General features: G+C 40.7%; 4 protein-coding genes and 1 non-coding gene across 5 annotated transcripts in view; 1 reads left to right on the plus strand and 4 right to left on the minus strand.

The window, feature by feature from the left end:
* SOS2 (SOS Ras/Rho guanine nucleotide exchange factor 2) overlaps positions 1-14,182 on the minus strand; it is a 100,906-nt gene extending 86,724 nt beyond the window's left edge. Inside the window, exon 1 of the mRNA XM_052646375.1 lies at positions 14,096-14,182. Coding sequence (XP_052502335.1) covers positions 14,096-14,182 — 87 coding nt within the window. The remainder of the gene's footprint in view (positions 1-14,095) is intronic.
* Positions 14,183-22,253: 8,071 nt separating this feature from the next.
* LOC128054914 (U1 spliceosomal RNA) lies at positions 22,254-22,412 on the minus strand. The gene has a single exon (XR_008200058.1). It is a non-coding gene; the product is annotated as a U1 spliceosomal RNA (small nuclear RNA).
* A 1,822-nt stretch (positions 22,413-24,234) lies between these two features.
* Positions 24,235-73,499, minus strand: L2HGDH (L-2-hydroxyglutarate dehydrogenase). Its single transcript, XM_052646929.1, has 10 exons — positions 73,357-73,499; positions 67,982-68,097; positions 66,815-66,966; positions 55,634-55,765; positions 45,740-45,902; positions 44,484-44,518; positions 36,611-36,778; positions 35,205-35,362; positions 33,980-34,111; positions 24,235-24,430 (listed from the first exon to the last, which is right to left on the minus strand). The coding sequence occupies exons 1-10, from the start codon at positions 73,494-73,496 to the stop codon at positions 24,235-24,237; spliced, it is 1,392 nt and encodes a 463-aa protein (XP_052502889.1). The 5' UTR covers positions 73,497-73,499.
* Positions 73,500-73,685: 186 nt separating this feature from the next.
* Positions 73,686-83,376, plus strand: DMAC2L (distal membrane arm assembly component 2 like). The gene is made up of 5 exons (XM_052646998.1): positions 73,686-73,731; positions 79,507-79,618; positions 80,506-80,714; positions 81,281-81,452; positions 83,237-83,376. Exons 2-5 carry the CDS (start codon positions 79,512-79,514, stop codon positions 83,349-83,351), a joined length of 603 nt encoding a protein of 200 aa, XP_052502958.1. The 5' UTR covers positions 73,686-73,731; positions 79,507-79,511; the 3' UTR covers positions 83,352-83,376.
* A 3,048-nt stretch (positions 83,377-86,424) lies between these two features.
* On the minus strand, positions 86,425-139,608 carry CDKL1 (cyclin dependent kinase like 1). The gene is made up of 9 exons (XM_052646962.1): positions 139,441-139,608; positions 111,879-112,000; positions 98,708-98,780; positions 96,176-96,266; positions 95,419-95,619; positions 92,711-92,793; positions 89,520-89,576; positions 88,212-88,367; positions 86,425-86,532 (listed from the first exon to the last, which is right to left on the minus strand). The coding sequence occupies exons 1-9, from the start codon at positions 139,606-139,608 to the stop codon at positions 86,425-86,427; spliced, it is 1,059 nt and encodes a 352-aa protein (XP_052502922.1).
* Positions 139,609-144,179: the final 4,571 nt, after the last annotated feature.

Below are 144,179 nucleotides of genomic sequence, written 5' to 3' on the forward strand. Positions count from 1 at the left end.
GGAAAGTAGTGATGACTACTGGTTACTTTCTGGAGAGTTCTCTTGAGAAAAATGTTTAAAATGTGCTATTTTCTCACCTGGGTGATGGTTAATTAAGAGTTCCTTAAATTGTATGTTTATGTTTTATGCATTTGCTAGCTGTACGTTACATTTCACCATAGATAAAATTTTAAAAAGAAAATCACCACCAAGCAAACAGAAAATCAAGGGGTGCAATTATTAATATATTAAATCATTAAGGGCCCTCCTAGTTCCCATCTCAATGAAAGAAATGAAAATGTCAGAATGCCTGGAGATATAGAGAATATCTTACAAATTCAGAGTAGAGGGAGAAAACACGTCATGCACAAAGTAGACAACATTAAATCAGCTCCAGATTTCAACAATACTACTAGAAGTTGGAAGGCAATAACTTCCAACCTTTAATAAGATCTTAACAAATTATCAATCAAATGTTAAGGTATAATGAAGACATGCTTGGATCTAACATGGCCAAAAATTTTACTCTCACATGCTCTTTTTCGTTGAGCTTTATAGTTTGTACCACAATAAAAAAGCATACAAATCAAGATAGAGGAAAATATGGGATTTAAGAAACAAAGGAACCGATGCAAAAGAAAAGCCAAAGGAATGCCTAGGATGAAGTGAAGAAAAATTATGAGATCTGTAAAACGAGCATAAAGGTCGCCAGTCCAATCAGAGCAGACCAAGAGGCTCTGAAAGAAACTATCTCAGGAAGATGAAATTAACAGAGTATCTGATGGATCTAAAACTCTCGAGAGGATATTTAGACAACTGGTAGGGAGTTTGAGCTTAAATTGATAAATACATAGAAAATACACAAACAAGAACACAAGATAATTATTAACTTCAGTAAAATGCTGAAAGAAAGAAAAAGGGGTTTAACTCTAAGTAACATATAGTATATGGTCATTATATACAGTAATAATACTATAAACTCTGAATATTGATCCAACCAACATTAAGATAGAAGCATGGAGGGGGAGGGGAGACAGGAAGTATGTACATGTGGTAAATCTATGTGTGGTTGGAGGGGAGAATATATACATATGTGTGTGTGTGCACAAAAGACATTAAAACCTTACCTTCCATAGTAGGAAGCCAACAGATACTGCCCAAAACAGAAAGGTCAATAGAGCAGAAGCACTTTTTTTTTCTTAGAGATACAGAATACTGAAATAGATCACTTTGAAAAATTAAAGGGACTGCATCTAGGAAGCAAAAACTGCAGTGAATAGTGAGGAGATACTGCTATTTTTCCTAACAAGCCTTATAGAGCTAGTTATCTTTTCATTTCCATGAATAATTTTGATAAAAACAAACTTACAAAGAAACATAATTTGAAGTGGGGAGGTGAGAGAGAGAAAGGACACATGAAGCTGGAGACAATAACGAAGTCTGGATGAGAAGAGCTTAACTAACGCAGCTGGAAATCCATATAGGACCACCATCCAAAAAACCTGGCATTACATTTTTTTTGGAAATTCAAAATAGATTTGGGAGAAATAAATATTTCCTGTTACATGCCAAGAGGAAATTTAATTACACTCTACCATATATTTCTATTATAACAACAGAACAGACATTTAAAATATATGTATAAACACATAAAAATATATGTATAAAATAAACATTTATATTGGAAGTTTAGCTTAAAAAAGTCCATAAGACTGTTTCTTATAACATTCTTCCACAAAAGCCGACGGCCCCATTCAGTACAAATGACTATGCATGAGAATTAAGATAATGTCTAACTGGGATACATATTTTTTCCGTGATTATGATTTCAGTAAGTAACCTGAAAAGCAACCTTAACACTAAGCATCTGAGTTTCTTATGCTAAATTCACTAAATTGCAAAGATGAAAAGTCATAAAAACAATATAAAATCTTAAAATCCTAGCTATAAATACTAAAAAGGACATCAAAAGGACAACAAAAGATAACCGTACTTTGCAATACCACAGTATTCACTATCTCAGCAACCTAAGAGACAGTAAATATAAAATTACCACATCAGAACAAACTCACTCAAACTCACTTTTCATATTTTTCTGAAAGACTAGGCAGAAAAAAAGAGCAATTAAAATAATTTTCAGTCTTTAACAGTAGATTAACAAGTCAGACCTGTATTCCCGTTACACCATATTTTCCAATTGCCAAAAGATCTTTCCTTACACATACACTGTAAACAGAAAAATCATACTGCTAGATTTCTGTGTAGACACATATAAAAGCATTAAACTTAATTTTTTAAATTGATAAACCCTAGATCTGACAAATTTCAGAAATGTTATTTCCTAATATATATATTTTTTCAGTTTCCCATACTCGGAATCAAATAAAAAAATCTTGCTAGTGCAAATTGTTCAATCAACTAACATTTGCGTTTAGGGTATGGCAGAAAGTGAAGAGGAACTAAAAAGCCTCTTGATGAAAGTCAAAGAGGAGAGTGAAAAAGTTGGCTTAAAGCTCAACATTCAGAAAACTAAGATCATGGCATCTGGTCCCATCACTTCATGGGAAATAGATGGGGAAACAGTGGAAACAGTGTCAGACTTTCTTTTGGGGGGATCCAAAATCACTGCAGATGGTGATTGCAGCCATGAAATTAAAAGACGCTTACTCCTTGGAAGGAAAGTTATGACCAACCTAGATAGCATATTCAAAAGCAGAGACATTACTTTGCCAACAAAGGTCCGTCTAGTCAAGGCTATGGTTTTTCCTGTGATCATGTATGGATGTGAGAGTTGGACTATAAAGAAAGCTGAGTGCCGAAGAATTGATGCTTTTGAACTGTGGTGTTGGAGAAGACTCTTGAGAGTCCCTTGGACTGCAAGGAGATCCAACCAGTCCATCCTAAAGGAGATCAGTCCTGGGTGTTCATTGGAAGGCGTGATGCTAAAGCTGAAACTCCAATACTGTGGCCACCTCATGCAAAGAGTTGACTCATTGGAAAAGACCCTGATGCTGAGAGGGATTGGGGGCAGGAGGAGAAGGGGACAACAGAGGATGAGATGGCTGGATGGCATCACTGACTGGATTGATATGGGTTTGAGTGAACTCCGGGAGTTGGTGATGAACAGGGAAGCCTGGCGTGCTGCGATTCATGGTGTCGCAGAGTCTGACATGACTAAGCAACTGAACTGAACTGAACAATATAGAAATAAATCCCTCGGATACACAGTCTGTGTATTTATTCATGCCAAATTCTTTATTTCGTTGCCAAAATTTCTGCAAGGTTACAGTGGCTCAAACATCAATTAAAAACACTGAAAGTTTTGTTATAAGAGTTAAAATTCAATTTAAAAAGAAAAAGCAGATTTTACCCTAAAGATGTACATTAACAACTGCAAAATATTGCTGATACAAATGTTTAAAAATCTAAATAAATCAAAATACAAACTTTGTGGGTTCAAAGACTCAATACTGTTAAGATTTCAATTTTCCTCAAATAATCTATAAATTCAACATAATTCCAATCAAAATTCCAGCAGGGTTTTTTTCTTGGCGGGGGGGGGGGGGGGGGGGGGGGCGGGGTAGAAATTGACAGGCTAATTTTTAAATTTCTATGGAAATGCAAAGGTCCTAGAATAACCAAAACAACTGTGGGGAAAAAAGTCAGAAGGCTAAACAAACCTGATTCCAAAAATTTTTTATAAAGGTGTAATAATTAAAATAGCATGGTAGACTGACAGAAAGATAGGAAAAAAGGGATTTCCCTGGAGGTCAAGTGGTTAGGCTCTGTGTTTCCATTACAGGGGACACTGGTTCAATCCCTGGTTGGGGAACTAAGATCCCACACGCTGATGGCCAAATAAATAGAATTTTTTTTAAATAAGAAAACAGATCAATGGTACAGAATAGAAAAACCTCCTTGTAAAACCTCTGTATCTCTTGTTGATTTAGTTTACAAACTTGCACTATTTGTTAGCAAATAAACTGCAGCAGGTACCACAGAATTAAGAAAGACTTAGAAAAAAATAAAATTAATATTGGCTCTTTTTCCTGTGGCCTGGGGAAAAGGTCACTAAGTATATTTTATTTAGTCAAACTTAAAGACTCCCTGGGTCTAATACTCATATCCTTCAGCATCCTACCAAAACTACCATATGTACTCTTTCTTAAAGAAGATCTGCCTGCAAGGTGCCTGCACTCAAGGAGTAAACAATGCGGATTCTCCTTTCCCATCTCTCCACAACTGGCTTCCTCCCACTTAACTGAAGAAAGGCAGATCTCTTATCTTGAATGTCGTTACTGCTCTGCAGAGCAATAAATAATAAATTCTATGACACAAAACAAAGAGACGATGATAAATACTTCTCATTTAAATGATAAATATTTCTCATTTAATCTTGCTTCTTTCATCCCCTAGCCTAGAGTAAAAAAAATACACTATGAGACTCATGAGAACAAAGAAAGAAAGCATCTTTAAAAAAATACTAAATACAGCCAACATCATCTTATTTCAGTCAGGAGAAACAATTTAAAGCAAGTTTTCACACCTTATCTTTCTATCTTACAATCAGAATTCAGAAGTGAAACGGCTGGCACATAACAAGTATTAACACATTCATCTGAATTGAAAAATTAAGTCAGACTTGGTCTGAAAGAAGATAAATAGGATAGGCAGGTTGGCTTGACAACGAAACTGACCTTTCTAATTAGGTTATGGGGGATATTTTCCATAAGATGAATGAGTGTGGTAGGCAGAATTCTAAGGTATCTGGCTCCCAAGATTCCGATCCCTGGTTTACACACCCTGTACACCCCTCTCACCTTGAACGTGGGCAGGACCTGTGAATATGATGACACACTACTCCTGTGCTATTACTGTATACAGCAAAGGTGACTAAGGTCAGTAATTAAGCTGACTTTGAGTTAATCGAAACAGATTATCCTAGGTGGGCCTGACCTAAATCAGGTGAGTCCTTTTAAAATAGGGTCTGGAGTGTGAGACAAGAAACAGCAGCAGATGCAGTCCTGTTTGCCTCAAAGTAGTAAACTGACTTATTACAGGCAGGACCACAGAGAAGAAATGGCAGCAACCTCTGGGAGCTGAGGACCTCAGACAGGCAACTGAAGGAAATGAATTCTGCCAATAACCACATAAACTTGGAAGAGGATCTCAACCTCAGATGAGCCTGCAGCTAAAGCCAAAACCTTGATTTCAGCCTACAGGATCCAAAATAGAGAATCCAGCTAGGCCATGTCTGGACTTCTAACAGTAACTGTAGGATAATAAATATGTGTTGTATTAAGCCACCAAGTATTGGAAAATTTGTTATGTGGAAACAGAAGGGCATGGCAACCCACTCCAGTATTCTCGCCTGGAGAATCCCATGGACAGAGAAGCCTGGAATGTTACAGTCCATAGGGTCGAAAAGAGTCAGACACAACTGAAGCAACTTAGCACACACACAACAGAAATTCGTAACGTTTATGTTCTTTTGAGCAATTATGTACTACTAAAGTAGGTGCTCAGTCTCTAAGTCCTGTCTGACTCTTTGTAACCACATGGACTGTAGCCCACAGGCTCTTCTGTCCATGGAATTCTTCAGGCAAGAATACTGGAGTGGGTTGCCATTGCCTCTCCAGGGGATCTTCCCAACCCAGCGATGGAACCTGCATCTTCTGCACTGGCAGGCTGATTCTTTATCACTGAGCCACACGGGAAAGCCAATAACTTAACCTAAAAGAAGGCACATTGTCATATATATATATTAAAAGGATGAATAGTGTGTATCAAATTTTATGGTACTTAGGTTTCATTGGGTATTAAAACACTAATGTAAATGTTTTATTTTAAAACATCTGTACTTAGAAAACAAACTACTGAGTTGGCCAAAAAATTCCTTTGGTTTTAAAATAAAAACACACATCTTTCATTTTCACCAAGAATTTATTAAGCAATGTATTCAACAATTCTGTTTCACAAACTTCTGCCATTTTTCAGGCAACTTCATAATTCCATCCACCCAAAACATTTTATCTTTTTGAGCAAAAAACTCGTTTCAGGTGCCTTTTACAGTTTTCCAGGGAACTGAAATTTATTTCCATTAGGAGAATTTTATAAAGACTAAAATAAATGGAAATCTGACTAAAATAAATGGTGCAATATCTGATGAATACGGAGCATGTATCAGGACTAGCTAGTCAAGCTGTAACAGCTTTTGCCTGGTCATCATAGAAACATGTGGTCTTGCATTATCTTGTTGGAAGATTATACATTTTCTGTTGACTAATTTCAGACACTTTTCACCCAGTGCTGCTTTCAGTTGGCCTCATTGGAAGCAGTGCTTGGAATTAACCATTTGGTTTTCCAGAAGGAGCTCATAATAGAGGACTCTCACCAATCCTACCATATACACAACATCACCTTCTTTAAGTCAAGACCAGCCTTTGGTGTGGTTGGCAGTGGTTCATTTCACTTGCCCCATGATCTGTTCCATTGTTCATTATTGCTCAGTAGCCACTTTTCATTGCCTGTCATGATTTGTTTTAAAAATGGAATATCTTCATTATGTTTAAGTAGAGAATCATATGCAGAAATATGGTTGAGAAGGTTTTTGCTTAACTTATGTGGAACCCAAACATAAAAGTGATGAACATAACCAAGCTGGTACAAATGATTTTCAATGCTTGATTTGGATATTTTTAGTATGTCGGCTATCTCCTGCATGGTATAACGTTGACTGTTCTCAGTTAACGTCTTGACTTGATCACTATCAACTTCAACTGGTCTACCCAACCATGGAGCATCGTCCTGTGAGAAACCTCCAACATGAAATTTCACTAACCACTTCTGACACATTCAATCAGTCACAGCCCCTTCTTCATATAACACAAATCTATTTTTGTGTTCCAATTGTGTTTTTGCCTTTCTTGAAACGAAGTCAAAGTACCTCAGTCATGTCCGATTCTTTGCGACGCCATGGACTGTAGCCTGCCAGGCTCTTCTGTCCATGGAATTTTCCAGGCCTGAATACTGGGGTGGGTACTGTTCCCTTCTCCAGGGGATCTTTCCAACCCAGAGATTGAAGCCAGGCCTCCCGCACTACAGGCAGATTCGTCACCATCTGAGCCATCAGGGAAGCCCTTTCTTGAAATAGTAAAGCATAATATGACAAAATGTTGCTTTTTCTTCCACCTTCAACACTAAGTGAAAGTCTCTCAGTCATGTCTGACTCTTTGCGACTCCATGGACTGTAGCCCTCCAGGCTCCTCTGTCCATGGAATTCTCTAGGCAGGAATACTGGAGTGGGTAGCTGTTCCCTTCTCCAGGGGATCTTCCCAAACAGGGATCAAATCCAGGTCTCCAGCATTGCAGGTGGATTCTCTACTATCTGTGCTACCAGGAAAGCCTTAAACACTGAACACTAAAATGGCTACACAAAAATTCTCTGGTTTTGGTAAGTTTTTAAAACGCACACTGATATAACAGCTATCACAAAACTGTGTCAACTGAAGTTAAAGACAACTAAGCACACTACTAAAGCCACCACAGATCTTCCTGAGTGGTTCAGCAGTAAAGAATCTGCCTGCGGGTTCGATCCCTGGGTTGGGAAAGAGTCAGATGTTAGACAAGCTTTAGCAACTGAACAACAAAATCAACTTACAGAAAACCAAATGAACTTTTTAGCCAACTCAATATATCCTCTGAAACTAAGCTTAAAGATGAACATTTTTAGATGTCAACATAAAAATGTACAAAATCTTCAAAATTCTTTTGGAATACATAGTAAAAAAAAAAAGTTAGAAAGCTCCTTTTAGGAGAAAAGAATCAAGACTGGGTGTTGATTAGACATGAACCTGGAGATGAAAGAACAGATGACGACTAGGCTTCTAGCCTGAAAAATGAGTACGAGATCATTTATACTGGAGACATCGGTTTATGGAAGATGATAATAAGCTTGAATTGGGACATGCTGTTAACATTTACATAGGAATTTCCAGTAAACAGGAGTTGCAGAAGTTTAGACAGGCTCCAAGAGGACTCTTCAAGATCTTTGTCTGAAGACTTACTGGAGGTAAAAGGGCCACTCGTGTTTTTATCTGCAGGAAGGTTGTTCCAGGCAGAAGAAACACACGGTACAAAGCCCTGAGACTAGAACATGTCTGAATTGGAGGTACCAGGAAGCCAAGGTGTGGCAGGAGCAGAGCAAAAAAAGGACAGCAATAAATGACATCAGTGAGGTTAAGGGGGAAGTGGGGGAACAACCAGGTTGTAGAGGGCATAGCAGGCTGAGAAGACTTTGACTTTTATTCTGAGAAGCACTGAACAAGTTTTGAACAAAGGAATGACATGATCCCACTTACCTCTATGTGCTGAGAAAAGACTACGTGTTGGGACAAGGGGAGAAGAGAGGAGACCAGTTAAGAGGTTACTTTAATAGTCCTAGAGTGTTCCCAGAAGGTAGAAGTGGAAGAGTAAGAAATGGTGACTGAATATTGTTATAGTGTGAAGTAAAGCTAAAAAGATTTGCTGACACATTAGATATTGGTTATAAAAAAAGACAGAATTCAAGAATAACTCAGTATTTTGAGCAACTAGAATGAGGAAGTAGCCCTTTACTAATGTGGGAAATATTACAAAAGGAGCAAATTTTCAGGGGAAGAGAAGGAGCTCAGTATCGGTTGAGATGCCTATCACACATCTTCGTGGAAGTGTTAAGAAACTAGATATCCAAGATCAGGAGGGAGCTCTGAGCCAGAAATATATATTGGAACCCATCAGATAGAGATGATACGTGAAGCCATGAGGCTGGGTGGGATCTCAAGAAATCTACTGTAAATAGAAACAGAAATTCAAAGACTAAGCTCCAGGGAGGTCAGGATGATGCATTATAGTAGGGAAGATGAGGAGATAAACAATGGTGAAGAACTAGGAGGAATATAGTCAGAGAGGGAGAAAACCATCAGAGGTTGGTGTCCCGGAAGCCAAAAGAGGAAAAGAAGGAGAAAAAGGTCAACGATGAAATGTTGCTAACGGGTCATTTAAGAAAAAATTACAAAGTGCTACATAAGTAAGAGGTAGTATTTGAGTTTACAAAGTGTTTTTATTTAGAAAACTGGGTAATGAAAACTTTACTTTTACCCAGAGATAATACTAATGCTCTCATCTTGATCTTGGTGTTATTTTCATTGTTGCTTCCTCTCTAAATATTAAAATGTGAAGTATATAACACTTAACACATTTAAAAAGTTTCTACTTACTATGTGTGCTTATGTAAAAAAAGGAAAAGAATTTTAGGTTGTTAATTTTTAACGTGACTACACGAGATAACGCTAAATCCATTAGTTCCATTAAAATTCTTTCCTGATTCAAATATGCAGGCTAACAGAGGATATAATCAAACTACTGCTCCGTTGAAAGAAAGGCCCTGATTAATATAAAAGATATATATTTGATTTATGTCAAGTGGTAACACAGGTAATGCTTTGGATACTCAGCATAAAACACTTTAATGGAATATTATTGCTCCAAATATACCATACCAAAATTAAACTGAAAACAGAAGACTACTAAATCATGGCTGACAGGAAGCTAAATGCAGCAAGCTAAAATGCATTCCTAATGCTCATCCAGTTCTGGCTGAACCCCTTGGGTCAGTTTGGGTCATTATTAGTTTGGAATAATTCCAAATGACTCCCTAGAGTTACATTCACTGTTATACTCAGTGGCTTTAGGAAATCCCGAATAGGCCTCATGTCACAAAATCATAGTTTCTCCTATTCCTTTTAGCTGGAGTGATCTCTTCAAAAAAGCAAGTTTGATCAAGTTAATCTAATTAATTTGTTACATAAATAACTCTACAGGATTTTCTATTCTCAGGAGAGACCTTAACCTGAGTCTATGTAAGAGTCTCAACTTGCTCAACTCCTTTCACTCAGTTCCTAAAGTCATGGTCCTACCTTACCCTACAGCTCCAATCTTTTCTCCCCCTTTCTTTGTTAATTCCTATTGACTTTCCAAATAATTGTTTACCTCTTTACTGTCTGTCTCTCCCCAGGCATCTCTGCTACAGTCATTTATTAAGAGAATAGATGTTTTTAATGAGAGCAGGGCCTAACTACAACCTCAGTATCAAGGATATTGCCTGGCACGTATGAGGCACTCAACAAATATTTAAATACATTCTCCAGAAGTCAGCACTAATGTTACTTCCTTAAAGAAACCTTCCTTGACCTTCTGTCAATGATACCAATTTCATTTTCTCAAAGAACTCCCATGGTTTTCTTCTGGGTCCCAGGAAAGATCCAGTGCAATCTTCTAAAACAGTTCCAAGAGATATTAGTACAAAGGCATTTCTGAATCAAAACCTTCACCCTTCTCTTCCACCCCCACCCCCAGCACTGACTGCCATTAATTAACTCAAACATTCTCTCACATCTCCTGAATTTTAACAGATATCCAAGAGTAAACTATAATGGTTGAAGCAGAAGGTCAATATTAAACCTGAATTAAGTTAGACTCAGGAACAAGGTAAGTTTACTGATTCTTTCTAGCTTTCTGTGACATTTGTAATGACAGATAATAAGAAAATTTTCTTCTCTATGGCTAGCCTGGTGAATAATATTCTACAGAAAAGGCATCTACAAGGGAAATATCAGAGACTAAAAAACCTGCTAAAATTATATTAAGGCATGTTTCTCCATATGTAGAATGTTTACACTGATTTTTCTTAGCATACGATTCAAACAGCACATGCACAAAGTACCACAGGCATTTCAAAGACACAGGTAATAAGCTGCATTTACAAATATATCCCACACTCTTTTTCCCCCAAGTAATATGATAGCGTCAATGTTCTTGAGGAGTAGTAATGAGGGCAATTACGTCTCTGGCTTTTTTTAGGTAAGATACATAATTCAGCAGTAATGTTAACAATGCACATATTATCCATTAGTAGTGTCATATTGCTCTACCCTTTGTAGTTCTCTATGTATTTAAATGCCCTAAGTGAAGTTCTATTTTAACAGGTAAAGAACAAAAGCACAATAAAACAAAGAGTTAAAGAACAACACATTTCTATTTCCAAAATTATTTTTCCTTAAATCTATATCTCAATGTTCATGTTTCTCCACAGTGAAATGAATATTTAATGTTGGTTTAAAAGAATCTCTTCCATTTTCAAAGTCAGTATAGTAACTATCAAATATATGTATGGTTTTCAGAAAAATCAGGAAAACTTGAAAATAAGCAAAAGAGATAACTCACTGTTCTTCAGTCCAACACTATGCTTGATTACTACTGACTGGGCTATTTTACAAACGGTTAAGATTAACTTAAAGAGATTTTTGTCCGGCAGATGCAAAATCTAATCAGCAGGAAGATAACCCCAAACTTACTGCTTATGTTCCTGTAGGATATTAACTACTTTTGTGTCCAATCCAACAATCTTACCTTGAGATTCTTTTAAGTTTCCTATAAATACTAAACCTCCTCCAGTTTTCATATGAAGTGGCTTTTAGCATCTCATAAGTAATAAATTAAGTAATAAATTGAATCAAAATCACTGATACATGTTCATTCATACTGGCATAAGAGTTTTGATTTTACCTTTCAGAAAATTATATTTTAACTGTTTTGAAGGTTCCATCAAGATGCACAAGTGAACTAACAGAACTAATAAAACCACCTTGTTCTCTTCACACAGATATTTCTTACAGAACTTTTGAGTTCTACATAAACCAAAACCTCAAAGTTTAGAATTTTCAGTCTATGTGGTAAACATTTTAGAGCAAGGCATCTTGGTTTTATTCATGTTTGTATTCTTAGGATCCAGTTTGGGGCCAAGTACCTACAATGTGTTCAACAAATGTTAATGAAACTAGCTCCCACATGTTTGATGGCAACATCCACCAGAGGAGGAAAGTCTTAGTAGTCTAATACTATTGCTGCTTTTACTATTAGTATTAATCCTAGTTGTGTTTGCAATAATCTGGTCAGCTGGAAGAAGGAAGCCATGTTCTAGATGCCTTGAATGTGAAGACAGAGCCTCTGCCTAAGTAGCAGGAATTCTCACTGTACAAGGACACGTGTGCCAAGTACAGACCAGAATTTAACTCATCCTGCAAAGAGTGAACCTTGAACTCCTCAAGAACTACAAATCTAGCAAGCACTATAAACCTACGTGCTGCACGACCACAAAACTGGATATAATCTGGAATTACAAACATCAAAAAATCTGCAAAAACATTAAAAAAAAAAATGTGTTCCATGGGAATATACCTCAATTCTAGAAAAGAAGTAATGTAATAAGTTAAATAAAAATTGTTTTTTTAATTCAGCTCAAAAGGCCAGATCTCCTTAGCTGTATATATTCCATAAGCAAAGGACATTCAAGAACTGTGCAATAAGGCAATAGAGAGCTACAAGGCATCTGAGAACCAAGAAAACAAGCACAACATATAAATGCAAAATAACAGACTCAAAGCAAAGAACTAGGATCGGATGCTACCCTGGGTTTATTTCCAGACTAACCTGAAGATATAAATCTGTATCTGTGCATGAAGGATTATTAGGGTCAAAGCTACCTATTGAATAAGTTATGCAACACATACTCAAATTCTATTTGCTACCAGAAAATACTAGTAAGAGACCTACACTGCCAACAACATAGGCCTACCTGATAACTACATTCACATTTCTGTCTATGTGGTAGAAGGTTCAATCACTATCTAAGCATTTCCCTCTTTGCTTTTAACTCAGGCCAGTGTTCATTATCACCACTCAGCAGCACACTTGCCATTTCCTTCCCTCTCCTTATATAATCGGGTTGCCCACGGAAGGAAGGTCAATGTAATACTTTAACACCTAAAATACCTGCGAAATGATAACTGTCTAGCTGCTCTTAACCACCTCCATGAAATTCTTTAAAAAATATTACACAATGTTTGGCCCAAGGAAGGCAATACCTCTTCCTAAGAATCGTGAAAAAAACGGCAAATCTGAAACTTGAATACGTGAGAGAATGTTTTTTACTTCAAAATACTACTACTTCTTTTCACTTAGAGAAATTTAATGTATGAAGATTTATTTTCCGGAGTAGTATTTTAAATTAACATTTACTCCTTATTATTTTAAAATTTATATTTGGTTATTTTGCACAAAAGGTAATAGGGACTACACCTGTATCAATGGCAAGGAAAGCCCATGCTCAGTATGTTTATCTTCTTCTGCCCCCATTTACACTCTTTAAACGTCTTGACCTTACAAAAGGCTTTACTATAAAAACCTATGATTATTACATATTAAAAAAATAGTACCATTATTAACTAAATTCAGAGGAAAACTGACATCATCTACAGGACAGATGCACCCTAGCGATGTACCCAAACTAAAAAGATTGATTTTTTATGAGCTGAGAGTTTTTCATCCCCTTAAAATGATTCTAAGTAATAAATTGCACTCAGTGAAGAAAATGACCAGATTTTACAGGGGAAATCTCTCCTAAACAGGGGGACGCCTAAGGCAGGAAGGGTGGAGGCACCTTAAATTGACCTCAAGAATTGTAAAATCAGTATCATGGCTCACTGACATTTCTCAATCGAGAAACACATCCATCACCAAAAAAAAAAATTACAACCTCTTAAGTGAGTGGACACCCTTCACCCTTCAAACTGCCTAAGGGAACAGCCCCAAAGAATTTAATTAAAAGTGATTACTCGGCCTAGAAACGTGCTTTTGTTTTAGAAACTGTCTAAATACCAGCGGGACTTTCTCTTGCCCGAATCCAGCCTGAGGACAACAAATTGGTCAACGGCGGAAGTCGCCTGACGAAACGACTGCAACATGAAATCCAGTTTTATGATCATAACAAAACCTTCCTTCCGGGGCCAGGCAATAACTTGAGAAAACGTCCCTTGGGACGCAAAGGCAATCACAAGCCCCTCGTCGCCGGCCGGAGAGAAAGCGCTGGGCCCTCCGGCGCCGAGCGCGGGGAAGGCGTGCAGCTCCCCGTTAGAGCGTCCAAGGGGCCGCGGCTCGGGCCGTGGCTCGCGCCCCGCCCGCCTGCCTCGGCCCCGGCACCTCCCTCGGGCCCCGAGGCCGCCCGGGCACCAGCACTGACCTTCCGCAGGGCCGAGACCAACAGTCCCCGCCATTTCGGACTGTTCTCTTCGCTGTAGAACTCGTAAGGCTGCGGCGCCTGCTGCATGGCCCCGGCGGCAGCGCCTCCGCATCGGGGGCGGCCCGCGGGCCGAAACGGGCCGGGCCGGTGATCTGACAGGCAGGGCGCGGGCCGCCTAGCCTCACCGGCCGCCGCCGCCTCCCGCCCGGGCCGCGGCTACGGCCGAGGCGGCTCGGAGGCGGCGCCGGCGGGCGGGCGGGGGCTCCGGGGGCGGCTTCCTCGGCCCCGAGACCTCGCCTCGCGCAGCGTCCTCAGGGGAAGCGCGGCGGCCCGTGAGCCCGAGCGGCCCTCGGCTGCGACTAAAGCGGCGGCCTCCTTTCCCGGTGGCTCTGGCCCGCTTCTCAGGCTGCTGCTCCTCCTTTGTCTGGGTTCGCAGCCCGGCGGGGGTACAGCTGGCCTCGCCCCCGCCCCGACTCCCACTACGGCCGTAGTAGGCGGACAGAGGCGGCGGCAGCTCGTGTCCTCATCGCCTCATCTCCGCCCTCCCAACCGGCAACGCTGCTCTGCCCGGGCCGCCCGAGTCACCTCCAGAGGGCCCTGGGGACCGACCGGGCGTGCGCGTCGGGCGAGCAAGCCACACTCCTGCGTGCACAGTGCCGGCCGCCGCCGCCCCTTCAGCAGCCGCGCACAGCGCCGCAGGGCCGCCGCCAAGCTCAGGTCCCAGCAGCCGCGGCTCGGCCCGCCCCCTCCGCCGCGCGCTCGTTAACCAGAGTAGCTGGAGCAGCCCCTCACGGAGCATGCGCGCCGCAGAGCTGGCCGAGGCGCCGGCTGGGCGCGGGGGCCTTCCTTCGGGAGTGCGCGTCTCCAGGGCGCTCTCTGCGAGCCAGTTTCAGAAACACTCCCTAGCTCCCTGACTGCGTTTTACACACTCTTTCCCGCGACAATCCTGACTCGATGCCATTCCTCAAGCCTCAGAACTCCAGTCGTGGGAAGCAATATAGGGAGTTGGAAAGAAAGGGGTTTTCAGGCTGGACACGATGTTTAATGTATTTGTGTTCTACATGACTCTTCTGTATATGTAACCATTTCATAGCGTAGTGTTGTGGGGACTGAAGAAGGTGAGGAGTGGAAAGTCCTTGGCGCATAGTAGGGCCAAAAAAGCAGCCGGCAGCGTTATTCAAGCTTGAACTTAAAAGTCCTTCACTTTCACGAGGCCTTATGTGTTCACAGAAATTTCACACCGTTTTGTTAAAACTTTCTATGTTTTTGCATTGTTTTCTTAATGGTGTTCTCCAAATTGTGGCGGTGTGGAGGTGTCAGGTCCCACAAAACCTGGATCCGCCCTTGGGGCCAGCCCTACTCACTAGCAACCCCCAAAAGATCCCTAGACCTTAACCCCTCCTGAACTGAAGACTCTGGAAACTTTATCGTTAGCATAAATTTCATCCCACTAAAGATGCGGAGCACATACATGAATTACAATAGATCATTGCCAGCCAACATCCCAGAGGAAGGGCAGGGAAGAACAAGGTACAAAAAAACAGTGCCACGCTTCAAAATCCGTTCAAAATCAGTAGCAGAGCAGTTAAAACAAGCATCATTTTGTCATTTTAGCAAAATCATAATGGCAGAGTTGGAAAACTTAGGAGATCATTTTTCTAATCCAAGTATCCACTGAATCAAGAACCTTTTCAAATAGATAAGTAACAAGGATATGTTGTACAGCAAGGAAATATAGCTATTATTTTGTAATAAGTTCAAGAAGAGCAAAATATATTTAAAAAATTGAGTTATGTTGTACACCTGAAACTACTGTAAATAAGAAATACTTCCTTTAAAAAGGAATGGCCACATCCACATCCCCATGTAATTAGGATAAAAGGTAGAATAACAAAATGCTTGTATTTCTCCAAAGAATCTTTCCATAAGTGAGGGCAAAGGCCTTGGCTAATCTAGACCTCTTTACTTTTCTCTCTCTTCTTGAACTTCAGCTGTAAACTGCTAGGCTGTCCAGCTATTAGACTGGGGTTGTATTTTCTTATAGGAAAGTGAAGCTGGGAAGTTTCATTCTTGGCTAAGGAGATTAGGAGCCTTCTCTGAGTCAAATCAGGTCTCAAGACAGATTTTGTTCAACCAGAACTGTATTTACCTTTTTAAACCTGATGTTAATATTTTTAAATTAAGAGATTTCATGTAAAAAATCTGGATTTCCAGCTTCTCTTGACAAAGATCTGGCAATACTGTGCCCTGCTCCCTGCAAGGGAATGATCAGTAGGCAGGGGGTAGTGGCTGCCTCTTTAGAAAAGTATGCCATCCCATTTGAAGCTGGCTAGCCTCCCCACCTGGCACTCTTCACTCTTTTATGTAACCTGCCTCTCCTCTACAAGCATCTGAGCTATGATCTCTGGGCTAGACAAACAGAAATGTGATCCACGTGCGTATGGAAGATAATCCAAGAATGACACCAGTAAGAAGTTACCCAACCAAATGGGCCATCCAGGAAAACGTGTTGGATCCATACCCTATACTGTACACTAGGCTAACCCCCAGATGTGTCAAATATTTAAATATAAAAAAACCATAAAATAATCTGTTTATAATTTCAGAGTACAAAGACCTTTCTACTATGACATAAAATGTAGCTTGATAAGTTCTATTTTTGAAAATGTATACCAAAGAAAAACATAAGTAAAGCCAAAAGGCAAACGACAAACTGGAAAAAATATTTACAACTTATTTCCTACAGTTAATCTCCCTAATATCTAAAGGAGGTCCTATACATTTATAAGACTAAAATATAATAATAAGGATATGAAAAGGAAATATAAAATGCCTCAAACTTATTAAAGATGCACAACTTTCTCATATTACAAAAAATGCAAATTTAAATTATGTTATCATTTTTTACCTATTAGAATAGCACAAATCAGAAAGTTTGATTATATACTGTGTTGGTGAGAATATGGGGAAACAGGTATTCTGATATATTGTTGGTGAGACTGGTAACTGGTCAGTCTCCATCAGAGGCACTGTAACAATATCCTAATTGCAAAGCACAAACCCTTCAGTTCAGTTCAGTCACTCAGTTGTGTCTGACTCTTTGCGAACCCATTTATTACAGCACGCCAGGCTTCCATGTCCATCACCAACTCCTGGAGCCCTCTCAAACTCACGCCCATTGCATTGGTGATGCCACCCAACCATCTCATCCTCTGTCGTTCCCTTCTCCTCCCACCTTCAATCTTTCCCAGGATCAGGGTCTTTTCAAATGAGTCAGTTCTTTGTATCAGGTGGCCAAAGTGTTGGAGTTTTAGCTTCAGCATCAGTCCTTCCAATGAATATTCAGGACTGATTTCCTTTAGGACTGGCTTGATTTCATTGCAGTCCAAGGGACTCTCAAGAGTCTTCTCCAACACCACAGTTCAAAAGCATCAATTCTTTGGCACTTAGCTTTCTTTATAGTCTAACTCTCACATCCATACATGACCACTGGAAAAACCATAGCTTTGACTAGACAGACCTTTGTTGGCAAAGTAACATCTCTGCTTTTTAATATGCTGTCTAGGTTGGTCATAACTTTTCTTCCAAGGAGCAAGCGCCATTTAATTTCATGGCTGTGGTCACCATCTGCAGTGATTTTCAAGCCTCAAAAAATAGTCACTTGCTGTTTCCATTGTTTCCCCATCTATTTGGCATGAAGTGATGGGACCAGAGGCCATGATCTTCATTTTCTGAATGCTGAGTTTTGCCAACTTTTTCACCCTCTTCTTTCACTTTCATCAAGATGCTCTTTGGTTCTTCTTCGCTTTTTGCCATAAGGGTGGTGTCACTTACATATCTGAGGTTAGTGACATTTCTCCCGGCAGTCTTGACTCCAGCTTGTGCTTCATCCAGCCCGGCATTTCACATGTTGTACTCTGCATAGAAGTTAAATAAGCTTAGGGTGACAATATACAGCCTTGACATACTCCTTTCCTGATTTGGAACCAGTCTGTTGTTCCATGTCCAGTTCTAACTGTTGCTTCCTGACCTGCATACAGATTTCTCACGAGGCAGGTAAGGTGGTTTGGTATTCCCATCTCTTTCAGAATTTTCCACACTTTGCTGTGATCCATGCAGTCAAAGGCTTTGGCATTGTCAATAAAGCAAAAGTAGATGTTTTTCTGGAACTCTCTTGCTTTTTTCGATAATCCAACACATGTTGACAATTTAGTCTCTGGTTCCTCTGCCTTTTCTAAATCCAGCTTGAACATCTGGAAGTTCACAGTTCAGGGACTGCTGAAGCCCGGCTTGGAGAATTTTGAGCATTACTTTGCTAGCATGTGAGATGAGTGCAATAGTTTGAACATTGTTTGGCATTGCCTTTCTTAGGGATTGGAATGAAAACTGACCTTTTCCAGTCCTATGGCCAATACTGAGTTTCCCAGATTTCCTGGCATACTGAGTGCAGCACTTTCACAGCATCATCTTTTAGGATTTGAAATAGCTCAACTGTAATTCCATCACGTTCACTAGCTTTGTTCGTAGTGATGCTTCCTAAGGCCCACTTGACTTTGCATTCTAAGATGTCTGGCTCTAGGTGAGTGATCACACCATTGTGGTTATCTTCACTGTGGTCATTGTGATCTTCATTGTGGTCATGAAGATCTTTTTTTGTATAGTTCTTCTGTGTACTCTTGCCATCTCTTCTTAATATCTTTTGCTTCTGTTAGGTCTGTACCATTTCTGTCCTTTATTGTGCCCATCTTTGCATGAAATGTTCCTCTGGTATCTCTAATTTTCTTGAAGAGCTCTCTAGTCCTTCCCATTCTATTGTTTTCCTCTATTTCTTTGCACTGATTGCTGAAGGCTTTTTTTTTTTTTTAATCTCTCCCTGCTATTCTTTGGAAATCTGCATTCAAATGTGTGTATCTTTCCTCTCTCCTTTGCCTTTAGCTTCTCTTCTTCTCTAAGCTATTTGTAAGGCTTCCTCAGAGAAACATTTTGCCTTTTTGCATTTCTTTTTCTTGGAGATGGTCTTAATCACTGCCTTCTGTACAATGTCATGAACTTCCATCCACAGTTCTTCAGGCATGTTATCAGATCTAATCCCTTGAATCTATTTGTCACTTCCATTGTATAATCGTAAGGGATTTGATTTCGGTCATACCTGAATGGTCTAGTGGTTTTCCCTACTTTCTTTAAGTCTGAATTTGGCAATAAGGAGTTCATGATCTGAGCCACAGTCAGTTCCTGCTCTTGTTTTTGCTGACTATATAGAGCTTCTCCATCTTTGGCTGCAAAGAATATAATCAATCTGATTTTGGTATTGACCATATGGTGATGTCCATGTGTAGAGTCTTCTCTTGTGTTGTTGGAAAAGGGTGTTTGCTATGACCAGTGCTTTCTCTTGACAAAAGTCTGTTAGCCTTTGACCTGCTTCGTTTTATACTCTAAAGCCAAATTTGCCTGTTACTCCAGGTATCTCTTGACTTCCTACTTTTGCATTCCAGTCACCTGTAATGAAAAGGACATCTTTTTTGGGTGTTAGTTCTAGAAGGTCTTCATAGAACCATTCAACTTCAGCTTCTTCAGCATTACTGACTTGGATTGCTGTGATACTGAATGGTTTGTCTTGGAAATGAACAGAGATTATTCTGTCATTTTTGAGACTGCAAACCCTTGGACCTAATAAATTCTAGGATTATGTCCTATAGGTATGTGAAAGTCAAATGTGAAATGACTTTGCACAAGATTATTTATTCCAGTACTGTTTGTTACAGCAAAACAAGGAAAAACACAGTAGAAATAAACAATTCAAATAATCATCAGTAGGAATAAGGGGCTGGTTCAACAAATAGTAAATCAGAGAATGGAACCTATAAAGTCATTTAAAAATACTAGGCCACTGTGTTCAAGCCACTTGAACATTCTCCAAGAAATGCTGCAAAGTGAAAAGAGCAGGGTGTATATAATACAGTCAGCAGAATACGCTACCACTTGTATTTTAAAAATGGAGATAATGTTTTATTATATATATTTCTGAAAGGCTGCACAAGATATTGACAATTTTCATTGCCTCAGGGGTGAGAACTGGCTGGCCAGAGAGGGAGACTTTCCACTGTGTCCCTGTTTATGACTCGAATTTTCAACTATATGAATGTTGTACTTATTCAAAACATTAATTAAAAGCTGCTTTTTTTAAATGAAAAATTCCAACCTCACTAGAAATACCTCCTTTAAGTGTTAAAAAATAGAAGTTTTAAAGACACTAATACCATGAGAGGGAGAACCTGTGGATATGTAACAAAAACTTTATCATAAATTTGAGTTAAAACTAATATACTATCATAATAACTTGATAGTAATTTTACTTGGTTTTACAATTTACTTTAAAATTTTTTAATAGCTAATTTACAATATCATGTAAGTTTCAGCTGTGCAACATAGCAATTTAGTTATACACACACATGTGTGTGTGTATATTCTTTTTCAGATCCTTTCCCCTTATAGGTTATTACATAATATTGAGTACAGCTACTTATGCTATACAGTAGGTCTTTGTAGGTTATCTATCTTATACGTAGTACTAGGTATATGTTAACCACAGCCTCCTAATTTATCACTAACCTCATTCCTCCTTTCCCCTTTAGTAACCATAAGTTTGTTTTCTGTGTCTGTCTGTTTCCGTTTTGGAAATAAGTTCTTTGTGTCTTTTTTTTCCCCTTTTGGATTCCACATAAAAGTGATGGTATCTGTCTTTTTGTCTGACTTGGTTCACCTAGTGTAATCATCTCTAGGTCCATCCATGTTGCTACAAATGGTATTAGTTCATTCTTTTTTCATAGCTGAGTAATATTCCATTGTGTATATAAGCCACATCTTCTTTATCCATCTTTCTGTTGACAGACATTTAGGTTGCTTCCATGTTGTGGCTATTATAAATAGTGTTGCAATGAACATCGGGATGCATGTGACTTTTCAAGTTATGTTTTTTTTTTAATATATATATACCCAGGAGTAGGATTTCTGGGCCATATGGTAGCTCTATTTTTAATTTTTTAAGGAACCATACTGTTCCCCATAGTGGCTGCACCAATTTACATCCTCACCAACAGTGTAGGGGAGCTCCTGTTTCTCCACACCGTTTCCAAAATTTATTATTTGCAGACTTTTTGATGATGGCCATTCTAGCAGCTGTGAGGTGACACCTCATTGTAATTTTGTCTTTCTAGAATTTAGAATGGTTTTAATGAAATAACTTGAATGACCCAGTCATTTGACAACTCAAATTTTAACATCTTAAATTTTAAAAGGCAGTAAAAATTTTACCACTAATATTCTCCCACTGAAAAACATTTTCAAGAAGGGCTTACTCAACATTTCTCCCATTTACTCTCTTCTACTTCTTCAATTTATTTAAAGCTACAAGAACTGCCAGTAGCAAACCAAAGCTATGCCACAAGAAACAATAAAGGTACTTGTCACTCACTTTCATGGTCCATTGCTATAGCTAACTCTCGTCTTCTTACAGTCCACCTGCTGGAAAGAAGCTGGAGCAGGCACTCAAGACAGATCATTTGCCCTATAACCATTATGGGAGTCTCATGACCAGAACCTCAATCCCCTGTAAGAGATAGCATACCAAAAATGTCTTCTCAAGAGGAACAATACTTTTGTATAAAATTCCAAGATGATTTATTTATTGCCCCCCCCCCCCCATGGAGAAAGCACTATAATGTTCCCTGCGTATGAAGATGATACTGATGTCGGCTTGATATTGCCACCAGTACCAAATGGAAAGCCATTTTTGTACTCGACTGAAGCAACTTAGCACAGCACAGCATGGTAGGAAAGTACTCCACTTTTTACCCTAAATACAAACTACTCTACCTCATTTTTATGTTATACACAAGGACAAGCTTTTTCTTTTTTTTTATCGACTGCTATCTAAATCCTACAATAGTTCATGTTTCAAACATAAAGTTTACATGAATCAGAATTTTTAAAAAAAATCTTTATTTCTCCATGTCCTGTGTCATATTCACCACCATTCAGTTCTCAGGTTAAATGGATGATGCACTAAAGGTTATCTTCAGTATTAGATAAACACAAACCACTGGACCCCTAGAAAATGTTATTGAGGGATCTCTATCATTAAAACAGAAAAAAAAAAACAGGGGGAAAAGTGAACACAGTCCCCCACTACCACAAATTACGCAGCCAAGTTTCCCACATTTGGGGAAATGGCAAGGGTCAGCATATCCGGAGTACAGTAGATGGTCTGTACACTGGAAAAACCACCTTCATGTAGGTATCTCCCCTGCCAGGCAAGTATTGAGTCAAGAGTTTTTATGAAACTAAAAATTATGTTCACAAAACCAAGGCTCATTAAAATATTTTTAATATTAATATACATTTCTTCTGTCTTAGAAATACAAAAAACTTTAAAATATTATAGCATTATTCCACAAGACGACTCTATTGACAAATACAAAATGTTTTACAAATAGAATAATCTACACATTCGGAACACTTTCAATAATCTTTTCACAACTTTTTGGAGGCATAGTAAAGATCCAAATGGAATGAGTGTTGCTTTAATTAGGATAGTTATTTTTATAATTTCAATCTTTCACAGCTTAGTGTATATACAATCTTACTGTCAATAAAATAGAGAACTGAATATTTTCCATCTCCAAATAGTCTTGTAATGCAACAGAAAATACCCTGTGTGTTACATTTCTTGGAGGAACCAGTTGTTATAAAGAATCATTAGGGCTTGTTTCCTCTGTGAATACTTTCCAACTGCTTTCAGTATGTATGCTCATCCCAAGTGTCAAATAACTGCCTAATCAATTTACCTGGATGTGCTATTCTGGAACATGAGCTGACGATGTGTAGCCATTCAAATTAATTAATGAGGTAGCTCAATCAATGTAATCACTGTCTTAAAGTGAAAAGGAAAAAAACAGGTAAGTTTTCCTATCCACCAAAATGCTCATTTTTCTAACTCATCCATCACACAGTTTTAGAGATGAGTGGAAAGAAAAAATTAAGACTAGAAGATTAATCCAGAGAGAGTATATGTGAGGGAATGGATGAAAATTTCTCACTTAACTGGTGGTTCTGTAATAAAAGATTCCTCATATTCTACTAATTTCCATTTATATTTCTGTTTTCTAACATTCTGAACTATAAGAATCATTTCAATAGATACCACACACACATATAATATATAATACACAGTAGACAATATGGCACTGCGCAACAATTAAAAATACTCATGAAATACACATGATTGTAAGGCACTTTTGCGGTTTACAAAAGTGAATGCCTCAAAATTAGGTATTTCCTCAAAATGAAGAAATATCCTCATAAAGGTTTATAGGGTTCCAGAAAAGTCAAGTACGCATGAATCATTAGTCATCTGGGTCAACATTTGAGAACCTTGGTATAGCTGAAGACTAGAGATACAAGAGGAAATACTATTTTAAATTACAAAGTTCTGTATGTCAGTGTCAGGATTCTAAGTTCTTCTGGTTTTTCGACCGCAGAAGACTGAAGAATAAATAAAACACTCATAGTGGACTGTTGTTAAGCTTTGCGGATGACCCAAATCAAGTCAACTGTAAGAAACTGAGAAGAATAAATACTTTGAACTTCTTTTGCAAAGTTATTTTTACAAATATAGATTAGATAGAATCTTACTCAAATTACTTCAAAATGTGAAATTTCATGTATTTTTAATCAATAATTTAAAATTCCCAATTACTGTTGCTCTAAATAATGTGAGCTTTTTTTAATGACTCTTTGAAATTAAAAGGAGGTTTGCAATCTACAATATATTTCCTTGTCTAGGCAAGACAAAAGAAGCTTTAGATATTATAAAGCCAAAAAGTTAAGGGAATAATCACTTTTCATGCTATAGTTCCCAGAAATTCCAAAAAAGCCAAATCTCAGTGAGGGCAGATCATTAGCAAAGTCAGAAAGATACAATTGTATCTTTTTAAAGAACATAGACTTAAAAAATACATTATTTCCATGTTACCTAGTTTTAAAAATTCAGTGGTTATCTAAATGGTATACCTAAAAATCACATTTTAAACCAATTTTCTTAAAGAATGCAGTTAGTAAATTCTTGTTGCTGAACGTGGGGATCACAATTTAAATCTTTGTTGCACTTCATCTGCAATCATTCCAGAAATTGCAAGGGAAGAAGTAGCAGCAGGGGAAGGTGCATTCCTCACATGAAGAATGCGATTTCCAATATCCCCAACGCCTCCATCAAACACAAAATCTTCTATGAGATTCCCATCCCCATCCAGGGCTTGGGCTCTTACTCCAGCGGGGCCTCTGCAAAAGCAAGAGTGGTAGTCGTCTGACTAGGAGAGAGAGGACACTTCATATATGTGTCAGTGGTTTCAAAGTATTAAAGCAATAAAGTCTTTACTCTTTTAAGTGTACAATTATGTGAAAACCAAACCGGTTTGTAGTCAGTCAAAGGCTGTCAGTTGTAGCCTGTCAAACACACATCCTTAGCCTAAAATACACAAATGGGTTCTTTACAAAAGTAGCAGATAAACCCATACTTAATTAGAGTAGATGTATTTTTATTTGAATTTACAAAATGAATTTATTATAAAATCAGTCAGAATATAAGGCTCTTCTGATTGATACAAAGCAAAGCAAGAATCATATGTGTCAGCTACATTCCTACAGCCGCTACAAACTTCTATGTATTTTTGTATTTTGTTTTGGTTGAATACTATTAAAATTTATGGAGAAAAATATTTGCAAATGGCAGCAAATTCTTGTTTTGTAGTTTGTTTTTATTTTTAACAGTTTAGCCTTTAATATCAGGATAACCTTCAATCAAAGAGAAATGACCTGGAGAAGGAAATGGCAACCCACTCCAGCATTCTTGCCTGTAAAATCCCATGGACAGAGGAGCCTAGCAGGCTACCGTCCATGAAGTCGAAAGAGTCGGACAAGACTTGGCGATTAAACCTTGCGTTGCCTTACCTTGCCTAGTACAGTAAGATCCTTTAATACCAAAAGTTCTGCGTTATAACACTTGAGTTTACAAGTTAGATTTTTTTTCTTTTTAGTTTTTAAAAAAAGTTACAGATAAAACCTGAATAAAATATTTTTGGAGTCCAAAAGTACCTCCACTGAAACCATGTAAGAAAACCCAGTTGAAAACAGGTGCCTTTTATATACCGCCTAGACTCAAGAAATCAGGCAACAATATTAAACAATTTGGAATGATTCTGGGCCAACGCAGATAAGCACATGAGGAAGATACAAAGAACAATAGGAGAGTACTACCCTCTAAGACCTCAGACTAACTAAGGAAAGATCATGATAATAATAGCTTTTTTTGTTTTTTTACCAAGTGTTTAATCCATGCTAGGAATTCTCTCATTTAATCCTCACAGCTCTAAGAAGCTGATATAGTTTATATTTAACAGCAAAGAAAATAGAGAGATTAAGTAACTTGCCTGAAGTTACGCAGCTAAAAAGTTCATTTGTAGAGAGATAAGTAAGAATTACAACACTGAGGGTGAAGTAAGTAATTTGTAATACTGAAGCCTTCAAGGAATCTGGACAGGAGATTTCTGAGCTGTAAAGATTTCCAGGTAAGAATCAGATACATCACTACAACACAAAAAGACAGAATGGGATGGAAGCTGAATTTTCTTAGGGTAAGGATACATATAGCCTATTGGCCAGGGTATGGTCCATTTAGGTACATTCTGTGTTTATAAATTCTCTCAACTCATCAAAACAGCATCTCTCCTCTCTCTTTTCTTGGATAATACTCCTGTTGCTGTTGTGAGCATCTCTATGAGTTTTCCGGTCCCTCTCCTTTTATCTCCCAGAAGGCCAAATGAGGGGACACACTGTGGCATGACCAGCTACTGATGTTGAGTGTTCAAACAGCTCTTCTCTCCATGAAGGTTTAGTTATTATATTCTCCTTACTCCTTCTAAGCAAAGAGAAGTTAATGCTAATTAACTAGTTAAAATGTGTCTATGCTTATTTATTCCTCTTACAAACATCAACTATTTTATCAACATCCCCTACATTCCTGCCCAAGTATTCAAAACCTATAATCCAAACTGTAAAAATCAATATACAAGATAAAGTTTTTCTAAGGAATTTAATGTAGGTTGAACTAAAGTAACTATTTCATATGAAATGTTTAAATTATCAAATTCTTCATGTGTTCATGTTCCCTATTCAGCACTTAATGAAGTGAAGTCGCTCAGTCATGTCCGACTCTTTGCGACCCCATGGAGTGTAGCCTACCAGGCTCCTCCCTCCATGGGATTCTCCAGGCAAAAGTACTAGAGTGGGTTGCCATTTCCTTCTCCAGGGGATATTCCAGACCCAGGGATCGAACCCTGGTCTTCTGCATTCCAGGCAGACACTTTAACCTGAGCCACCAGGGAAGAATAGCACTTCTCCAGGGTTTTTCTTTGCATGATTCCATATAGGCCAGAATTGAATCTTGCACAACACTCCTATTTCTGCCCTGGTGTCTAGATTTGTGTACATAGGAAGTATTCAATAGAGGCTTCCCAGGTGGCGCAAAGACTCCACCTACCAATTCAGGAGACACAGGTTCGATCCCTGGGTTGGGAAGATCCCCTGGAGGAGGAAATGGCAATCTACTCCAGTATGCTTGCCTGGAGAATCCCACGGACAGGGGAGCCTGGTGGGCCATAGTCCATGGGGTCACAGTCGGACATGACTGAGCATACAAGAGACTGCTCTCTAGAAAATTTTAATTGTTTAACTTTTACTTCTATTTTAATAGCTGAAAGAACAAATGATTCAGCAAATATAATATTTGCAAAGTTAGCTATATTTAGCTATTTAATGTTATTTCTAGCAACATATTTTGCCCTATTTGTAACTAAATTTAATACGAATGCAAGCCTTAGACCCTTAAATATGTCTAGAAACAACAGGTGAATATGTAACTAATGGCATTCATTCTTCTGAGAAGTGTTGCATTTATTGCTTTACTATTCTGTGGCAGGCATAATCCTGTGGGCTAGAAAACAGCTATGACAGGCGACTACTGGCATCTTTGTTGCTTAGTTGCTAAGTTGTGTCAGATTCTTTTGCAACCCCATGGCTGATAGCCCACCAGGCTCTTCTGTCCATGGGATCTCCCAGGCAAGAATCCTGGAGTGGGTGGCCATTTCCTTCTCCAGATCTTCCTGACCCAGGGATTGAACCCATGTCTCCTTCATTAACAGGCTGATTCTCTACCACTGAGCCACCAGGGAAGCCCACTAACATTTTTGGCCAGTTTAGTATTATATAAAACTTACCATGGGATCTACTGTTAACCTAAAAATAGAAGTTCACATGAGTATTTTTAAATTGGGGGTGGTGATACAGGGCAAGTCAACCATTCCATCTTAATTTCCAAACTCGATGGAAGGGTATAGGGTATTTTTATTATTAATATTCAACCAAACTGGGCTGCAACAAAAGGACATGTAAATGTTTTGTGAGGACTTGAATAACATGAGTACTCTGTAATGAGGGTGATGGAGTTCTATGAATCCATTAAATAAAGTGTTTCATGTTTTTTTTAAGTTTCTAGTTGTTGGTTATCCATTTTGAATATAGCAGTGTGTACATGACCTTCCCAAACTCTCCAACTATCCCTCCCCCACTCTCCAGCAACCATAAGTTCATTTTCTAATTTGCACACGATGCATTTTTAGCTCGCAACACTGTTCTCTCAATTTTTTTAGATTTACCTTCCAATTAACTAATTTTCTCTTATGGGAGGTCTAACCAGCTGTCTAACTTAATCATTTGAGTTTTAAAATTTAAGAACTATATTTTTCATTCCTAGAAATTCTGATTATTTGGTTTCTAACTTTGCCTAGGGTATTTTTTATATTATTATTCTTTTTTTAGTTTACTTCATTTGCTTCTTTAATTCACTGGCATATACTTACTTTATGGTTTCTAATATTACTATTACCCTAAATCGTTAGGGGTCTAATTCTAGTATTTATTCTATCTGCTTACTCTCACTATGGTGCTCTGTAACTTTTGCTGGTGAGTTCCTATTCAGCAGGATTTTATCTGGGGGAATAGTGTGGGGGCTGGGTTGAAGTTATGTCCTTCTACAGAAGGTTTTATATTTGTTTTTATTGGTAAAAATAAATATACTGACATATTTGCTTTTATCACTACAAATAAATACACTGATATATATATAAAATATAAATAAAATGAACAGTATAATGAACTCTCATTTATCAGAAGCTTCACATTACCATTCTGGAAACACCCTTTTTTTTTTTAAATGGGAAATCTTAAACATGTACAAAAGTAAAATGGACAGTATAATGAACTCCCATGTACGTATTACCCAGTTTCAATAACCAACACAGAGCCAATTTTGTTTCATCTGTACCCCACTCTGTCTACCTCTCTCCACTGGATTATTTTAAAACAAACTCTAGATTGCATATCATCCTGCTTCAATGTATATTTATCTTAAAGGGATTCCTAATAGTAAGACAAAACTACTAATTGCTTCTTGATAAAAGTGAAAAAGGAGAGTGAAAAAGCTGGCTTAAAACTCAACATTCAAAAAACTAAGATCATGGTATCCAGTCCCATCACTTCATGGTAAACAAATGGGGTAACAATGGAAACAGTGACAGACTTTATTTTCTTGGGCTCCAAAATCACTGCAGATGGTGACCACAGCCATGAAATTAAAAGACGCTTGCTCCTTGGAAGACTAGCTATGATGAACCTTGACATCATATTAAAAAGCAGAGACATTACTTTGCCAACAAAGGTCCGTCTAGTCAAAGCTATGGTTTTTCCAGTAGTCATGTATGGATGTGAGAGTTGGACTATAAAGAAAGCTGAGCATCGAAGAATTGATGCTTTTGAATTGTGGTGTTGGGGAAAACTCTTGAGAGTCCCTTGGACAGCAAAGAGATCCAACCAGTCCATCCTAAAGAAAATCAGTCCTGAATATTCATTGGAAGGACTGATGCTGAAGCTGAAACTCCAATACTTTGGCCACCTGATGCAAAGAACCGACTCATTTGGAAAGACCCTGATGCTGGGCAAGATTGAAGGCAGGAGGAGAAGGGGTAGACAGAGGATGAGATGGTTGGATGGCATCACCAACTCAATGGACATAAGTTTGAGTAGGCTCCAGGAATTGGTGATGGACAGGGAGGCCTGGTGTGCTGCAGTCCACGGGGTCGCAGAGTAGGACACAACTGAGCAACTGAACTGAACTGAACATGTACGGGTGTGAAAGTTGGACTATAAAGAAAGCCGAGCACTGAGGAAAATTGATGCTTTTGAACTATGGTGTTGGGGAATACTCTTGAGAGTCCCTTGGACTGCAAGGAGATCCAACCAGTCAGTCCTGAATATTCACTGGAAGGACTGATGCTGAAGCTGAAACTCCAATACTTTGGCCACTTCATGGGAAGAACTCACTCATTTGAAAAGACCCTGATGCTGGGAAAGATTGAAGGCGGGAGGAGAAGGGGACGACAGAGGATGAGATGAATAGATGGTATCACCGACAAGATGGACATGAGTTTGAGAAAGCTCTGGGAGTTGGTAATGAACAGGGAAGCATGGCATGCTGCAGTCCATGGGGTCGCAAAGAGTCGGACACAACTGAGTGACTGAACTAATTGCTTACTATCAGCAATATTCAGTTTGTGGTCAAATAACCCTGATTTTCACTCACTCTAATCTGTTTAAAGTGGGAGAGTGAGAGGGAAAAGTATTAGTTTGAAGCAGGATCCAAACTAGACTGGGTCTACACTTAGCTTACATTTCCTAGATCAAACTGGTGGAACAAATTGAAACTTCAAGTGTTTGTGAGTGCAGGCCCAGGGTTCTAGACTTTTACAGATTTTCTTTCTAGACTTCCTTCTCACTGAGAGTATCGCCCTTCCAGAGTCCCTGGCTTTACAAAGGGATCTCATTTCCAACTTTTCACCTTTTACGGACCCAAGGCTTTCTTTCCAGCACTTGAATGGCAATTAAAATATAAGTCCCTAATGTATCTTGATTTGGGTGGTAGATATGAGTTTATATAATTCCAAAGTTCATTGAGCACTTAAGATCTGCATATTTTATTGTAAGTGAATCATATATCAATTAAAAATGAAACTCAAGTTATATTGACATCAAAATCAGAAAATGCTTCCTATCCTTCCAAGTCAGTATTAGCATTCCTCTTAATTCTTGGGTTTTCAATTTCCTCTTTGTTTTCATCTCTGATATGCCCTTATTTCCTTGTACTCTCAGCAATAAATATTTCAAAGGGTTTTTTATTATATTTTCTCCAGACTCTCATAGTGTTTTGTAATGTGAAGGCTACCACATTCTCTAGATTAGTGCTCAATCAGGGGAAATTTTGCCCCCTAGAGGACATCTGGTAAAGTCTAGAGACATTTGGGTTGTCATACCAGGGAAGTACTCCTGGCATCTAGTAGGTAGAGGCCCGGGATGCTGCTAAACATCCTACAATGAATTGGACAGTCCCCCCACAGTAAGAGTTATTTGGCCCAAATGTCAATGGTACCAAGAATGAGAAACCATTTTTTGCAAAAGGGTCTGATCACCTTTATTACAGAATTTCTGGCTTTTACCCTTGCATTTGACAATGATATTGTGTAATCTTTAGCTATCACTTATGATGAAAACATCTTGCCTGAAAATTTACTTGCCTGAAAAATACCTCCCAAGAAGGTATTTTCAAAATGAAGAATGGAAAAAAGAGGGGATCTTGGCAAATATGTTTTCATGTTTTATGTCCTTACAATGCTAACACAAACAAACTAGTTAGATTATCACATCAAAATTAATCACAGAACAAATTAAGGGGCTTTAAAGCTAAAATTAAGAATCTTAGAGATCATCATTTAATAATGAGAAGTTTATATACCTAATGCATATATTTGACAGGCTATCACTTTATATTTCAGTCTAATGTTCACCAGTAAGTTACTGCCCAAGATGCTCTGGCTAGGCAATGAGAAGTCAAGCTGTATCCCCTTTGGAGGCTACTGCAACTAAAGGACACCATCTTGAGCTAAAAATCCCACTAAAAGTGCTGCTTCGGTTCTTTTTTACTATCCAGAACTGCTTATATGCTTCCACCTCAATATTAATGATAGAGCATTTATGGTGTCACATGGGTTGCAAGATATGCAGGACCTGGGCTGCAGATGGTGATTGCAGCCATGAAATTAAAAGACGCTTACTGCTTGGAAGCAAAGTTATGACCAACCTAGACAGCATATTCAAAAGCACAGACATTACTTTGCCAACAAAGGTCCGTCTAGTCAAGGCTATGGTTTTTCCAGTGGTCATGTATGGATGTGAGAGTTGGACTGTGAAGAAAGCACCGAAGAATTGATGCTTTTGAACTGTGGTGTTGGAGAAGACTCTTGAGAGTCCCTTGGACTGCAAGGAGATCCAACCAGTCCACTCTAAAGGAGATCAGTCCTGGACATTCTTTGGAAGGACTGATGCTAAAGCTGAAACTCCAGTACTTTGGCCACTTCATGCGAAGAGTTGACTCACTGGAAAAGACTCTGATGCTGGGAGGGATTGCGGGCAGGAGGAGAAGGGGATGACAGAGGATGAGATGGCTGGATGGCATCACCGACTTGATGGATGTGAGTCTGAGTGAACTCTGGGAGTTGGTGATGGACAGGGAGGCCTGGAGTGCTGCAATTCATGGGGCCACAGAGTCGGACACAACTGAGCGACTGAACTGAACTGGGCTTCAAAATGTGGCAAAGCCTAATTATATCATTTATTATGAGGATGATTATTATTTAAGATTCTAAGCATGTAAGGTGTGGAGAATAACATAATGAACACAAATTTTTAAATCAAACAGCTTAAGAAATAAAGCATTATAGATATGGCAGGAGCGCCCTGTCAAACTCTCTGGATCCCAATCTCTTCTTTCCCTAGAGTTAACTTTTCTCTTCAATTAGGTATTTATCACTCCCATGTTTGTTTTTATTTTTACATGTGAAATCCATATACAATATGGTATAAACATATAAATGGTATCAAACATATCTTCTACAATTTTCTTTTCATTACTGATAATTTCTTGCATTTCATAGCTACAGGAATCAAATGGAATTGCTAAATATGTTCAGCTTCTCTTTCTTCAGAAAGAAACTCATATGTGATTGAGTTGAACTGTCCCCAAATGCACCAGTCTACACCACTGTGTGTTTTCTACTACATGGTAATGAGACTTGTAACTGAAATCCACTCCCTTCCTCCCAGAGACAAGAGTATTCACCAAAACTCACAAGCTCCAAGCTCAGTTCTACTATATGAAATACACTGGTCTAAAGCATTTTCCTCAGACTTCTACAAAAGGGTGGTAATCAAATCTAGGTAGTGAATTCATTCCAACTATTTATGTATAGAATTCACTACACCCATCTGTTGTATTTTCCAAGGAATATTAACAGCAGTAAAAGACACTTGATTTGACCCATCTATTTTCAGATACAAAACATAACAAGACTGCTAAAAAAGACCACTGAAAACATAAAAGCCTTCATTTATAGGTGAGTGAAAGAACATAAAACCTAGATATTTTTATCCCTTCCATTTCAGAAGGTGAGTAGAGGGGTGAGAAAGATAAGAGTAAAAACATTTGCTCGGTTTAATAGTTCTAAGCATTCAAAGAGCCTGGTCTAGGAATGACACATAAGTCAGATTTAGACCAGGACGCTACCCTGAGAGAGACAGCTGACGTGATCATTCCTCTCCTCCTAGATACAGAGTCGAGCTGCTGACATTTTACACCAGGCGAGTCCCACAGCTGTTACTGAGGAGACAGACAGACATGGTGCTCCAGAGATTCATGGAGGGATCTGTTCAGGGAAGAGGGAGCCTCAAAGACCATGGCTGATTAGGCCTAACAAATGGCCGGTTCAGGAAAAACGGTGAGCACCCTAAAAATGCCACCACAAAGGAAACAGGCTTATGTGGTATTTAGGACAAATAAGAAAATTAAAATATTTTAAATAGTCCTTCCTTTGTCCCACACCCCTGTAGCAAGGACTTCAACTGATTGCTACCGTACTATTTCCCACTCCTGTTCTGCAAATAGTCCTTGAGTGCAATAGGACCCAAGAACCAGCAAAATAAGTAGAGAGGAAGCAAGGTAAGACAGCAGGTATGAGTTATGTTTCTAAAAGGTTTTAAGAATCAATTAAAGTATAATGTTTTAACATGCTTATTACCTAATTAGGTAACATGGTGATCAATGATCTTGCACAGAACTGAAGTCAGAAGGCTTTGGAATCACAAGTGGCCAGGAAGATTAAAAAACTTTCAGGTGAGATGTTTTATTATGAGTGATAGCTAGACACAAGGGTGAAGATGGCATCATAATATAACTGCAATGAAGTACAGCTTAGTGCTGGTCTCTCTAGACAAGCATAAACAGACCTAGTTCAAGCACTAAGGGGAGTGAGGCAGCAACACCCAAACTGCAAGGGGAAGGAGCAACTTGTCAAGAAAGAGAAAAGTGAAAGAAAGAAAGTGAAGTCGCTCAGTCGTGTCCGACTCTTTGTGACCCCATGGCCTGTACCTACCAGGCTCCTCTGTCCATGGGATTTTCCAGGCAATAGTCCTGGAGTGGATTGCCATTTCCTTCTCCAGGGGATCTTCCCAACCCAGGGATCAAACCCGGGTCTCCTGCATTGTAGACAAGCACGCAAAAATTCAGGGCACACACTAACTGCATGGGTGCTTAGAATCACAAAGTCAGACCCACCTCCCAAGTTCACATAGGTCATGAATGCATTTACAAACCTTATAGCTTTTCCTTACCTAAGTATATCACTGATAGTAATTTCAGGGATAAACTTTTGAAGGTGCTTCATTGTTGCACTGAGAAAACATGCTTTGTATATTTCATTAACTCCATAGGAGAAATTCTGGAACACCAGTTTAATCAAGCCACTGAAAGCAAAGAAAATAAAATCTTCATGAGAAAGAATTCTTTATTACTGTAAAACATCTCTACAACTATTAGATTCAGGTTGGGGGGTGGCGGGGAGGAGGGTGGAACCACAGAAATCTAGGCCAAAACACCACATATTAAAAAGAAAATCAACTTTTGGCCTACGTTAAAAGGAAACTTCATCGAAGGAATACCTTCCAAATTCCAGAAGTAAACACCTTTCAAATTCAAATTCCCAGGGGGTGCTGGTTTCAAACTAAAACTAGGATTCTATAAAGCCTGCCCAAACCAGGGCTTTCTAATGCAATGTTACCTGCTCTTAAAACACACCTACAAGGCATTTACAGACTTTTTAATTCGGGTATTAAACATGTGGGACATTTACCCTACTTCTCTTTAGTCAGCCAGAGGTCAGATACACTAGTAGTGATTCTCAAGTGAGACTCTGGGGAGCCTGTGCTCATATGTATTTTTACAAGCACACAGCTGGGAAGCCCCACCCTAAAGTGGTTTCAGAATCTGTGCAGGGTGAAACGCAAGTAGAGCTCTGAAAGCTTTCTAGTGATTTTGATGATGTGAAACCCTCCAGTAACACTGCTAAAAGGTCAAAATACTTCAGTGAGTTATTTCTTGCCAAGTAAAGGATCTGCACTTCATATCAATGTAGCAGTATTGCTAAGTTTCCAGAAAAGGAAACCTTGCTTACCAGCAGTTTCTCCAGAGGTTTTCAAAATCATGGTGACTACCCTGAAATGATCTTATCAAAGTAAACCATCTATTGATTTTGAGAGAAACTTTCTTTCCAAACTCAACTAAAGGTTAGCAAAACAAGATTTGGATTGTCAGACAGGGGATCACTCTTGGCTCTTTTTTAACCAACACATCACCCTGGCTCATCAGAATTTTCTTGAAGTAGTTAAAATGTTATGCTTATTTCACAAAGCTCTTAATTCACATTAATTTTTTTAAAAAAACCAATATACCAATCACAAATATGAAGATTTATCCAAATAAACCTAATATCAAGAAAAAATTTTTTTCCATATTAAAAGTATAAGCACTTAAAATCATTTTTTAAGGAAATTAAGTTACCTCTTGATGATTATATCCATAATATCTCTGGCACTGAAGTCAAAGGGTCTGTAGCCCTCTCGTTTAAAGGCAAGAACTGCATTTGGCCCTAGCCAAATATTGCCATCCATCCTTGGTGTGAAGTGAACTCCTAGGAAAGGAAATCGGCTATCGGGGACCTACAGATTTAACAGAGCAAACAGAGCCCCATTTCATACTGCATTTTATTATACACACAAACATTGAACTGGTAATATAAAACACCTTCTTCCCATGCATTTACTTGTGATCTGTGCTCAGATAATACTTTTCTACATACGTGCTTCTGCCTAGAAAGGCCACACAGGAAACCTGATGCCATGAACATGAGGCACACTGTCCCATCTATTCCTCTTTCTGGGTAAAGAAAAAACTGTCCTACTTTAGGTTATTCCCCACTCCTACCGTCCCCAACTAGGAATCTACACAGCTGACAAGCAAAATCAGAACGCCAGAAAAAAACCCACCTTCATAACACAGGCTTTTGTCAAGTGGGAATGTAACAGGTTAGAACAGATGATGGAAGTTTTGGCAAGGTTAAAAACACTGAATAGCTGAATACTTGTAGTTCAACCCAGTAGGTCCAGACAGAAGAATGAGCTTTTCATTTAAATGCCTATGTCTTCTACACCATGAAACTACAGAGTGGCCACATCCCCTTTCTTGCACTTATAGATAAGTGAACTAAGAAAGAAGGCTGGCATCTGGGCTTGTTATAAGGAAAAGTTCTCTTAGGAATACTCCTTCCAGAGAGAGGCGGGAGAATCAGGTTCTTTCCTCACTGTTCTTCCTGTGGTACACTCAAGCTTTCCAGTACTTGTGAGCAAGTACTGACAATTTAGCGCTTCCCTTGTGGCTCAGCTGGTAAAGAATCTGCCTGCAATGTAGGAGACCTGGGTTTGATGCCTAGGTTAGAAAGATCCCCTGGAGAAAGGAAAGCCTACCCACTCCAGTATTCTGGCCTGGAGAAATTCCACGGACAGTATGGGTAGCCATGATATCAGAACAAAGACGTAGGGATTTAACCCAGAGAAACGGGTGGAATGCTTGAACTAAAAAACCCTTTAAAATATCTCTTGTGTCTAACCCTGGGAAAAGTTTTTGTTTCATTCCCTTTTTGCCACAAGCATCTTGAGAAAGCAGAGGTATCATGGCATGTGTGTGTGCTCAGTCGCTCAGCCGTGTCTGATTCTTTGTGACTCTATGAACTGTTACCCATCAGGCTCCTCTGCCCATGGGATTTTCCCATGGATAAGAAAATGGAGCAAGCTGCCATTTCCTCCTCCAGGGGATCATTCCAACTCAGGGATCAAATCTGTGTCTCCTGCATTGGTAGGTGGATTCCCTACCACTGAGCCATCTGGGAAGCCAAATGTATCATTACCTACCGGATAAATATTTCCTTTTACAAGATAGCGCTTTTCTGGCTTCAAGACTAGGTAATCTCCCCGGAATGGTACAATTCGAGGATTGGGATTGCAGCCACTCAACTCGGAAATACGGTCTGAGTAAAGTCCTGCACATGTCACAACATACTGACATCGAACCTCCTCTCCCTAGGGCAAGAGTAAAGAACAGTGACTTCTGGGAAGACGAAAGAATAGGTGATAGCAAAGACAATAAAGGCACAGATATGGATCATTCATTCACTCATTTACGGCTGCATCACACAGCTTGCAGGATCTTAGTTCCCTCACCAGGTATTGAACCCAGGCCCCTGCAGTGAAAATGTCCTAACCACTTGACGGCCAGGGAATTCCCATCTTTTTATTCTGTTTAAAAGATGAGATTAAATACAAATATCAGCAAAAGAAGTTCTTCAGCATTTAGTTGGAAGGTAGAAACTTAGAGCAGTGGCACACAAGAGGATATCACCTCAAATTTTGTACTTTAGAGTTACAGTGTTTGACCTAGCGAGGATACCTAACAAGCCACATACAGACAGCTCTTTTTTACAAAGACCTACCGTGGAACTTCTTCACTACTTATTGCAGGAAGAAGCCACCTTCATTTAGGTGGCCTCAACCCATTTGGACTCCTCTGTATTTCAAATAGCTTCTCCTGTCTTATCTAGGGGTAATTATCCTGTTACTCTCAGGTTGCTTCACACTCAACCCTTGCTCAATTCCAACTGTAATCTACCCAGCAACCAAGGTCTCCCTACTGATCAGTATCTACTTTGCAAAGTGAGGCTACTTTTCAACCCACATTTATTTACTGAGAATGCACACTATGGTCAAGGTTTGCTTTAATGACTAGGAGACTACTAATCTTAGGCTGTGTTTTCTCATAAACTTTATTTGTGATTATCATCTGCATATTTTTTGCTTTACTCCGATAGGATTAGCCAATTTGTGACTCAATTTCCTAAATGATTTCATTTAACCCTAATTCCCTACCATACTCCATTTCTATTGCTTTATTTCTTACAGAGGAAACAACTAATACCTTCTCGCTCCAGGTAATCTCATGTTCCCAGATTTCCTTACGAGAGGACCTGTTTCTGAAGCCTTGAGGTTCTCATCTGCCTCAGTGTTCTCTTTCTTTCTAGGCTTTACTGATTTATCCTTATCCTATCTCTGTGTTCATCCTATTTTTGCCCAGCTACCAAGATAAGCCTCTTTCCAACAGTTATAAAAGCACACTTTAGACAAAAATCAGATGAAACTTCTTTGCAGTTAATTCAAATTAGCTAGACTAAACTCATGAAAGTTTTAAGACCCTTGAAGTCAAAGGACTATGTCAACAAAAATAAAAATGCCTCTTCTAAGTAGGTTAATATCTTTTCTGTTCATCTAGAACTATATACCAGAAGTACAAAAAAATTTTCACATGATATTAATCTACTAGTTACTACTTGAAAAGTCAGCAATTCTTTTGTTCTTAGAACATAAAATGAAGACAAGCCTTATGAAAAACGTAAAGATAAAAGAATTTGTAGAATGGTACCAGAATGCAATAACTTAGAAGTTCTTTTAAAAACTTGAGAACAATTTCAAAGGAAAAAAAATTATTAAATAATTTAGTAACATTAATTTCACACCCAAAATGGAAATGTTTAATTTACATTGACTTAGTTCAACCATAAAAGTCTTTTAAAAACACACTATTTATCATTATTGGTATTTCATAAGCTTCCCTGGTGGCTTAGACAGTAAAGAATCTTCCTGCAATGCAGGAGACCAAGGTTTGATCCCTGGGTCGGGAAGATTCCCTGGAGGAGGAAATAGCAACCCACTCTAGTATTCTTGCCTGGAGAATTCCATGGACAGAGGCACCTGGGGGCTAAATCCATGGGATGGCCAAGAGTCAGATACAAGTACCACTTTCACACATTCAAGTGAAACAGACCTTTCCCCCATATTCAACTTATAAATCTTTAGTTTGCAACTCCTCTCCTCAAAAGTTTATTTTAAAAATTTATTTCTTTTAGCTTGTTATAAAGGCATAGATATTCAACTTGATAAGCTGACTCAAAACTTTATATTTTATAATTTTTAAATATATTAAAATTATATTTAAAATTTTAAGTTATATTATTTAATTATACTAGAGGAAAATGCCAAAATAAAAGTAACAACTATAGAAGCTGAATGAAATACATATCCCCTGGTTTCCCACAGGCCCCTGGAATCACATGATGCCATACTTTAGTTCCTTAGTTCCTTAGGGCAGGGGTGGAAACAGACTTTTAATCCTTCTCTTTTTTTAGCTTTATAAAAGTTTTAAGTAAATGTTTCCAACAGTTTGTTTTATGTACTTCTTGAAAACAAAATTCACAGGTTTAACATTAATGCTTTAAAATATTATACTTCAAGAAAGCCAGTTCTCATTCATGCAACAAGTTGGTCTGTGTTCTCTTTACTCCTGTTTGCCAGACAATCTTCAATAATTTCTGCAAAGAGACTTATCGTCCGTAGAGTATACGCAAGAGGTGAAAGCTGGCCAGCAGCTTTATTAAAACAGTCTGAACCATAACATGGGAAGTCCATCCCACTTACGCTTCATTCTATAATCACATTCATCACTAGCAAACTGCATGAAGGTCATCATTTCTTGAATGAGAGTGCTTCAACAACTGTCTTGCAAATTCCCTTGAAGCTGGCATCTGTTTCAGGGAACTCACCATACCCAGCATCATTTTGCTCTACTGGGACAATCAAGTCTGCCTCATGAAAAGTCTTTGTCGTGACTTTCTTATCTTTATACTTCATCTTCATGGTTCTCTGTTCCAAAGAGTAAACCCAGTGCTCTGGCTGCTTCTGTGCATTTTTCATCTATGTTTTTCAAGAGACCAGTTTTCTTCTTATCTGTTTTTTAATAATAAAAAAAAAAAATCTGATGGCAGCAAACACGTTATCTCCATTTTGATCAATTATACAATTTTTCTTTGCTCCAGGGCTTCCCTGGTGGCTCAGATGGTAAAGCGTCTGCCTGCAATGCGGGAGACCTGGGTTCGATCCCTGGGTTGGGAAGACCCCCTGGAGAAGGAAATGGCAATCCACTCCAGCACTCTTGCCTGGAAAATCCCATGGACGGAGGAACCTGATAGGCTACAGTCCATGGGGTCACAAAGAGTCGGACACGACTGAACGACTTCACTTTCACTTCCACATACCAACATATACAGGAGGTTGGTTCATCAGGAGACTCCCTGAAATACCCAACGTGGAATTGAATTTTATTATCTGCAGAAATAATGGTCTGGAACTCAAGAAGGCCACAGTAAAATCTCCAGTGAAGGTTAAAAGCAGGCTTGCTGATTTTTTGTTCATTTTATGTTTCATAAAGACCCACTGATCAAAGTCCAAAGTTTGCAGAAAAGGGAACTGGCTGACTTCTCAGGATCAAGTCCTTCATAGAAATTCCAGAAGTGATAGAAATCTCCAGGCAGAGAATAACTATAATGATTTTCTATACTTATTTTCTTTTTAATATCTCATTTCTAAAGTCACTGGAGACCTCAGTTTTACAGGATTTACTCCCCACCAGGCCTGCACTTCCCACCACTGCTGACCATTCTGCTTAATCCTTTTCTGAATGGACACCCTGGTTGTTCTGCCACTTGGGCCACATGATCCAGCAGCTCTGACAGTAATTCAAGTTTGTGGCTGATCATGATGTTTTAGGGAGACTTTGGTAGGCCCCTATAGGAGGAATCATAGCACAGAACTTTAGGATTTTGGAGGAAAGTCACACCAGCCTCTGAAGGTAATTAGCCTGCTTTTGAGAAAGGGCTTCTGCCTTTGATTCAACACTTGACCACAGGTCGCCAAGTTACCATTTGAACTACCCATTATAAACTGGGCATTGTCTTACTCACCAGGCCACAAAACTGGGTGTGTACACAGCACTCTGTCATCAAGAGGAAGTGGAATATACAAGATCAGAGATGTATAGGTCCTGCAGGCACACATAAGTTGTGGAGGCAAGTGGCTCAAATGCCCATGACCTCCACTGCTAAATCATCTCCTCCCTCTGGACCTGCTCCCTCGGCCCCATGGAAAGTGATCAGCTGACCAAGGAAGAAGAAAATACAGGCCAGCTTGACAAACGGTTCTGCACAACATTCTGACATCACTTGAAAAGAAGAGCTACAGCACCAGCGCCCCATTTGGGAGTGGCCCTGAAGGTCTGTAGTAAAGGGCAATCTTCCCAAGGGAACAGAACACAGAAGGTCATACCTGGTTATTTATCTTACCTAGAAGGAGAGATGGCTAGAAGTATGTATCTATACTGTTTCGTGTGCAATGACTATTTGCTGGATGGTCAGAAAAAGGAGCTCTGGAGAAAAGGTATGTGAATGGATCTCTCAAAACAGGTTCAGATAAAAAAGATATTTGGGTTCTCTATGAATGCTCACTGAAGAGTGATCATGGAAGAGGAAAATTTTAATAATCAGTAGACAAGATGACCTGCCCTGTGGATGTTAGCTAGCCTCTGTCCCCAGGCACCCCGTCCACACCCAATGGCTTCATGAACTAAATGGTTATGGCAGCAAGGAGGTAATGCATGGGTTTAACAACATGGACTTATTCACCAAGGCTGATCTATTTACAGCCTCAGGTGAATGCTCTATCGGCCAACAGCAGAGATGAACATAGCCACTGACATGGTCCCTGGACCACTTCAATCAAAAACCAAAGGCAGCACTTAGTCCTCACTGGAGTAGACACTTGCTCTGGATATAAATTCATCTTGCTCACCTGCAATGCCTCTATGGAAACCACCATCTGTGAACTTACAGGATGCTTTATTCACTATTAATGGTATTTTACTCAAAAGCATTACTTCTGATCAGTGAGCTTATTTTCCAGGAAATGAAGCATAACAATAGGTTCATGCTTGTGGAATGCACTAATTTTACCATTTACCCCACAATCCTGAAGCTACTGGGTGACAAAAAGTAGAATGAGCTTCTGAAGATCCAGCAACAGCACTAGCTGGCTGGCAACACCTATAGGCTTGGGGCAATGTCTTCCAGGATTCTCTACATCCTCTAAACCAGTGACTAATACCTGGTGGTGTTTCTTCCACAGCCAAGATTCACAGGTCTGGAAATCAAGAGGTAGAAAATGGGAGTAGCTCCTTACTATTATAATAAACTGGTTATGAAATGTTTGCTTCCTAGCCCTACAATTTTTGGCTCTGATGGTCTAGAGGTCTTGGTTTCCAAGGGAAAAAAATGCTTCCATTAGAAAATAAGCAATGGTTCCATTAAGTCAGAAATTGATACTGTCATACCTGGTCACTTCGGGCTCCTCCTGGCAGTGAATCAATAGGCAGAAGGAATTAACTGTTCTGGGTGGGATGACCGATTCTCTCAAGGAAACACTGAGTTGCTACCACATAGAGGGTTCAGAGATGATAAAGAGAAGTATGTCTGGGATGTAGCTCTCCTGGGATATGTTTTAGTTTCCCCATATGTTATTATAAAAGTTAATGGAACCCAAAAATGGAACCCACAACCCAAAACAAGCAGGGCTGCTAAGCGCACAGACACTTTAGGAATGGAAGTTTGAGTTACCCCAGCAAACTAGGAACCATTACCAGCTGAGATGCTTGCCAAGGGCAAAGGGCCTATGGAATGAGTAGTGGAAGAAGGAAATCATAAATATCTGCTATGACCACACGACTGGTGACAGAAATGAGGAGTGTAGTAGCTAGGGGTATTTCTTTCTTATTCTAAAATAAAATATAATTGCCTATAAATTACCCAACTCTTTCTTTACGCTCATTGTTACTAGAGTGAACTGTGTCTTCCTCAGATTTATAGGTTGAAGTCCTAATGCCCAATGAGACTGTATTTGGAGACAGGACCTTTAAGGAGATAATTAAGATTAAATAAGGTCTGTAAAGTGGAACCCTAATCTCATAGGACTGGTGTTCTTATAGGGGAAAGAGACTGCTCTCTCCCACTCTCTCTCTGCATGTGTGCAAGCACAGAGAAAAGGCCACTTAAGGACAAAGGCAGCCAGCCACAGGCTGAGAAGAGAGATCACACCAGAAGCCAACCCTGATGGCACCCAGACCTAGGTTTCTAGCCTCTAGAGATGTGGAAAAATAGATTTCTGCTGCTTAAGCCACCCAGTGTGTAGTACTATGTTAAGGAAGCCCTAGACAACTAGCACACCCATTTCTGCCACTTCCCCATCATCTAACATGGGGTTTCTCAACTTCAGCATTATTGACATGTGGGACCAGATGCCCCTTTGCTGTGGGGACCTGTCTCTCACATTGTAGAATGCTTAGCAGATTTCCTGGCCTCTACCCACTAAATGCCAGTAGCAGTGCTCCCCCTCTTCCGCTTCTACTAGGTGTGATGAGAAAAATGTTTCCAGACGTTGCCACACGTCTCCTAGGAAGAAAAATTACCTCCAGTTGAGACTTAAGATGCTTAAATAGTGGTTAACCTTTTATCTCAGGATTTATATTGCAGGATCTCAAAGTGGGAGAGTGACTCAGATAGAAAAGAAATAAACATTCACAATCAATAAAAGTAGACTTTGTATCCTTTTCGGAGAGAAAGCTTGTCTTCAGGTGTATGAAAGATAGTTCCACCTTGTGGATGGAAGCATAATCGTTCTACTCTATTTCATAAATATTTCATAAATGTGAGTGCATGCCAAGTAGAAAAGGGAGGGACTGCGGGGGATTTACGGGGTCACTTTGGTGATGCTTGGATTGATGCTTCCTTACATGTTTCTAACTTAAAGCTGACCAAACAGCAACTGCATATGATCTGGGAGGCAGAGGTACAGCAGCAACCACACTATTCCCTGAAGGTCACCTCTGGCCCAAACACCCACTGCCAAGTATTGATAAATTACAACTCCACCTTCAGCTCACCTCCTGACTACCCATCCTACTGGCCAAGCACTGCCCCAGCCACCACTTGGGTATAGACAAAGCTTCCTGCTTGCATTCCAACTTTAGCAGCTGGACACACTTGGCTTCTCAGAAACTGGCTGGAGATGCCTCCTGATCTACCAACTCCCCTTCTGAATTTTCACCTCGCTACTTTCAAAACTGCGTAAGGCCTAATTCCTACAATATACTCATCGATGACTCTACTCTCCTGACTGACTGAACTCTGATCGTTCAGTGAACAAACAGCTAACGCAATACTTCTATGCTATTCAATAATTCTTGTTTTAGACCATGAGAAGATGAAGAAAAGCAGCCTATCTCTCCCTGCATGGCCTGCTCCCTGTCCCCAAAGTCTTATAATTAGCAGAGAGTTAATAGTAAGTTCATGTAGATAAGTAGGCAGAAACGATAAAACATCTATCATTTTTCATTACTCCAAGTGCTTATAATCCTATCCTTTGCTGGCACAATCACTTGATGAAGACGTTTCCAAGTTGCAACCCTTCTTAGAATGAAAGTTGTTACATTGTTCCCAAAGGATTTTTCTCAGAATAACTTTTACAGTAGGCAAATTTCATTCAATGACATAAAATACAGCACTGTGGTTTCATTCAACTTTTTAAGGAAGAAGATGACAGTAAATAAAGTAGATGAAAGTAGTTTACTTAAGAATCTTGGGACTACCCTGATTAAGACTCTGGTGGTTAAGACTCTGTGCTTTCAATGCAAGGGGCTCAAGTTCGATCCTTGGTGGTAGAACTAGATCCCACATACCACAACTAACAATCCCAAGAGCCTGCAAGCTGCAACTACAAGATCCTGCATGACACAACTAGGACCTGGCACAGCCAAATACATAAATAAAGATTTTTTTAAAAAAAGAATCTTTACCTTTGTGTTCCTTATAACAATTGGATATTTCATCCCTGAAAAAAAAATAGTGAAAAATTTATTTTTAGCAAAAGAAGGCCTACATTAAATGAAATATTATTCTAGTCATAAATTTCAAGGATTATCTCCGTCATAACCATGACTGGCTCCTACTTTTCATTCTAAAGTTTTCTTTTTACCAAGTAGCGAGATTAAAGTGGTTAATATTTGACAATATATAAAACTCTGGCATGTTTTTTTTTAGCATATTTTATTGTAATTCATTTAATCTGTAAACCATTCCCCACCTCAGCTCCAACATTAGAAGACGCAGCTTTTCTGTGAACCACAGTCCTAGAAAACATGCTACAAAATGGAGCATCACAAATCAGCATGTATTTTTCCACTGGAAGAATGCTATGACACTTGTCATTCAAGTGTTCGTTATCTGAATCCTTGCAGATTCTAGGTTGTATAGAGAAGCAAGAGTTGTTACAACACAAAATTTCCAATGGTAAACTATTTCTAAAATTTGTTCCCAGTCAGATACATGTGATCTTAAAGACCTATAATGCATATGGATAGCAGGTAAAGAATATGATTTACTTACTTACATCAAAAATTTGATTGATTATGCTGTCTACCTAACAATCTCAACTATTTAACAATTTTGCTCAACATCTTAGAATTTAGAAGAACACTGGGAAAATGATTGCTTCAGATAACCCAGACCTCCTTAAAGGCTTGTCAAGAAAGAACGAACTGAGCACTACTTCTTTTTCCCTTCAAATTTCCAAACAACAAATTTAAGGCTTAACAACTAATTCATTTGGGTAAAAAAAAAAAAAATCTGTGCCCCCAAAGCAAAACAAAATAAACTTTAAGTACAGGCTACAGTGGGGGAATTGGGGGTGGGGGGTTCAGAATGGCTGAGTCATGTCCTATCCCCAGACAGTCTGATTCAGTAAGACTGCTGCTGCTGCTGCTAAGTCGCTTCAGTAGTGTCCGACTCTATGTGACCCCATAGACGGCAGCCCACCAGGCTCCCCTGTCCCTGGGAGGATGCTAAAATCTGCATTTTTAACAAGCATCCCCAGGGGATTCTGAGTCTAACCTATTGGATAGGAAAGTCTTTGGGAGCTAATTTCACTTCTGCACCTACCTCCAGCTCTGTGCCCTACTGGTGACCCTCTTATCATGCTACCCTAGACAGAAACAGTCCCAAATTTCTTTAAAGTCAATTCAAGTATTCAACAGAAAAGATAAGGACAGCTTACCATCTTTACTTCTTGAAGGACTTTCTCTAGCCATTTCAATATCTTCTACTTCAAAACTGGTCAAAATAGAGCCACCTGCTTCTTGGAAATCCTTGGCAAATGACAAAGCCACCTGCCGATAGTCCACGATGCCAGTATAAGGACAATCAATAGCCATTAGACCCTGGGACAGAATTGTGAAAAAATCAAGACAATATACTTAAAAACTGCTGAGGACAGGCTCTCCAATGAGGCTTCCCTGGTGGTTCAGTGGTAAAGAATCCACCTGTCAATGCAGAAGACTCAGGCTTGATCCCTGGGTCAGGAAGATCCCCTGGAGGAGGGCACAGCAAACCATTTCAGTATTCTTGCCTGGGAAATCCCATGGACAGAGAAGCTGGCAGGCTATAGTCCATGGGGTCTAAGAGTTGAACGTGACTTAGCAACTAAACAACAGATTGTCCAATAAATTTGATCTTTGGCTGAATTTTTTTTACTGTTTATATTGATGGATAACTCACAATTAGCCTTTCCTGGCAAACATCTAATAGTCTTAAAGAAAAATAAAATAAAACCTTTCTCAATTCAGTGCCTAAATTTGATACTGAATACGTATAAAAATTGTCTAACAGATAACAGAAATAATACTAGCTAAATAAGAAAACCTCTATAATCTGGAAATAATTCTCCTCCTTAGAGGAGTTAATTTTTCCAGGCTCTTCCAACTGCTACAATGAGTCTTTCAGTTTTATTTATCCTTAACCATATCTGATTCTGAGTCAATTCTGTATCACCAATTCCTTTCTATAAGCTGTGCTAAGATTTTCCCAGTAGTATATTATCTGTCATGCACACTCAATGAGAGCCCAGAGTTGTTCACAATGTTATCAGAGTATTGATCTGATTTGCTGCAGAATCTATCTTCAAGACTGCAACTACTGAATGGAGATTTTAGTGGTTCATTCAGACTTTCTTTTCAGGTAATATGGAGAAATTAATAGCCTGGGTATTTAATTGCTATGTTGGAGTATGTGTGTATGTGTGTGTCAGTTGCCACTCAAAACATGTTTATAAATGAATGATCTACAACCATACATATTTAATTTTTCAGAATAAGTATTCAATGTGCATAGGCCTTTTCTAATTGTGAAGAAAAAGATATGAGTAGAATTTCACACACTAAATACTGACTACATTTTGGTGAGTGCTTGGAAATCGCACCATTTTCTGTTGCCTTTTTGTATAGAAGAGTACATCAGTTCTCTCAATGAATTTCCCCTAAGAGGGCAGACTGGTTCCCAGGATAACTAAAGCCCAGAAGTTGAATGTGACTTAAGTGCTGCCATCCTCCTGGGCAGCACTGCACTGCTGTTACAGTTTTAAAATGACATCTGATAATATTAAATATCTCATCTGAATTCACTGCTCCACCCTAGCCCAGTGCATTTACCTGTCTGGCCTTTAAAAGCTTTTGATTTTGCCACATTGGTCAGGAAACCCTGACCAATGTTTCCAAATGGTCAGATGGTACTAAAAGTGAAGGCTCACAATCTCAGGCTCTTTCACAAGCTGAACCTAACATGTGGCAAAATTCATCATTCTCCTGACAGTCTTGCTTCCAGAATTTGAGAGCATTTGCCAAGAACAGGAAATCATTCCTTCTGTTTCAACACAGTAGAAACATGTAAGATTTTACACTAGAACTTCTATTGCCTGAAATTCCTAAATTCACAGGTCCAATAAGTAGAATTCAACTTCAACCTACAAATAGTATTTGGGATACAATAACCTTGGAAGCTAATTTAAGATAATACTAAGAGTTTAGTCACAAAAACTTTCTTATATAGCATAAAACTATGTGATAAGTATGATAACAGAGGGATAAAATAACATGTGTACAAGTGCTTCGTATCAATCTTTTTTTATCATCTCAAATATCCTTCTTATTCATCTTCTACTCCTCTAATCCAGCACATGCCTGACACACACAGAAGGCACTCAAATATTTACTGACTGAATGAACTTTTGAGGGCTATCTTTAAACATATACCAAATTTTACGCTTCCTAACAGGTTTCCTTCTTCCTTCCCTTTCTGGTCTTGACTCTGACCCTCCCCATGAGATGCTGGTGTGCCTTGCCTGAATGTGGATGAGAGGGAAGGTGGAACAAATCACTGCTGCCAAGCTGCTGACACTCTGGCCTAGGATGGGGTTAGGGGACAGGCTGGCTGTCTGCAAGCCAGGAGACTGCATGTGCGCTGACCAGGTCACCAGGTCAGAGCTTGAAATCTGATATCATGGCAGGTCAGGTGGTTGGAAAAGAACCAGGCAAGTGGGTCAGGGAAAGCTAAGAGTTGGAAGTCAGTCAGGAGGCTAGAGGAATATGTGATTGACCAATAGCGTTAAAGTAAGGCAGCTGGATCAGCACAGCTAAGGTCAGAGGAAGCAGTCAAGATAGAGAGCACTGTCAAGAGCCATCCTTCAAAGTTTACAGATGCAGTTTCAAACTTTCTCAGATACGCCCACTAGGGGCACTTGATTTTCTTCTTAAAGAGATCTCATACACGAAACCCTTTCAGAGTTCCCCTGACAAACTATTTCTTTCTGGAGGGCCTGGAAGAAAGAGACGAGACCCTATACCATGGAAATTCTGCCACCCATTCCTGGTAGTGGTCGTGAATTTGGGGGAAAAGGGAGACATTTACTCAAGACACCTTTATGAAAAACTGAAGTATACTTTCCACTATACATTGCCACCCCTAAAAATGTCTAGACATTGATAACCATAATGTGGCCTTCTATAAAGTTGATCACTACTGCAGAGGCCTCAGGGAAGGGTAACATACACCTCTCTTAGAAGTTACACTACTTATTCATCTTTCAAGCGGAGGGCTCACCTCTGAGAAGACTTTTCTAGACTCTCGGATTAAACTAAAAGCTCTCCCTTATCTTGGTACAAGACAGAGTATCAGTAGTATAGTGATAATACTTATCACTCTATTAAAACTATCTTCTGCTACACTCTTCACTTCTTTCAGGATCATGGCAATGTCTTGCCTTCACATCTGCAGTACCCATTGTAGTGCTGGGCACACAGTAAAGAAGAAAATGTTGGTCAAATTAACTTGATTATCTATATATACATACTTCATCTACCTCATTCTGAGAAATGTGAGGATCACATGGTCAGGTACACAGAACAATATCTAGACTCATCCCTAATCTTTATGATGTACAAAATGCTGTTTTGCTTTGTTTTGAACAGTAAGGCATGATATAAAGAACAATGGGTAAAAAAAAATTCAAAAAAAAAAAAAAAAAAGAACAATGGGTCCTTCTTTTTTTATTTTATTTTTCCAATTTCTAAAGTTATCAGACACACAACAGATGATTGTTGTTTCAGCTGACTAGCTGGAATCTTCCAAATCCCCAAGATTTCAGTATCATCATGAAATCAAAAACTTTGTTTCCCAAACTCCAGAGTTAATATTGTTTTTACATCATGACCAAATCCACAGTGGGGTCAGGGGCTCATATATCTTTTTTTTTTTTTTTTACACTAATCTTGAAGTCTGAAGCAGTTTCTTTATAGCCCGTAAAAGACAGAACCACATGTTAAAAATTAGCATGCCTCTCTGGGGGAGGTTATAAATTGTTTTATTCTCAAATGCCAGGTAATACTTGATGTAGATCAGTGAGATTCTGACATCTTAGTTTCACAACCAAACACTATCAAAATCACACAAAACAATAAAACAGAAACAGGTTTGGCTGTTTTATAGTCAGGAAGCACTCAATAATTCTTGTAAAGCACTGTATAGATAAGAGGTGGGAAGCAAGTTTAATTTCATTTTTTTAGTAGATTTGATTTTTTAGAGCAGTTTTAGGTTCACAGGAAAACTGAGCAGAAGGAAGAGAGATTTCCCGTATAGGATGGCATCACTGACTCGATGGACGTGAGTTTGAGTGAACTCCGGGAGTTGGTGATGGACAGGGAGGCCTGGCATGCTGCCATTCAAGGGGGTCACAAAGAGTTGGACACAACTGAGTGAATGAACTGAACTGGACACAACTGAGCGAATGAACTGAACTGAACTGAATATTTCCTGCCCCCATATGTGTATAGCTCCCTAATCCCTTTCATACTAATATTTTTTTAAGTATGGCATTAGTATATACCACCAGTTCTGCTATAGACTGAATGTCTGTGGGCCTCCAAAATTCAGACTGAAACCTAATGACCAATGGGACAGTATGTAGAGATGGGGTATTTGGGAAGCAATTAGGTAATAAGGATGGAGCCTTCATGAACGGGATTAGTGGCTTTATAAAAGAGACTCCAGAGAGCTCCCTCACCCATTAAGTATTGTGAGAACACAGCTAGAAGATGGTCTATGAACCAGGAAGTGGGTCCTCATCAGACATCAAATCTTTCAGAGCCTTGATCTCAGACTTCTAACCTCTAGAACTATGAGAAATAAATACCTGAAACTTATAAGCTAACTGGTCCCCTTTCCAGATGGCACTAGTGGTAAAGAATCCACCTGCCAACATAAGAGACACAGAGAAGAGGGCTGAATCCCTGGGTCGGGAAGTCCCCTGGAGTAGGAATTGGCAACCCACTCCAGAGTTCTTGCCTGGAAAACTCCATGAACAGAGGAGGCTGGTGGGCTACAGTCTATAGGGTTGCAAACAGTCAGACACGACTGAGCACACACTTTGTTGCAGCAGCCCCAACTGACTAAAACGAGCTTTTATATGAGTTACTCACAACCCTAGTTTGAAGATATCCTAGGATCTCTCAACAATGTTTTGAAATAGCCTATTTTATTCTACAGAGGGATTGACATGGCTTAAAGGAAATAAACAGAATAAAATAATGAGTTGCAAGCAAAGTATTAGGGAAAAGGGAAAATGTAAACCAGGAGAAAAAGAACATTAAAAAGTTATCTTATCAGATGTCACGAAAAGTACCTGCTGCTAAGTCGCTTCAGTTGTGTCCGACTCTGTGCGACCCCATAGGTGCCAGCCCACCAGGCTCCCCCGTCCCTGGGATTCTCCAGGCAAGAATACTGGAGTGGGTTGCCATTTCCTTCTCCAATGCATGAAAGTGAAAAGTGAAAGTGAAGTCGCTCAGTCATGTCCGACTCTTAGCAACCCCATGGACTGCAGTCTACCAGGCTCCTCTGTCCATGGGATTTTCCAGGCAAGAGTACTGGAGTGGGGTGCCATTGCCTTCTCCAAAAGTACCCAGGTATCTCAAAAAATCAATTTTAATTCACCAGAATTACTGCTCACATAAAGCACAAAATAACAACCATCACTTCTTGAGGATTAACATATCCTGGATGCTTTACATGTATTATTGTATTTAATTCTCAGAACAACCTCCATTTTACAAACAAGGAGTCTGAGGTTTAGAAAAATTTTAACTTAAGGTAAACAGCTGTTAAATAGGCAGACATGAGATTTAAATTTATGTCTGTCTGACTTCTCAGCCACCACAAACTGCTGCTCATCTTATGTCAAATCCCATTTTATGGGGAAAAAACAAGAGAAACTACAGTGAGATAAAGAATAGTATGTCAAAACTGCCTTAAGTCTAGAAATTACTGACCTATGATATATACAGTAGTAGTAATGTTAGTTACTCAGTTGTGTCCCACTCTTTCAGACCCCATGGATTTTAGCCTGCCAGGCTCCTCTGTCCATGAAATTCTCCAGGCAAAGTACTGGAGTGGGTTTCCATTTCCTTCTCTAGGGGATCTTCCTGACCCAGGGATCAAACCCGGGTCTCCTGTATCGCATGCAGATTCTTCACCATCTGAGCCACCAGGGAAGCCCAGCAGAAAGGAATCAGGTTTTCTAAAAATAGGGACAACAGAGGATGAGACGGTTGACTGGCATCACCAACTCAATGGACATGAGTTTGAGGAAGCTCTGGGAGTTGGTGATGGACAGGGAAGCCTCACATGCTGCAGTCCATGGGGTCGCAGAGTTGGACACAACTGAGTGACTGAACTGAACTGATTCTAAAAATAACTATAATAGGTAGTGTCGGTGGTGTCATAGGGAGTAAAGGCGCTTCCAAAAATAAATATATAAATGGTTCTGACCTCCCACTTCAAGGCTCCCCTCTCTCCCACAACCAGTTTCATCCTATGCACCAGAGTTTGATTAACTTTTCCTTAATTAACACAGTTTGCATATCATTTTCCTGCCAAAATCCTTCAGTGGCTCCCTACTGTTTAGATCAGGAGCTGGTAATTTTTTCTGTAAAGGGCCAGATAGTAAATATTTTTGTCCACGTGAAGCTTAAGGTTCCAACTACTCAAGTTGGCTGTTTGGCACAAAAGCAGCCAAAGACAACACATAAATGATTAAGTATGGTTGTATGCCAATAAAAATTTATTTGTGTGACACAGAAATTTTGTTTCATATAATTTTCACTGTCACAAAATATTATTCTTTTAATTTTTCTCAACCATTTAAAACAGCTTAGTAGGTCATTAACAACAGGTCGTGGGCCTGGCCCACACAAGCCACAGTTTGCTGATCCTGGCTTAAGACCCATGTAGCATTTGCTCAAAGCCGGAAGAAAATAGACAAAATCAGATATTCAATGAATGTGTCTTTTTATTAAAAAATCATTCATTCATTCATCATCTCAGAGAAATAAGAACTATATGGAGAGAGGAAAAGGGAGAAGATCTGTTCCCACAAGGAAAACACTCTTACCATTCTGAGTCTGAAGGGAGAGAGAGGTGAAGTATGCCAGAGTCGAAGATGCTATGACCTTCTCTGCAAGAAGAACTCATTCAATGCTATCTGGATTTCTAGGTACTACCAATCTCTTGGGAACTTTATACTACTTAAGAAAATAAAATATTTTGATCCAACCTTAACTGCACAACTAAAGATAACTTAAGAAAAATTAATTCTATATTGTCTTTGTGTAAAAGGATTTGAAGCAGCTTGTAAAAACAAACAAAAATACATACAAAACAATATATACTAGCATTAAATTTTAAACCAGACAAGTATATGGACTGGAAGCTATTATTTGCAGACAATATGATTGTATATATAAAATACAGAAGAAGAATTAGGACTTCCATAGCAGTCCAGTGGTTAAGAATCCATGCTTTCACCACAGGGGGCACAGGTTCTACCCCTGGTTGAGGAACTAAGATCCTATGTGCTGTGCAAAATGGCCAAAAAATAAAAAAGAATTCATAGATAAACTGTTAGAATCAATAAGTGAATTAAACAAACAAAATGAAGCAGGTAATGTTCTGTTTGTTGATCTGGATGCTGATTACATTTCATGAAAATTCATCAAGTTGATGATTTTGAATGTACTGATATGCTAGGATTCAATAACAAGTTCCAAAAAATAAGAGCATACAGAAAACAAAGATGAAAAGACAAGATGAAACAAAGAGTGAAATTAGTGCATAAAAATGAAAATGTATGCTTAAGGCTTTAGCTACTTGGCAAGAATGGGGCACAAATGTGTCCTGTTTGGGATCAAGGTAAACAGGACAATGCAATCAGTTATGGTGTCCATAGACAGAAACTGCTCAGGAAGGAAAAATTAAGACTTAAAACTGGGGTCTGAGAGAAATTTCTCCTGAGTGTTCTCAAAAAGATGCTATTCAACAGTGAACCTATCTTCTTACAGTAGAGGCCTTAGTGAGTGACACAGTGATTTTCTCCATAGGCTGATGCCAAAACACCAAAACACAACTCAAGGAGAGTAATCTGGGGTCAAGGAGTGGGTGGGGAGGGAAAAACACTACAGTATAGCTGTACCACAGTCTGGTGGTCTGGAGAGACGTAGAAGAATGAATGATCATCTAGGCTCTCTTCTTTAACCAGTGTTTCTCTAAAGCGAGCTTTTGATAAGCATCACCTGACAGTGAGTTCAAGGTCATACTCACTAAGATAGGCACCCAGAGTCCAAATATTGTATAATGTCATTAAAACACTGGGGACAGATGCAGAAAGCAAACCTATGGTTACCAGTGGGTAAGTGGGGGTGGATAAATCGGGATTGATATATACACACTACTGTATATATTAAAATATATATATATATAAGTAAGTAAGTAAAGTCACTCAGTCGTGTCTGACTCTTTGTGAACCCATGGACTGCAGCCCACCAGGCTCCTCAGTCCGTGGGATTCTCCAGGCAAGAATACTGGAGTGGGTTGTAAGATATAAATAAATAAAATAGACAAAATAGATACATGGTGGTGGTTAGTTGCTTCAGTCATGTTCAACTCTTTTGCAACCCCATGGACAGTGGCCCACCAGTCTCCTCTCTCCACAGGATTTTCCCAACCAGAATACTGGAGGGTGTTGCCATGCCCTCCTCCAGGGGATCTTCCTGACCCAGGGATCAAACCCACGTCTCCTGTACTGCAGGAGGATTCTTTCCCGCTGAGCCACTGGGGAAGCCCATAGGTCCTTATTGCTGCTGCTGCTGCTGCTGCTAAGTAGTTTCAGTCGTGTCCGACTCTGTGTGACCCCAGAGACGGCAGCCCACTAGGCTCCCCCGTCCGTGGGATTCTCCAGGCAAGAACACTGGAGTGGGTTGCCATTTCCTTCTACAACGCATGAAAGTGAAAAGTGAAAGTGAAGTTGCTCAGTTGTGTCCGACTCTTATTGACCCCATGGACTGCAGCCCACCAGGCTCCTCCGTCCATGGGATTTTCCAGGCAAGAGTACTGGAGTGGGGTGCCATTGCCTTCTCCGTAGGTCCTTATTAGTTACCTATTTTTACATATTGCATATATATATATACACATATACTATTGTTGTGTATATACTATACATATATACATGCACAATTTGGGCTATATACATATATGTACTTTTATCTATTTTATTGTATATATATACACACACATATTTTGGGAAGATCCCCTGCAGAAGGAAATGGCCACCCATTCCAGTATAGTTGCTGGGAAAATTCCATGGACAGAGGAGCCTGGTGGGCTACAGTCCATGGGGCTGCAAAAGAGTCAGACATGACTTAGTGACTAAACAACAACAATAGGACCTACTGTATAGCACAGGGAACTCCACTCAACACTCTGTAATGGCCTATGGGGAAAAGAACCTAAAAAAGAGTAGATATGTGTACATGTATAACTAATCCACTTTGATGTATGCCTGAAACTAACACAACACTGTAAATCTACTATATTGCAATAAAAACTTTAAAAAAACAAAACCCTGAGGAATGGAACACAGGAGATATAGCAATTCACTGTGACAGTCAGTGGAGTGGGAATTGGACAGTAGCCTCTAAAAGGCTATCAAGGAAAGTTGATATGCAGAGTGATTATTATATATATATATAGTCAAGTCTCCATCACAAATAAAGATCTGGTTTTCTCCATAGCATGTTTTAAGCCAGATACTCTATAACCCACCCTTCACACCCTCCTGAAGCAGACCAGATACTGCAGCCACCATCCTCAAAAATTTTCAGTGGCTACCCATGTCTACTGGATACACTTCAAAGTATCAGCATGAATAGCAGGCCCTTTGTGTGGGCTACTTCTGCCTTTCCAATCCCATCTGTTATCTCCCACTACACACCCTACGACCCAACCACACCTCGCCGCTCAGCGCTTTCCCAACACGTCACAGGGCCTCAGACCTCTCTTGCCTTTGCATGTGTTCTTTGGACCTGGTAGTTTCTCATAGGGAAGAAGAGATGAGCATCCAGAGTTTGTGGCAACGCCCTCCTGTGTCTGTCACCTCAATGTGCCTGTGACAAGATTATCTGTTTCTATGATTCCTGCTTCCTATAGGCTCACCCCCAGCCTCCATGTCACAGGGACTGAGCCCCAACTGAAAATATCCCTGTGAGCATGTGTGTGGGGTTAGTGAATCACTTACCCTACAATATGGCTCCTTCTTTTTTATGTCCTCCTGCTGGATCAGCCTCAGGCCCTGGACACCATTCTGCAGGCCTCTCTCATACAGGGCCTGAAGTCTGGGAATTTCTTCTTGTTCAACAGCCACTATAAGCTTAGAAAGAAAAGACATAAAGAATATGCATAAAGTTAAACATATCATCAGCTATGAAAGATAAATTCAATGGAATATCATAAATTTTTGTATGATTCAAACTGGGTTCAGTTTTTAAAACTGCTTTTTGCTTCATGTATCTACTTCTCCCTTTCTCCATGACTTCATTCTTCCTCCACCAAAAATATTTGTCTTTAGACTGCATTAAAACAAAAGTGAGGCGTAGCCTCAATTTTCACATCTGCCATCACAGTTGCTATGTGTGTCTTGGCCATACGTATCCTCTTCACTGTTTCAATCCCAGAGGGGAACAAAGCACAGCTTGTTTTGTCTTTAAATTAAAAAAACAAAAAAAAACAGAATATCAGAGAGATAGGAAGTATTCAGTATAATGGGATATCACTAACAGAAAACTATTTTCTGGAATAAAGTACATTTCAAAGTATTTACTGAGGCATTCTGCCATAGGGGAGGAAAACAGAAAATTCAACAACTTTACTCAAGATTCCTTTTCTATTAATATTTATTTCTGGGCAAAGTATCTGTTTGAGGTAGTTTCTTTCTTACTTAACAGTTACCAGCAAAGGAAAACACAGATGATATTCACAAGTGCATTAAATTCAAAAATCACTATTTCATAGCAAGGAGTCAATCACAGCCCATGAAGTAATACTTTTAATTAAAGTGTAAAGGTTATCTAAATCAACAAATACTTAACCTTAAAAACAGATGTGGAATCAGACGACACTATCAAGAAAGTAAAAAGATAATGCACTGAACGAGAGAAAATATTTGTAAATCATGTCACTGATAAGGATCTAATATGCAGAATATATCAAGAACTCTTTACAAACTCTGTACAGACTTCCATATACAAAGTAAGTAAGTTACTGGGATGTAATGTACAGCATGGTGACTATAGTTAGTAATTGTGTCTTTATAGGTAGCAATTGTGTATAGTTAGTAATTGCATATTTGAAAGTTGCTCAGAAAGTAGATCTTAAAAGTCCTCATTATGGACTTCCCTGGTGATCCAGTGGCTAAGAATCTACCTGCCAATGCAGAGGATGTGGGTTCAATCTCTGCTCTGGAAAAATTCCACATGCGAGGGGCAACTAAGCCCATACACCACAGCCACTGAGGCCAGTGCGCTCGAGAGCCCGTGCATTGCATCAGGGAAAACCACCACACAAGGCATGTGCACCACAACTAGAGAGGAGCCCGCTCTGTGCAACTAGAGAAAGCCTGCGTGAAGCAACAAAGAACCAGCTAAAAATAAAGAAATAAATACAATATTTTTAAAGGATCATATAATATTTTTTTAAAGTCCATCATCACAAGGAAAAAAAATTCTTACATGTTAATCATACTTCAATTTAAAGAAATAAAAGGACATCAAACTTGATTTAAAACAAAGAAGTTGGAGACGGGCAAAGACTCAAATAAGCGACTGAACCAGGAAAACTATGAAATCAGGTTATTAAGTCACACTGACATTGCCATGGCCTGGAAGCAGCAATCTGTAAAGTAATCCCTGGAGTTGAGCTGAGTAGGTTAAAAGCAATGACATGATTTGATGTGAAGAGGGAATATGAAGTAGTATTCAAGGCTCCAGAAAGAAGCAGGTGTTACAGAGCTCAGAATCATCGTATGGGCAGGAACGGGGACTTCTATGTTTCTCAAAGGTGTTCAGTGGATGATGGTCGGTTCCTTTGGCTTAAAGCATTGGATGTTTAGTAGGTCTTGCATTCATGCAGTGAATCTCACTTGATCTTGATATATAATTCTTTTTATATGTTGCCACATTCATTTTACTAGTATTTTGTAACAAACTCTCATAATGCAACCATAAAAACTGTAAATATACTTCTACGGTTTGCTTTTTTTTTGCTTAATAGTATATCAAGACCATTTTCCCACATCATTAAAAAATTCTTCATAGCATTTTTAAGGGCAACAATGAATTTTTATTCTTAAAAATTACATGGAGAGGAGTTATAAGGAAATACTGTGAACAACTATAAGCCAACAAATTAGATAATTTATATGAAATGGGAAAACTCATAGAAAGACACAAACTTGTGAAACTGACTCAAGAAGAAAAAGAATATGTGAATAGACCTGTAACAACTAAAGAAACAGAATTAATAACTTTTAATAGCTCAGACCTCATGAATGCTACCAAGTATTTAAAGAAGAATTAGTACCAATTCTTCACAAAATCTCCCAAAAAAACAGAAACAGGAACACTTCTTAATTCAACAAGATCAGTTAACAGTCAAACAAGACAAAGATATCAAAAGAAAACAAAAACTGCATATCAACATCCCTTATGAATATTGATACAAAAATTCTGAACAAAATACTAGTAAACTGAATGTGGCAACATATAAAGAGAATTATACATCAAGATCACGTGAGATTCACTGCATGAATGCAAGGCCTACTAAACATCCAAAAGTCAGTGAATGTAATAAGTTCATGGTAATAGAATAAAGGACAAAAACCACATGACTGCCTCAACAAAAGTGGAAAAGGCATTTGAGAAAATCCAACACGTTTTCGTGATTGTGCTGTGCTAAGTCGCTTCACTTGTGTCCGGCTGTGTGACCCCATGGACTGCAGCCCACCAGGCCCCTCCATCCATGGGATTCTCCAGGCAAGAACACTGCAGTGGACTGCCATTCCCTTCTCCATTTCATGATTAAAAACACTCACACAATACAGGTAGAAAGGAATTTCCTCAGTCTGGTAAAGGACATCTTAAAAAAAGAAAACAAACCCATAGCTGTCATTATACTTAATAGTGAAAGATTGAATGCTTTCTCTCTAAAATCAGGAACACAAGGATATCTACCCTGACTACTTCTATTCAACACTACATTAGAGATTCTACGCAGATAAAGCTAGGCTTTGCATGCATGTGAAGTCATTTCTGTCATGTCTGACTCTGTGACCCCATGGACTTTAGACTGCCAGGCTCCTCTGTCCACAGGATTCTCCAGGCAAAAATACTGGAGTGGATTCCCATGCCCTCCTATAGGGGATCTTCCTGACCCAGGGAACAAACCCGTGTCTGCTGGGTCTCTTGCGTTTGCACACCACCTTTAGCAGTACGTGAACCATGAACTTCCAGACGTACAAGCTGGATTTAGAAAAGGCAAAGGAACCAGAGACCAAACTGCCAGCATTCACTGGGTCACAGAGAAAGCAAAGGAATTCCAGAAAAACATCTACTTCTGCTTCACTCACTATATTAAAGCCTTTGACTGTTGGGATCACAATAAACTGTGGAAAATCTTAAAGAGATGGGAAAACCAGACCACCTTTCCTGTCTCCTAAGAAACCTGTATGCAGGTCAAGAAGAAACAGTTAGAACCGGACATGGAGCAACGGACTAGTTCCAAGCTGGGAAAAGAGTACGTCAAGGCTGTATACTGTCACTCTGCTAATTTAACATCTATGCAGACTACATTATGCAAAATGCCAGACTGGGGGAATCACAAGTTGGAATCAAGATTGCCATGACTAAAAAACAGATTGCCAAGAGTAATATCTATAACCTCAGAATCTCAGATATACAGATGATAAATGGCAGAAATTGAAGAGGAAAGAAAGAGCCTCTTGATGAAGGCCATAGAGGAGAGTGGAAAAGAGGGCTTAAAACTCAACATTTAAAAAGTAAGATCATGGCATCCAGTCCAATCACTTAATAGCAAATAGAAACAGAAACAGTGGAAACATTGACAGATTTTACTTTCTTGGGCTCCAAAATCACTGCAGATGGTGACTGAAGTCATGAAATTAAAAGACACTTGCTCCTCGGAAGGAAAACTATGACAAACCTAGACAACGTATTACAAAGCAGAGACATTACTTTGCCAACAAAGGTCCATATAGTTAAAGCTGTGGTTTTTCCGGTAGATATGTATGGATGTGAGAGGTGGCCATAAAGAAGGCTGAGCACCAAAGAACTGATGCTTTTGAACTGTGGTGCTGGAGAAGACTCTTGAGAGTCCCCTGGATTACAAGGAGATCAAACTAGTCAATCCTAAAGGAAATCAACCCTGAATATTCATTGGAAGGACTGATGCTGAAACTGCAATACTTTGGCCACCTGATGCAAAGAGTCAACGCATGGGAAAAGACCCTGATGCTGGGAAAGATGGAAGGTAGGAGGAGAAGTGGGCAACAGAGGATGAGATGGTTAGATAGCATCACTGACTCAGTGGGCATGAAACTGAGCAAACTCTGGGAGATAGTGAAGGACAGGAAAGTCTGGTGTACTGCTGTCTTTGGGGTCACAAAGAATCAGCCATGACTTAGCGACTGAACAATTCAACACTCTATTGTTGTATTGTACCACAGTAGCATATTGCCCAGTATGCTACTGGAGATCAGTGGAGAAATAACTCCAGAAAGAATGAAGAGGGTACCGTGTAGGGCCACCCAAGATGGACTGGTCCTGGTGTACACAAGGTTTTGTTTGTGCCCTCCAAGAGTCTGTTTCCCCAGTCTTGATCACATGGACCACAAACTGTTTAACTCAATGAGACGATGAGCCATGCCATGTAGGGCCACCCAAGACAGATGGATAATGGTGGAGAGTTCTGACAAAACACAGTCCACTGGAGAAAGGAATGGCAAACCACTTCAGTATTCTTGCCTTGAGAACTCCATGAACAGTATGAAAAGGCAAAAAGATAGGACACTGAAAGATGATCTCCCCAGGTCGGTAGGTATCCAATATGCTATTGGAGATCAGTGGAGAAGGAACTCCAGAAAGAATGAAGGGGTGGAGCCAAAGTAAAAACAACACCCAGTTGTGGATGTGACTGGTGATGGAAGTAAAGTCCGATGTTGTAAAGAGCAATATTGCATAGGAACCTGGAATGTTAGGTCCATGAATCAAGGCAAATTGGAAGCGGTCAAACAGGAGATGGCAAGAGTGAACATCGACATTTTAGGAATCAGTGAACTATAATGGACCAGAATGGGTGAATTTAACTCAGATGACATTCTATTCACTATTGAATCCCTTAGAAGAAATGGAGTAGCCATAGTAATAAACAAAAGAGTGTGAAATGCAGAACTTGGATGCAGTCTCAAAAACAACAGAATGATCTCTGTTCATTTCCAAGGCAAGCCATTCAATATCAGAGCAATCCTAGTCTATGCCCTGACCAGTAATGCTGAAGAAGCTGAAGTTGAACAGTTTTACGAAGACCTACAAGACCTTCTAAAACGAACATCCAAAAAAGATGTCATTTTCATTACAGGGGACTGGAATGCAAAAGTAGGAAGTCAAGAGATACCTGGAGTAACAGGCAAACGTGGCCTTGGAGTACAAAATGAAGCAGGGCAAAGGCTAACAGACTTTTGTCAAGAGAATGCACTGGTCATAGCAAACACCCTCTTCCAACAACACAAGAGAAGATTCTACACATGGACATCACCAGACAGTCAATCCCAAAATCAGCTTGATTACATTCTTCACATCCAAAGATGGGGAATCTATACAGTCAGCAAAAACAAGACCGGGAGCTGACTGTGGCTCAGATCATGAACTCCTTACTGCCAAATTCAGACTTAAATTTTTAAAAAATAGGGAAAATCACTAGACCATTCAGATATGACCTAAATCAAATCCCTTACAATTATACAGTGGAAGTGACAAATAGATTCAAGGAATTAGATCTGCTAGACAGAGTGCTTGAAGAAGTATGGACGGAGGTTCATGACATTGTACAGGAGGCAGTGATCAAGACAATCCCCAAGAAAAAGAAACGCAAAAAGGCCAAATGGTTGTCTGAGGAGGCCTTACAAATAGCTTAGAGAAGAAGAGAAAGTAAAGGCAAAGGAGAAAAGGAAAGATATACCCATTTGAATGCAGAGTTCCAAAGAATAGCAAGGAGAGATTAAAAAAAAAGGCTTCTTCAGCAATCAACACAAAGAAATAGAGGAAAACAATAAAATGGGAAGGACTAGAGATCTCTTCAAGAAAATAAGAGATACCAAGGGAACATTTCACGCAAAGATGGGCCCGATAAACGACAGAAATGGTATGGACCTAACGGAAGCAAAAGATATTAAGAAGTAGCCAGAATACACAGAAGAACTATATAAAAAAGATCTTCATGACCCAGATAACCACGATGGTGTGATCACTCACCTACAGCCAGACATCCTGGAATTCGAAGTCAAGTGGGCTTTAGGAAGCATCACTACGAACAAAGCTAGTAGAGGTGATGGAATTCCAGTTGAGTTATTCCAAATTCTAAAAGACAATGCTGTGAAAGTGCTGTACTCAATATGCCAGCAAATTTGGAAAGCTCAGCAGTGGCCACAGGACTGGAAAAGGTCAGTTTACATTCCAATCCCAAAGAAAGGCAATGCTAAAGAATGTTCAAACTACTGCGCAATTGCACTCATCTCACACGCTAGTAAAGTAATGCTCAAAACTCTTCAAGCCAGGCTTCAACAGTACTTGAACTGTGAACTTCCATATGTTCAAGATGGAAAAGGCAGAGGAACTAGAGATCAAATTGCAAACATCCGTTGGATCACTGAAAAAACAAGAGACTTCCAGAGAAAGATCTACTTCTGCTTTATTGACTACCCCAAAGCCTTTGACTGTGTGGATCACAACAAACTGTGGAAAATTCTTAAAGAGGTAGGAATACCAGACCACTGACCTGCCTCCTGAGAAATCTATACACAGATCAAGAAGCAATAGTTAGAACTGGACATGGAACAACAGACTGGTTCCAAATCAGGAAAGAGTATGTCAAGGCTGTATATTGTCACTCCGCTTATTAAACTTATATGCAGAGTACATCATGTGAAATGCCAGACTGGATGAAGCACAAGCTGGAATCAAGATGGCCAGGAGAAATATCAATAACCTCAGATACGCAGATGACACCACCCTTATGGCAGAAAGTGAAGAGGAACTAAAGAGCCTCTTGATGAAAGTGAAAGAGGAGAGTTAATATGTTGGCTTAAAAGTCAACATTCAGAAAACGAAGATCATGGCATCTGATCTCATCACTTCATGGGAAATAGATGGAGAAACAGTGACAGACTTTATTTTGGGGGTCTCCAAAATCACTGCAGATGGTGACTACAGCCATGAAATTAAAAGATGCTTGCTCCTTGGAAGAAAACCTATGACCAACCTAGACAGCATATTAAAAAGCAGAGACGTTACTCTGCCAACAAAGATCCGTCTAGTCAAGGCTATGGTTTTTCCAGCAGTCATGTATGGATGTGAAAGTTGAACTATAAAGAAAGCTGAGCACCAAAGAATTGATGCTTTTGAAATGTGATGTTGGAGAAAACCCTTGAGAGTCTCTTGGACTGTAAGGAGATCCAACCAGTCCATCCTAAAGGAAATCAGTCCTAAATATTCATTGGAAGGACTGATGCTGAAGCTGAAACTCCAATATTTTGGCCACCTGATGCAAAGAACTGACTCACTGGAAAAGACCTTAATGCTGGGAAAGATTGAAGGCCGGAGGAGAAAGATGACAGAGGATGAGATGGTTGGATGGCATCACCGACTCGATGGACATGAGTTTGAATAAGCTTTGGGAGTTGGTGATGGATAGGGAAGTCTGGTGTGCTGCAGTCCATGGGGTTGCAAAGAGTTAGACACAACTGAGTGACTGAACTGAACTGAACTGAACTGAACCTAAGGAAATTAGGCAAGAAAAAATGCCCAGTTTAAAAAAGTAAAACTATCTTATTTGTAGATGACATGATCCTGCATGTTGAAAGTCCTAAGGAATACACACCACACACACACACACACAAAAACTACTAGACTAAGAAATGAGTTCAACAAAGTTGAAGGATAAAGATCAATATGTAAAAATCAATCCTATTCTATACAGTAGCAGTGAATAAATGCAACTGAAATTAGGAAAATAATTTTCCTCACAAAAGCATCAGAAAGAACAAAATATCAATGAATAACATTAACAAAAGAAATGCAATAACTGTACAATGAAAAATAAAAAATATTGTTGATAGAAATTAAAGAAAATTAACATAAATGGGAAGACATCCCAATTTCATGTTTTGTAAAATTTAATACTGCTAAGATGGCAGCACTCCCCAAATTGATCTATAGATTCAGTATAATCTCTATCAAAAATACCAGCTGCCCTTTTGGAGATACTGACAAACAGTACTGGCATAAGGACACACACACATCAGTGGAATAGAATTGAGAATCCTAAATATGCCTTCTTACATTTATGCTCAACTGATTTTTGATGCAGATGCCAAAACAATGTATTGTAGAAAGAACAACTTTTTTCAACAAATGGCACTGAGACAACTGGATATCCACATGCAAAAGAAGGAAGCTGGACCCCCTCCTTACATCATACACCACAATTAATTAAAAAATGAACCTACACTGGTAGAACACGTGTAGGGGTTGGGGTGGGAGCTTTACTCCTGGTGGCAGGGTCTGGGAAGGGGCAGTAGGCCAGCTGCAAAGGTGGTAAGAAGCACCTGAAGCAGACCAAGGAGCTGGATGAAGATGATGGGGCATTCAAGCAGAAACAGAAAAAGCAGCAGAAGGGGAGTTCCCTGGTGGTCCAGTGGCTAAGAATCTGCCTGGCAAAGCAGGGGACAGGGGTTCAATTCCTGGTGGGGGAACCAGGATCCCGCATGCCGCGGGGCAACTAAGTCCATGTACGGCAACTACAGAAGTGTCCGCCCCGCCACGAAAGCCAGAGCACCGCAGCAAAGACACAGCACGGCCAAAAAGCGAGAGAGAAGCAAAAGAAACTTGAGAAGCTGAAAGCAAAGGCTGCAGGGAAGGCCCCCCTGGAGAAAGGTGGAATTAAGGAACTTGTCAAAAAGTAAGCTGGGAGACTTCTCTGGTAGTCTAGTGGTTAAGAATCCACCTTCCAATGCACAGGATGTGGGTTTGATCCCTGATCAGGAAAGGGGAACTAAGATCCCACATGCTACAGGGCAACTAAGCCTGTGAGCTGAGGAAGACCCAGTGCAGCCAAGGGAAAAAAAACCAAAACACCACTTTTAGGGACTTCCCTGGTGGTTTAGTGGCTAATACTCTGCTCTCCCAATGCAGGGGGCCTGGGTTTGATCCCTAGTGGGGGAACTAGATCCCACATGTTGCAACTAAGACTTGGTGCAGTCAAAAAATAAAAATACATATATAAAAAAAAAGGAAGCTGTTCTTTGTGCTGGAGGCAATGAGTGAGTAAGTGAAGTCGCTCAGTCGTGTCCGACTCTTTGCGACCCCATGGACTGCAGTCTATCAGGCTCCTCCATCCGTGAGATTTTCCAGGCAAGAGTGCTGGAGTGGATTGCCATTTGGCAATGGTAATCCTTAATTCCGTTCCCGATTCCCTGCCATAATGTCTATTGCCACCTATAGCTAGAATAAAGTACTGTCGTGAAGCCTGTTACACATTTAAAAACAAACTTTTGTTAAGGTTAAAAAAATGAAATCATACAGCGGCTCATCTTCTCTTTAGTTCTTCTCATTCAGCCATTTCTACCTGAGCTGTGAGGTCAGAGTAAGCCCAGCCTAGAATCCTGCCAAAGTCTGTTCCTCAGTCTTTGCTCTAGCTCCAATTCTGTACCACTCAGAATTAAATTGACTCATCTGGGGAGGAAAAAGGACTAAAGATCTAACCATCAGAATTAAGGCTTTGATATTAGAAGAAGATCAGGAGCAAATTTTCATGATCTAAGGTTTGGCAATGATTTCTTAGATATGACACGAAAGGTACAAGCAACAAAAGAAAAAAAAAGATAAACTACACTTCATCAAAATCAAGTTTCTCTGCTTCAAAGGATACCATCAAGAAAGTAAAAAGAAAATCTACAGAATGGGAGAAAATATTTAGCAATATTTTAAACATCATCATTACTATTATTTTATTTTAAAAATAAAAATATTTTAATATTTTAGTAGTATTTTAGTAAATAACATATAACTGATAAGGGGCTATATTCAGAATATATAAATAACACAACTCAACAATAAAAAGACAAATAACTCACTTTTAAAATGGGCAAAAGACCTGAATAGGTATCTCTCGAAAGAAAATAAATGAATGGCCAGTAAGTACATGAAAGATGCTTAACATTATTAACTCGGAGAAGGCAATGGCACCCCACTCCAGTACTCTTCCCTGGAAAATCCCATGGACGGAGGAGCCTGGTGGGCTGCAGTCCATGGGGTCACTAAGAGTCAGACACGACTGAGTGACTTCACTTTGACTTTTCACTTTCATGCATTGGAGAAGGAAATGGCAACCCACTCCAGTGTTCTTGACTGGAGAATCCCAGGGACTGGGGAGCCTGGTGGGCTGCCATCTATGGGGTCGCACAGAGTCGGACACGACTGAAGTGACTTAATTAAGCATTATTAATTACTAAGCTTAATTATGAAAAACCCACAGTGATATAGCATTTCATATCTTCTAGGATGGCTAAAATAAAGCAGACAATAACTGGTGTTCATGAGGATATAAAGATACTGGAATCCTCACCAATTGCTGATGGGGATATAAAATAGTACAGCACTTTGGAAAACAGTTTGGCACTTCTTCAAAACGTTAAACATATAGTTTCTGTATGACCCAGCAACTCTACTCCTAGGTATACAGCTGACAGAAAGGAAAACATAGGTCCACACAAAACTTGTACATGAATGTCCATAGCAGCATTATTCACAGTAGCCCAAAAGCGGAAACAACACAAATGTCTATCAGCTGATAAATGGGTAAACAAAATGTGGTGTATCGATCCAATGGAATACAAAGAGGGATGAGGTACTGATTCATGCGGCAAGATGAATGAACTCTGAAAACACTACACTAAGTGAAAGAAGCCAATCACAAAAGACAACACTTTGCATGATCCCATTTATATGAAACATCTAGATTTTGCAAAGAAAGATACTAAGAAAGAAAAGCCAGGTATTTTTTAAATCAACATTTAAGATTACTAAGAAAATACTATTTATAAATAAGTCAAGGCCCTAGTAAAATGCCATACCTTGCCACATTGCTTGTAGGAAATTCCCTTTTGGTTACAGTACTCGTAGATGAGGGCTGCACCTTGCACACATAATTTAGCTTTCAGAGATTCGGGTTTATAATAAATCCCACTGTGTATGACACCACTGTTATGTCCAGTCTGATGAACAGCTATGGAACAAGAGAAATACATTTAAGAGAAAGCACATACAGGACTCATTCAAAACCCAAGAAGTAGGGGAATACAGTCAGAGTTAAAGCTATTAAAGACCACTATTTAAAACTGCCTGGGCCTGTTCTTCCAGTTGGAGCACTGGTAGCTTCCCCAGCAGACGACCACAGTATCTGTGCCAGGTCCCTCCAGCCCATCTCTGACGTCAGCTATGACTTTGGGGTACAAACCCACCCTCACCACCAGCAATCCACTTCAAGGGCCCAATATGGCTCTCTGCCTTTTGCCCCAGGGTGTTCTCTAATCTTTGGGGGCAGAGGGACTCAACATCCCTAGGGACAATCCTCAAACAAAGGGACAGAAGTTGAAGGGCACATGAGCACAATCCTGGGAAACATTAGGCAGTTCCTCAGAGGTCTCGGTGGAATCAAGCTCACAGCTTCAACCTGGATAACACACCTTCACAAGATTTTCTCTCCTTCCCCGTTTACTCTCCCCACCTACTGAATCCGGCTTCCTTGGATAACCTCACAAATAAATCACCTTTTTTTTTTTTTTTTTTTAAAGTCACTCAGTCATGTCTGACTCTGCAACCCCATGGATTAATACAGTCCATGGAATTCTCCAGGCCAGAATACTGGAGTAGGTATCCTTTCCCTTCTCCAGGGGATCTTCCCAACCCAGGGATTGAACCCAGGTCTCCTGCATTGCAGGCAGATTCTTTACCAGCTGAGTCACAAGGGAAACCCATATCCAATATCCAGTATCCAAGCTCTAGTCCCAGGCTCTGCTTTTTGAAGAATCCAGACTGGGACACTAGCATTGACACGTAGATTGAAAGATGCAGAACTGACAACATGAGCAGGTGTTCAGGTTTATTGTTGTTGTTCAGTTGCCCAATCATGTCCTATTCTTTGCAATCCCATGGACTGCAGTACATCAGGCTTCCCTGTCCTTCACCATCTCCCAGAGTTTGCTCAAAGGTGTTCTGGTTAAGCAACAAAACATACATACCTAAATCTTTCTCCTTCTCCAGAACACCAATGGAAAGTGCTGGATGTCGCAGGATGAGTGCTCTGGCAGAGGCAAGCCCCACAATTCCGCCACCAATAATGACTATATCAAATGAGCTTTAAAAGAAAGCCATCTTTAAAGTAACACATGTTTACAGTAGATTTTATCAAACTTTGCATTTTCATCATCAATGAACAAGTAAACTATTAATTAATACTCATTAAAATCAAATGTTTACTGGGCTTCGTGATATTTGGCTTTAAAAGTTAATCAGCTACAGCCAGCAGGCAGAATGGCTAGTTGCCCAAGCTGCTCCATGTCTCCATTATACTCTGCATAAGCTGGCTCCATCAGTGGTTACTCGGTTAAGGATCACACTTTCCCCTACTAACTGTCAAAAATTCAAGTGCAGTATGCTTTTGTGCTTTTTTTTGTTTGTTTCTGGGTTTTTGCAGGTGGCGGGTTGGCCACATTGCATGGCATGTGGGATCTTAGTTTCACAACTAGGGACCTAACCCACATACCCTGCATTGGAAGCATGGAGTCTTAACCACTGCACCACCAGGAAGTCCCTCAAGGGCAGTATTTTTGAGGACAAGTTAACATTAAGTCTTTAACACCTTAGTGTGCAAAAAGTCAAAATTGTTTTATTTTGCTTAGAAGGAAACAGTGAGAAAATCAAACCTTAAGGAAATAAGTCATCCAGAAATGGGCTCAGAACCAATTTTAGTCACGATAACTCTGATTACACAATCATTTAAAAAATTAGAAAGGGTATATATAGTCTAACTCCACAGTGAGAAGCTTAAAAAATTACCATTAGCATTGATCAACAAATCTAGGTTTTATAGGAACATGGCCAATTTCACTTTTTCACCCCACTTATTTTTTTTCACTCCCTCTTGCATTATATTATTTCGATCTGAATTCTAAACATCATCTGTAAATATCCAATATGTTATTTCTAAAAGAGCTCTTTAAAACACACACACAATGCTATTATTCTAACCAAAAAATTCAGTTTTTAAATATCTGCAAATATTCACAATTAAACTTTAAGAAGAAAACACAGGAGAAAATCTTTGGTATCTAGGGCTACTTGAAGAGTTCACATCAAAAGCATGACCCATAAAGGAAAAAATTGATAAACTGGACTTCATCAAAATTAAAAGTTTTTGCTCTGCAAAAGACTCTGTTAAGGGGATAAGATGATGAACAAATTGGGAGAAAACACTTGCAAACCATATATATGACAAAGGACTCAATTCTTGAAATAAACAAGTCATTTAGAGAATGGGCAAAAAATATGAACAAACATTTCATCGAAGAAGACAGATATAAACATGGCAAATAAGTACATGAAAATATACCTTTAGTCATTAAGGAAATGCAAACTAAGACTACAATGAGATATCACTACACCCCTATCAGAATGACTTTTTAAAAAAAAGTGATAACACCAAATGCTGATGAAGATGGAGAAGAACTGGATCAACTTACACATTACTGGTAGGAATGTAAAATAGTACAACCACTCTGGAAAAAAGAGTATGGCCCTTTCTTAAAAAACTAAACATGTGCTTACTACATGTCTTAGCAACTGCACTCTTTGGCATATATCTGGAGAAAAACATTGTTCAAAAGAATACATGCACCCCAGCGTTCACTGAAGAGCTGTTTACAATAGCAAGTCATGAAGCAACTGAAATGTCCATCAACAAATGAATGGACAAAGATGCGGTGCATATATACAATGGAATATTACTCAGTCATTAAAAAGAAATAATGCCATTTTCAGCAACATGGATGAACCTGACGATTATCAAACTAAGAGAAATAAGTCAGATAAAGACAAATATCATACATTGCTTAATTGGGCAATCTAAAAAAATGATACAAATGAACTTATTTACAAAACAGAAAGACAGACTTAGAGAATGAACTAATGGTACCCAGGGGGTAAGATGGGTGGGGGGAGGGATAGATAGATTGGGAGTTTGGGATTGACAGGTACACACTGCAATATTTAAAATTGATAACTAGCGAGGACCTACAGGGAACTCTGCTCAATATTCTGTAATAAGATAATGGAAAAAGAATTAGAAAAAGAACAGATACATGTATGTATGTAACTGCATCACTTTGCTGTATACCTGAAACTAACACAACATTGTCAATCAACTATGCTCCAATATAAGAAAAAATATGAATATGAATTCACTTGACATCAGATTTCTAAATTGTGACAATGACATCCATAAGTCAGTAGAGCCACTTCCTTGGTGGTCCAGTAGTTAACTGCCAACACAGAGGGTGAGGGTTCCACCCCAGGCCCAGGAAATAAAGTCCCACATGCTGCACGTTGTAGGCAAAAGACAGAAAGCAAACAAACAAACAAAAGAAGCCAAAAAAAAAAAACCAGAAAACAAAAACAAAAACAACAACAACAAAAAAAACAAAAAGTCAATGAAGTAGTAGTTTCAAGAAGAAAAAAAGGATTTCTAACCTAGAGTTAAACTGTATCATTTAAATATGAGGATTCAATAAAGATATTCTTAGATAAAAAAAGCTACAGGAACTTTAACATGCAAGAGACACTCCTAAAAATACTACTGTACCAAAATTTAATGAGTTATCAACTCAAGAAGTTAAATACAATAAGGAAAAATAATATATACAGATATATATAAAACAAACATATATATAACAAAATATAACAAAGAAGAAAAATCCTTTATTTGAAAAGATTTATAAAGTAGACAAATCTCTAGCAATAGTAATGAGGAAAAAAGTGAGATGACACAAATAAATAAAATAAGGAAAAACATGTAAAGACATGACAATGATCTTAAACCTAATCAAAAAACATTATGAAGATCTATGTGCTAATAAGTTTGATAACGTAGATGAAATGGGGTGAGGGACTCAAGCAAAATTACTGAGACAAGAAGAAATAGAAGTTTGGAATCAATTGCTATAAATTAGTCATCAAAAGCTTTCCACCTACATACACACACACACACACACACACACACACACACACACACACGTGTGTAAATTTTACCAAAATTTCAAGGAATGGATAACCTCTATCATCGAAGATGTTCCAGAAAAATTTAAAAAGCTGAAAACTCCCTAACTCATTTTATGAAGTACCTATGACTCAGGTTCCAAAACTGGATGTTGGTGGTGTTTAGTCGCTAAGTCATGTCTGTCTCTTTTGTGACCCCATGGACTGGATTCTCTGTCCATGGGATTTTCCAGGTGAGGATGCTGGAGTGGGTTGCCGTTTCCTTCTCCAAGGGATCTTTCCAATTCAGGGATTGAACTCGTGTCTCCTACTTGGCAGGTAGATTCTTTACCACTGAGCCACTTGGGAAAGCCCTAAAGTGATAAAGTGTTAGTTTCCAAATCATGTCCAACTCTTAGTGACACCTTGGACTGTAGCCCACCAGGCTCCTCTGTCCGTGGAATTTCCCAGGCAATAATATTGGAGAGGGTTGCCACTTCCTTCTCCAGGGGATCTTCCCAACCCAGGGACTGAACCCAGGTCTCCTGCATTACAGGCAGAGGCTTTACCATCTGAGCCACCAGGGAAATCCCCAATACTGGATAAGAAATACAAAACAGCATAAAAAAAAAAAAAAAAAGCATATTCTATACAAGTAAAATCCAGCTGAAAGAATATAAGATACTATTTATCATAGCAACAAAACAATAAGGGAATCTAAGAACCTAAGAAACAACGAACTTCACAGAGAAAAATTTTAAACTCTATTAAATAACAAAGGCATGTGTGTGTGCATGCTCAGTCGTGTCCAACTCTTTGCCATCCCACGGAGTATACTCCTCTGTCCATGGTATTATCCTGGCAAGAATACTGGAGTGGGTTGCCATTTCCTCCTCCAGGGTATCTTCTGGACCCAGGGATCAAACCTGTGTTTCCTCCCACTCCTGTACTGACAAGTGGATTCTTCTACTGAGCCACCTGGGAAGCTCCTAAATAACAAATGAGTATGCATAAATGAAAAGATATGCCAAGTTCATGGATGGAAAAACTCAAAATTATAAAGAAGCAATTCTCCTCCAAATCTATCTACCTAATATAATTTCAATTTTCAAAATAATCTTTTAAGATACTAAATGTCATATAGAATAAAGTCTGTAAGTAGTGACGCAATTTAAAAAAAACGAGTGCATGTAAAACTGATGAAAATCTGAACAAGGTCTATGGATTGTGCTAATATAATATCCTTTTCCTTGTTTTGACAGTGTTATTACAGTTAGGTAAGATGTTGGAGCAAATTGGGTGAAAAAGGGTACATGAGAGCTCTCTGGTCTGGGTTTTTGTGGGTTTTCTTTGGGAAGGGGGACTTCCTATGGATCTTTAATCATTTCAAAATTAGAAAAGTATAAACAAAACCTTCACTAACCTTATTTTTCTTCCCTTAAGAAAAGGCTCCCAAAAGAACACAATGAATCACAAATCCTATTCCACACTAATTCCCCTCCAACCCACTAATACACAGCAGCCAGAATCAACTTTTGAAACATCAACATTTAATCACGTCTTTAAAAGTCTCCCAGCGCCCTTAGAATAAAATTCCACGTGCAGTTAAAGCAAAACCTCTGCTATGATGTAACCCCTCTCCGGTGTCTTTCCACACCATCCTCTGTTCCGCCAAGCTCCACTCACACGCATGTTGCCCCCATGCTAGTTCCCGAAAAAGAGCCAAGAGCTTTCCAGCTTTGAAACCTTCGCATAAACCGCTCCCCATACAGAGAGCAGGCAAAAAACAGTAATTTCACACGTGATCTCCACATTTCAAATCAAAGGACGCTGAATTCTGCAGGGTTTGATTAGCAGCTGAGCTGCTTCTCATACGGGCAACTCTATGCAGCCGTGTGTGTGCCAGGGAACGGAATGATTTAAGACCGGTTTCAGATGTTCCAAGTAACATCAGGAAGGCCAGCGAACAAACAGCACGTTTAATTGCTTACAGTGTGTGAGGTCCTTTTAATCCTCAAAACGACCACTTGCGCGAGAGACTAGGTTCCGATTCACAACTGAGCCTTAAAGGAGCTTAAGTAACCCGCCCAGGGTTGAATGGGAAGCGGTGGAGTTGTATTCAAAGCCAGGACTGTTCTTGACCTCTACTCGACACTGCCTTTCTTATTCTTCTCCTCTCGCCCACAAGCCTACGAGTGATCCAGGCAGGTAGCTCCTGGGATCTGAGGCTGGAGCCCGGGCTTCACAGGATCCCGACCTTCTCTCTCGCCGAGGACAGCGAAGAAGAGCAGAGGCAGAGGTCCAGCACTCGGCACCTCCAAGAGAGGCAGCGCAGACCGCGGGGGGCGGGCCAGCGGGTACTCACCTGGTGCTGGCTCTGCGGCCACCCTGGCACAACAGCCGGGATTTCCCCGACGCGGGTGTGCGCGCCGAGGAGAAGCCCCCGGGGAAAATCCCGCGGGCCGGTCCGCAGACACTGCCCAGGTAACGCAACGCGGGTACCATCGCCTGGGCCCCTTTCCCTGCCTCAAGCTCTAGAAGCCAGCCCTTGAGACCTACAATGCCCGCGTCCCAGCGCCCTCTAGCCCCGCCCCCCAAGCAGATGCCAATGAAGGGAGCACCTTCGCCCCACGTGGGCGCAGCCGCCAGTGGCCAATGGACGCGCGCGGCGGAGGGCGAAGGGCAGGCCTGCGCCGCCGTAGACGCTGGGGACGCCAGCTTGCTCCTTCCTTTTGACGCTGTGAGTAGAGGAGCTAGGCCCCGAGAGGGGCGGGACTAGTGGTGGTCACCCTCTCCCCTTTCCCTTTTCCCATCTCTGGGCTAACTGAAAATCTGGCCCGCCGAGTCAGGCGTCCTCGACCTGCACAGCCCAGCGGACTTGGCGCCGCAGGACAAAGTCTGGGGATGATGATGGTGAAAATTCTCGTTAGGGCAGGCCCAGAGGCCCTCCTTTCCTCCAGCTAGGCCCCGCCCCCTCGACCCCTCCCCGCGTCCCTCGTGGCTCCGCCCTCTCAACCTCGCCTCTTCCTAGCCCCGCCCCACGACCCTAGCGGCTCCTTGCAGAGAACCTCTGTCTCCAATGGAGTCTCCTACAGAGCGGAGTGCTCGCTAAAGGGCACAGTCCAGCCCCAGCCTTCTCCAGACGGAGGCTCTGTCATGGCGACGCCTGATAGTCTGCTGTTTTCTGGCCATCCATATATGTGGCTCCTGACATGTCATTCATTATTGGTCTTGTAAATATTGAGCTCATAAATGAAACAGACGGCTCGGTCTCTGCCGTCATTTAGCGATCTGTTTCCTTTTTTTTTTTTTAATACTGGCCTGACATGTGGTTTTAAATATGCTTTGCAGGCCTGGAAACAATGATTCACCTGTGCATGTCACTTCACCCCTGTTTAGCTATAAAATGAGGGAAGTAGGCTGTGTAGTCTCTGAAAGACCTGTGTCAGTCAGATTACGTGATCCTCTAGTTCTGTGCCTAACTAACACCTGTTGTCAGTGTTTGATGGAAGGTTTTGTTTTTTGTTTTAATTTTTAGGGTCAGGACAGCTGAGCAAAACAAAAATAGAACGATGTAACTTAATTACTGTACTTGGATTTAGCAGATGGAGCAGTGGTAAAGAATATGCTTCCAGTGCCAATGCAGGAGGCGCAGGTTCAGTCCCTGGGTCCGGAAGATCCCCTGGAGTAGGAAATGGCAACCCACTCCAGGATTTTTGCCTGGAAAACTCTGTGGACAGAGGAGCCTGGCGACCTGCAGTCCATGGGGTGGCAAAGAGCCCGACACCACTGATCACTCCGTGGGCACTGACTTTATTGCTGGAAGAACTTAACTTGCCTGTCTGAATTTGGCTCCAGTTATTAGTCACATAGCTTGGGAAAGTGGAGTCACCCCTTTCCCTCAGCCCCTCCTGTGTGAACTATGAGTGATGTAGGGTCCCCCTCATAGGACTTTCGTCCTATGAGCAAGATAAGGCTCATCAGATGTTTAGCACAGTAAAGTGCTCAATAAAATGATGGTTTTTATTATGTTTATATGGTTTTTATCACTTGGATAGTTATGCATATTTTCTTTATTTGTGAAAATAATGTGGAATGTTGCCTGCTTGTTCATCACAAATGAAAAAGAAGATATTCGTTTTTTAGTTTTTAATTTTTTATTAGAAAATTTCTTAATTTGAATTTTGAGTTAATTGTAGATTTCCATGCAGTTGTAAGAAACAGTAGAGATCCTGTGTACCCTTTACACAGTCTTCTCAAATAGTAACATCTTGTAAAAGTTTGAGACAACAGCATAACCAGGAACAGCCCATGGATCTTATTCAGATAGCCTGTTTTGCATTCGTGTTTGTGTTTAGTCCTGTACAGATTTTATCACACCTGTATAGATTCTTCTTCTTATTATTATTATTATTATTTTTGGTCATGCAATGGGGCTTGTGGAATCTTAGTTCTCTGACTATGGATGGAACTCTGACCCCTGGCAGTGAGAGTGTCCCAACCACTGGACCGCCAGGGACCTCCCCATGTGTAGAATGTTGTATCCATCACAGGCAAGCTACAGCACAGATCCATCACCACCAAGATCCCTCCAGCAAGGCACCCTCTTCCCCATTCTGTTCTCACCTTCTAAAATTTTGACATGTCAAGAATGTTACATAAAATTATATAGTATGTAACTTTTTGGAATTGACTTTTTCACTTAGCATTATCCCATGAGAGCCATCCAAATCGTTGCATGTATTGATAGTTCATTCTGTCTTATTGCCGAGAAGTATTTCATGGTATGAATGTACCACAACATGCTTAACCATTCACCCTTTGGAGGATAACTGAGTTACTTCTAGTTTTTTGACTATTTCAAATAAAGCTGCTATGAAACTTAGTGTACAGCTTTTTGTGTGAGCCTGTTTTTGTTTCTCTGGGATAAATGCCCAAGAGTCCAATTGCTGGGTCATCTGATAAGCACATGTTTAGCTTTGTAAGTGCCAAACTCCTTTCCAAAGTGGCTGTACCATTTTACATTCCTACCAGCAATGTTGAGTGATCGAGTTCCTCTTCAGTGTCGCCAGCTTTTGGTACTATCACTGTTTTTTATTTTAACCATTGCACAGGATTGTAGTTGATTTATTACTAGGTTGAGTATAGAATTATACAATCTAGGGTCTGTGGTCAGGCTTTCATGAGTCAGTCCATAGTAGTAACTGTTTTACTCTTCTGTGATTTTGAGCCTGTACTTCCTAGTTTAGCAAAGTGAAAGAACTCAAAATACACATGTACTTTTTATAAAATTTTCTCTGCTTAGCTTCTTGCCTAGTCTTGACTGTACATTAATTTGTTTCCTCTCAATTATCTCAAATCAAGAGCTCACCTTACATTCATTGACCCTGTAATGTCTTTGGCTAGAGACATTTGTTTTCTGGCCACCACACCCTCCTGAAGCTAAGAACTCATGTTCACCTTCCATCTAGGTCAGAACCCATAAGAAGTTAGTTCAGTGAGTGTCAAGTGAAACTGGGGACCTTTGCTTCTAATTCCTAAGGAAGTGCTCTGTCACTCTATTTCACTAGACTCTAGATACATCAGGAATAAGAACTGGCATCAGTAATGGACAATTCCAGTGAAGTGGGGTTATAATCTGGGGGGGAAACTCCCCAACTCTGATACCACCTCACCCTTCTCTCCACACTTTCACTGCCCTCAACAACAGGTTGGCTAGTTTAGTCTTTCTGACCCCTAAATTAGCCATCATTTTGATTAGACCACCTAAGTAATTATGTTTAATATATAAAAAGAGAACCTGCACTTTTTAAAAGAAACTTGTTTTTATGCAAATTGGAGAGCTCTCCATCTCCTATTTTGAGGCACACATTAGAGCTCTGGCCTTCTCTAAGTCACAAACTTCCTATCAACTTTTGGAAACATCTGTTAAAAACTTACAGCTCCAAGCCATGTTATGATAGTAAGAAGAATTTTTAAAATAATTCGAATACCTGAGTTATTTATCACAGCAGTAGCTTAGTAATGTTTATTTTTAAACTTGAATTTGAGTGGTTTCTTTTAATTTGTGTGCCTAGTCACTCAGTTGTGTCTGACTGCGACCCCATGGACTGTGGCCTGCCAGGTTCTTCTGTCCATCGAATTTTCCAGGCAAGAGTGCTAAAGTGGGTTGCCATTTCCTTCTCCAGGGGATTTTCCCAATCTAGGAATCAAACCTGAGTCTCCTTTGCCTCCTGCATTGCAGTTAGATTCCTTATCTGCTGAGCCTTCCCGGAAGCCCTTCTTTTAATTTATTAAAGTTAAATTCACCAACTCACCACCAGAGGTCTCCTCTTTCCCTCTAGAAAGCATTCTTAGAGGTAGCTGCTGCAATTCATTTGAAATTCCCAGTATCAATTAATTAACAAAATTACAGTTGAGAATGCAAAAACCTACCAGTTATTTTTTTTTTAGGTTTACTGAAAAATAAAAACAATTTTCATGTTTAAATTATTTTGAATGTAATATCCAGTATTTCTAGAGATCATAAGCTGAAGTAAATTTGGTCTTTCTCTTAAGCTGAACTATACAGTTGACCAAAATGAATCAAGCAACTTCAGTTTTCATACTTATCGAATTTTTCTGCTTAAAGACAGTTTCTTTGTTTCTGCATGAAAATTTGTCAGCCATTGAAGACTGTTAATTCCAAATATTTATTGAACTTGCATTAGGGGATGGCGCTGTGCCTGGTGTTGGGAATAATTGAAGTGAATGTGTGGTTTTGGCTCTTCCTTTTGCTCTGCATACTTTAAAGCTTTATTGCATGAATGAATAGATGGATGGAGATGGCATTTGAATAAAGTCTTGAGGTTGGGAAAGATTCCCATAGGATTCTAGGTGGGGCAGGGAGGATTCTAGGAGGGAACAGCCTGAGATGAATCCGGAAAGACCCAATTTGTAAATATGGTTGGCAGCCAAAGAAGTTGCTGAAGTGGGCACGGGTAGTGAGAGATTTAATCAAAAGCAGTGAAGATGTGAGAATGTGGGAGGAAGTATTTATAGCGTGGAGACACATTTGTAGTAATGAAGGCAGAGTAATGGCGGAAAAGCAGGGAAGAAGGTAATGGATGACTCCAGGGTACTGTCCTCAGACCTCAGCTCTCATTGTTTACAGCCTCAACATCCTCGGGCATTTCCTCAGCTCTAATGTGGTTCCCTCTCAGGACTCTTTCTAGTCCTCTTCTTTTTCTTGAGTTCTAGAACCATTCAAGGACTGAGGAAAGAGCCCTTGACTAATAAGAGTGAAAGCTAGGTTCAGGTTTCAGCACTGCACTGCTAACAATTAGCCATGAAACACTGGGCAAGTCCCTTTAAACACAGGCATTTATTAATACCCCACCTTCTTCCAGGATTTTAGGGTGTCAGTGAGTTACTTAATATCGGGGCTTCAGTCTCCTCATCTTTGAATGGCCCTCATTCTTGCTGCTGCTGTCTGAGTTATCTTCCTGAAGCACAGTTCTGACCATGCCAGCACTCTGTGCTGAAAGCTCAGTGACTCCTAGCTACCTGCAGAAGCCACACAGGAGACCCTTCCCATTGGGACTGTATACTGTCGGTCTCCTCATGACCCCCATGTTCTAAGCCAGCTGAACTACAACAAGCCTTAAACGTTCCCACCACAGCTAGCCACCTGACCTACCTTTGCTTGGCATCTTTGTTGAAATCCTTGTCTTTACTCTTTAGAGGTATTTTTCAGGCTCCGTCATTTATTTTAACTACCTGGTGACCTGTTTTAGCTCACTCTACCCTGCATTAAGTTGTCAGCTCCTCAAAGACAATGTGTCATTTGTCTGTGTTCTCCCCCCTCCTGACACTTTAAGTCAGGTTGAGACCCAGTTTCGAAATCACTTTCTCGACTCAGGGTTATGGATTTTTACAGCTGGGAATCATCCGAGCCAACCATCTCATTTTATAAATGAGAAAACCAAGGGTCAGAGAGGTTAAGTTGCTTGTCTAGTCTTTCCCAGCTGCCCTGGCATAGTTCTCGGTTTGCACTGTTCTGGGGACGCAACTTACAATCTTTTCATAGAAAGATCTATTTCCATGATTCCTCTCCTTTTCTGGATGTAAATGGCTTAACCTTGATACATTGCTTCTTGGATGATTTTAGTTTGTCATTTTGATACTGGAAATGTGGATTGGGACTGGAACTGGTTTCGGTAAATCTGTAAATGCACTACTTGAATGGACACCAGGTGGCGCCACTGTGGGCGGACTCCAATTGAAGATCGAACAAGTGTAACTTAATGTCAAGGCTGGGAGGAACCATAGAGACCATCCAATTCTGCCTCTCCTTTGCAGCAAAAGAAACCAAAAAAACAAACAGCAGTAACTTGCTCAATAACTACTGAGGGGTAAATGAGCCAGCTTTATCATCACAAGAGCATTGAGTCTGAAGTTGTGAAGTAAATTACTGTATGTATGGGTTCTGATTGCCAACTGATGATCTAATATGAATGCTATTTTATGTGTCTAGGGCAAATGATGCTGTTTGGAAAAATTTCCCAGCAGCTCTGTGGCTTAAAGAAACTCCCATGGTCACGTGACTCCCGATACTTCTGGGGCTGGTTGAATGCAGTGTTTAATAAGTAAGTTACCCTTACTAAAGTGAAGAAACATGGGGATTGTTTCAGCTCGATGAGTTCCTAGTGGCTAATTTGGTTTTCGTATATTTCAGATGTTATTTGTGTTGTGTATGCAGTATGATCCTAATTTTCTTTAAAAAAAAAATTAAATAAAGACCAAAAAAAGATAGGTTATAGAATATTAACTGTGACTGGGTTGCAGGACTTCAGTGATTCTTTTTATTCATTCTTTCAGTGCCTTTCAAGCTTTTTTAAATGATCTTTTATTATTTTTATAATCAGAAGAGCTCAGTAATGTTAGAATATTTTATTCTGTGACTGAAGCAATGTAGTTAACCTTTTGAATACTATCAAGTGAATTCAAGTTTTAAAAATGTTATTTGGTGGCATGCTTATTTTGAAACTGGCAAAACTAACCTCCTCATTGCTTAATACAGCATTAATACCACTAACTAGAGAAAAAGGCATGTGTAAAAATTAATAAAGATCACTTACGGACATTAATTTGAACAAATGTTCAAAATTATTCCCTTTTTAAATCTTTTATCATTAATGAAAATTATAACCAAGTGTTGTCATTCGTTCAATACGTAGTTACTGAATATCTCCTGGAGTCAAGCTACTGTGCTGCATACGAGTCAATAAAGACCCATGTCTGCCTGATAAACTCAGATTTTTTTAAAAAAATGCTTTGACAGTGTTCACTTGAAAACAGAAGCAAAAATGGTAGCAAGTAGAGCTACCATTGAATGTTTTCTTTTCATGGATTTATCTCCCTCCTCATCACATGAAGTGAAAAGTAGTTGCTATTCTGTATTTATGTTGGTGAACATGGCTAAGAAGCTAGTGACGATAGTAAAAGCTTCCTGCTTTTCTTCTCATCCCGCCAGAGTGGATCATGACCGTATCAGGGACGTGGGTCCTGACAGGGCAGCGTCAGAGTGGCTGCTGCGCTGTGGGGCCATGGTGCGCTACCACGGCCAGGAGAGGTGGCAGAAGGACTACAACCATCTCCCGACAGGCCCTCTGGACAAATACAAGATTCAGGCAATTGACGCCACCGATTCCTGTATCATGAGCATCGGGTTTGATCACATGGGTAAGTCCTCTACCGTTTGTTATGGGAAATGCAGGTGGTTTGCAATGACCTTTGGTTGCAGTTGACTCACTCTTATAGTCATACGGGTGTCCTTCTCGCCCTTTTCAGTCCAATCCAGCTTGTATCTTCTTGTGTATGATATTTATTCTTGTTACATAGAGGTTACAAGTACCCTGCTCTCCTTTCTCTCCACACTAAGCTGTGGTTTATCGACTTAATATTTAAGGTCTTGTTTGTTAAACTATCTTTGTCAAACTTCTGTCATTGAGTAACCCTGACTAATATAGAAATAATTATATCCACACAGCCTCTGCTTGTGTGGGCATTTCATTCCTCAGTGCATGGGCATCTGACTGTAGAATGGCCCTGTCTGTCAGCACAATCCATGTAGTGAATACTTTATGTGGTTAATAGGGTGACTAATTGTTCCAGTTTTCCTGGGATTAAGAGGTTTCCTAGGACTTAGGACTTTCAGTCCTGACACCAGAACAGTCCTGGGCAAACTAGGACAGTTGATCATCTTAATGGTAAAGCAGGTTCTTAAACCGTATTTTTTTCCCTTCCAGAAGGCCTACAGTATGTTGAAAAAATAAGACTATGCAAGTGTCACTATATTGAGGATGGTTGTTTGGAGAGGCTTAGCCAACTTGAAAATTTACAAAAAAGCATGTTGGAAATGGAAATAATTTCATGTGGGAATGTCACAGACAAAGGTATCATTGCTTTGCATCATTTCAGGTAGGTGGTCAGTGTCAAAATGGAAACTTGATCATGTTAAGGTGAAGAATCAGAATTTAAAACAGTTGAGAGATGGTATCTTTTTTTAATTCTGAAAAACAGAATTTTAAAAAATGGTTTAACTTTCAGCCACAATACTTTAAAACAATTGAAGTTATCAACTTTAATATCTTATAGTTGTACTGCATTTTTTAGGAAGCATCTTTTTTTAAAAATCAATTACATAAAGCACCTAGCATGATGCCTATTACAGTTGTTGGTGCTCTCAGTAAACATCAGCAATTATACTTCCTCCTCATCTTTTAAAGTATTTTCCCCCCATGTTCTGCCAATAACCTCACCATCACAGGAAGTTTGAGAAATCTTAAACATTAGAACCAAAAGTACCAGATTGTTTGTCTCTTACATTAGATCAGGCTTTGTGGCTTCATCTCATAATAGAAACTTGAGTTGTTTTAAGAACTTCCCCAGTTTCTTTTCCTTTCTAGGTTAAGATTAATATTTTTAAAATTCAATCTCATTTAAAATAAAAGCAGAAACATAGCACAGTTCACCCATTTTTCCTGCTTCTCACCCCGGCTTGGCAATAACCACCAATCTGTTTTGTGTATCTGTGAGCTTGCTTGTTTATTTTTAGCTTCCACATATAGGAGATCATACAGTATTTGTCTTTCTCTGTCTGACTGACTTCACTTAGCATAATACCCTCGAGGTCCATCCGGTTTGTCGCCAATGTTGAATTTTATTTTTTTATGGCTCAGTACTACATATATGCATATACTGTAATTTCTCTACCCACTGATCCATCAGTGGACTTTTAGGTTGTTTCTGTAGAGTGACTATTGTGAGTAATGCTGCACTGAACACAGGTGTGCAGATGTCTTGTTGAGTTAGTGTTTTTGTTTTCTTCAGATAAATACTGAAACAAAGAATTATTGAATCATTTGGTAGTTCTTTTTTAATTTTTTGAGGAATCTTTATGCTGTTTTTCATATGACCGCCCCAATTTACAGTCCCATCAACCATGCACAAAGATTCCCTTTCCTCTACGTCCTCGCCAACACTTATTTCTAGTCTTTTTGATAATAGCCATTCTAACAAATGTAGGGTGCTATCTCATTGTGGTTCTGGTTTGTATTTCCCTGATAATGATGTAGAGTATCTCTTCCTGTACCTGTTCTCCATCTGTATGCCCTCTTTGGAAAAATGTCTATTCAGATATTTGCCCATTTAAAAAATTGCATTGTTCAGGTTTTTTGCTATTGAGTTGTATGAGCTTATACATTTTGGATATTAGCCCCTTATTAGATATATGACTTGCAGGTATTTTCTCCTGTTCAGTAGGTTGCCTTTTCATTTTGTTAATGGTTTTCTTGGCTGTGCAGAAGCCTTTCAACTTGATGTAGTTCCACTTGTTTATATTTGCTTTGTTTTTATTTTTAGTGTCAGATTCAAAAAATCATAACTACAACTGATGTCATATTTTATATTTAACATACAAAGGAGTTCTATGCCATAACATACATATTTGGAAAAACTCAGCAGAATTATTGACATAACCAGAACAACTAAACTTTCCAAAGTCTAGATTAGTTCCTAGCATGAATCTCATTTAAAGTAGTACTCTAAGATTACTGTTCTAAAAGTCATTTTGAATGTGTAGGATGATATGAACACACACTGTGTGTAATTTCTTAAAAAGCCAATAAAACAAGTTTATTTTTAATGCTATAAGAGTAAAGGTCAAATTATATTAACTTTTAAAATTTTCTTTTTTTTTACAGGAACCTCAAGTATTTGTTTCTAAGTGATCTTCCTGGAGTAAAAGAAAACGAAAAAATTGTTCAAGCCTTTAAGACATCACTGCCTTCTCTGGAGCTAAAATTAGACTTGAAGTAAAATAATATTTGAATAAGTATCTTAATTCAGTGTAGAGTATCATTTTAAATTGATCCTTAACAGCAACAAAATTATATAGTTATCAGCAGAACTATAAGGATGTTATATCATGACATTTTAGCAGCGTCCATCATGTAGAAAATAAACATTCAGATGTGATTCACTAAAGTTACTAAGTTGGAAGTAAGAATTTATGTACACTAAATCATATTAAGTGCAAGTCAGATACCCTTTTAATTTTAATATATTCTTTATTTTATAATGGTATCTATATAAATATCTCTTGATATAGATACTTAAGTTCTTTAAAATGATTTAAATGTACAGTACAGGTATTTATTTTTTAACAGTAATTTGCTTCATTTTAAAGTTATTGAAGCATGTTACTATAAATGTACAATTATGAAAAACTGAAAGCTAAATTTCAGGTTCATTGATGGAGTCAATTATGCAAAGTCATCAGAGGTTGCTGGAGCATTCCCATTGCTTCCCAGGATTTGCATGCATTTCTCATGATCCTGCATATCTGTGCTCTTTGTAACATACATCCTTTCTCTGAATAAACAGTTTCTGGCTAATTTGTCTAGTTTATAGGCTTAATCTGGTGTTTTATTAAAACTAGACATAAATACTTGGCTGGATTTAAATTACTTTGCTTATTCCAATAAACCAGAGGAAACAATAATGAAGACCAGCACAGCTTTACCTATTTTTGCTTAAATTTAAAAACTGCTTAAAGAGGAAAAATTTAACATGTCAATTAGAAACTAATTTGTATTCCCTCATATATGTTGGATAGTATTTCCCATGAATATGAGCACAAAATTCACTTTATGTCTAGAACACAGTAATAATGAATATCATAAATAGATAAAATCAGATCTTTATTTTTACCTCTTTGAAATGGCCCTGATTCTATTATTGTTAGTTATATGCCAACTTGTTTGAGGATGTCTGTATGTTTGGTTTGAACATTATTCTGTTGGACTATCTCCTTGACTGGAGATAGTTTTAAAATAAACACTTTCTGTGATGCACTCTTATAGTAGAAAAATGAATTTTAGTTGTGTTTAGAAACTGGATTATGTAAATAGCACATGCCATAAATGATATACTATTTACTAATTGCCACTGTCATTTTAAAAATCAGGAAATGTTGTCTCATGTGAAACAGTGGTGATTCCGTGATGAAGAAAGGATCACGGATATGGTTAAGTATAAGCATACATTTTATAGAAGTCAGAAAAAAATGACCACTTCTGTCTCAGGTTTATTTGATTACTATGTGATGAAGCAACTGACTGCCCACAAGTTAGTCTGGAGATACTTTTCTATTCTGAATGGGATTCTTTAAAAATACTGGGTAAATTAGGCAGTTACAGTCATCTGCCTCGTCAAGTGCATTGTTAGGGGTAAGGGAAAAAGAAAATACAAAATTTACACTATTGCAGAAGTTGGATGTTCTTCTTTGTCATTTGAATCAAAGTCTATGTAACAAGAATTAGATTATATTGTGACTGGTTATTTAGCCCACTGTCAACTTTATGCAAGAAGCTACATAAATCAGGAAGCCTCAGGCTATCATTAAACTGGCTGGGGTAGTCAAAATTATTGAACAGATGCCAGAATTTGGTAGATCACTGTGTAGTACGTAAAAACAGTCAAATGCTGTCATGAAGAAAATTAATATAGCAGTAAATTGAAGTGCAAAAGAAATGTTTTGAAGATACAGTAAACAGTAAAATACATCTTCAAAACCCATGGCAAGAACTGCTAGGAAACAGCAGCACATCAATGAAAAATGGGGCTGAGCAATAAGAAACAGACATCAGCTTCATATTGCCCTTATGTCCAGGGGACAAAGACAAAAAAGCTTTTTGAATAGAAGCAATAGGCCAAATCAAAGCTAATTATATGTCATCATTTTAACCACTGTACAATGCTAGCAATTGTCAATAATATCACTTTGGCCTATTATTGTCAGTGTTTAACTGTTAGGTTGGTATATATACACACATATATGCGTGTGCAGTATACATATATATACAACACACATATATACATAGAGTGTAAAAAGATACTTCAGGGAAACATCAACTTAAAACATACTGTCTCTTATGACCCAAGTGAAAGTTTATAAGCAGTTTCTTCCAAAACCCAGATCACTGTATGTAGTCCTGCCTGTTGCTCTGTCTCCAAGTCTGAGGCAGAACTGGAGAGAATGGAGTACTAATTACTTTCAGGCTGGCAGGCTCAGTTCCTGCAAAGCCTGTAGATCTTGTTCTACCCCTTGGTCAACTGCCAAGCTTCATGCCATTGTTTGCAAGGGTAACTGGGTGAACAAATATAGACAGATTATAGCCAACCCCTCTTGCCTGCAAGAATGACTAAGATGCATCCTTTACTAAAGGTAGACCGAAGTATATGTAAGAAGTGTCTATAAACAGATCATTAAATATATAAGCAGATAAATTACAGTCCTTTTATGATAATCCATATGATTTTAAATATTTTGAATGACTCAAATATTCAAGAAGTTTCCATATATAAAAATCAAGAACTAGAACAAGCAGGAAATGGAAATTTAAACATTTTGCTTTTAAGAACTAAAACCCTCCTTAAATATGATGAGAAAATCTGAAGAAGCAGGGGACAGGACTCAAAGCAACAGAGATCCAAAAAAATATACGGGCATTCTGTAATCCATTTTCACCTGTTCTCTCTGGTATGATCATAGCATAAATCTTTTTTCTTTTGCATCTCTATTTTGCCAGAGGTATACGTGAGTACAGTAGATACAGTTTATATTCTGTCCATCAGCTCAGCTACTTAGATACAATAAAAATACAAGTGAAAATCCAAAGAAGTTGTTCCTTTCTGTTCTGGACAGCATTGTCATGCATGGAAGACTGCCTCTGGAATTTTCCTTCACATCTTGCCATGTGGCCTCCCCCACTTAGTTACTTAAATTTTCTCCTGGGGCTTTTTCCAACGTTGTGATTGTTTACAACCAAATGTGTGTTTTATTCAAATTGATGATCAACTCTTTTTTTATCATCAATCTCCAAGCTCTTTAAATGTTTGGAAAATGGTAGTTAAGTTTCTTGGTGTTATAGCAATATTTCTTGTTATCCAGAGCTGGAAGGATGCTGCTGCTGGTCAGCTGAGGTAGGCACTGCAACTGAAAATACAAAACAGAATTACGTTCAATGGCACACACTTTTTTCATTATCCATAACACATTCAAAAAAAGGTAAATAATTTTTTCAGCACAGAAATACTCTTTCTGCATAGAATCTGGGATCTGAGAGAGAACAGAATGTTTACATCTGGAGCTCAGGGGCTCCAATCAAGATGGAGGAATTGATGGACAGGGAGCTCACTGCCTCCTATAAATCTGGTCTCTGCTTTTCCTTTTCAAGATTTATTGTTTATAATAAAGCAAAACATGTACTTTGTATAATGTACAAAACATGCACATTAAAGGAAATTTAGAGGATATGAAAAGGAAGGGGAAATCTACATGTTAATAGTATTGGGAAAAAAGCATATATTCACAGGAGTTAAGAGCTTGCTGGGACCTTAGGGATCATTTAAGCCAATACCTTGCCTTACAGGAAAGAAAACTGATGTCTGAAACACTCAGATGATTTGGCCACCTACTACCTTACTTAAAAAGGCAAAACTGCTCCTTTAATGCTGCCAGAAAATGTCTGAATTCATCCTCAATGTCAAACGAAAGCAAGGGAACACATTTTTTTTATGGTACTATATGGACTTAGGTATCTGAAAAACGAATACTTTTCAGGACTTTTAAATCAAACCTACAAGTGATATACAAATTAGTGAGGTTCCCCTATTCTTCCATGTAAAAGTATTTCTATCAAGACCCTTTACTCCTGAACACAAAGAAACAGTAAGGTAAGGGGTAACTGAGGGGAAAGTCTATCTGCTTTGTATGAAAAGCATTCTTAACTTCCTAACTCTGGTCTATTTTAGGGCACTGGGTTTCATGTTGTACCTGTTCCTAATGGACCATCCACCCTCTTCTCTCCTCCAAATCTCACAAACACCACCCAGATACCACTCAGCAGTGGAAGCTGCAAGGGGAAAGACTAAGGCAAGATAATTTAAAGCTTAAGGGGCACCTGAGCAGATGAAAGAAGCAATCAGGAGCAGCCAGCTCATCCTAACTGTGGTTCCAACTACAATCCATTCTAAATCAGTACAGCTCTTGGTTTATGACAAGACACTTAATGCAAGGCCACTCTTCCCACTTTACAGCAATCACAAATCTTCACGGGCTCCCAGTGTGCAGCCTGGATGCTGTGCTCTGGTTAAACATACTGTTCTGCTGTTCTCACTGAAAGCTATCATCACCACATTTACCGTAGCCAACTCTAATGATTAACGGGTCAAGGAGGAAAACAGTTCCTTTTTCAGATAAAGCTGGAATGTCAATCAGTACTGAAGGTAAACATGATGACAGAGAGCTGCCTGGGGTAAATTTAATTTCATTTTCCAAAGCACAAGAAGCATGCTCAGCGGAATTCACACCCTTGTCTCTGTCTGGGACCTGTGCTCCTGCACAGCAAAAGCCCTGGCCCCTGGGTGGCAGCAGGGAGCCACTAGGCAAGGTCATCTTTAGGATTCAGGAAGAAGGGCCCTTAACAGGTAAGTGTCTCTGGGACCCTGGCCAGTAGATCTTGTGAGCTGTGTGTCCTCACACAAGAATAACAGGATGCTGGAACTGCAAGCCACAATGGACACCTCAAGTATAGATTCAGGCTCTCTGTACCAGATGAACTCCTCTGATATTGCAACCCCGCACGCTTCTGTAAAGCAGTGCCCCAGCTTTACCCCCGGCAAGTGCTTTCGGCTCCGTCGTAGGGTCTTCCTTGTTGGTTTCTCATGCTCTTTTGCCGAATCCCCTATTTCTCTGATGCTGTCAAAATACGAATGCTGCAACAGCTGCTCACACGTCAGTCTCTCGGCAGGATTCATGTGGAGACAGCCCTAAAGGAACAGAAAATCCCCTCTTCTTACTCTCTAAAACTACATAAACTTGTTAATATCATTTTTTCTTCTTTGAAATATTAAACTCTTCAGTTGGGGCCAAAAGGAGGAAAAAGTAAGAAAAACACACCAATCATGACTTTCATTCCTTCCACAATCATTCCTGGGGGGTAACCACATAATGAATGAATGAATGGTTTCTAGAAATAGTAACAAATCATTTTCTTCACCTTGTTCTGTTCTTGAGGCATTCGGTGCTCTTCCCTGAGGGAGTAGGACATGATTTTTGAGTTCACCTCAGTGTCCCACTAGAATAATCCTCCTAACCCGTTTTGGGCACTTGACTTGACTTGGTAAAAACTAGTTTTTTTTTTATTTAAAAAATAATATCTATACATGATAAAAATAAACTTCATACAGTATGTAACAAAGTCTCTTCATCACTCTAGTTCTCCCATTCTGTCTTCTAAAATCAGTCATTTTTTGTATATTCTTCCAGAAATAGCCCATGTATTACATGTATGTAAGGGAGAAGGGACATACCTCTCTTTATGTTACATCATTCTTAACTATTTGCTATGCCAGTAAATAGGCTAGAGGGCTCATACTTAGATAGATTAAATCTCACAATTACGTACCTCAAGGAACTGTCTCATTTCTAAAATTATAAATGCATCAGTAAATGTTTTAAATACTTTTTATAATGGGTGGGACATTGACCTTAGCTTGCAAATATTTTAATTGGTACTTCATTTTACACAAGGGCTATATACTTTTGAAAAGGTGTATGGAAATCAAGTTTTAAAATTGAAACCTACTTTCAGTATATTAGAGTGTTGGTTATTTAAAAGAATCCTATGGCTAAATAGTTTTTTTTTTTAAGAAAAGGATCCTTTTTGTAAAACAAACATTCCTCCTCTTAAAAATTTACATTTCAAGTACAATATTAGGGTAATTTAAAGTGAAAAATATTTACAGTTGTTTTCACTGTTATGTGACTCATTTTAAAAATGAAAAGCACATATACTTTTCAAGTGAGAAGAAGAATTCTAACAGGAACACTTTTCAATGCATGGATTGACATAATCATTCAGATTCCCCAAGGATTCAGCCACCCTGTGCTCCAAGGTCTGTTGGAAGCCATGATTTTACCTTTAAGAGGCCCAGGGCAGGATAAGAGATATTTGGAAATTTTAATTCAAGTGGTTCCTGTTGAAAAAGAGAGAAAGAAAACATGGATTTTATTTACAGCATATATTCAAATATAAAGTTATTTCAGATTGAAGTTTTGAGTGAGAGAAGCATTTTTCTGGAGCCTTCTTTGCCTCCTCCACCCTCTGCCCACCCCACCTCCCACCTTTGTCTGTTTCATAAGTTCCTTCTTTCCCCACTTCCAAAATGTTTCATAAGCTTATACTCTCCCCCATCCTCTAAACTGCTCTTCCAAATTTTCTTCCTAACCATTTACTCCCTTTACTTCCTAAAGAACAGATTCAGGTAGCAAACTGTGAGGGAATACTAGTTAGAAAAAAAAAGAAAAAAAAAACACTTGTCAAGCAACTGTTATTTCCCTGTTTTCTGCTCCAATTTATATAACTTGCCTTGTCTCAGAATAATGTTTGGCATTTCTAGAAAGGGGTCCTGATTATGGCATTTATTGACATTTACCTAAAGGGAGCTATGTAACAAAGATTATTTTTCCCTACTCAGGTGAACAGATGTTCTTGGTTTTCTGGAATAAACACTGTTCTCTCCTCCCACAGGAGCCTGCTGTCCCCCTGATTATTCCACTGTTTAAAGAGTCTCCTGAGCAGACATCCATCAATCTCCCTTTGGCCATTTAAGGCTATTTTGCTTTGATCACAGGCAGGCGACAATCAGGAGTAATAAACACTATAAAATAGAAGGAATGCCATATGTCAGGCAGACAGGCCAGTTCAAGTCTCCCACACTGCAGGTGGATTCTTTACCGTCTGAGCCACCAGGGAAGCCCACACCACTGATAAAGAGGCTAAAAAGGAGGAAAACTGAGAAACTAAGAGCTAACCAGGCTGAGTCAAATAAATGACCAAGATGAATCGTGTGTATAAAGACGGTGGTTCCCGGGTGCTGCCATCAAGCTTAAGAGCACAGTGTTACTTAGTTCAGGGAACCAGCCAACAGCAACCAATTCCCAAGTGTGGAGTTATTCACCACTGATAAGAAAGAAGAGCCTCAGTTTTGGAGTTGCCTAAGATCAACAGGGAAAAATAAAATCCTAAAGCACATCTGTATGAGCCTTTGAGAGCAGCCCACTCCACTCCCGAAGCTAAACTATTTCTCTTGCTATTTTTGTGCGTTGAATCTGAGCACCGGCTGGAGACTGCCTTGACGTTGCTGACACCGAGGCCTGCTGTTTCAGCAAGGATGCCTGGGACGAGGCCGGCCGGTTGGCTGTGATAGGCAGGGGCCCATCCTGCCTGCTTAGCCGGTTTCCCTGCCCCAGAAGCATGCAGGCCTCCTTCGAGCAGGGCTGCTGACGGGCAGAGGGACTCGGGCACAGATATTCAACCTGTGCAGCCTCCACGCTGCATCTTCCTGTGTTTCTGTCAACAGGAAATCCCCTGCAGGACAACCTCTGGGAAACCATGGGAAGCCTTTTACACCGATGAAACCTGGGCTGTTTCTGAGGTTTCACTGGTAGAAGAGCAAACAGGAAGTTCACTAAGGGACATTTAGTGTGACACTGGGAATGTCCAGGTCACAGGGGAGCAGCTGGGTCGCCTGCCATATGTCAGGTGTCATTCCTGCTTCTGTGGCCTTGAAGGCTCGCCGCTGCCCCACTTTCCCTATTCCCAGTGCTGCCGGAGGGTGGTGGCAGGGAGGCGGGAGGTGGGAGACTTCACTGCAGGACTGGCCCAGAGTCTGCAGGGACAGACAGCTCTGATGGAACTGGCTGGAGCCTCCATCTGGAAACTGAGGGATGGAGGAGGGTTCACTCCAGTATGAAACTACCTTTCTTAGACAGTAGGAACTCAGGACTTCATAGACCTTAACTGTGCTCTGAAATGTTTCTGATTATAATACAGGCTCATTAGAAGACACGTTAAAAAACCATAAAGAAAGAAACAAATTGTCCCACCAGTAAGAGACATTCGCTGTTAATATTTTGATACACTATACCTTGCAGCCATTTATTTCATAAATATAAAAATCTTTATAGCCTGATTTTCTTGAGGTTGTCATATTATTTTATATTTATACATGTAAACATGTATATTTATTTAAAATTCATTAAAATTATGTCAAATTATGGATACTATTTTATAACTTTTTTCATTTAGTAATATGTTACGGACCTTTTTTATCAGGTGATTACATAGGAATCTAATTATTTTTATTGGCTATGTGGTACTTCTATTGTAAGGACGTACCATAACCTATTTAATTAATTCTTTAAAGGAAATGATTTCTGTTAAAGAATGTCATGTTTCCATCAAAAATGTTTGCTGTATCTTTATGCTGCTAAGTTACTTCAGTCATGTCTGACTCTGTGCGACCCCAGAGACAGCAGCCCACCAGGCTCCCCCGTCCCTGGGATTCTCCAGGCAAGAACACTGGAGTGGGTTGCCATTTCCTTCTCCAGAGCATGAAAGCGAAAGGTGAAAGTGAAGTTGCTCAGTCGTGTCTGACCCTCAGCGACCCCATGGACTGCAGCCTTCCAGGCTCCTCTGTCCATGGGATTTTCCAGGCAAGAGTATCTTTATACTCTTGTCTAATAGTTTCACTGGACTAAATTCTTGAAAGTGCTTTAGACTATGCACATTTAAAATTTTTTCAGTTTTTGAAAAATACGTGTTTTCTCCACATTGTCCAAAAGAACAGGTATCAGAGTGAGGCTGGCCAAGCAAGTTCATCACCATTTTCCCCCATGGTCTGGGACTGAGAGCACAGCAGAGTAGGGGTTTGGACCATGCTGGATTTTCCTGGAGGAGTCATCGTCTACAAGTTGATCAGCTCTGAGCTTTGTAGCTTCAACTGCTGAAAATGATGGACAGGCGAGTTTGGGGCAAAGAGCTCTGCAATCCTGTCCAACATGATGGCTATGCTCTGCTATCAGCCGTCTGTAAATTAGCACTGAAGGCCAGGGTCTTGTAGCGAATTTGCTCCAGTTTTTTTTTCCACTCTTAGACTGATCTTCTGGTGCCAAATGGACCATGGAGCTCAGGCAGGTGCCTAACTATCAAAACCAAGTTAGACTGCAACTCCCCATGTATATTCATTGAGTGAGAATGATCACCACTTAAATACCCTGGTAAACGTAGCTCTGACCTGCAGAACTCATACCAAAATAGGTCACTCACCATATCTTCAGGGTCTGGAATTTTTACCCCACTGAAGTACTGATTTGTGCTAAATACATGTTGGTGCCTAGGAATGAGGTCTCCTTTGGACAAAAAGAAAGAGAAAGGTAAAATTAGATCAGTTATAGATATATTAAAAAATACTGGGTATAGTTTTCTGAAACACAATATTGTAAGTCAATTATACTTCAATAAAAATTTTTAAAAAACAAAAAAGAGAAAAACAATGTTTTTCATCCTCTCAAAAACATTAGATCAGTTAGCAAGCACTGCTGTATGGTTTCCTTTCATTGGTGCTGTATTGGACATCACCAGATGGTCAACACCAAAATCAGATTGATTATATTCTTTGCAGCCAAAGATGGAGAAGCTCTATACAGTCAACAAAAACAAGACCAGGAGCTGACTGTGGCTCAGATCATGAACTCCTTGTTACCAAATTCAGACTCAAATTGAAGAAAGTAGGGAAAATCACTAGACCATTCAGGTATGACCTAAAGCAAATCCCTTATGATTATACAGTGGAAGTGAGAAATAGATTTAAGGGCCTAGATCTGATAGATAGAGTGCCTGATGAGCTATGGAATGAGGTTCGTGACATTGTACAGGAGACAGGGATCAAGACCATACCCATGGAAAAGAAATGCAAAAAAGCAAAATGGCTGTCTGGGGAGGCCTTACAAATAGCTGTGAAAAGAAGAGAAGCAAAAAGCAAAGGAGAAAAGGAAAGATATAAGCATCTGAATGCAGAGTTCCAGAGAATAGCAAGAAGAGATAAGAAAGCCTTCTTCAGCAATCAATGCAAAGAAATAGAGGAAAAGAACAGACTGGGAAAGACTAGAGATCTCTTCAAGAAAATTAGAGATCCCAAGGGAACATTTCATGCAAAGATGGGCTCGATAAAGGACAGAAATGGTATGGACCTAACAGAAGCAGAAGATATTAAGAAGAGGTGGCAAGAATACACAGAAGAACTGTACAAAAAAGACCTTCATGACCCAGATAATCACGATGGTGTGATCACTCATCCAGAGCCAGACATCCTGGAATGTGAAGTCAAGTGGAAGCATCACTACGAACAAAGCTAGTGGAGGTGATGGCATTCCAGTTGAGCTGTTTCAAATTCTGAAAGATGATGCTGTGAAAGTGCTGCACTCAATATGCCAGCAAATTTGGAAAACTCAGCAGGGGCCACAGGACTGGAAAAGGTCAGTTTTCATTCCAGTTACAAAGAAAGGCAATGACAAAGAATGCTCAAACTACCGCACAATTGCACGCATCTCACATGCTAGTAAAGTAATGCTCAAAATTCTCCAAGCCAGGCTTCAGCAATACATGAACCGTGAACTTCCTGATGTTCAAGCTGGTTTTAGAAAAGGCAGAGGAACCAGAGATCAAATTGCCAACATCCGCTGGATCATGGCAAAAGCAAGAGAGTTCCAAAAAAACATCGATTTCTGCTTTATTGACTATGCCAAAGCCTTTGACTGTGTGGATCACAATCAACTGTGGAAAATGCTGAACGAGATGGGAATACCAGACCACCTGACCTGCCTCTTGAGAAGTCTGTATGCAGGTCAGGAAGCAACAGTTAGAACTGGACATGGAACAACAGGCTGGTTCCCAATAGGAAAAGGAGTACGTCAAGGCTCTATACTGTCACCCTGCTTATTTAACTTCTATGCAGAGTACATGATGAGAAATGCTGGACTGGAAGAAACACAAGCTGGAATCAAGACTGCTGGGAGAAATATCAATAACCTCAGATATGCAGATGACACCACCCTTATGGCAGAAAGTGAAGAAGAACTAAAAAGCCTCTTGATGAAAGTGAAAGTGAAAAAGTTGGCTTAAAGCTCAACATTCAGAAAACGAAGATCATGGCATCCGGTCCCATCACTTCATGGCAAATAGATGGGGAAACAGGGGAAACAGTGTCAGACTTTATTTTTGGGGGCTCCAAAATCACTGCAGATGGTGACTGCAGCCATGAAATTAAAAGATGCTTACTCCTTGGAAGGAAAGTTATGACCAACCTAGATAGCATATTCAAAAGCAGAGACATTGATTTGCCAACTAAGGTCCATCTAGTCAAGGCTATGGTTTTTCCTGTGGTCATGTATGGATGTGAGAGTTGGACTGTGAAGAAGGCTGAGCGCCGAAAAATTGATGGTTTTGAACTGTGGAGTTGGAGAAGACTCTTGAGAGTCCCTTGGACTGCAAGGAGATCCAACCAGTCCATTCTGAAGGAGATCAGCCCTGGGATTTCTTTGGAGGGAATGATGCTAAAGCTGAAACTCCAGTACTTTGGCCACCTGATGCAAAGAGTTGACTCATTGGAAAAGACTCTGATGCTGGGAGGGACTGGGGGCAGGAGGAGAAGGGGACGACCGAGGATGAGATGGCTGGATGGCATCACTGACTCGATGGGCGTGAGTTTGAGTGAACTCCGGGAGCTGGTGATGGACAGGGAGGCCTGGGGTGCTGCGATTCATGGTGTCGCAAAGAGTCGGACACGACTGAGCGACTCGGAACTGAACTGAACATACCTACAAAGGACACTGTTTATGGAGCCATTACAATCAGGCTCTGAGAGTTTCCCTGTTTCGTGACTGTAAAGGGCACTGGATGAGACTAGGAACTTGCTCTGCCCTGACATGGGTAAAAGTATCTGGTTTCCAAAAGATGGGACAAAAACCAGCGCTTACCCAAGGTTTTCCTAATCAGATAGAGCTGATCCACATCTGATTTTCCTGGCCATAGAGGAACCCCTGACAGCAGCTCAGCAAAGACACAGCCAATCGCCCAAACATCTACTGGGGGTCCGTACTGCGTGTCCCCCACCAGCAGCTCTGGGGAGCGGTACCACCTGGTAGCCACGTAGTCTGTGTAGTAGTCACTCGGTCCAGCTGGCCAGCCATGGGACATGGAAAACAGAGGGAGCAGTGCAGGGAGTCAGAACCGGGAGGGCGAACACCTGGGAAATCAAGCTCGTGCCCCACCTGCGGTTTTTCCAAATCGGTGCTTCGCAGCACTGGTTACACATGAAAACCACCTGGAACATAGTCCTTTTTAAAAATTACTGATGTTTGAGCCCCACACCAGTCCAGTTAAACCAGAATCCCTAGAGGGGTATCAATATGGTGTTTAGAGTTTATTGCTTCCCAGATGATTCTAATCTACAGCCAACATTAAAAGCCACTCTTCTAAAATAGCAGTTTTTAAAAGCACTATTTTAGCAAAAAATGAAGGGTAATATACATATTAGTAAGCCCTTTACTGTGATAAAATTTACATATAGCATATACATTTTTAAACCACTGTATGCGTGTTTTCAGTAATTGTAGACTTGCAAGCTTATGCCCTAAATATACAAGAACTAGCTTCCTATAGCACTTAGATCCCTTATCATATTAACAATCTCCCTAGCTTTGACACTTAACTAAAGAAAACTTTGATACTCACTCAAAAGTCGAGCGAATCCAAAGTCGCAAAGCTTAATCACAGACTGTTTCGTGACGAGGATGTTTTCCGGCTTCACATCCCTGTGTATGCACTAGTCACAAACATCAAACCCGAGCAGATTAAACAGGAGCAACCCTAATATATGGACTAAATAAAATACGTGAATATCCAGCAAATATCTGAGGCTGTTTGAACCTCTTAATGACCTTTTAGATAACAGACTACAAAACAGTAGCCTAAAATAAATCTAGCACCATAACCACCATAGCCTGAATCAACCCCAGTTCCTGAAGGGCCCTAAAGGACCAATAAATGTGAAAAAAAAATAAATAAATAAAAGTAGAGTAGCAAGATAAACAATAATTTTTTTAGTAGAAGTACATCCCATGTAGTGTTTGGAACATATTTATACTTAAGTGTTTATGACTGTTTACTTGAAATTCAAATTTAACCGGGTGTATTTAATCTGGCTACCTTAGGTGACAGAGGAAATGTTAAAAGGCTCTGGGTGAGGACTGCAGCATGGCTGCAGGAGCTACAAGTTGGTGCCTAAGCAGAATTCATAATCCAGTTGTTTAACTGAGAACAGAACACATTTCGCCTGGTAAACAGGACAAGCCCTGGGCCTGCTGAGATAAGCTGAGGAAGAGATGGGCGGGAAGCAGCAGCTTGCCAAGAGACCTCCCTTCCAGCTCTGACATTTGTCCCCACAAGATAAACAAACGCAGGCAGTGCACACCCTCTGGGGAGTCACTAGATGTCAGCTCCATCCCACACACATCCAGCCTCCTTACTGCCCCTCCACCCCACCGGATGTAGCCCCCACGCCACCACCAGGGATTAGACACAAATCACCTGTGGTTTCCAGACCACAGCTGACATTGTTTAACAGGGTGATGTTAGAAGAATGCTTAAGAACCTTCACATGATTTTCCTATTAAATGGTGCTTTTTTTGGTAAGGAACAAATCTTCAACAACAATAAAAACAACCAATTAGCAATTACATAAAAACAACAGTGGGGTCAAAATACTGTTCAGGCTCCTAATAACCTTCTCTTCATTGTTTTCCTCTCTGGAGGAGAATGTTGGCGGCTTCTGCAATCCGAGAGACCCTCTCTGGCTTAGGGCTGATACCCTGGGGTGTTCTTAACTTTCTAAAATTTGGAGCTAGGACAGAGGTTCCTCTTATGCCTGGCCTAGTTCTCACTCCAAAGGATCTTCAGGGTGAGACCTGGGTGTCAGTGTTTCCCCACGGGTATTTATTATTCTGGAAAAATTGGGGGGGACAATTTCTGAATTATTTTGTTACAACAGATCTGGTTCTCAGCAATTAATGGCCCTGAGATCTCCACTTTTTTACCCCTGGCTTCAAATATTACTATAATGGGTACACCCTGGAATATCGTGATGACAGATGGTCAGAAGTAGTTGTAAGCAAGAATGTGCTCCTATTCTGTTCTGGGAATTCTTTACAAGTTTCTACAGCCCTCCCCCCAAGCACATGTGGCCAAACAGTTTCAGGGGCTCTCCAGGGAGCTGTGGTATGCATTATATTTGCTCTTCGTGTCTCTGCTTCTCCCCACCAGGGCCTTTCTGCCGTCTCTCTCGCTCCCCCCACTCCCCCACCCCGCTCCTAAAACCTGCTATCAGGAAACTGCTGGCCCTCACTCGCAGTGAAGAGCAGTACATATAAGGCATCCATACTCCCTGGTGTGCACGCATTTGGACACAGATTGTAGCCTTCAGCTAGGTGGAGGCTCAGCTGGGAGAAGCGCTGCCTACTCTCATATTTCCTTCTGGGAAGGCAGCTTCAGGGGCAAAAAAAATTAGAGCAGCTCGAGGAAGGCATTTCAGCCCCACCAGTGAAATTGACCCTGGACGTTGTCAGGATGACAAAATGCAGTTAACTGCCCTTGGGGCCAAAATGAAGCTCTGATATTGGAGTCTGGCTTCCTGCATGCAGGGAGTGGGCTGTGTTGAAGCCAAGGGAGCAGCAGGCTACCCGGTATCTGTGAAGTCCCACCAAGTGGGCAGCAGTCCACTGTACCTCCTGCCAGCCTTGCTGTGGCTGAGAGTGCTCACGAGGTTTCCACTGGCTGCTTCATTGCAGCCCTGGCACTTCTAACTCACCTACGCAGACACGAGCAGGTGTGCATCACACTTGGGACTCCACGTAATGCATGCAACAGGCATGAGTCACCTGGGGTTCCCCTCCCCAATTTCACAGTATTTTGAGGGTACCAGAGCAACACAGACTCCAAGTGGGAAGGAGTCTACCTTAAATCTGGGCAGTTTCTAAGCAACACAAACAAAACTACTTTCTTAAAATCATAAACATACATCTTTAAAATCTGAACAAGAAGGAATAGCTTAGGTTGGCATTTTTAGCTTCTATGTACCCCCCAAACAGGCTTATAAAGACTTGGGTGAAAAAGGCCTATCCACAAAAGTATGATAAAAACTCTGTACAAAGATTCCACCTCAGGTGAAGGGCGGCCTTCTGAATTTTAGAGGGGGATCATGAGACTTACACTGTGTTTATGGCAAAAATTTACAGCTTGCAGTGTCTGCCAAGTTATGCTCTTCACGAGATGTTCTGGTACCCTAAAAAAAAAAAAAGGAAGCAACACAGATACACTCTTCAGTGTTTTGATGGAATTTAGCTCAAAAAAGGAAATAAACCAAGACACGCTCAAGTAGTGGAAAATCCTAGGTGACACATACAGTCATCTAACTCATGGGAGAGGGTCCAGAGTGTGGAAAACCTGTGATGAGAACACTGCTGAAGTCCAGGGAGGGCAAGGTGCCACATCTACGCCTCCAGAAAAGGACCATGAAGCCCAGTGGGATTTCAGCAAGTACTGAGGGCCACCTACCTCGAACATCTGTGACTGGGAACCTGCCTGGTAACTGGAGTTCCATTGCTATAAGGAGCTTTTTGTTGATGGCAAGTTAGTGAATATCAAGCATAAAAGATGCTGCCTATTTTTTCAAGTTGCCCCAACCGATGGCCTTGAAGTAGAACTCATCTTCCATAGACGGGCCTGGGGTTTTTTCAGATTCCTGAGGAAGCACTTTTTTTTTTTTTTTAGGTAATAAAGGTTTTATTGAAGGTAAAGAAGAGGTTTACATTGCACACCACACAACAGAAGGCCAGAATAACCAACCTGTGTGTGTTTGCCCACATAGGCAGCTTGGTTCTTTCCTCACACGTCTTTTCTCTGGTAGCCGGTTGCATCCTGCTTACATCTTCCTGCCCTGTCCTCTATCACAGCATCTAAACTTTATTCCAATGTTCTTAGCACTTCCTCTCTGACTCTAGGTTTACATAACCAGGGCAACCAATAGCCTACTAGGTCCTTTGTGCAAATCAGGAAACAGCACCGCCTTTCAGCGCACTTCTTAAAAATATTTATTTATTTAATTTTACTGGCTGCCCTGGGTATTAGTTGCAGCATACAGGATCTTTAGCTGTAGCATGCGGGATCTATTTCCCTGACCAGGGATCAAACCTGGACCCCATGCACTGGAAGCATGGAGTCTTAGCCACTGGACTACTAGGGAAATCCCCTGAGAGTATTTTTTTTTAAGTATTAGTCAATGAGTAAAATGAATGCTAGTGGTAAAGAACTTGCCTGCCAATGCAGGAGACATAAGAGACATGGGTTCAATCCCTGGGTGGGGAAGATCCCCTGGAGGAGAGCATGGCAACCCACTCCAGTATTCCTGCCTGGAGAATCTCATGGATAGAGGAACCTAGTGGGCTACAGTCCACGGGGTCACAAAGAGTCCGACATGACTGAAGCGACTTAGCATGCATTCAAAATGAACCACAGAAAGAATACATTTATTTTTCAGAGACTCTGGCCTACCAGTTAGACTTACTGTTTTTACAAATCAAACATTAAACAATGTTGTTGTGATCCTCAGCCAGAACTAATATGTATACTAGGGAGGAAACTCTTGAGTACTCGTGTCAAGGTGACCCAAAAAAGTCACTTCCAGCCTCTGGGAGGGGGTATGAGGCCACTGTTGTCACAGGCCAGATGTTCAGGAAATCCTTTCAGGCAGATAAGGGGATGCTGTAACAGTGGGACAATGTGGAGGAAACAAAGAGGCCACTTCCAGGAAGAAGATCTGGGACACTCCTGGGCTGAAGTAGCTTTTCTCCAATTTCTCTTCCTTATTCTAATGACACAGGGTAGAGATGCCAGAAAAATCTCACCTGTCTAGAAAGAAAGGCCTAGAAAAACACAACTAAGACAAGGACATTTCAGGTGACGTGCTTTCCCCAAGCCTCCACTTTCTGTCCAGAAAAAAAAACCCAGAATATATTTTGATTATGTAATCAAGTATTCATATACGGTTATTCAGAACCAGGCATCTAGTCTCTAAGAACATTTCCCAAAAGAAATTATGCAAAAAAGAGCATGTAAAAGTAAATTATAATAGTGTATCATTCAGTTCAGTTCACTTCACTCGCTCAGTCGTGTCCGACTCTTTGCGACACCATGAATCACAGCACGCCAGGCCTCCCTGTCCATCACCATCTCCCGGAGTTCACTCAGACTCACGTCCATCGAGTCAGTGATGCCATCCAGCCATCTCATCCTCGGTCGTCCCCTTCTCCTCCTGCTCCCAGTCCCTCCCAGCATCAGAGTCTTTTCCAATGAGTCAACTCTTTGCATCAGGTGGCCAGAGTACTGGAGTTTCAGCTTTAGCATCATTCCCTCCAAAGAAATCCCAGGGCTGATCTCCTTCAGAATGGACTGGTTCGATCTCCTTGCAGTCCAAGGGACTCTCAAGAGTCTTCTCCAACACCACAGTTCAAAAGCATCTATTCTTCAGCGCTCAGCCTTCTTCAGAGTCCAACTCTCACATCCAAACATGACCACAGGAAAAACCATAGCCTTGACTAGATGGACCTTAGTCGGCAAAGCAATGTCTCTGCTTTTGAATATGCTATCTAGGTTGGTCATAACTTTCCTTCCAAGGAGTAAGTGTCTTTTAATTTCATGGATGAAATCACCATCTGCAGTGATTTTGGAGCCCCCCAAAATAAAGTCTGACACTGTTTCCACTGTTTCCCCATCAATTTCCTATGAAGTGATGGGACTGGATGCCATGATCTACGTTTTCTGAATGTTGAGCTTTAAGCCAACTTTTTCACTCTCCACTTTCACTTTCATCAAGAGGCTTTTTAGTTCCTCTTCATTTTCTGCTATAAGGGTGGTGTCATCTGCATATCTGAGGTTATTGATATTTCTCCCGGAAATCTTGATTCCAGCTTGTGTTTCTTCCAGTCCAGCGTTTCTCATGATGTACTCTGCATAGAAGTTAAATAAGCAGGGTGACAGTATAGAGCCTTGACGTACTCCTTTTCCTATTTGGAACCAGTCTGTTGTTCCATGTCCAGTTCTAACTGTTGTTTCCTGACCTGCATACAGACTTCTCAGGAGGCAGGTCAGGTGGTCTGGTATTCCCATCTCTTTCAGAATCTTCCACAGTTTATTGTGATCCACACAGTCAAAGGCTTTGGCATAGTCAATAAAGCAGAAATCGATGTTTTTCTGGAACTCTCTTGCTTTCTCCATGATCCAGCGGATGTTGGCAATTTGATCCTCTGCCTTTTCTAAAACCAGCTTGAACATCAGGAAGTTCATGGTTCACGTATTGCTGAAGCCTGGCTTGGAGAATTTTGAGCATTACTGTACTAGCGTGTGAGATGCATGCAATTGTGCGGTAGTTTGAGTATTCTTTGGCATTGCCTTTCTTTGTAACTGGAATGAAAACTGACCTTTTCCAGTCCTGTGGCCCCTGCTGAGTTTTCCAAACTTGCTGGCATATTGAGTGCAGCACTTTCACAGCATCATCTTTCAGGATTTGAAACAGCTCAACTGGAATGCCATCACCTCCACTAGCTTTGTTCGTAGTGATGCTTTCTAAGGCCCACTTGACTTCACATTCCAGGATGTCTGGCTCTAGATGAGTGATCACACCATCATGATTATCTGGGTCATGAAGGTCTTTTTTGTACAGTTCTTCTGTGTATTCTTGCCACCTCTTCTTAATATCTTCTGCTTCTGTTAGGTCCATACCATTTCTGTCCTTTATCGAGCCCATCTTTGCATGAAATGTTCCCTTGGGATCTCTAATTTTCTTGAAGAGATCTCTAGTCTTTCCCAGTCTGTTCTTTTCCTCTATTTCTTTGCATTGATTGCTGAAGAAGGCTTTCTTATCTCTTCTTGCTATTCTCTGGAACTCTGCATTCAGATGCTTATATCTTTCCTTTTCTCCTTTGCTTTTTGCTTCTCTTCTTTTCACAGCTATTTGTAAGGCCTCCCCAGACAGCCATTTTGCTTTTTTGCATTTCTTTTCCATGGGTATGGTCTTGATCCCTGTCTCCTGTACAATGTCACGAACCTCATTCCATAGCTTATCAGGCACTCTATCAGTCAGATCTAGGCCCTTAAATCTATTTTTCACTTCCACTGTATAATCATAAGGGATTTGATTTAGGTCATACCTGAATGCTCCAGCGGTTTTCCCTACTTTCTTCAATTTGAGTCTGAATTTGGTAATAAGGAGTTCATGATCTGAGCCACAGTCAGATTTCTCTTCAAAACGTATAAAGTGTATCATTAGTGCTCCTCTAACACTAAGCACCTTATTACACAATTTTCAAACGTAAAAACTCTGTGCAAGCTACCTAGTACCATATTGGGTCAGCTACTCACTTCACTTTCCTATTTTTCCACGCATTTTATCTGATCTTTAAGACCGTTTTTATGACGATGATAGAAGTCAAGTTTTTCACTCTCAGATAAGGGAGTGACAGATATGGAAAGAAAGAAGAATAGAATCTCTTCTGTAGCATTCGATTAGGATGGGATATACATGCATGTACAGAGGGTGCTGCCCTGGAAAGGGTGCTGATATCTGACACAGGTGCTCTAGAAAGCTTCTTGACATAGGACAATATCTGAGGTAGTGGTTAAGGTGAGGAGAAGTAGCCAGATTTTTATAGAAAAAAAATCCGTATTTTAAAAATAGAATCTTCAGGATTCTCTGAGAGACTGGATATGAGATTCAGAGAGGAGTCAAGGAATGACACCAAGGTGTCAGCTTGAGTCGCTGGTTTATAGCGGGGCCCTTCCCTGGTAGCTCAGATGATACAGAATCCGCCTGCAATGCAGTAGACCAGGGTTCAGTCCCTCGTTCAGGAAGATCTCCTGGAGCAGGGAAGGGCAACCCACTCCAGTATTCTTGCCTGGGAAATCCCATGGGCCAAGGAGCCTGGTAGGGTACAGTCCATGGGGCTGCAAAGAGTCAGGCATGCCTGAGTGACTAACACACTTACTGTGGAGAACGCTAGGGGAAGAACTGGTTTCAGGGAGGGAAGAGAAGGTGGCTGAGATGCTTCCTAGCCATACCCGGGAAGACTTGGGGAAGGGAGTCCTGAACTCAGAAGGGAGATGTAAATTTGGGAAGCATAAGCATAGTGATAGAATTTAGAGCTCTGGGACTGGATGAAGCCACTTAAGAGGTGAATCCAGAAAAAAGAAGAGGTCAAACCTGGAGGCCCTCAACATGCAGAGATCAGAAAAAGGAGGGGGACCCAGCAAGACTGGGGTTGGTCCTCAAGTGAAGTAAAATGACACTCAGGAGAAGTGTCCCTGAAGCCAACTGAAAAAAGTGTTTCAAAGGACTTCTGGGTTAAGTTGGTGGATAGAACACACCGATCTATTTTCAATCTCTTCTAAAATCTAACTAGAACTACACTAAAGATCAATCAAAATATAAGCCATCCTCTCACCCTCAGGCAGCTTACAGTATCTTTGGGAAGATAAAAGTGCAAGACAAGACATGTTGAGAGCAGATGAGAGCGACATCTGTTCCTCTGGAGCCCACTGGGCTGCAGTCCAGCTCAGCAGAGGCACTCCCTCCAGAGAGGGTGGAGCGAATCCATCTTCTACTAGTGGGAACAGGGGAAGGGGGACCTGTGTGGGTCCTCCACACGGCTTTCCTCCTGTCTGCTTTGGGGACTCTGTGTGGGTCCTCCACACGGCTTTCCTCCTGTCTGCTTTGGGGACTCTGTTTTACCCCCAGGAACATAGAAGCTTCCCAAGAGTTTGGCTCCAAGGAGGAGTGCGGGGGTGTCATTAAAAATGTCTGTGGTCTAGATTTCTGTGCGACTGTACCATTTTCACTGAAGATAGAGATGCTTGGTCACAACAAGCAAGCAAAGCCAGATTAAGGAAGACAAGACATCCAGGAAGCAGTGAATCCAACCCTAGAGATATTCCAAAAGGGGATTCCAAGGATGACAGCAAGGGGAAGTCCCAGGAGGACAGCTGGTCCGCAGGCATGGAGAACAAGCCAGACAGATGGAGAATGGGGATCTAAATGCAGGACATTATCAGGAGGGAGAAAAGGAATAGATTACCTGATATGATTATCCTGTGGAAAAGTATACTAAGAGACTATTATAAAGACTGGGAAAGTTAGCAATAGGGTTAAAGAATACTAAGCAAATTTTAAAAATAAGGCAAATATTAATTTGCAGAAAAAAGTATAAAAAGAAACTCCAGTATGGTAAAATGCTCAACTATAAGTAATATTTCCATAGGCATAATAATAGGAACAGTGAATTCTGAATTAATGAAATTTTAATATAACTATTTGGGGGAAGAAGAAAGGGGAAGCAGAGGAAATAATGGTATAGGAAAACTAAATCCTCATCTATCAGAATAGTCTGTAGATAATGTCTAAAAATTAATATATGATAACAGTATATCACTCTTTTATGACATCATTATATTGCTAGATTTAATTCACTAGGGATTTTTGCATCTAGTTTATGAAGGATATCCATCTGTCATTTTCTTTCCTTGAGATGCCCTTGTCTAGTTCTGGTATCAGGCTATAGTGGCCTCATAATGTGATTTGGAAATTGTTTCTTCCTTCTATATTTCATGAAAGAGTTTGTGTAGGATTGCTAATATTTCTTCCTTTTATGTTTGAAGAAAATCACTCACCAAATATTATAATAATGGAAACAAAAGGAGTATGACTTGGAGATAAGATGAACTGGTTCAGTTTGACAAACCCTGAGCCAATAATATCATTTTGAGAACTTCTAAAGAAAAAATAGAAAAGAAGAAAAATCTATTTGTAGGAAGATTTTGATAGCAGAATCATTTAGCAGACAAAACGCTGAAAATGGCCTCTACTCAACAATGGAGGAACGGCAGATGGTAATACGAGATGTAATACCTTACAGTTAGTAATAGATCTAAAAATTATACTGCAACATATATAGAAATGCATGTGAGAGAATATTAAGTGAAGAACAGATTGGGGTTGGGGGAGGGAAACAGTCGTTTCATCATAGCAACGTAGAGAATGTAGCACTTAGTTTGGAAGGGCAGCCAGTAGCCTGGCTCCTTTTTATAATGGTCTTCAGGCTTTCAGATATGGACGCTAAATTTTGTCAGTATACTAAGACAGTGTCCATTACAAAGGGGCAGGTGAACATTAAACAAATTTAGTAGCCTGATATATAAAGCAAATTTATTCATCCATCTTCAAATTCTGAGTGCCAGTTTACGTTCTCTTCGTAGGCAATTCCATAGAGACACACAAGTTCTAATCAGAATGGTGTTTGGTGAGGAAAGAGTTGGAATGAAGGAAAGCACACAGTTTGGTTATTGCCTTCAGACTAAGATGGTTTAATTGTACCCATCTCCAGATTAAAAGGGTCTTGGCCTTAGATAAAACGTATGTGATCAGCCCAGCATCCATCCTACACCTTTAAGGATGATTTGCATATCTCTGCCCTGATGCATTATGTGTTGGTTTCACAAAATAACTCCCAGAAAGCAAGCTTCTGCCTCTCCTTCCAAGTTTTGGGAAAGAAGGCCTATGACCCTAATGTCCTGACAACAAAATTGAAATGAACAGAGAGAAACCTAAACAACTGCTGCGGGAAAGTGAAAAGGTCAAAGTGCATTTTAAACATTTCTTCAGAACTAAGAGAGACAAGAGAGCTGACAAAGAAAGAGCATGGATCTGGGGCCAGGTTGCCAATACAGTGACTGTCCTTTCCACCACTGCTTCTCTAATATTCGCCACATAGTAAGAAGTCAAACCGTCAACAACCATTCAAGGTTCACTTCTACCCAAGGCTACAACAAAGACAAGGATGAAAGGGCTGGCAAAGCTCCTATAGAAATTATATGTTCTTTGAAATTTATTCTATAGAAATATTTTTGCAAGTGATTATTTACTGTAACCTTATTATTAGAGAAAAACTAGAAACAATCTAAATATTTATCAGTGGGGGGTTGAATAAAGAAACCATGGTATGTCTGCACAATGGAATTTTATACCATTTTAAAAATATAAAAGCAGATATCTAAGAATAGGGAGACAGTTCCCAAATACACTTTAAAAATGAAGAATAGTATACAGTGTACAATCTCTTTAAGTATTTATATAGAAATGCATAAAAAATTATTAGAAAACTATTTCTCAAACTTTATTTCTACATATTTCTGTGTTGCTTGAAACATTTTCACAACAAACAATATATCACTTTTTTAAAAAAGAGATCTTTTAGGGTTGGCTCTGGAATTGCATTGTCAGAAACCAAAAACGTGTAGTAATGCCCTTTACTCACCAGATGTTCTTTGAATAAACTATATGAGAGTCAGAAGAGGATCTGGTTGAAATGGAATCTGCACAGGAAAAAAATGGGTGAAGTACTGTGTCTGGCTGCACTTAAACAGGGGCAGAAAAATGCGGAGAGAACACAGAAACCAATTGTTTACAAACCTTTGACAGAGGACAGACCAATGGTTTACAGAATAAGTAAAAAGCATATTAAGTCCTATGGAAGATAAGAAATATGCTTGTTTAAGAGCAAATCTAAGCAATATGAACACAACACAGGGAATAATAATGGATAAAGATTTATATATTTATATATGTATACAGGATATATTCTGGCATAAACATGACTGTTACAGCAAGTTATAACATTGGAGTTATATTCATTATATACATTATATTCAGTATAGCATGAATGTGAATCTTTTCCAAAAGCTTTCCAAATGAGTTCAAAGTTACCAACATGTTACAAGAAGATGAATTAGTATCCACTTCAGATTCACAGTAGAGAGTTCTTTGGTTCTGATTTAGCAAGAATTATTCTTAATAATTAAAACATTGCCAGAGTAATAAATGGAACATGGAGAAAATATTTTAAAAAGAAAAATATCTATACAAATATCACTCAGATAATCTCTATTAAAATGTATATATTACTTTTTAAAATTTTCTACCTACATATAAATTGTATAAAAAGGAAATATATACTTTTATTATAGCATAGCTTTTTTTATCTTGCAACCACTCATGAACATTTTTATATGTAAATGTTTGTTTTATCTTATAAGCATGTTTCTTAGCAGCTCCACTGTGTTCCACTATAAAGACATACTATACTTAACCAATCCTTTATCACTGAACATTTCAGTTGTTTCCAATTTTTTCATTAGAAACAATACTGAAAAACAGACACTTTTATAGCTAAAACTTTTACACATATATTTATTTCCTGTGGTAAATTATCAGAAGCAGCATACGTGCCCAGTCGCTCAGTCACGTCCAATTCTTTGCAAACCCATGGCCTATACGTAGCCCACCAGGCTCCTCTGTCCATGGGATTCTCCAGGCAAGAACACTAGAGTGGGTTGCCATTCCCTGCTCCAGGGGATCTTCCCGACCAGGAATTGTACTCGAGTCTCCTGCATTGGCAGGTGGATTCTTTACCACTGAGCTACCTGGGAAGCCCTATCAGAAGCGGACCCGTTGATTGTCAAATTGCCCTCAGTCCAACAGTGTACTGATCATTTCCTTTGACAGTATTAGGTTTAGAAAATTTTAATCAAAGTAATTATTTTTAAATAAAAAAACATTGTTTTGATTACTCTTTAAAATCACCTTGTAAGGATCAATTTATTGATTTGCTGACTCAATCACTACACAACAGTACTGGGAATGTACCAAGTGCCAAAAATTAACCTAGAAATTACTGAGGATACACAGGTGAGGAAGATACAACTCTTGCCCTTGAATATTTTATAGTTTACTGGGCAAATATAAATAATCCAGGAAGATATAATGAATACCAGAGGAAGGAACTCTCACCTCTCCTAAAGGGGATGTCATTAGCAGGTCATATTTGGGCTGTATCCAAGGGCAAGCAGAAGTTTGCCAGGCAGAGTAGAGAAGGTAAGGCAAACCAGGTATCCTAAAGCCTGGAATGCAAACAATTTCATGGGGTTGAAAACTGGCGGGAAGTGGGATGGACTTACAGAGTGAGACCTTGTATCTCATGCTAGGGTTTTCACCACACCAGTAAGCTTTGCTGCTGCTGCCGCTAAGTCACTTCAGTCATGTCCGACTCTGTGCGACCCCATAGACGGCAGCCCAACAGGCTCCCCCGTCCCTGGGATTCTCCAGACAAGAGCACTGGAGTGGCTTGCCATTTCCTTCTCCAGTGCATGAAAGTGAGAAGTGAAAGTGAAGTCTCTCAGTCGTGTCTGATGCTATTTCAAATACAACTAAGGAGGCAGCAACAAAAACTCAATCTAATCGTAAAGTACATTAATATCATGGATCTGAGGAGCTATCAAATGACTTATGCTAGGGAGTGGCATCGTCCACTTTTTATTTTAGAAATCTGGCAGGTTGATCCTCCTTGGGTTTGCCTCTTTACACCTAGAATGCCCTGTGATCACTATATTCCCAGGTACAAATTTCTAAAATATAAAGTGGAACATGCCACTTCCCTAAATAGAATGAAAGTCCGACTCTTTGTGACCCCATGGACTGTAGACCACCAGGCTCCTCTGTCCTTGGAATTCTCCGGGCAAGTATACTGCAGTGGGTTGCCATTTCCTTCTCCAGGGAAAATTCCCGACCCAGGGATCGAACCCAGGTCTCCCAGATTGCAGGCAGAATCTTTACAGACTGAGCCACCAGGGGTACCACTCCTACCTCGTATAATGAAAAGTTACTTTTATTTTTAAAACACACACAAACAAAAATCCTTAAACTTCAAAGTAAATAGATAATGATCTGATTTAGAATAAATCTTAGTTTTCAAACTTGCTCATTTATTGGTGTTCCTTAAGTCAGTCTTATATTTGACCAACCATGGCACAGTATCATTTAGAAATGAAGTTACTGGTACTTAACCACACACGTGTCTACCAGACATTCCCTTCTTTAACCCACCTCTATATTAAAGCATTTTCTGGAACACATATTGGAGATTTTAGCCAGCAGAGTTAAAAAGAAAAAAATCTGCCTCCAGGACTCTCATCCCTCCTTGTCCTATCTTTTTATTCTTCTGCTTAAACTACATGCTAAAAAAAGAACTGACTCCCAATTGCTTTCAATCTCCCGCTAATCAGAGTTGGCAAGTGACTCAATCGAACATGATTAATCAAATTCCCTGCAACAACTCCCTAGTTACCCATGGCACAAGTAACTTATACTAGTAGGCTTAATCAAAGTGTCACTTGCAAGCTGTCAAAAGAGCAAATACCAGCACACTAAATGTTTTCTTCCTTGAACACAAAATTTCTCTGTATCAGTGACTTTCTGAAGACAGGAAGTCTGTCCTCTTGGATCCCTCTGTGTAAACTAACAAGAAAAGCCGCCTGTGTCATGGTCACTAACAAATCAAGAGCCACTTTAATCCCATCTGCCCAGAGGTCACGCTAGATCATGTATAACCACCACCACGTGGCTGAGCAAGCTCTTGGCCAAGGCTTGAAAGCCTGTTGAAAGAGCCTCAGCCTCCAGCCACTGGAGTGCGAACGTGAGTCAGGATACAGCGCCCTTCCATCCCTCTGATCTCTGGTGCACTCTGCAGATTATCCCCAGCCAAAGCTGAGCTTCCAGGAATACAGCAAAAGGAGAAGATGGGATATCCTTTTCTGTTCGACTTCTCGGGAGTCTCCTTACCTTTCAAGCCAGAGACCACCTCCTCTGTGAAGTATTCTTTGCTTGACCCATTTTGAATCCTGTCTCCCTGGGCCTGGTAATCATTCTACCTTCTTCCTCCAGCACAGTGATTGCTTCCAGGGATAACTGCATCACTGAAGCTGAGCCAATCAGTCTTCCACTGGACTTTCTGTGCAGACGCTACTTTCTTCTAGAATTTCCTTTCTTCTAGAATGGCTACACAGGTTGATAAAAGCCTACAGTAATGCTTTCCACTACACACTTTTCCCTTCCTAACGCCTTCCATCTTGCAGCACGCATATGCCCTCCAAAATCAACCCTGTAGGGGAGACTCACCTGAAAGGCAGAAGGAAGCCAATACTGAAAGGAAGAGTTGGGAGGGAGGGGGAGAGAAAAGGAAAGAGAAAGCCCCTCCTAAGGTACTCTGCCTTAAAGACACCCAGCTGAGAGAAGCCAAAATCCAGCTTGCATTCTGCTCACCCTCACAAGCAGCTACCTTCAGAGGAACGGATTCCCCCACACTGCGCTGTTTTTTCAAACAAAGGCTCTGTCTGCTCAGCAGGGCTTTCTGCTGCTGCACACAAAGGTGCTGCCTGTGCTGCTGCTGCTGCTGCTAAGTTGCATCAGTCATTTCCGACTCTGTGCGACCCCGCAGACGGCTGCCTGTGCTAGAAACGTGTGAAGATCAGCAGAGCCTCCAGAGTCACCTTCCCAATTACAGCCACCACCACTTCCTTTTTCACCTACACCAGCGTCAGTTAGGTTTTTGTCATTTGTAACCAAAAAACTCTGACCAATACTGCAGACCGGATATCTGGACTGCTTCAGATAAAACACTGCTGCCCTGCAAACAGGTTCATCAGTACCATTCTGACTCGGAGATAGAGAGCAAACTTGTGGATACAGTGGGGGAAGGAGAGAGTGGGACGATTTAAGAGAGTAGCACTGAAAGATAAATATTACCATATGTAAAATAGATAGCTAGTTGGAAGTTAACTAGGGAGCTCAACCTGGCTCTCTGTGACAACCGAGAAGTGTGGGATGCAGGAGGAAGCGGGAGGGAGCTTGAAGACGGAGAGAGCACACACGCTGTTCAGGCGCTCAGTCCTGTCTGACTCTTTGCCACCCCATGGACTGCAGCTTGCCAGGCTTCCCTGTCCTTCACTACGCACATACTTGTGGTTGAGTCGCACTGATGTATGGCAGAAACTAACACAACGTTGTCAAGCAATTATCCTCCAATTAAGAATAAATAAGTTTTAAAAAATATGTATAAAAACACCATGTTTGTTTTAGCCTTAAATTTCCTGTGAGCCACTGTCTTTGAAGTCTTCCTTTCAACCTCCAAGCCCTTACGCTTCCCTAGGCTGGGGTGGAATAATTGATATCCTTCCTTTTCTTTCCTAGAGACTGATATAGCATCTATGTAGAGATAACATACCAAAGAAATCAAGTTCAACCTAATAACGTGTTTTCTTCTTTCTTCACAAAAATGACTGTTATGCTCTCTTTCCCAACATTTCTGGCAACCCCTCAGCAGCAGAGTATGCTGACCAAACACTGGCTGTCCCTGCCTACCATGAAAAAGGGTCATAGCTCATCTTCCCTAGCCAACCCTGGTGTGTTTTGTTGGGTTGTGTTTATAAAGGATGGGTCACTCACCCTCTTTGGTGTCTGTCCAGCTCATGGAGCACCGTATGGTCACAGTATTCAAACACCAGGTGAAGCCTCCGCTTCCTCCTGAAGACTTCGATGAGGTTGACGAGGTTGGGATGCTTGAGTTGCTGAAAACACAAAAAGCAAGGTGCTAAACTGGAGTTGTGAATGACAGTTTTCTTTACTGTTGGTCCAACAGAAGAAAGATGTTTGTCCTTTAGGAAAATTCTTGTCTTGGATTGAAGGGGGCTGTAGATAGTACAATCTTAACTTTTCTTGAGCTGTTTGGGCTTCCCAGGTGGCGCAGTGGCAAAGAATCCACCTGCCATTGTAGGAGATGCAGAAGAGGCAGGTTTGATCCCTGGGTCAAGAAGATCCCCCTGGAGAAGGAAATGGCAACCCACTCTGGCATTCCTGCCTGGGAAGTCCCATGGACAATGGAGCCTGGTGGGTTATATAGTCCATGGGGTTGCAAAAAGTTGGACAAGACAGAGCAACTGAACACGCACACACGTAAAAAATGATCATAACCCTGGTGGCTGGTGAAGGCATAGAGATATGAGAAGGCTGGGAAAGGAGACTGAAAAAGAGGGGGGCAGTGGTTAGTTAACATGAACTCATCCTTAAGGCTCAGATCAAGTGTCCTTTCCTAAAGGTGTCTCCCTGACTTCCCCAGACTGGCTCAGTGTCCCCTGTAGCTCCCTGAAGTATGAATCCTTTGGAATCCTTCAAAATTACTAATTGTTCAATTGATTTTTTTAATGTCCTCTGTTGTCGATAGATATATTAGATTCACAGAATGTAAGACTCATGATAGACATCAGGGTCTGTGTTCTCTTGTTTCCTCAAAATGATGTTGTACCCCCAGCACAGAGCCTTCCACGTAATAGGCATCTGATCATTATTTGTGAATGAATGAGTAAATCAGGTTTCCTAGGCTGATGAAACATTTTAAAACAGAAAAATCAGAAGACTCTCCAATCTGACATGCCTGCAGGGCTGCATCTAGAAAAGACAGGCAGGAATGAATGTTGGTGTTGCAGAGATAAATCTGGTACTTAGCTTTCTGGCCCCTTCTGTCTATAATCTGACTGGAAATACCTACAAGCTAACTACTGTGAAGAGCCCAAAACTGGTTAACGTTCTTCAGGGCTTGAAGGCCTCCAGGCAGTGATCTAAGAGAACAAAAGAGGAGGCTGAAAAGCTTCTTAAGGCTCCAGTCTCAGAAATCAGGTGATACAACTTCTGCCTCATTCTACTGGTCACAGCAAATCATGAGACCCACCCAGATTCAACCCACAATAAAATATAGAACTGGCAAAAACTTTGTTCAGATTTCCCATAAGACATTATAAAAACCTGAATGATCTTTTGGGCCAACCCAGTACCATGAGGAGAGCAGGGCCCAGGTGTCCCGGCCGAGCTCAGCTCCTGCTGACCACCCCCACTTAATTCAGCTACATGAGCAAGCTCCAGCAAGACCAGCCGAAGGAACAGTCAGCCAAGCCACAGTTGTGAGAAATAAGAAATCATTCTTCTTTAAGCTACTGAGTTTTGGGGAGCTCTGTTAACACAGCACTAGATAACTTGGTTGGGGAACTTTTGAAAACCAGGGATGCCTGAGCCCCACTCCCAGAGATTCTGAATTGGTCTCAGGCAAGGGCCAGGCATCTATTTTTTCCCCAAAATTGTCCAGGTGATTTAATACATAGACAGAAGTATTAATCATAGGCAAACAGATATTTCAGACATGATAAAAGGCAGAAGGAGAAAAACTGAAGTTCTTGAACTGCACATTATAGTATATTTGTATGGACAATGAGAAAAGAACCCAGCAAGGAAAATACCAAAAAAGACAATTATTTTCTCATTTATTTTGTCTAACACCTCTATCTTCAAGATGTGAACTTCCTGCTCCAGACATTACACTTGATGAAGCAAAATAAAACAGCCAAGACACTCTTAAAGCCCATTAGCCACATTGGGGCCTTGGAACAGAAGGCATTCCAAGCTATAAAGCCCCACACTTATATTCCCATATCTGGAATATGGGACACCAGGGACTTCCCTGGTGGCTCAGATGGTAAAGAATCTGCCTGCAATGTGGGAGACCCAGGTTTGATCCCTGGGTCAGGAAGATCCCCTAGAGAAGGGAATGGCTACTCACTCAAGTAATCTTGACTGGAGAATTCCACGGATAGAAGAGCCTGGTAGGCTACAGTCCATGGGATTGCAAAGAGTTGGACGTGACTGAGCGACTGACACACACACATCTGGAAACATTTAGCCTGGACTAACAGAACAGTTAGTTCTGCACTAAGAGGACAGAACTGACTACTGTTTCAGCCAAAGAAGTGCATTGGCTCAAATGTCTCAAACAGAAAGCAACCAAGTTTAAAGTCGGGGGGAGGCAGTTTAGACAGCAGACAATTAGGGGAAAGCAGAAATTCTCTTAAAAGCTCTGAAAAATAATTGTCTGTAAGCCCAGACCTCAAATCTTAGATTCTTTTAATTTTCCATGTTCCATATATAGTCCTCAATTCTACTGAAACAAATACCTGGAGCTTCTCAGATGCCAAGACTGGCACCTGCAACTTGTCACATTCATACATTCAGAAATTGCCAGGGGCACTGTTGCCCCAGGATAAAACCCAAAGATTCTCTCCACTTGACCTTTGCTTACCTCTGCAGCCTCATCTCTTATAACTACCCCCAGACTCACTGAACTTCCTCACTTCCTCAGTCAGGCTTCAGGACCTGCTCACGCAGTTGTTTCCCATCTTCCAGATGAATTTTTTTCTGTCCGGCCCCCTCGGCCCTGCTCAACACACCTGTATGAACTAAAAGAGTATAACTCTGGAACCATGGGTGCCATGTAGCACATGTCGCAGTGAAAGCACTGTCACAGCAGGACCCGCTGAACTGCAGGGACTAAATACTGCATTACACCCATCCTCCTGTTACTGCACACCTTTTGAAAAGTTAGATTCTAACAACTACACTGTAAGCTATTCTAATAACATATAGATTCTCTCCAATTTTTGAGCATTATAAATAACATTTTGATAAACAACCTACTAGCTGATTGACCATAACTTGGGCGTCCCTGGTGGCTCAGCTGGTAAAGAATCCACCTGCAGTGAGGGAGACCTGGGTTCGATCCCTGGGTTGGGAAGATCCCCTGGAGAAGGGAATGGTAATCCACTCCGGTATTCCGGCCTAGAGAATTCCATGGACTATTTAGTCCATGGGGTCGCAAAGAGTCAGACACGACTGGGTGACTTTCACTGGGACGTGTTAGTTAATGTCTTTAGGTTTACCATTTGCGAGAGGAGGAAGCGCAAGGGCTGCTATGACAAAGCATAGGCAGCAGTGTCAGGGCACATCATCCTCTCCAGAGAGTGTAACTGTTAATATTTTTTAATGATTTTTAATTTTATTATTTTTTAATTTTGTTTTTGGTTGTGCTGGATCTTCGCTGTCGCACACAGGCTTTCTCTAGTTGCGGAGAGCGGGGCTCCTCTTCACTGGAGCGCTCAGTCTCTCGTTGCGGCGGCTTCTCTCGTTGCACAGCACAGGCTCTAGACTATGGCTTCAGCAGGTGCAGCGCACACGGGCTCAGCAGTTGTGACACATGGGCTTAGTTGCTCCACGGGGATATGGGATCTTCCCGGACCAGGGATCGAAACTGTGTCCCCGGCATTGGCAGGTGGATCCTTATCCAATGTGCCACCAAGGAAGTCCTGGTAATATTGTTATTGGGGGTTCAATCTATTTCTATCTAGGCTGACTTTCTCAATTCATTTTATTCAACAAGTATTTATCTATCTTAATGTGCATAAGGCACTCTGATAGTCCTAACGATACAGAGATAACACAGCAAGTACCAAACCTACTCTCATGAAGCTTAGAAACTAGAAGGGAGGGGGAAGAAACTAGAAGGGGAGACAGATGTTGAACAAGTAATTACAGACGTGGTAAGTGTTACAAAAAGCCAGGGAACGGGTACCCTGGCTTGAGGGTGTTGAGTGGTCTGGGGAGTGGTACAGTGGTTCCTGAGGAAGGTGGCCATTTAAGAAGTTAGTTGGAGAGCCCCAGGAATATAACATAAATAAACATGGCCACACTGCCTTCCAAAAGGATCAAACATACTTACACCTCTGCCAGGAGTGTGAGAATACATTTTACCATACCATTGAGGCATTAATAGATATTTAAGGTTTGTGATGTAGATTGCTAAATTACTTCTCAAGAGGGCTTACAATGCCTCCAGCAACACGGGAAGGTGTCACATGATATTTAAACCACTCATTTCTCCTATTTTCTGCTGTAAGATAACGTTTACATAGCTGCAAATAGCCAATAACTTATTTCTCAACCTATTTTAAGAAACGTGTTCATTTAGAGAAGTCAATCACTAAAACTAAAATCCCAATTAGGACTCACAAATCTTAAGTTGTAAATATTGTTTATAAATATTTTTAAATAAATTATTAACTCTCTGTAGGTTGCCAGGATTCTGGGTTGACCTGAAAACATGCTAGAGCAGCAGATATCTGGGAGACAGCTCCTGTCCTGGCTGTCTTCATTTATTCAGAAAAGGTCTCCAGAGTGTCTGCTGAGCCTCAGGCCCTGTTCAAGGTACTAGGGAAACACTGGCGAAGGGGACAAAGGGCTCAAGCATTAAGCAGAGAAGTGCCACAGAGCCCTCCATGTACAAGAATCTAGGCTGCCTTAAAGAAACTGTTCCTAGGAAGTGACTCTGAACCGGAGTCCCTGAGGGTGAGAAAGGTCTGACCAGACCAAGCGGAGGGACGGTGGTGGTAGAGGGATGGTGGCTTTCCAGACAGAGGACTGGTTCTGAGCTAGGAGGGAACTTACGCCACCTAAGGAACTGTAAGACGGTGTGGTCTGAATGTCAAACACACGGAACTGATACCAGAGAGACAGGCAGAAGGCAGGTTCTCCGGGGCATTGCAGGACAAGCTAAGAAATTTACGCTTCACCCTAAATGCAACGAGAAGCTACTGGAAGGAATTTTAACAAGAAGTGATAGGGATGCCATTTGGGTTGCTATGTGGCTTTTCTCTAGCTGCATTGAGCGGGGGCTACTCTCCAGCTGCTGTGTGCAGGCTTCTCATTGCAGCGGCTTCTCTTGTTGCAAAACTAGAGCTTTAGGGTGCACGGGCATCAGTAGTTGCTGTTCCCAGGCTCTAGGGCACAGGCTCAATAATTGTGGTGCACGAACTTAATTGTTCCGTGGTATGTGGGATCTTCCCAGATCAGGGTTTGAACCCATGTCTCCTATGTTGACAGGCAGATTCTTTACCACTGAGCCATCAGAAATCCCACCATCTGGGTGTTTTAAAGCTCACTATGGTCCAGGACACAGAATGGCTCAGAGGAGGCAATATGACTAGAGGAGCCTGGTAAGGAGCCTGTTGATCACTGAGAGCTTGGAGCAGAGAAGAGGCAGGGGAAGATGGGGAGACAGGCACTGTTTGGAGACAGGCTTTATTATTAGGATAGTCAGGATGTGGTGATGGGCTGGAGCTGAGGGATGGAGGAGAGTGATGATCAAAGTTTTGTGTAATGGGGTGGATGGTGGTGCCATGACTGAGAGAAAAAGCAGGTTTTGAAGGGAAGGACCTACAGCTGTGGCACACTGGGCTGACAGAGACTCTGAGATACCAAAGTAGAGGTGTCAGGTTGGCTGGAGTTTGAGCTGAAGATAAAAGCTGGGGCGTCAGTATGAGTGTAAGCAAAGCCATGGTGAGAAGTGATGCCCGGAAGAATGAGTGACAAGAGCGAGGCCCAAGGAGCCCAGCACCCAGATAAGTGGTAGATGAGGAGGAAGTAGAGAAGGGGAAAGGGAAGATGGTGTCCCAAGGTAAGAGAGAAAACTGCAGAACATAACACGATGACGATACCGTGATAAGAGTACACTTACTCCACGAAGATGCTGCTGCTGAAAAGTCATGTTGGGGAGAAGGGGTTTGTGTGACCTCACTGGAAGCAGCAGTGAGACCAGGAGCCAGATGTCATGAATTTAGCATCCCCAAACCATCTCCCTCCTTTCTCTATTGACTCCCCTGACCCTAGGGGCCATACTCAGAGGGGAACCAGTGGTCCTGAATCCAGTTTGCAATTGGTCGCCTAGAGGTCTTGACCAGAGCTCCAATACTAAGAATGTTTGCATTGACAAAAGTCTGGATGTTTCTACCTCAAAGCTGAATGGGCTCTTTTAGGGGCATTGGGAGGAATTAGATGAGAAGAATCAAGCAGCAATCTGGATGGACTGTCACAGGTTTACTCAACGTGTTTATTATACAAGAAGTCTTCATGGAATAGACTAAATTACCATACATACCATGAAGATGTAGTTCAGGGCTCTTCTAATTAAAATTCCTTCCTGTTTATGAGTATGTGAAGCCAAAGCCCCAGGCCTGGCCTCATTCCTCAGCACTCTGATTCGTGCCTGCCCAATCCTGAGGATCTCAGTGCCTCGTCCCACGTCAGTCACCATCCTTCAGTTCTTCTATATCTAGAAGCCTGGGTTGGCTCACGCTCAGATTTAGTTTCTCTTATATAAAAGTTTCTGCCTTTGCTGCTGCTATTTTATTTTGGTCTCTCTTCTTTTTATTTTCTCTGCATTTTGAAATATTCCTATTATGCTGCAAAGTGAAGCGTTTTTCTCTGACCTTAAAAAAGAACTTAAAAAACACTTAAAAAGTGTTTTATCCTCTGGATTTAACCTGAGCCCTTGTCATAAGCTCAGGCTTTTCTACACCTTCTAAGGTCAAATGTTTGGCCTCAGCCTTCGGAAGGATTTTTGACCTAGTTGCCAACCTTTCAGATCAGGAAATGTTACTTTAAAGTCTTGGTTACCAAGATTCTCTTGAAAACGCTGGTGATGTATGCTGAGCCTGCAGTCTCTGGGCATCAGTGGACTGGGGCCGAGAAGCAGCTGTCCATGTTAGATAAGCCCTGGACACCTGAGTTTATCACAGTCGCTACCACTCCCTGATACTAAGGACATTTAACATTACCCTTTCACTATTAATTTTCTTAAAAGTAAGATATTTAATATGCCCAAGTTTCTATCAAAAGTGGGAAAATGTATAAGCGATAGAAATAACTGCATATTTTAAGGCAAATAAAAGATTTGTTTATGAAAACAAATCATTTCTCTCCTACCTGCCTGGCCCCTGCAGATACTGGATTTGGAACCTCTGCCCTATGAACTCCTTAGCACTCACACATTCTAGATTGATCGGTATACACACCACTGCATCTGTGGGCTCTTCTATCCCCTGGTCTCTGTTCTTTGTGGGGAGAATGGGGGGATATTTATCCTGTCTGTGCTTTAGAGAAAAGAAACAGACTATTTTTTCAATGATCATATCCTGTTTTCCTTCCAAAAATATTCTTCTTTTCCCACAAATTTGTGGTAAATAACAAAAGAACAAGGATTAACATTTAGAAAGTGAGAGCTGTCTCAGTAAAATGTTTTTCACAAGCCTTTGGAATTTTTGAACTTGACTCTTAGTCACAGATACATAGATCCGGTTGCAGGAATTTTTTATCAGTTAATATTCACCCAGAATGGAAAAAAGTGATGTCCCCCTCCTTTATAATAATTAATCCTGGGTACATCCCAAGGATTCCCAGGTCAGCATATGATAATACACTCGAGGGCTTGAGACCCAGCAAGGATTGTGGTGGTTCTCAGTCACCCATGTCTGACTCTGTGTGACCCCAAGGACTTTCGCCTGCCAGGATCTTCTGTCCATGGGATTTCCCAGGCAAGAATACTGCAGCTGCCATTTTCTTCTCCAGGGGATCTTCCTGACCCAGGGATCAAAACTACGTCTCCTGCATTGGCAGATAGATTCTTTACCACCTGGGAAGCCCCACTTTATAGCAGCCTAGAATAATTGATAGAATTTTTTCAAAGTAGCCTAGCCTATATACTAATGAATGAACCATTATAAAATTTTTATCGCATACAGTATTACAGTCATATACATAACACAGTATTGGAAACATTGTTACACTTTTAAAAAAATCACTTACCTGAGATGATAGACTGATATTCAGTTTCTCCTTTTATAAGAGAGGGAGAGAGAGATATACTGTACATAACATGATCTTTTGAAAGCTAAGTTGTAAACCTGTGAGAACTAACACATAATTATATTAAATGTCACCCACCTTATTATGCTTATGTAAGGATAAACTAATATTTACGTATATTTTATACATTCATGACACATGTAACTTTTCAATAATTGTTTTTGATTATTTCTAGGTTACACAGGTCATCTGTGAGTTTCTTCAACTGTTGCAAACCTCCAAAATTTTTTCTAACATATTTATTGAAAAAATTCACATGTAAATGAATACAAACTTACACATGGAACATGCAGTTCAAACCCTTGTTGTTCAAGGGTCAACTGTGTTAAGTGTAAAAAATAAATGATTGGATAGTATATACATATACAATGGCATTTGTGTTTGTGTTTTAGGGGGAAACACAAGTCTTTGCATAAGCACATGCATCCTCTGGAGAGATCGCCATTGTTCGGGGGATGAGAATGGAGAGTGAGGGATGAGGCAGATTTCCTTTCCACTGCAGTTCTGCTGTACCTTCCATCTTGTTTTATTACATAAGCATACTTACTTATGTAAGCATGATATTTACTTTACCATAGAAAATATGGTAAAGTTCTAAAAGATTTGCATAAGTCTCTTCACTATATTGTAAAACCAAGATAAATATTTTGAAGTTAGTTTCAGAGAGCTAGTTAGTTAATACATCAGCTTTGTGGCGGGGGGAGCTATTTTCATGATTTTAAAAGCTATTTAATTATTGCCACCATCTTCGACCTAGAGGAAAATATTCCACACCCCTCACAGTGCTGTTGAGGAATTGTTCTTTAACACTTTGGTAAAGGAAAGCTGCCTTAATCCCACATTTCCTTTAAATGCCCAGAAACACATGGTAGATACCCCCCGGCTAACACCTTAGTTTGGGGGATGGCTAGAGAAGGCGCCCTGGTGGCTCAGGCAGTAAAGAATCTGCCTTCAATGCAGGAGACATGGGTTCGATCCCTGGGTCTGGAAGATCTCCTGGAGAAGGGCACGGCAACCCACTCCCTTATTCTTGCCTGGAGAATTCCATGGTCTGAGAAGCTTGGCGGGTTACAGTCCATGGGGTCACAAAGAGGCAGACACAACTGAGTGACTAACACTTTCAGAGAAGGAACGGGTGTGACATGTGGGGGAGAACTGAAAAAGCTGAATCACAGGTGGAGAGCTGAAGTTAATTTACATTAGGTCTGCTGTAGACAGCATGGATGGGACAGAATGCGCCAGGCGGGTCCTCTGGCCAGGGACCTGGGCTGAGCTCTCTTCTGCATTCCTCTCAAGACCCATCACAGGCAGGCTAAGGATGTGCACAGCAGATGCTCAGTTTGTTTCATTGGTTAATGAAGTTTTTGAAAAGCACTAGGAAAGAAGCAATAGCACCAACGTGATCAAAATCAGAATGAACCATGACACAGCCAAAAATTCATGCAGTAGCTCAGTTGGTAAAGAATCCACCTGCAATGCAGGAGACCCTGGTTCAATTCCTGGGTTAGGAAGACCCACTGGGGAAGGGAGAGGCTACCCACTCCAGTATTCTTGGGCTTCCTGTATGGTTCAGCTGGTAAAGAATCCACCTGCAATGCTGGAGACCCTGGTTCAATTCCTGGGTTAGGAACACCCACTGGGGAAGGGACAGGCTACCCACTCCAGTATTCTTGGGCTTCCCGTATGGTTCAGCTGGTAAAGAATCCACCTGCAATGCAGGAGACCCTGGTTCAATTCCTGGGTTAGGAAGATCCACTGGGGAAGGGACAGGCTACCCACTCCAGTATTCTTGGGCTTCCCGTATGGTTCAGCTGGTAAAGAATCCACCTGCAATGCAGGAGACCTAGGTTCGACTTCTGGGTTGGGAAGATCCCCTGGAGAAGGGAAAGGCTACCCAATCCAGTGTTCTGGCCTGGAGAATTCCATGGACTATACAGCCCATGGGGTCACAAAGAGTCAGACATGACTGAGCAACTTTCACTTTCAATGTACTGATAGTTATAAAACAAATTATTTGTTAGGTTTTTATATACAGTTGATAGCATAATTCATTTTAAAAATTCACCTTTCACTCTTCTAACAAAAAGGGAAGTGGAATTCAGAGACTTTCTATCAGGCAATTTTACTCCAAAGCATTTTTATCACAGTGTGGTTAAAGTTAATAAGTAATAAAGAAGATTAATGATTAGCATGGAAATATGCCTGTTGAAAGCAAATTTGTGATCTAAAACATCAATTCTGCTAAATAAAAAGGTGAGTTAAAACATTAAAAAAATTTAATGTGAAAGACACAAGGCTGGCCACTAAAAAAATTTTCATTCCATACAAAAAGTTCTACTTTCTAGTGTGGTTTGAATGTTTGATAACTATATATAACACAGTTGTCTACCTATAAACTTTTTTTTTTGGCTGGAAATAAAAAACAAGTGGCAAAAAAGCAACAGTATAATTATATTTCTTATCAATGTGCTTTATAAAATCATTTATTCAGCCTCCTTCTCCTGCTCTACGACATTTTCTAGAGTAAGGTGTGTGGCAAGGTATGTATAAAAGCATTTAGAGTGTTGACAGATGGTGGCATGTGCTTAATCTCCTTGCAAATTGGGTATTTTTAAAAGGTAAGGAGTCTGTTTGTTGATGTCTGCTTCTTTTGTTCTTGAAGTACAACCATGGCAGCTTTATCGCTTAGGAGTTCACTACACAGCAGGAACACAGTCTTTCTAGACAAACACACTGTGAGCTAAGCCAAAAAAATCTTCTAATAAACAAGCAAAAGAGTCTGTTACTATTTGCATTTAGTATGTTATCTTGTAAAAATAAAATCAAACAGGTCTCCACTTGTTGAATAAATAGGGAGAGAGGATGATAAGGGGGTTTGTTTGGTTTCTATCATTGTGGGCCAGGGAATGCTCCCCCTTTGTCCTCCATGCTACTGACGACCAGTCTCTGCAAAGTCCCAGCACCTACATACATTAGCAATGAACCTCGAGGGGTCACATCTGCCAGTCTCCAGTATGAACATCTGCAAACAATGAAAGCTGCATAATCGGAAGACTCCGAACTGAGCCTATAGGCCAAATACTGTCTGTAGATGTGTTTTCTTTGGCCTGAATGGTGTTAAAAAAAATTTTTTTTTAAATTATTTGTCAATGCTTTAAAGTCAGATTTCACTCTCACTTAAAGATATGAGGAATCCTTGGAGAAATAGCCGATTCTAGAGCTGGGGGAGGTGAGCCTGGAACATTTCGTTGTGCCCCACAGTAAAGACGCATAGAAGGATTGATGGGCATCTGTAAGACCGAGGAGCAGGCTCCAGAGATCCCCAAGTAGCCAAATGTGTGACAATTTGAGACTCAAAAAGAATGACAGTGATAGTTTATAACATGTTGAATTTTTTAAAAATCCAGAATCCACAGTGATACTAAAAACTGTATGTACTGCGGTGTAGGAGTGTGGGTGAAAAAAGCATTTTTTTTAAGAAAAATTATAACTAATGAATATAGCAAGAATTGTTGAAAACTATCATTTTACAATAACTCTTACTGTAATTGATTCAGGTAAGGAACTTTGGGTGACAGTTCTTGGGGAATAAGGCAGTCACACGGTTTCAAAGAATCACCCCACAGATAACTTACTAATTAGACAGGGGAAAAGTGTTTCTTTACAATTGAGGAATATGCCAGACCCATCTTAATCAAGAGATGAAAACTGAGAGCACCAGTTACAGGACAAAATGAGATCATGCATTTCCTGATTAGAAACAGTGTGATGGACACAGCTGAAATCATTTACCCTGAATCAAATCACGTGGAAACAGCCAGACTTGTGTGGAGGCCCATCTGGCAGAATAACTGACCTGGACTCTACCCAAATGTCAGTGCCACGCAAGACTGAAAGAAGAATGTAAAAGTTAGAGAACTGCTGGATAGCCACATGCAAAGCAATGGAGTTAGAACACACCCTCTCACCATACACAAAACTCAAAGTTTGTTTAAAGACTTACACGTAAGATGTGACATCATAAAACTCTTAGAAAAGAATATAGGGGAAAGATTCTCTGACATAAATCGTACCAATGTTTTCTTAGGTCAGTGTTTCCCCCCGCCGACCAAGACAGTAGAAATAAAAACAAAAATAAACAAATGGGACCTAATCAAACTTACATGCTTTTGCACAGCAAGGGAAACCATAAACAAAATGAAAAGGCAACCAACAGAATGGGAGAAAATAATCGCAAATGATGTGACCAACAAAGGATTAATTTCTAAAATATACAAATAGCTCATACAACTAACCAACAGAAAACAAACAACCCAGCTGAAAAATGGACAAAAGACCTATCTCACCAAAGAAGAAATACAAATGGCCAACAAGCATGTGAAAAGATGCTTACCATTGCTAATGATAGAAAAATGCAAATCAAAACTACAGTTAGATACCACCTGATACCAGTCAGAATGGCCATCACTGAAATGTCTACAAATAATAAATGCTGAAGAGCATGTGGAGAAAAGGGAACTGTCCTACTCTGTTAGTGGAGATGCAAGTTGGTGCAGCCACTGTGGAAGACAGGATGGAGGTTCCACAGAAAACTAAAAATAGAATTACCACATGATCCAGCAAGCCCACTTCTGGGCATATACCCTGGACAAAACTATTACTATCATTCAAAAAGATATTTCACCCCTATGTTCATAGCAACACTATCCACAATAGCCAAGATGTGTGTGTGTGTTAGTCGTTCAGTTGTGTCCTACTCTTTGTGAGCCCATGGACTATAGCCTGCCAGGCTCCTCTGTCCATGGGATTCTCCAGGCAAGAATACTGGGGTGGGTTGCCATTTCCTTCTCCAGGGGATCTTCCTGACCCAGGACTCAAACCCGGGTCACCTGCATTGCAGGCGGATTCTTTACTCTCTGAGCCACCAGGGACGCCTAGCCAAGACATGGAAACAACCTAAATGTGTATCCACTGATGGACAAATGGATAAAGAAAATGTGGTACATACGTACAATGGAATACTACTTATAAAAAAGAATGAAATAATGCCATTTGCAGCAACATGGATGCAACTAGAGATTATCACATTGTCAGAAAGAGAAAGACAAATACCATATGATAGCACTTATATGTGAAATCTAAAATATGACACAAGGAACATATCTACGAAACAGAAACAGAATCACAGACATAGAGAACAGACTTGTGGTTACCAAGGGGCAGGGTATTGGGGGAGGAGTGGGGCAGGATGGGGGTTAGCAGATGTAAGTTTTTGTGTACAGAATGGATAAACAACAAGGTCCTAATGTATAGCACAGAGAACTATTCTCAGCATCCTATGATAAACCATAATGGAAAAGAATATAAAAAAGAATGTGTGTGTATATACATGTATATAAAGCTGAATATGTAAAACATATACATGTAAAGCTGAATCACTTTGCTGTGCAGCAGTAATTAACACAACATTGTAAATCAACTATACTTCCAATTAAGAAAAGAATACTGGACTTCCCTGGTAGTCCGGTGGCTAAATCTCTCGGCTCCCAATGCAGAGGGCCCAGGTTCAACCCCTGGTCAGAGAACTAGATCCCACATGCCTCATCTAAGACTCAGTGCAACCAAATAAACAAACGTATTAAAAAAAGGAAAAGAATACTGTTTTAGATTAAAGGAAGTTACAAAAACATGACAATTAAATGCAATGTGTGCTCAGTTATTAATCATGTACTAAAATACACATATAATATACATGTATATATGCTTATTCTCATAAACATGATTATCTATATTATTGAGGCAATATGAAAAATTTGAACACAGACTATATATTAGATAATAGTACTGAATCAATGATACATTTCTAGAATGTGGAAATCATATTGTGGTACACAGAAAATTTTCTTTGTTCTAGGAGATTCATGCTGCATTTAGAAAAATATGTGTGCATCAGCCAAAAAAAGTGCATGTATGTGTGTGTGTGTGTGTGTGTGTGATAGAGACAGAAATGAAGTGGAATTCTAACAATTAGAATTAGCTAGATTAATGAATCTTGTTAAAGATACACAAGTATTCATTGTATTAGTCTTCCCACTTATGTGTGTATAATTTTTTCAAAATAGAGTTATGGGGGAGAACCCAGGAGATTTTACACAAAATTTTGATCTCTGGCTTTAAGGAAAAGTCTGAGAAAGACTAGCATGCAGCCACCTGCTTCTCACAAGACAGTCTCCAGTTTGCCCTAGTCTCCACTGCTCCATCTTGTCTTGCACTCAGCCTGTTTCACTGGTTTATGTTACCAGTGTGAGTCCCCACAGACATCTGAGTTTGTAAACCATAAGAACGCTGAACATGGTTAAAACAACTTATAGAGATATGTTACTAATCTATTTCAATAAGCCAATTAAGCAAGATTAAGAAAATGGACCTGGAAATGGCACCGATTAGCAACAGCAGGATTAAATCCTTAAAGATGTCACAGGATTTCCCAAGGAGACTTTTACTGAGTTGGGAAATATTACTCAAATAATAATTCAACAGGTACTACGGGAGCAGACGCCTTTAGAAATTATGAACGCTCTGATTAGATTCTAATGCTAGCGAGCATTCACACGGTACTCTGCCAGCATTCTGTGGAGTGGGGCCTTGGCACAAGAGTACATGGAATTAAGCTCTGAATAAATACTGAAAAACAGGGAACCACGACCATCCTGCTCCCCACAGCAATTTACAGTCATCAGGATGGTAATTTGCCCAGCAGTGTTTCTGGTCTGATGTTGTAAGACAGGAGAGACCATGTGACGTGCTATCCCCTTCAGCTTCTCCTCTTGGTCGCCCACCTTTCTGCCAACCTGTACCTTTCTCTCTCCTTCCCCCACTGCTCCTCCTTTCTCCCACTCTGTCCTTGGCTGCTGCTCTTTCTGAACCTCTGCTCTCCTGCCCTTCCATCCTTAAGGTGCTTGACCGCTCTAAGGTGTTTGTCCCTGAAGCACTCTGCTCCCCTCGGCAGTGAGTCAGCCCAGCAATGCCAAACAGAGACATAAATCACGGCGATAAGGGGGGGCCAGGTTCCAGGAGGCACTGGAGCTTGCCCAAGGTTACCCAACAGCTTCAATCCGGATCAGAAACTGAAGCTCCTAACTGCAGCTTCTATTCCCAAGCAGTCTCACAGCCCACAGCCTCACTGGAAGTTATTGAAAGTGAGGAGACTAGGAAAAAATGGAATGCTCTGAACATGTGGTAGGTTGTTACTCTTCATGTCTAATTACAGTCCAATGAGAGCATGTTTCTGACACATAGAACATAGTCAGCATTCTTACCTTCCTATACCCCATGGACCTCTTTTTCCCCTTATTTGTTACTCAAAGAAGTCTTTTTACACAGGTTTTCTTCAGTTCAGTTCAGTCGCTCAGTCGTGCCCAACTCTTTGCAACCCCATGAATCGCAGCACCCCAGGCCTCCCTGTCCATCACCATCTCCTGGAGCTCACTCAGACTCACGTCCATCGAGTCCGTGATGCCATCCAGCCATCTCATCCTCGGTCGTCCCCTTCTCCTCCTGCCCCCAATCCCTCCCAGCATCAGAGTCTTTTCCAATGAGTCAACTCTTTGCATCAGGTGGCCAAAGTACTGGAGTTTCAGCTTTAGCATCATTCCTTCCAAAGAAGTCCCAGGGTTGATCTCCTTCAGAATGGACTGGTTCGATCTCCTTGCAGTCCAAGGGACTCTCAAGAGTCTTCTCCAACACCACAGTTCAAAAGCATCAATTCTTCAGCGCTCACCCTTCTTCAGAGTCCAACTCTCACATCCATACATGACCACAGGAAAAACCATAGCCTTGACTAGACAGACCTTAGTCGGCAAAGTAATGTCTCTGCTTTTGAATATACTATCTAGGTTGCTCATAGCTTTTCTTCCAAGGAGTAAGCGTCTTTTAATTTCATGGCTGCAGTCACCATCTGCAGTGATTTTGGAGCCCCCCAAAAGAAAGTCTGACACTGTTTCCACTGTTTCCCCATCTATTTACCATGAAGTGATGGGACTGGATGCCGTGATCTTTGTTTTCTGAATGTTGAGCTTTAAGCCAACTTTTTCACTCTCCTCTTTCACTTTCATCAAGAGGCTTTTTAGTTCCTCTTCACTTTCTGCCATAAGGGTGGTGTCATCTGCATATCTGACTTTATTGATATTTCTCCCAGCAATCTTGATTCCAGCTTGTGTTTCTTCCAGTCCAGCGTTTCTCATGATGTACTCTGCACAGAAGTTAAATAAGCAGGGTGACAGTATAGAGCCTTGACGTACTCCTTTTCCTATTTGGAACCAGTCTATTGTTCCATGTCCAGTTCTAACTGTTGCTTCCTGACTTGCATACAGATTTCTCAAGAGGCAGGTTAGGTGGTCTGGTATTCCCATCTCGTTCAGGATTTTCCACAGTTTATTGTGATCCACACAGTCAAAGCCTTTGGCATAGTCAATAAAGCAGAAATAGATGTTTTTCTGGAACTCTCTTGCTTTTTCCATGATCCTGCAGATGTTGGCAATTTGATCTCCGGTTCCTCTGCCTTTTCTAAAACCAGCTTGAACATCAGGAAGTTCACGGTTCACGTATTACTGAAGCCTGGCTTGGAGAATTTTGAGCATGACTTTACTAGCATGTGAGATGAGTGCAATTGTGCGGTAGTTTGAGCATTCTTTTGCATTGCCTTTCTTTGGAATTGGAATGAAAACTGACCTTTTCCAGTCCTGTGGCCACTGCTGAGTTTTCCTTCTTAATCATCCCTAAATGAAATTTTAACTCCACAAATATACCGTACATCTGTATATGCACTGTATGTATACGTGTTTTATACAATAAAACGTTAGGATCCCCAATTCCTAAGAACCAACTTTCACCCTCTAGCACGTGACACTGCTCATTAAGAATGAATGAGCTGCACTTCCACTCTCCACGTCACTTTGCTTGACCTCCCAAATTGTCTGTAATTATTTTATATTGTTAGGTTAATCGTGTTTGTATTATGGGTTGCAATTGTAATTAACTTTTATTTTTTGTCTGGTTATTGATTGTGAAAACTGATAAACATCTTCTACTATTGTGATTATGTAACTATTACTCACTTAATACCATTGTATCATGATTCGTCAACAGAAAAAAATCGAATCCTTTATCACCAAAACTATCATTTAATAGGAAAACCTGTAATAACTTTTTAAAATCTAGATGCATATCAGAATTATCTTGGAATTTTTTGAAAAATACAAATGCCCAGGTATTTCTCCAAAGCTCCAGATAGGTTTCTAATGAGCAGCTGTGTTTAAAAACAACTGGACTAAATGAGGATCTTTTACTTTTATCTGGTTTGTTTCACTTTTTCTAGTTCATATTCAGTGCTCCCATTTCATTTAGTTTATGTTTTCCAATTTCTCCATCTCCTCTTTTTTTCTGATGTTCTTCCTCAAGTCTTTATCAAGCATAGTAGAAAAGCTTTTGTATACATATATGAAAATAGTAGGTATAATATATATATTTTAGAAAACTTACAGATTTTTGCCTAATTTAAAAATTTATGACATTTTGATTCTACTTGTTTTTCTTAGTATGAATAGAATGATAGATTTCTAATTAAAAAAATAGATATGCAAACAAGCAACAAAGGTTTATTGTATAGCACAGGGAACTATAGTCAATATCTTATAATATTCTACTATAACGTAATATTATAATGTAATATTAAATTATACTGAAAAAAAATCTCAAAAATAATATATATGTATATGTATAACTGAATCACTTTGATGTGCACCTGAACCATTGTAAGTCAACTATGCTTCATTAAAATATATATATAAAGGGAAAGAAAAGAATGAATGAACTTGGGCTTTCCTGGGGGCTCAGTGGTAAAGAATCTTCCCAATGCAGGAGACACAGGTTTAATCCCTGATCCAGGAGGATCCCACATGCCACAGGGCAGCTAAGCCCATGCACCACGACTACTGAGCCTGTGCTCTGGAGCCGGGGAGCTGAAACGACTGAGCCCACGTGCCCTAGAGCCCGCGCTCCACAACAAGAGAATCCATGGCAATGAGAAGCTCCTGCACTGCAACTACTGAGTAGCCCACAGAGCAACGAAGACACAGTGCAGCAATAAATAAATAAATTAATTAAAATACACATTTAAAAAATCAATGAACTTTACTGTAGTGTTTATAGTAAAGTTTTAGATGGACATTTACCCCCATGTTTATCCTCACCTTTGTGGGTTGCAAACCATAACTTTGTACCTATTAAAATAAGCTATAGGGTTAAAGAACAAAAGTTGGAAAGAACTGATATTCCAGTAAGAACCCCAGGTTTCCATGAAAGCCATGAGTCTCCGAACTAAGGCAAGAGCAGGATCAATCCTGAGGACCAGTCACTGGTCACTCAGAAAGAGTGCAGTGTTTGGTGTTCCGAGGTGTGGGAGCAGCAGGGCATGAATGTGGGAACCGCAGGACTGGGTGTGCATCCAGCTCACTAACCAGGAGGCCACAGCAAGTCATTGACCATCGTACATCCTTCAGTAAAATGGGATAGCAATGCCTGCCTCCTAGGGTTGTTGTAAGTGTAATTTGTGCATCTTAGGTAACAATTCTTGGGGTTTCACCCAAGACCACTGGGTCACCAAATGGGAATACGATTCCTTCTCCACATTGTCACTCACTCTAGCTCTTCTCCCCTTTTGGAAGGAGGGTGTGTGTGCTGTGCTGTGCTTAGTCACTCAGTCTCATCTGACTCTTTGTGATCCCATGGACTATAGCTTGCCAGGCTCCTCAGTCCATGGGGGTTCTCCAGGCAAGAATGCTAGAGTGTATTGCCATGCCTTCCTCCAGGGGATCTTCTCGACCCAGGGATAGAACCCAGGTCTCCCGCATTGCAAGTGGACTCTTCACCATGTGAACCACCAGGGAAGGAGGGTGGTCACAGATTTTGACTGATGTTGGTCTTATCTACTTAAAGGCCAGTGTACCATCTGCCAGCACCTTATAGCTGCTAGCTGGCATTCTTTGATTCCACTTCCAATAGTTCTACCATTTGCATTCCACAGAGAGAAGCTTCTGCAGCATAGAGACTCGGGACCTTCGTAATCCAATGATTCTGGGCCAGTTGGCTCATGTTTGCTTCGAACCACACAGCTTTTTTCTTGCTGGACACACAGATATTTCCCAAGGGGCTAGGTTGGGTTCAAGTACAGCCACCTGCTTTATGTAGAAGCAGAGACCACCTCCCACCACAGGTCTGTGATGCCAGACTTTTTTTTAAAAAAAACTAATCTGTAGTCTTGGATATTTCAAAACTTTGTTTTTTCATTTATGGCTGCACTGGGTTTTTGTTGCTGCACATGGGTTTTCTCTAGTTGTGGCAAACAGGGGCTCCTCTCCAACTTTGGTGCACAGGCTCCTCATCGCAGCAGCATCTCTTGTTGAGGCACACAGGCTCTAGTTGCAGTGCGTGGGCTCAGGAGTCGTGTTGCACAGGCTTAGTTGCTCCACGGCGCATGGGATCTTCCCAGACAAGGGGTTGGACCCCTGTACCCTGCACTGGCAGGCGGATTCTTAACCACTGGATCACCAGGGAAGTCCCAGCCTTCTTGAGATGATTTCCTTTCAGGAATGTTGTCTCTCTCTGTAACCTGGCTTTGTAACCTGGCCTCTCTCATGACCATCACACCTCCTATCCAAAACATCTTTATATGTTTGAACCCTAGTTATGCAAAAGGGGTTGAATTCTTTCCTGAATGGTTCCTGGGTCATAGCACAAATCAGCTGTTGTACATCCTGGTAGAAGAAGTTCAAGGCCAAACAGCTTTAAGATAGCTGTGGGTCCTGTTACCTAAAGATTAAGGAGAGTGTAGGGAAAGAAGGGGAGATGGCAATGGCACCCCACTCCAGTACTCTTGCTTGGAAAATCCCATGGACAGAGGAGCCTGGTAGGCTGCAGTCCATGGGGTCGCTAAGAGTCAGACACGACTGAGCGACTTCACTTTCACTTTTCACTTTCATGCATTGGAGAAGGAAACGGCAACCCATTCCAATATTCTTGCCTAGAGAATCCCAGGGATGGGGGAGCCTGGTGGGCTGCCGTCTATGGGGTCGCACAGAGTCGGACACGACTGAAGTGACTTAGCAGCAGCAGCAGGGAAAGAAGGCAATGGCACCCCACTCCAGTACTCTCGCCTGGAAAATCCCATGGACGGAGGAGCCTGGTAGGCTGCAGTCCATGGGGTCGCTAGGAGTTGGACACGACTGAGCGACTTCACTTTCACTTTTCACTTTCATGCATTGGAGAAGGAAATGGCAAGCCATTCCAGTGTTCTTGCCTGGAGAATTTCAGGGACGGGGGAGCCTGGTGGGCTGCCGTCTATGGGGTAGCATACAGTCGGATACGACTGAAGCGACTTAGCAGCAGCAGCAGCAGGGAAAGAACCTAGCAACATTCCAAATAAAAGAAAAGGTGGCCTAATCTCCTAACCGGTCCCTGAACTGGTCTTTTATTATGCTATAATAGCTGTTTTGGGTCATGGTCCAGGTTGGTAACTCAAGGTGAGTTACCTTGACTAGAACCAAGGTCATGGCTTCAGGAATTCTCTCCCTCCATTAGCATACTTATTTCTTTCATATTACAAACAACAACTTCAAAAACTCTCCCTTGATGCCACATCCTTCTAAGCACATACTGCCCCATTTCTCAGTTTCCTTTTATAATAAAACTTCTCAGAAGAGTTGTCTCTATCACTGTCTTCACTTTGCTCTTTTGCTCTTCTCTTGAACCCTCCCTGATAAAGCTTTCATTCCTACCTCTCTACCCAAACAGCTCTCGTAAGATCTCAAATGACTCTCATATTTTCAAAGCCAATGGCAAATTCTAAGTTTGTACAAAAGGTGACCTTCGACAAATGCTCCTCATTCTTGAAACATTCGCTTCCTTCAGCCTTTTTTTTTTTTTTTTTTTTTTTTTTGCCACACCATGTAGCTTGTGGGCTTCCCTTGTGGCTCAGCTGGTAAAGAATCTGCCTGCAAGGCAGGAGACCTGGGTTCGACCCCTGGGTCGGGAAGATCACCTGGAGAAGGGAAAGGCTACCCACTCCAGTATTCTGGCCTGGACAATTACATGGACTAACTGTACTGTCCATGGGGTCGCAAAGAGTCGAACACAACTGAGCGACTTTCACTTTCACATGTAGCTTGTGGGATCTTAGTTCCTAGATCAGTGATTGCAACCAGACCCCCTGCAGTGGAAGCCTGGAGTCCGAACCACTGAACCCCAGGAAAATCCCTTCCCTCAGCTCATAAGGACATTGACCTCAAATTTTCCTGCCTCAAAGAGCACCCCTTCTTACCTCTTTCACTTGTTCCTCAGCTTATTGACTTCCAGATGCTGGAGCTCCAGGGCTCAATCTTTGGTATTTGTCTCTCTGCTCCCCTTGGTGGAAAGGTCCCCAGACTATATTCCCTGAATGCCAGACTTGTGCATTTAATTACCCACTTTACAGTGGGTCTGCATCTCAAATATTACATTTCCAAAACAGAATTCTTGATTTTCTTTCCCCTAAATTTGCACCTGGGTCTCCCTATCAGTGAATGATCTCTTTGTTCTTCCAGGTCCTCAAGTGAAGAACTCTGGAGTCATTCTTGATTCCTCATCCAACCATCAGATTCTTATGTGCTCTCCTCTCTGAATATATCTTGAATCTGACCCAAACCCCATCATCTTACACCGGGGTCACATGAGCAGTCTGCTAAGAGAGCTTCCTGCTCATGAAGGTGGAGTAACCAGCAGCTAGAGGAACCCTTCTGGGATATAAGACACACCTGGGCACCCCTCTGCTCAAAACCCTCTGATGGCTCCCATCTCACTCAAAGTAAAATCCACAGTCCCACCATGGCCCACAAGGCCCTCATGTCTGGCCCACTCATCCCTGTAACGTCGTCTTCCATGACTCTCATCCTTGCTTACTCTGCTTCAGGCACACTCTTCTCTTTGCTCCTTCTACAACACACCAGAACACTCCTAGAAGACATCACTTGATCTTCCCTTGGGGCCTCTGTCCTACCCTCCACCTGCCTAGAATGTTTTCCCCCTGAAGAGCTGCAAGAGTCACCCCTTCACATCTCCTCTGGAATGTCTTCAAATGTCATTCATCAGGAAGGCTTTCCCTAACCACTCAGTATAAAGAAGCAAGCCCTTCCCTCACCCTAACCCCTTACCCTGCTTCATTTTTCACCACGTGACATATTTGTTTACGGTTAGTCTCTCATTTGTGAGGACAGACACCTAGAACAGTGCCTGGAACATGGCAGGCATTCTGTAGAAATTCCTGTGTTCATGCCAAATGAACACATGTCAACTGTCTTACACGCAGGTGTCTCATCAAAACCATTGACAGAGGGATTTCCATGGTTGGGCAGTGGCTAAGACTCCCTGTTCCCAGTGCAGGGGGCCTGAGTTCAATCCCTGGTCAGGGAACTAGATCCCACATGCCACACCCAAGAGTTTACATCCCGCAACTAAAAGGTCTCTCATGCTGCAGCTAAGACCCAAAGCAGCCAGATAAATAAATAAATACTAAACAATAAACAAAAAAACACTGACTGAAAATATTGACTTCTTCTTTTTTCCACAGTGGAAAGTGAGTTTGAGAAAGGGTGGGTTAGTTGCTTTGTGCTCGGGTACTGCAGTATAATTTTATTTCTGTCACTGCCGTTTTAGAGTATGAGCTGACTACTTTATTTAGTTTATGTATTTATTTGGCTGGGTCAAGTCTTAGTTGCAGCACACTGGACCTTCATTGTGTCATATGGGATCTTTCCATGAGGCGCATGGATTCTCTAGTTGTGGCACCCTGGCTTACAAGCTCCTCAGCATGTGAGATCTTAGTTCCCCGACCAGGCATCAGACGCTCAATCCCTTGCATTGCAAGGTGGATTCTTTATCACTGGACCACCAGGGAAGTCCCTGGGCTGACTAATTTTAACTGGAGCCATTGTTTATTTTTCTAAAAGCCTAATTATGTAACCCGGAAAAAATAAGATTCAAAATGAAAATATTAAAGGGTTGACTGCAATAGGATTTCTTGGTGAAGAGTGGATTACATTTAGAAAGCAATTTATGAGTACAAATACTGAATTTATCTCATAAAAACGTGTTATACATTTTTTTCCCCTAGTGGCATGAAGTAATACTATTTGAAAAGTGTTTCAAATGTTTAGAAAAATATGTTTTCTAAAAATATTGGCAAAATTGGTTTCTTGCTAATAATTTTCATCCTTAAAACCATTTACCAATGGATGGTTACATCTTCATATATGCTTCACATCAAGAACAGGAAACACTATAGGTGTGCTGCCTTAATAATTAAGCAATTGACTGCTGGACAGTTCACGCCCATGATCTCATCTGCTTAATGGAAACTGTAATTTTTAAGAGTCCAATAGCAATTATTAGGAGTTGCTTTAAGTCATTAAATAAATGGTTTTAAAAACATACAAGTAATTCTCTGAAGATAGATACATGCCAAATTCTACTATAATATTAAACCCAAGGGACCATTCATTTATTTTGTAGTATTAGAATTCCATTGTATCAGATAGATCCTAAAAGTAAGACATCATCCGATCCAGGGAGTTTTGTTCTCAGACATAGTACTAACTTTTGTGACATTTAGGCTGCACAAAACAAATGAAGTCTACATTTTCATCAATGGATAGTGAAATGGGAAAAATAGGGGCAATGATCTCTCTCTCTCATACACACATACACTGTTACACTTGTATCCTCTCACACACCAGAGAAACGTATATAAAGAGAGATGTTGTCTTAGTTGCCAACTACTCTCTCAGGAAGACTGCTTTCTCCTAAAGTTATATTGTTCCTAGTTCTCAAAAAATATTAAAATGTCCTTTTGTTTATGAAGTAACGGTGATAAACTAGTTTCTTCAAATGTTGACCACCCAATCTGTAAAAAAAATTTTTTTTGAAGTTTATTGATCCATGAAATTTAAAAGTCTGCAAATGATAACTTCCTACTAAAAAAATCTTAGCTGGTTTCTCTCTTATCAGGTGAAAGCCAAACTCTTCAGCCTGGCTTTTGAAGCCTTCTATATCTGGTCTTAATCTGCTTTTTTTACTTTTCCTTATCACAATAAGCACAGTCTAGGGTTCACCCCTTGACCAATCTCACCCACTAAGGTCACCAAGATACCTTTAGCCTCAGTCATCCTAGTTCCTGACCTTAGCAAAGGTCATCAACAGCCTCAACTCTGTGAGGGGTATGCAAGGAAAACCCTAGGAATGCACACTCAGTGAGCCCTTGAGTTCACAGAATTGTGCTTCGTTCCCAGTTTAGTATTCCCCTTCCATGGTCAATGGGGCAATGCCTTGAATGCAGCTCAGACGGGGCCCTAAACATGAACATAGACCTCACCGATTTCTTGTTCTCATGGACAACATGTCCCCAAGGCAGGTTCTAAACCTCAAAGCCATCTGGGACCCAGATGCATGGATGTGCAAACCACCACTTATCCCAGGGCCAGACCTATATTCCAGGAAATTCCTTGCACCCCTTCCCTGGTGGCTCAGAGGTTAAAGCGTCTGCCTCCAATGCGGGAGACCTGGGTTTGATCCCTGGGTCGGGAAGATCCCCTGGAGAAGGAAATGGCAATCCACTCCAGTATTCTTGCCTGGAAAATCCCATGGATGGAGAAGCCTGGTAGGTTACAGTCCACGGGGTCGCAAAGAGTCGGACACAACTGAGCGACTTCACCTTCAGCTTCACCTTCACCTTCTTAATGGACATTGGCTTCCTTTCCTTCTCTTTTCTCCCAGGCCTGTTAGCACCCAGCAGTAATCTTGGCTAAGACTTTAGGGTTATTACCTGTGTTCCCTCCGTATACTGCTTTCCACTATGCACCATTTTTTTTTTCTCCCTAGCAGAGACTGTCTGCCCTGAACACCTTATCTCTCATTCCATGCTTCCCTAAACATTTCAAAGTCTAGTTCAAACAAGCCTCCAAATACTTTATTTAGAGGGCTTGTGCCAGGCATGGGAACACAAGGTGAATGACACAGGCCCTGCCCGCTAGGAACTCAGTCTACTGGGAGTGAGAGCTGAGGAAGAATTCATCTCCCACCAGTTATACATCTGTAAGACAGGATGTACACTTGAATGCAAACATTATTTTAGGTATAATGAGACTCCATAAATATTTACTGAATAAATATATGGGAAAAATATTACTTGATTTAACAAATCCTCAATTCATTTATTCAGCAAATATTTAAGCACCCATTATGTCTTAAGAATATCAAGAATTCAGACAAGTTAGGGCTTGAAGGGACAGGCTCTACTGATAATCTAGTCCCATCACCTCATACAGACCAGGGGAGTCTACAGCTGTGCCCTTGATTTTGGGGAATGGAGTGTTGCGTGCATTGAAATCAGGGTCCTGCATACACGCCTATCCTTCAGAGGACATCAGTATTCAGTTATTCAAGAAAACACATCTGACTTCCTAATTTATTGGCAACACCTACCCTTTCTTTTCCGGTTGTGCCATAGGGCATATGGGACCTTAGTTCCCAGGCCAGGAATCGAACCCCCAACTCCTGCAGTGGAAGCACAGAGCCTGAATCACTGGACTACCAGGGAAGTCCCAACCTACAGTTTCTAGGAGCTTATTTTGTTAACATCTTTTTTTCAGTTCAACAATAACATTTATTGGAGGTGCATTACATGCCAAGTGGGTGACACAGAGATCCGAGGCGAGCCCCCCATTCCTAGAGAAAGCGAATTAATTCAGAGACTAAACTTGTAAATACCATATTGCTAAAGAATAGCGAGAGGCTTCAGAGAGGCACCCGCAGGTGACCTTCAGAATCAGAAAAAGAGTATCTCTCCACTAGAAACAGACTGGCTTTTCTTCGGAGTAAATGAACCCCGTTGAAATTCAATGATCACCTTCTCCTCTAGGGAAAGCCTAAGCAAGTGAGAAACGCCCATGGGCCCCAGAGAAACCGTGCGAGAAACCTCTACCTGTGTAGAGAGGGGGGAGGGCAGGGAGTCCAGGGAGATGCGCCAACACTGCTGTCTCACGCTGCCCTAGGGAGCACTGCACGGGGGCTTCAGAAGTGTCTTCTCGAACTGAAAACATTCTGCTGGGAAAAATGTCCTAGACCTAAAGAAAGAAAGTTTTCCTGTTCTCCTGTTTTAATTTATCTGAAGTCTGCTACTTCCTATTTGGGGTCCAGCAATAACCCCATCCGCTTAATTCACAGGAGAGAAGAATTTAGAGAGCCCTGGAGAAAAGGGAGAAGCAGAGGTAAGAGGAGACTCCCCAGATATTCCACTCAGCCCCCACGAGGCTGCTCTTCCTTGTTGGATAGTCAGTTACACTTAACACAGAAAGTGAAAGTGAAGTCGCTCAGTCGTGTCTGACTCTTTGTGACCCCATGGACTGCAGCCTACCAGGCTCCTCTGTCCATGGGATTTTCCAGGCAAGAGTACTGGAGTGGGGTGCCATCGCCTTCTCCAGGGGATCTTCCCGACCCAGGGATCGAACCCAGGTCTCCCGCATTGTAGACAGAGGCTTTACCGTCTGAGCCACCAGGGAAGTCCTAGGTCCTGTTTAAAACCAGACCTGACAGAGAAAGTTAATTTGTTGAACGTTAACCTTCACCGTGTTCACTGCAGGTCGCATTCTACATAGGGCAGGATTTGGAGTTCATCTTCACAGAAATAAAAAAAATGAAGGAAAAATACTTTCTTTCTTCATTTCCATTTCAGGAAAAAGATACTTTCAGCTTGTAATAAACACTCACCCCCTCCAAGTATCATGGTCTCCAAGAGCTAACTAGTGAACATATTAAAAGCCATCATTTCACTTACAGAAAAATCCTTCTTCTAGAGACAAGACAAAGACATTATGAAGCTCAGCAGTAGATCAATGTGAGGTGTAATGAGAACCTGTCAGCTACCTGGGAGTTTGAAAACAGGTGAATGATTAATTCTCTTCACAGACTATCAACAGACGCTAGCCTGGAAGTGTAAAAATCATGCACAGTCAGCAGACTGGAGTTGTGGAAAGTTCCTGTGCTATTAAAGTTGATGACTCTTGAGGAACCAGATCTACAGATGACATGCGAAAGAAGCTACTGGGAAGAAAAATGAAATATCCCACAGCAAGTCTGAAAGTGAACACCATCTTTCCCCACACCTATGACTTTGTAATTCATTATACAATTGGTGACTGGTGCACAGACACCCCATCCGTATCACTGAGGACCAAAGTCTGTGAAGGAAGATGTGACCACATCTCAAGGCATTTATTTCATATAACATGACTCACTTTAATTTTTTTTTTTCTTTTTAGTTCCTGAAAATTCACCTTAAAGAAATTACCTTGAGCATGCGGATTTCTCGAAGGGCGATTTTCTTTATGACAGGGTCATCTTCTGATTCCAGAAACCTCTTGATGGCCACAATCTGACCTGTGTCCCTGTTTCGGCATTTGAAAACAACTCCATAGGATCCTTCACCAATTTTCCCAATTTTTTCATACTTCTCCATCACTGATGAATAAATTCTTAACATGGATCTTCACATAGTTTGAAAATGTCGCTTAGTAAATATTGGCATGAACAGCCCCACTCAACGATGGGTCTTTGTCAAGGACCTAAGACAGAGGACTGCAGTTGTTACACAATTAGGAATCGACCCAGTCCCTTAAACCCTCGCCCCTCAGCCGTGGCCACTGGGTCAAAGACGACAGCCTGGAGTCAGCTGCCTTTGGTAACTCAAGTTTAATTCTCTGTTGTATACCCTGAAAGTTAAAATGTAACCTGTCATCCTAAAACGAGCCGAGTTGTAAGACTATCTTTTCAATGTCAGGTTCATCCGATCTAAGACACATGAGCTGGCTGGAGGACCTGGAAGGTTAAGGGCTTCCCCGGTTCTAATATCGAGTCTCGTTTCCTTTCCGCAAGAAGACACCGTCCGACTCCCCGCGGGGGCGGCGGCGGGGCGGGGCGGGAGGGGAGAGCCCCGCGAGGTAGGGCCCGGAGCCCCGCAGGGAGCAGGGCAACGCCGTCCTGCCGCCGCGCGGGCCCGGGGGGAGACCCTGCTACGTCGCCCCCGCTTCCCACCCGGGCTCTGGCCGGCGCCGCGCAGCCTCGTGCGGCGCCACGTGGCGGCCTGGCCCGCGCCTCCCTCCCCGCCCGGGACTCACGGCGCCGCGGCTGCCCCGCCGGCCTCGCTCCAGCCTCGCCGACTCTGGCCCGGCTCTGTCGCAGCCCGCCGGCCCGCGATCCCTATGGGAACCGGCCTCCGCCCCAGGCTGGCCAGGGCGGGGCCGCCGCGCCCATAGGCGTCCCTCCTAGACCCGGCCGCCGTCCTAGGTGCGGCGAGAGGCCCGGGCGGGCGGCCCTCGGGACCCGGGAGGAGCTGTGCGTGGCCTTCTGCCCCGGGAGAGGAGGCCTGCAAGACTGCAAACTCCAGCAGGTCGTGGAAAACGCGGCTCTGGCAGTCTGCTGCAAAGACGCCTGCGCTGGGAGCCGCACTCCCCCCACCCCCCCGCCCCACTCCCACTTCCCTCGCAGCCTGTACCACGGGGTGATAACTGTGACCTCCTATTGCGGGACTGTAGACGCCTTGAGGGCAGCCTCTGTGTCCTGGTCAGTGCTCTAGCAGCCGGTGACGCATGAATGAGTGAGAGAAAGGGGTCGACGAAAAGTGGAAGAATGGTGGCAGTATGATGACTGAAACCGTCTACACTTCCTTCCCACAGGCTGGCAGGGCGGTGGAGGTGGGGGGACGTTTCCACTAGAGCTGGGCTTATAACTTGGGAGATGGAGGCTCACAGAGCCTGCCTTGCCTTACATTCCTTATTTACATCCTTCTCCCAACTGGCTCCTACTCGCTCTGGTCTGAGCACAGTGAAGGAAAATGAATGGACCTGGGGGAAATCTCAAAATATGATAACTTGTCCCTGGGCATATTGCCTCAGTACTTTACCATCTTTTCCATTCGATATGCCCAGGATCAAGATGGATGTTGCCCTGGAACCAATAGCTGAAGAGAGAATATTTTCATGTCTATGAAATGGGGACCAATCCTGTGCCAAGCAGAATGTCACTGAATGTATATCTGGATAGGGTTCAGGAAGGAGCTGCAGTTAGGAGGAGAGAGTTTGGTGGCTACCTTGAAAATGGAGTGGCATATGGATGGGGTCCAGGGATGGGCTAGAGGTGGTCTGTGAACTCCCCCAGAATTGTTTTCAAATTGTGTTTTCTGTCGCTATAGTTATGCCTCTTCCAGCATGTCATATAAATGGAATTATATATTATATAGCCTTTTGAGGCTAAGCTTCTTTCACTTAATATATTTGAGATTCATCCATGTTGTTGCATTTATCACTAGTTCCTTCCTTTTTATTACTGAGTAGCAGTCCATTGTGTGGATATTGTTTATCCATTCCCAGCTGAACATTTGAGTTGTTTCCAGTTTCGGTGGTTATAAACCAAACCACTATAAATATTAGTGTATGGTCTTTTGTGTGAACATATGTTTTCACTTCTCTTGAGAAAATAATGCATAGGAGGAGTACTGCTGGGTCATATGTTAAGTATATATTACTGTAAGTGACTGCCAAATGTTTTCCAAAGTGACTGTACCATTTTACATTCCTGCCAGCAATGTCCCAATTATTCCGCATCTTTGCCAACACTTGGTATTCACTTCTTTTGATTCAGTCATTCTAAAAGATGGGTAATGGTCTCTTGTGGTTTTAATTTGCATTTCCCTAATGACTAACATTGAACAGTTTTTCATATGCTAATTTGTCATCTGTTTTCTCACTTAAAAGTTCCAGAAGATTTTTGTAAATTCCTTGAGGTTTTCTCTGTAGACAACCATGTCATCTCCCAATAGGGACGATTTTTGTTCTTCCTAAGTGGTATGCTTCTTATTTCTTTTCCTTGCCTTATTGCACTTAGTACATCCTCTGGTGTGATGTCAAATAGGTGTGGTGAGAGCATGTGTGCCTACTGCTGATCTTAAGACGAAAACATTCAGTCTTGCACCACTAAGGGTCTTGTACTAGATTTCTTTGTAGGCAGCTTCTAAGATGCCCTCAATGATCTCTGCCTCATGGTATTCATGCCCTTCCATTCAGTGTAGGCTTGATCTGGTGACTCGCTTCTAAGGAATAAAATCTGTTTAATGCCATATCATTTCTGAGATTAGGTTATTAACAGACAATGACTTCTGCCTTGAGTTTTCTCTTGTACTCGCTCACTCACTTCCTCTGAGGGAATCCAGATGCCATGCTGTGAACCGCCCTATGGCAAGGAATTGAGGAGACCAACAGCCAAGAAGACAGTAGGCACTCAATCCAGCATTCTGTGAGGATCGGGATCCTGCCAACCATCTTGTGAATGAGCTTGGAAGTGGATCTCCCTACCACCATCCCCACTCCAGTGAGCCTACAGATGACCTTGTAGCCCCAGCAGACAATGTAAATTCACTTTTGTGAGAGGCTTTGGTTTAGAGGCACCAGCTAAGTCATACCCAGATTCCTAACCTCCAGAAACTGTGCGACAATAATTGTTTGGTATATATGTTTGGGGGCTGTCACACAGCAGTAAAGAACTAATAGAGAAGCTATTTATTAGATTGGGAAAATTGCAATTGGCTGAAAGGTGTTTTTTGTTTGTTTGTTTTGTTTTAATAATGAATGTATGGTGAATTCTGTCAAATACTTTTCTGTGTCTATTGAAATAATAATATGATTTTTCTTGCTTAGTCTCTTGATATAGTGAATTACTTTGATTTTAAAATGTTGGATCAACCTTATGTTCCTGGGATAAAACAAGCTTGGTTATAGTGTTCTATCACTTTGATGCCTTCCTGGAGTTTACTAATAATATTTTATTAAGAATTTTTACCTTGTTTCTGAGAGATATCTATCATTTTATTTTCATGTTTTTGTCTGTTTGGGTATCAAGGTAATGCTGATCTTATAAAATGAGTTGGTAAGTGTTTCTTTGTCTTATGGAGAAATAATTGGTATTATTTAGTTCTTAAACATTTGGTAGAATTTGCTAGTAGAGTCACCTGGAATTTTCATTGTTGAAATGTTTTTCATTACAAATTTTACTTCCTTATTAAAAGATAGTACTATTCAGATAAGAGTTTGATCCTTGGGTCAGCAAGATCCCTGGAGAAGGGCATGGCAACTCATTTCAGTAATCTTGCCTGGAGAATCCCATGGACAGAGGAACTTGGTGGGCAACAGTTCAAAAGGCCGTGAAGAGTCGAACATGACTGAGCAACTTAGCGTGCATTATTCAGGATATCTACTTCTTCCTGAGTGAGCTTTGAGAGTTTATGTCTTTCAAGGAATTTGTCTGTTTCATCTAGATATTTGAATTTATGGGCATAGCATTACATTATTATCCTTCATATAATAGTGTTCTTTCTGTAATTACAAAATTTTTTTTTCTATTTTTTGACCATGCCTTGAAGCATGAGGGATCTTAATTCCCTGACCAGTAATTGAACATCTGACGCATGCAATGGAAACTCAGCATCCTAACCACTGAGCCACCAGGGAAGTTCTTGTCATTTTTTATATTAGTAATTTGAGGGGTTTTTTTTTCCCCTTCTTATTACTGATCAGTTTGACAAAGGTTTATCAGTTTTATTGATTTTTAAAAAGAAACAGCTTTTTATTTAATTGACTTCTTCTACTGTCTTTCAATTTCATTGATTTCATTTCTTTTATTATTTTTTCTTCTGCTTGCTTTGCTTTTAGCTGCTTTTTCTAGTTTCTTAAGATGAAAGCTTAAATCACTAATTTTAGATCTTTCTTTTCTAATATAAGCCTTTAAGGCCATAATTTTTCCTCTAAGCAAGACTTTATATCCATCCCTAGCATCTTAATATGTTGTATTTTCTTTTTCATTCAGCTCAAGATATTTTATAGTTCCCCTCATGACTTCCTTTTTGATCCATGGGTTATTTTGAACTGTGTTGTTTAATTTTCAACTGTTTTTTTTTTTTTTTTAAGAGATTTTCCAGATGTCTTCCTGCTGTTGATTTCTAGTTTAATTTGGTTGCTTTCATAGAAATCCTTTGTGTGA

This window comes from Budorcas taxicolor, chromosome 10 (genome assembly GCF_023091745.1).
Source record: "Budorcas taxicolor isolate Tak-1 chromosome 10, Takin1.1, whole genome shotgun sequence".
Taxonomy (NCBI): domain Eukaryota; kingdom Metazoa; phylum Chordata; class Mammalia; order Artiodactyla; family Bovidae; genus Budorcas; species Budorcas taxicolor.

Coding starts and splice junctions, on each gene's coding strand:
- L2HGDH (XM_052646929.1), bottom strand. CDS start 73,496: ATGGTACCCGCGTTGCGTTACCTGGGCAGTGTCTGCGGACCGGCCCGC. Junction 44,519..45,739: donor TCCTTCAAGAAGTAAAGATG/GTAAGCTGTCCT, acceptor TTTTTTTTTCAG/GGATGAAATATCCAATTGTT. Junction 36,779..44,483: donor TTGTTATAAGGAACACAAAG/GTAAAGATTCTT, acceptor CTCTTGCCCTAG/GGAGAGGAGGTTCGATGTCA.
- DMAC2L (XM_052646998.1), top strand. CDS start 79,512: ATGATGCTGTTTGGAAAAATTTCCCAGCAGCTCTGTGGCTTAAAGAAA. Junction 80,715..81,280: donor CATCGGGTTTGATCACATGG/GTAAGTCCTCTA, acceptor TTTCCCTTCCAG/AAGGCCTACAGTATGTTGAA. Junction 81,453..83,236: donor ATTGCTTTGCATCATTTCAG/GTAGGTGGTCAG, acceptor TTTTTTTTACAG/GAACCTCAAGTATTTGTTTC.
- CDKL1 (XM_052646962.1), bottom strand. CDS start 139,608: ATGGAGAAGTATGAAAAAATTGGGAAAATTGGTGAAGGATCCTATGGA. Junction 96,267..98,707: donor ATTTTTGCCATAAACACAGT/GTAAGTCTCATG, acceptor GTTTGTGACTAG/TGCATACACAGGGATGTGAA. Junction 92,794..95,418: donor TCTGATTAGGAAAACCTTGG/GTAAGCGCTGGT, acceptor TTTTGTCCAAAG/GAGACCTCATTCCTAGGCAC.